This window comes from Hordeum vulgare, chromosome 4H (assembly GCF_904849725.1).
Source record: "Hordeum vulgare subsp. vulgare chromosome 4H, MorexV3_pseudomolecules_assembly, whole genome shotgun sequence".
In the NCBI taxonomy this organism is placed as follows: domain Eukaryota; kingdom Viridiplantae; phylum Streptophyta; class Magnoliopsida; order Poales; family Poaceae; genus Hordeum; species Hordeum vulgare.
This window is the reverse complement of record NC_058521.1, coordinates 477,267,784-477,411,962: the sequence shown is the minus strand read 5'-3', so window position 1 is coordinate 477,411,962 and position 144,179 is coordinate 477,267,784.

The following is a 144,179-nucleotide window of genomic DNA, read 5'->3' as shown; positions in this document are numbered from 1 at the left end:
ATAGCATTAAACTAGTGGATCCAAATCAGCCCCTTACGAAGCAACGCATAAACTAGGGTTTAAGCTTCTGTCACTCTAGCAACCCATCATCTACTTACTACTTCCCAATGCCTTACTCTAGGCCCAAATAATGGTGAAGTGTTATGTATTCGACGTTCACATAACACCACCAGAGGAAAAACAACATACAACACATCAAATTACCGAACGAATACCAAATTCACTTGACTACTATTAGCATGACTTATCCCATGTCCTCAGGAACAAAAGTAACTACTCACAAAGCATAATCATATTCATGGTCAGAGAGGTAATGAGCAGCATCAAGGATCTGAACATAAACTCTTCCACCAAATAATCCAACTAGCATCAACTACAAGGAGTAATGAACACTACTAGCAACCTTACAAGTACCAATCGGAGTCGCGAGATGGAGATTGGTTATAAGTGATGAACTAGGATTTGGAGCTGAGATGGTGCTGATGAAGATGTTGATGGTGATGAGTCCACTCCGATGAGAGGAGTGTTGGTGATGACGATGGCGACGATTTCCCCCTCCGGGAGGGAAGTTTCCCCGACAGGATCGTCCTGCCGGAGCTCTAGATTGGTTCTGCTCAAGTTCCGCCTCGTGGCGGTGGCGAAACCACGAAAAAGCTCCTCCCCCGATTTTTTCCTGGACTAAACCCTCTATATAGCAAAAGAGGGGAGCAAGTGGGCCAGTGGGCTGCCCACAAGCCCTCATGGCGCGGCCTGGGGGTGGCCGCGCCGTGCAGGCTTGTGGGCACCCCCTGGTGCCCCTCTGGCACTTCTTCGGCCCAGTATTTTTGATAAATCGGGAAAAAATCCTCGTTGATTTTTACGGCGTTTGGAGTTGCGCAGAATAGGTATCTCAACTTTGCTCCACTTTCATGCCAGAATTCCAGTTGTCGGCATTCTCCCTCTTCATGTAAACCTTGCAAAATAAGAGAGAAAAGGCATAAGAATTGTATCGTGAAGTGAAATAACAGCCAAATAAGCGATAAATATCAACATGAAAACATGATGCAAAATGGACGAATAAATCCCCCAAGCTTAGACCTCGCTTGTCCTCAAGCGAAAGCCGAGCTCAATAAATATGTCCACATGTTTAAGGAGAGAGGTGTCGACAAAACAAGATACGAACATGCATGCATCATGATCAAGATCAGAACAACAATACCGACACATAATCTCTCATGCTAAAGTGATAATTCCTTCACAAAGTAAAGCATGGATCAAGAACCTTACTAAGAAGTAACAACTGATAGCCTTTAGTCATTGAAGCAATTGCAATTTATCTCAACATCAGAAAGAGTCAAATAAGAGCTTGTAAAGCAAATCCACATACTCAATCATTCTTTCGTTCTCTACAATTGCTACAACTCACGTGGTACTCATGAGATCAAAGTTTCAGCCGGACACAGAGAAAGATAGGGGCTTATAGTTTTGCCTCCCAACTGCTTACCTCAAGGGTAATGTCAACAATAATAATTCATGAATACTTACCTCCAAGTTGACATATGAATATAGATCTTTCCCCAAGCATGTGACGGTAGCCAAGACAAAGGCAAGATAAGGAATTGGTGAAGATCACCATGACTCTTTCAAGGGAAAAAAGTAAAAGTACAAGATAGGCCCTTCGTAGAGGGAAGAAGAGGTTGTCATGCACTTTTGAGGTTTGGATGCGTGTCCTCTTAGTGCGGAGGAACGTCACTTTATATTGCCTCCTGTGATAAAGAACTTTATTATGCAGTCAGTCGCTTTTATGTCTTCCTCATCAGAGGTTTGTATAAAGCTTATTTTCCACACACTAATAGATCGTACATATTAGAGAGCATTTTTTATTGCTTGCACCGATGACAACTTACTTGAGGGATCTTATTCAATCCATAGGTAGGTATGGTGGACACTCATGGAAAAAATGGTTTGAAGGTTTATGGATGCACAACTAGTATCTCTACTTGGTGCGGGAGTTTTGGCTAATATGAGGTGGAAGCAATCGTCACATGCTAAGGGATCTCTAATCATATAACATTGTTTGGAGCCAAGCAAACACAATCATTACATTGTCTTCCTTGTCCAACATCTACTTCTAGGCATGCAATAGTTTGGTGAGTGTTCACAATCATAGATGGTGTCAGAGATGATATATTTATATGTGAACCTCTCCTTCTTTATCACTTCCTATTAATTGCAACAATGACCAAGGTCTATGTTTTCCTACCCTCAACAAGTTTCAATCCTCATTCTTTTTATATGTGAAGCCATCACTTCCCATAAGATCATTACATGATCTTTCATGTTTTTGTTCTATTCTCACTCTTTTGATCATGGCAAGAGGCAAAGCCCTTCAACTAAGACACTCTTTATTATATGGCTCACGAGCAAGAATACATCGGGGGTGACACAAAGCAAAACTCGAAACTAAAACACTAAGACTTTTAAACTACTAGAGAAAAAAAGAAAACTGAAAAGGAAAACTAAAACAAAGGTAAAGGAAAAAGATGTGATGGTGATACGATACCGGGGCAACTCCCCCAAGCTTGGCAAAAGCCAAGGGGATTGCCCATACCCATGCTCAGTTGTTTTCCTTTGGCGGTGATGGTAGAGTTGTTGCAACATGAGTTTGATCCTCCGTCTTCCAAGGCATAGGTGCTCCATCATGGAAAGATGAACGAGTCTCCGGAATCCTCAAATCTGCAGCCAACCTTATTGATTTAAATCTATACTCATACTCAGAGTTTTGGTTCTGCAGGTCATAGATCTGGCCCTGGAGTTGATCAACCCTATCATAGAGCCTGGAGAGGTGCTTCCCAATGTCATTGGCATCAATCCTGTGCTTGTTGGTGAACTCCGTGATCATCATGTGGTTGGCGTTGAGTCCACACTCCACCATCCCTTGGCACTTGAAGACTTGTTGCTCCATTGCTTCGAGCCTCGTCTCCACACTTCCGATCTTCTTAGACCCCTCAACATCACGGATGTGCAACATCCCCTCACGCATATTGATGGATTGAGGGTGTTGTAGCACTTCCGTGAGGTAGGGATTGATGACCTTCTCGAAGATCTTGTCCTTCGGAGCTTTTGGGGAAGTCATAGCGATCTAGATCTGCAACATAAACAGGCTCGAAACGAAAAACAGAGGAAATCTGCGTGATGCAGGGGTCAGACCAAATGGAAGTATATATAATTATTTTTTCTAGACCAGAAGGAGTACCCTGCACGAAAACGGAGTCCGGGAGGCGCATGAGGTGGCCACAAGCCCTCACGGCGCGGCCAGGGGGTGGGCCCGCGCCGTGCAGGCTTGTCGCCTCCTCGCGCACTTTCTGGACTACTTCCAATTTTTGTATTTTTTCAAATAATCCAAAACAGAGAAAAAATCCTACTCGAAAAGTTTTGGACTCTGTTTTCTTACCGAATCACATACCTCTTCGTTTTCGAAGTCTGAAACAGGGTGATAAACATCCCTTAGGTATTCCTCCGGCGTTATGGTATTGATGATATTGCTTTCAACATTAATGGGAGTACCTGAGATATAATGCTTGATTCTCTGCCCATTTACAACTCTCGGACAATTACCTTTCGTGTTGTTGATCTTGATAGCACCGGAACGATATATTTCCTCAACAACATAGGGACCTTCCCATTTAGAGAGAAGCTTGCCTGCAAAGAATCTTAAACGAGAGTTATATAGCAAGACATAATCACCTACATTGAACTCACGCTTTTGTATCCTCTTATCATGCCACCTCTTAACCTTCTCTTTGAACAGCTTGGCATTCTCATATGCCTGAGTTCTCCATTCATCAAGCGAGCTAATGTCAAATAACCTCTTCTCACTGGCAAATTTGAAATCAAAGTTGAGCTCTTTGATTGCCCAATAAGCTTTATGCTCTAGCTCAAGAGGTAAGTGACATGCTTTCCCATACACCATTTTGTACGGAGACATGCCCATGGGATTCTTATAGGCAGTTCTATAAGCCCACAGTGCATCATCGAGCTTCTTAGACCAATTCTTTCTATACCTGTTGACAGTCCTTTGCAGAATCAGTTTAATCTCTCTATTACTTAGCTCTACTTGACCACTGGACTGAGGGTGGTAGGGAGACGCAATTCTATGGTTGACATCGTACTTAGCAAGCGTTTTACGGAAAGCACCATGAATGAAGTGTGAACCACCGTCGGTCATTAGATATCTAGGGACTCCAAACCTAGGGAAGATAACTTCTTTCAGCATCTTGATAGAGGTGTTGTGATCAGCACTACTAGTGGGGATAGCTTCTACCCACTTAGTGACGTAATCAACAGCAACTAAGATGTGAGTATACCATTGGATTTTGGAAAAGGTCCCATATAATCAAAGCCCCAGACATCAAATGGTTCAATGACAAGTGAATAGTTCATAGGCATTTCCTGACGTTTGCTAATATTACCAATTCTTTGACATTCGTCACAAGACAAAACAAACTTACGGGCATCCTTGAAGAGAGTGGGCCAACAGAAACCTGATTGCAATACCTTGTGTGCAGTTCTATCTCCCGCATGTTGTTCTCCGTAGGCCTCGGAGTGACACTTCTGTAGGATTTGTCCCTGTTCATGTTCAGGTACACAACGTCTAATAACACCATCTACTCCTTCCTTATAAAGGTGAGGATCATCCCAAAAGTAATGTCTCAAGTCAAAGAAGAATTTCTTCTTTTGCTGGTACGTGAAACAAGGTGGTATATATTTGGCAACGATATAGTTTGCATAACCAGCATACCACGATGCACTACGTGAAGCATTGATGACATTCAATTGCTCAACGGGAAAGCTATCATCAATAGGTTGTGGGTCATCAAGAACGTTCTCCAACCTAGACAACTTATCTGCTACAGGGTTATCAACACCCTTCCTATCGACAACGTGCAAAACAAATTCTTGTAGCAAGAGAACCCATCTGATAAGTCTAGGTTTAGCATATTTCTTCTCCACGAGGTACTTAATAGCAGCATGATCAGTGTGAATAGTGACTTTGGAATCAACTATGTAAGACCTGAACTTTTCACATGCAAACACGACTGCTAAAAATTCCTTCTCCGTAGTAGCATAGTTTCTCTGGGCACTGTCTACAGTTTTACTAGCATAGTGAATAACATTCAACTTCTTATCAACTCTTTGCCCTAGAACAGCAGCAACAGCATAATCACTAGCGTCACACATGATCTCAAAAGTTAAGTTCCAATCAGGTGGTTGAACAATAGGTGCAGTTATCGAAGCCCTCTTAAGTATTTCGAAGGCTTCCTCACAATCATCGTCCAAAACAAAAGGAATATCCTTTTGTAAGAGATTGGTAAGAGGCCTAGAAATCTTAGAGAAGTCTTTGATGAACCTTCTATATAAACCAGCATGACCAAGGAAACTTCTTATACCTTTGATATCTGTGGGGTATGGCATTTTATCGATTGCATCAACCTTAACCTTATCGACTTCAATACCTCTTTCAGAAATTTTATGTCCTAAGACGATGCCTTCATTAACCATAAAGTGGCACTTCTCCCAATTCAAGACAAGATTGGTATCTTTACATCCCTGCAAGACTCGACCAAGGTTGCTGAGGCAATCATCAAAGGAAGACCCGTAAACGGAGAAGTCATCCATGAAAACCTCAACAATCTTTTCACAAAAGTCAGAGAATATAGCCATCATACATCTTTGAAAGGTGGCAGGTGCATTACATAAGCCAAAAGGCATACGTCTATAAGCAAAGGTACCGAAAGGGCAGGTGAAAGTGGTTTTCTCCTGATCATATTGTGCAACTGGTATTTGGGAGAAACCAGAATAACCGTCTAGAAAGCAGAAGTGTGTGTGTTTGGACAACCTTTCTAGCATTTGGTCGATAAAAGGCAAAGGGTAATGATATTTCCTAGTGGCTTTATTCAGTTTCCTAAAATCAATCACCATCCTATAGCCAATAATAATACTCTGTGGGATCAATTCATCCTTATCATTAGGGACAACGGAAATGCCTTCCTTCTTAGGGACGCAATGCACCGGACTCACCCAATCGCTATGAGCAACAGGATAGATAATACCCGCTTCCAGGAGCTTTAGTATTTCTTTTCTCACTACTTCTTTCATCTTAGGATTTAATATCCTTTGATGATCAGCAACTGGTTTGAAATCAGGATCATTTTTAATCTTGTGCTGGCCTAGAGTGGGACTAATGCCCTTAAGATCATCAAGAGTATATCCAATAGCAGCACGGTGCTTCCTCAGAGTTTTTAGTAACTTCTTTTCTTCATGCTCTGAGAGGCTAGCACTAATTATAACAGGATATATCTCTTTTTCATCAAGATAGGCATACTTAAGAGTATCAGGCAACTGTTTAAGCTCGAACATAGGATCACCCTTTGGTGGGGGAGGATCCCCAAGCAGTTCAACACGCAAGTTATTCTTATGGATAGGATATTGTTCTCAGACAACTCTATCTATCTCATCCCTTTCATCCATATGCATATCATTTTCATGCTCAAGAAAGTATTGCTCTAAGGGATCAGTAGGAGGCACGACAATAGAAACTAAGGCAATAGTTTCATCCCTACTAGGCAACTCCTTTTCATGAGGTTGTCTACCAAACTTAGAGAAATTGAACTCATGTGACACACCTTCAAAGCCAACAGTGACAGTTTGCTTCTCACAATCAATATGAGCATTGACAGTATTGAGAAAAGGTTTACCAAATATGATGGGACAAAATTTATCTTGTGTAGTAGCAAGAACGAGGAAATCAGCAGGATACTTCATTTTACCACACAAGACTTCAACATCCCTAACAATTCCCACAGGGCAGATAGTATCTCTATTGGCAAGCTGAATAGTGACATCAATAGGTTCTATCTCAACAGGTGCAATCTCATCTTTGATTTCATCGTATAAGGATTGAGGTATTGCACTAACACTAGCACCCACGTCACATAAGCCATGATAACAATGATCTCCTATCTTAACAGAAACCACAGGCATGCCAACAACAGGCCTATGTTTGTCTCTAACGTGAGGTTTGGCAATTCTAGCAGCATCTTCACAGAAGTGAATATTATGTCCCTCAACATCGTCGGACAGAAGATCTTTGATAATAGCAATGCTAGATTCAACTCTAATTTGCTCAGGGGGTGTAGGTGTTCTAATATAGCCTCTACGTATCACAGTTGAAGCTTTAGAATGATCCTTTATCCTAACAGGGAAAGGTGGTTTCTCAATGTAAGCACTCGGAACAATAGGATCACTATAGGCAATGACTTTCTCTTCAACTGGAGTGGGTTTAACTACATTGACTTCTAAAGGAGGATGATATTTAAACCACTTCTCTTTGGGGAGATCAATATGAGCAGCAAAGGATTCACACAATGAAGCTACTATCTCAGAGTCAAGTCCATACTTAGCGCTAAAGTCACTAAAGGTATTTGTCTCAACAAAGGATTTAACGCAATCAAATGTGAAATTCATACCTGACTCCTTACCTTCTTCAAGCTCCCAATCTTCAGAGTTGCGTTTAATTCTCTCCAATAAATTCCATTTGAAGTCAATATCTCTCTTCATAAAATAACCGGTACAAGAAGTGGCAAGCATGGTGCGATCATCATGAGAAAGGAGAGCATAGAAGTTCTGAATGATAATTTCTCTCGAGAGCTCATGATTGGGGCATGAATATAGCATTGATTTAAGCCTCCCCCAAGCTTGAGTGATGCTTTCTCTGTCACGAGGCCAAAAATTGTAAATATAATTTCGATCACGATATACTAAATGTATAGGATAAAACTTTTGATGAAATTCCAATTTCAACCGATTGTAGTCCCATGATCCAGTATCATCACATAGCCTATACCATGTCAACGCCTTATCCTTCAAAGATAAAGGAAATACCTTCTTCTTGACCTCATCCTCTGGCACACATGCAAGCTTAAATAAACCACAAACTTCATCTACATAGATTAGATGCAAGTCTGGATGTGATGTTCCATCTCGTGTAAAAGGATTAGCCAGCAGTTTCTCAAGCATACCCGAAGGAAATTCAAAGCAAATATTTTCAATAGGTGCAGCAGGTTGAGGAGCAACTATTTGTGCTTCCATTCGAGGTGAAGATACCCCGAACAAGCCCCTCAAAGGATTAGTATCCATAGTAACAAGTGACAACAAATTTCAGCACACTATATGAATGTTTCCTTACCAAGTTCCACTTACCAAAGGCGCTTCACTCCCCGGCAACGGCGCCAAAAAAGAGTCTTGATGACCCACAAGTATAGGGGATCAATCATAGTCCTTTCAATAAATAAGAGTGTCGAACCCAGCGAGGAGCAGAAGGATCTGACAAGTGGTTTTCAGCAAGGAAATATCTGCAAGCACTGAAATTGTCGGTAACAAGTGATTGTGTGGTGAGATGATTCGTAGCAAGCAACAAGTAACAAAAGTAGCAATGGTGCAGCAAAGTGGCCTAATCCCTTTTGTAGCAAGGGACAAGCCTGGACAAAGTCTTATAGGAGGAAAAACGCTCCCGAGGACACACAGGAATTTCTGTCATGCTAGTTTCATCATGTTCATATGATTCGCGTTCGTTACTTTGATAGTTTGATATGTGGGTGGACCGGCGCTTGGGTACTGCCCTTAATTGGACAAGCATCCCACTTATGATTAACCCCTCTCGCAAGCATCCGCAACTACGAAAGAAGAATTAAGACAAAGTCTAACCATAGCATTAAACTAGTGGATCCAAATCAGCCCCTTACGAAGCAACACATAAACTAGGGTTTGAGCTTCTGTCACTCTAGCAACCCATCATCTACTTACTACTTCCCAATGCTTTCCTCTAGGCCCAAATAATGGTGAAGTGTTATGTAGTCGACGTTCACATAACACCACTAGAGGAAAAACAACATACAACACATCAAATTACCGAACGAATACCAAATTCACATGACTACTATTAGCATGACTTATCCCATGTCCTCAGGAACAAAAGTAACTACTCACAAAGCATAATCATATTCATGATTAGAGAGGTAATGAGTCGCATAAAGGATCTGAACATAAACTCTTCCACCAAATAATCCAACTAGCATCAACTACAAAGAGTAATCAACACTACTAGCAACCTTACAAGTACCAATCGGAGTCGCGAGACGGAGATTGGTTACAAGTGATGAACTAGGGTTTGGAGATGAGATGGTGCTGATGAAGATGTTGATGGTGACGAGTCCCGTCCGATGAGAGGAGTGTTGGTGATGACGATGGCGATGATTTTCCCCTCCGAGAGGGAAGTTGCCCCGACAGGATCGTCCTGTCGAAGCTCTAGATTGGTTCTTCTCAAGTTCCGCCTCGTGGCGGCGGCGAAACCACGAAAAAGCTCCTCCCTCAATTTTTTCCTGGACGACACCCTCCATATAGAAAAAGAGGGGAGCAAGTGGGCCAGTGGGCTGCCCACAAGCCCTCATGGCGCGGCCTGGGGGGGTGGCCGCGCCGTGCAGGCTTGCGGGCACCCCCTGGTGCCCCTCTGGCACTTCTTCGGCCCCGTATTTTTGATAAATCAGGAAAAAAATCCTCGTTGATTTTTACGGCGTTTGGAGTTGCGCAGAATAGGTATCTCAACTTTGCTCCACTTTCAGGCGAGAATTCCAGTTGCGACATTCTCCCTCTTCAGGTAAACCTTGCAAACTAAGAGAGAAAGGCATAAGAATTGTACCGTGAAGTGAAATAACAGCCAAAGAAGCGATAAATATCAACATGAAAACATGATGCAAAATGGACGTATCATCTCTTAACTCATTCCGTAATACAAGATCCCGTGACTTACATGTGAGTCACATTGCTTCAAAGGCTTGTATGTGATGTTGTATTACCGAGTGGGCCCTCAGATACCTCCCCGTCACACGGAGTGACAAATCCCAGTCTTGATCCATGCTAACTCAACGGACACCTTCGGAGATACCTGTAGAGCACCTTTATAGCGACCCAGTAACGTTGTGACGTTTGATACACACAAGGTATTCCTCCGGTGTCAGTGAGCTACATGATCTCATGGTCAGAGGAATGAATACTTGACACGCAGAAAACAATAGCAACAAAATGACACGATCACATGCTATGTTCATAGTTTGGGTCTAGTACATCACATGATTCTCCTAATGATGTGATCCAGTTATCAAGTGACAACACTTGCATATGGTCAGAAAAGCTTAACCATCCTTGATCAACTGGCTAGCCAACTAGAGGCTTGCTAGGGACATTGTTTTGTCTATATATCCACACATGTATCTATGTTTTCATTCAATAGAATTATAACATGGATAATAAACAATTATCTTGAAACGGGAAATATTAATAACTGTTTTATCATTGCCTCTAGGGCATATTTCCAACAGTCTCCCACTTGCAATAGAGTCAATAATATAGTCTCACATTGCTATGCAATTTACATTGGAATGAATCTAACACCCATACAGTTCTGGTGTTGATCATGCTTCGCTCGTGGAAGAGGTTTAGTCAGCGGATCTGCTACATTCAGATCCGTGTGCACTTTGCAAATATTTACGTCCTCTCCTTCGACGTAGTCGCGGATGAGGTTGAAGCATCGTTTGATGTGTCTGGTCTTCTTGTGAAACCTTGGTTCCTTTGCTAAAGCAATGGCACCAGTGTTGTCATAGAACAGAGTTATTGGATTTAGTGCGCTCGGCACAACTCCAAGATCCGTCATGAACTGCTTCATCCACACACCCTCCTCAGCTGCCTCCGAGGCAGCCATGTACTCCGCTTCACATGTAGAATCTTCTACGACGCTTTGCTTGGAACTGCACCAGCTTACCGCACCCCCATTAAGAATAAATATGTATCCGGTTTGTCAAAGCTTGCGTCGACGTAACCCTTTACGACGATCTCTTCGTCACCTCCATAAACGAGAAACATGTCCTTAGTCCTTTTCAAGTACTTCAGAATATTCTTGACCGCCGTCGAGTGATCCACTCCTGGATTACTTTGAAACCTGCCTGCCATACTTATGGCCAGGCTCACGTCCGGTCTAGTGCACAACATTGCATACATGATAGACCCTATGGTTGAAGCATAGGGGACGATACTCATCTTTTCTCTATCTTCTGCAGTTACTGGACACTGAGTCTTACTCAACTTTATACCTTGTAATACTGGCAAGAACCCCTTCTTCGACTGTTCCATTTTGAATTTCTTCAAAACTTTATCAAGGTATGTGCTTTCTGAAAATCCTATCAGGCGCCTCGATCTATCCCTATAGATCTTAATGCCTAGAATGTAAGCAACTTCTCCTAGGTCCTTCATAGAAAAACATTTGTTCAAGTAATCTTTTATGCTCTCTAGAAACTCCACATTGTTTCCAATCAGCAATATGTCATCCACATATAATATTAGAAACGCCACAGAGCTCCCACTCACTTTCTTGTAAATACAAGATTCTCCAACAACTTGTATAAACCCAAATGCTTTGATCACCTCATCAAAACGCTTATTCCAATTCCGAGATGCTTGCACGAGTCCATAAATGGATCGCTGGAGTTTGCATACTTTGTTAGCATTCTTTGGATCGACAAAACCTTCGGGTTGCATCATATACAACTCTTCCTTAAGAAAACCGTTAAGGAACGCCGTTTTGACATTCATCTGCCAGATTTCATAATCGAAAAATGTAGCTATTGCTAACATGATTCGGACGGACTTAAGCATCGCTATCGGTGAGAACGTCTCATCGTAGTCAACTCCTTGAACTTGTGAAAAACCCTTTGCCTCAAGTCGAGCTTTATAAACGGTTACATTACCGTCTACGTCCGTCTTCTTCTTAAAGATCCATTTGTTCTGAATAGCCTTGCGGCTATCAGGTAATAATTCCAAAATCCACACTTTGTTTTCATATATAGATCCTATCTCGGACTTCATGGCCTCTAGCCATTTGTTGGAATCCATGCTGACCATTGCTTCTTCAAAATTCGCAGGTTCATTGTTGTCTAACAACATGATTGATAAGACAGGATTAACATACCACTCACGAGCAGTACGTGATCTTGTCGACCTACGAGGTCCGATAGGAACTTGATCTGAAGTTGCATGATCATCATCGTTAATTTCCTTCTCAACCGCGTCTCTTCGACAGAAGTTTCCCCCTGCCGTGCGCCACCATCTAGAGGGAGTAGAGGTTCGACAACCTCATCAAGTTCTATCTTCCTCCCACTCAACTCTTTGGAGAGAAACTCCTTCTCATGAAAAGTACCGTTCTTAGCAACAAACACTTTGCCCTCGGATCTGAGATAGAAGGTGTACTCAACTGTCTCCTTTGGGTAACCTATGAAGACGCACTTTTCCGCTTTGGGTTCCAGCTTTTCAGGCTGAAGCTTTTTGACATAAGCATCACATCCCCAAACTTTAAGAAACGACAACTTTGGCCTCTTGCCATACCACATCTCGTATGGTGTCGTCTCAACGGATTTTGACGGTGCCCTATTTAAAGTGAATGCAGCTGTATCTAATGCATAACCCCAAAACGATAACGACAAATCGGTAAGAGACATCATAGATCGCACCATATCTAACGAAGTACAATTACGATGTTCGAACACACCATTACGCTGTGGTGTTCCAGGCGGTGTTAACTGTGAAACGATTCCACATTTTCTCAAATGAGCACCAAACTCGAAACTCAGACATTCACCCCCACGATCAGAACGTAGGAACTTGATCTTCTTGTTACAATAATTTTCAACTTCACTCTGAAATTGCTTGAACTTCTCAAACATTTCAGACTTGTGCTTCATCAAGTAGATATATCCATACCTTCTCAAATCGTTAGTGAAGGTGAGAAAATAACGATATCGGCCGCGCGCCTCCATACTCATTGGACCGCATACATCGGTATGTATGATCTCCAACAAGTCACTTGCACGCTCCATTGTTCCAGAGAACGGAGTCTTAGTCATCTTGCCCATGAGGGATGGTTCGCACGTGTCAAGTGATTCAAAATCAAGTGACTCCAAAAGCCCATCGAAATGGAGTTTCTTCATGCGCTTTACACCAATATGACCTAAGCGGCAATGCCACAAAAACGTGGCGCTATCATTGTTAACTCTACATCTTTTGGTCTTAATGTTATGTATATGTGTGTCATCACAATCAAGATTCCATATGAACATTCCTCTCATATTGGGTGCATGACCATAAAAGATATTACTCATAGAAATAGAACAACCATTATTCCCTGACTTAAAAGAGTAACCGTCTCGCAATAAACAAGATCCATATATAGTGTTCATGCTTAACGCACGCACTAAATAACAATTATTTAAGTTCATAACTAATCCTGATGGTAACTGAAGTGAGACTGTGCCGACGGCGATTGCATCAACCTTGGAACCATTTCCCACGCGCATCGTCACTTCATCCTTTGCCAGCCTTCGTTTATTTCGCAGTTCCTGCTTCGAGTTGCAAATATGAGCAACAAAACCGGTATCAAATACCCAGGCACTACTACGAGAGTTGGTTAAGTACACATCAATAACATGTATATCACATATACCTGATTTTTTCTTTGGCCGCCTTCTTATCAGCCAAATACTTGGGGCAGTTGCGCTTCTAGTGACCCACCCCCTTGCAATAATAACACTCTGTTTCCGGCTTAGGTCGAGCCTTCGGTTTCTTCATCGGATTGGCAACAGGTTTGCCGCTATTCTTGGAGTTACACTTCTTGCCTTTGTTGTTTTTCTTGAAACCAGTGGTCTTATTGACCATCAACACTTGATGCTCTTTCCGGAGTTCTGACTCTGCGACTTTCAGCATCGCGAACAACTCATCGGGTGACTTGTTCATCCCTTGCATGTTATAGTTCAACACAAAGCCCTTATATCTAGGTGGCAGTGATTGAAGAATTCTATCAATGATAGCCTCTTGCGGGAGTTCAATCCCCAGCTCAGCTAAACGGTTTGAGTACCCAGACATTTTGAGCACATGTTCACTGACAGACGAATTGTCCTCCATCTTGCAAGCATAGAATTTATCATAGGTCTCATACCTCTCAATCCGGGCGTTCTTATGAAAGATAAACTTCAACTCTTGGAACATCTCATATGCTCCATGATGCTCAAAGCGACGTTGAAGTCCCGGTTCCAAGACATAGAAGACTGCACATTGAACTACTGAGTAGTCCTCCTTACGCGATTGCCAAGCGTTCAAAACATCTTGGTCACATGTAGCGGGTGGTTCATCTCCTAGCGCAGCATCAAGGACATAATTCTTTTTCCCAGCTTGTAGGATGAGCCTAAGATTACGTGCCTAGTTTACAAAGTTGCTTCCATCATCTTTCAACTTAGCTTTCTCTAGAAACGTATTAAAATTCAGGGTTGCTACTGTGTGAGCCATTGATCTACAACATAAAATATTGCAAAGTGGACTTAGACTATGTTCAAGATAATTAGAGTTTAACTAATCAAATTACCAATAAACTCCCACTCAAAAAGTACATCCATCTAGTCATTTGAGTGGTGCATGATCCAAATCCACTAACTCAAGTCCGATCATCACGTGAGTTGAGTATAGTTTCAGTGGTAAACATCGCTATGCTAATCATATCAACTATACGATTCATGCTCGACCTTTTGGTCTCTTGTGTTCCGAGGCCATGTCTGCACATGCTAGGCTCGTCAAGTTTAACCCGAGTGTTTCGCGTGTGCAACTGTTTTGCACCCGTTGTATGTGAACGTTGAGTCTATCACACCCGATCATCACATGGTGTCTCGAAACGACAAACTGTCGCAATAGTGCACAGTCGGGGAGAACACAATTCCATCTTGAAATTTTAGTGAGGGATCACCTTATAATGCTACCGTCGTTGTAAGCAAAATAAGGTGCATAAAAGGATTAACATCACATGCAATTCATAAGTGACATGATATGGCCATGATCTTGTGCTTCTTGATCTCCATCACCAAAGCACCGGCATGATCTTCTTGTCACCGGCGCCACACCATGATCTCCATCATCGTGCCGCCATCGAGGTTGTCGTGCTATCTATGCTATTACTACTAAAGCTACAACCTAGCGATATAGTAAATGCATCTGCAAAACACAAACGCTAGTTTAAAGACAACCCTATGGCTCGTGCCGGTTGCCGTAGCGTCGACGTGCAAGTCGATATTAACTATTACAACATGATCATCTCATACATCCAATATATCACATCATGTATTTGGCCATATCACATCACAAGCATACCCTGCAAAAACAAGTTAGACGTCCTCTAATTTGTTGTTGCATGTTTTACGTGGTTGCTATGGGTATTTATTATGATCGCATCTTACTTATGCAAAAACTAGAACGGAGATGTGCAAATTGCTATTTAACCTCTCTCCAAGGACGGCCTTGTTCAAATCCAATTCAACTAAAGTTGAAGAAACCGACACTCGCCAGTCATCTTTATGCAACGAGTTGCATGTTGGTCGATAAAACCAGTCTCTCGTAAGCGTACGAGTAATGTCGATCCGGGCCGCTTCAATCCAACAATACTGCCGAATCGAGAAAAGACTAAGGAGGGCAGCAAATCGAACAACAACGCCCACAAAAACTTTTGTGTTCTACTCAAGATAACATCTATGCATGAACCTAGCTCATGATGCCACTGTTGGGGAACGTTGCATGGGAAACAAATATTTTCCTACACACACGAAGACCTATCATGGTGATGTTCATCTATGAGAGGAGATTAGATCCACATACCCTTGTAGATCGCTAAGCGGGAAGCGTTAAGAAACGCGGTTGATGTAGTGGTACGGCTTCGTGATTCAAATCACCGTCGTCCCACGATTCGTTCCAATCTAGCGCCGAACGGACGGCACCTCCGCGTTCAGCACACGTACAACTCGATGACGATCTCGGCCTTCTTGATCCAGCAAGAGAGATGAAGAAGTAGATGAGTTCTCTGGCGGGGTGACGGCGGGCTGGTGGTGGTGATGATCTACTCCTGCAGGGCTCCGCCCGAGCTCCGCAGAAATCCGATCTAGAGGAAGAACTACTTGGCATAGGTTTGAGTTGCACGTGGCAAAGTTGTGACTCAAAAGCCCTAAAACCACCAATATATATAGGAGGAGGGGAGGGGCTAGCCTTGGGGCTCAAGGGAGCCCCAAGGGCCCCGGCCGACGTAGGAGGTGGACTCCCACCTCAATTCGGTTTGGGGGAAGGAGTCCACTCCTTCCTTCCCACCTCCCTCTTTCCTTGTTTTTCTTTTTCCTTTGGTTTTTTCCACTTGTGGCGCCATAGCCCTCTTGGGCTGGCCTCACCAGCCCACTAAGGGCTGGTGCGCAACCATATGGTTACTTGGCTCCTCAGCGTGGCGCCAGGAGGCAAGGTCATGCAGCTGGCCTTGGCCACGTTCCAGGACTCCATGGGATGGCTCCCGGAGAAGTGGCCGGCTCCGGAGGCACACGATCCATGGCCGGACGCGACCATGGTGTCGTCTCCTGGTGGCGCGCTTTTGGTCGACTCCCTCGACGCATCGGTCTAGCGAGGCGCTTGCGGACCCTCGGTCCGCATGGTCTTATCCTTCACCACTAGGGTCGTCTCCGTGTCGGGTGGTGGGGTCTCCGCTCCCGGCGCGTCCATTGGCGCCTCCGGTGTAGTGTCCGCTCTGGCATCAGGCGCGTCGGGCGCCGCATCGAGATCCACCTCCGTGGAGGCAGGCTCTAGCCTGGTGGTCTTGGCGGTCTCGGCCGCGCTTGCCCTGGCACGAGCCGACTCGCTCGTTGCGGCCTCCACACTCACCCGCGAGGCAGGATCATGCTTCATCTTGGAGCGCCTCTCCTTGGTGGTTGGCTTCTGAGCAAGGCCGGTTGTACGCTTGCCAGGCTGGTCCCGACCTCTAGCCGCCTTTCCGGCCGCATCCTCCCAGGGACTGCGCTCCTGCTCAACCAACGCCTTCTGGGCGGCATCCATCTCGACCCAGGCGGCCTGCTCTATGGCGGCGGCGTCATCCTCGTCCATCGTCTGGGCATCCCTGCTTACCATAAGTTGGTAAGGGTGGATTCCCAACCAAGAAACAAGAAAGGGGATCGGCTTCTTAAGAAAAGAGGAAAGCAATTACTTACCCAGCAACGACGGGAACCGGTCGTCTACCAACGGCGACTCGCCGCTTCTTCGAGCTGCCCCCGCGACCTTGAGCCGGAGGCCCTGTTGCGGTTCGTTTGGGGGTCGGCTTAGTGGTAGCTACTTGCTTGCCTTTCTACCGCACCCCTTCGCCCTCCACGACCGGCTCGCGGGCGGCTCGACATTGCCACGTCATGGGAGGGTTGGAGACCTCCTCTAGCTCTTCCAGGTCTTCCATGTCGGTTGCACCGTGCAATGAAGGTGACACCTCATCATCATTTGTCCAGCCAAGCAACGCAGATGCAAAAAACTCATCGGCCGGCTCGATGCCCTCCGATTTCGCCATCCCTTCCACATCTTCGGAGGCGGATGATTCAAGCTCCACCTCGTCCTCATCTTCGATCTCGATGGGGTCCGACACCTCCACATCGGCAGCCGGCGGCTGGTAAACTTGAAGACGCTCGAGCAACTGAAGACGTAGCCGGCGTCCGGCGTAAGATGTTGGATGGTATTCAAAGAAAGAAAAGAAACATAATCGATGAAGGAACATACCGTCGGAGCTGGATGGATTCGGTCATAAGGGGCCATGCCCCACTCCCATTCACCGCCTTCATCCATGGAGGCGGAGGAGATCAAGTTCACCTGGTGATCCACCCTTTTGCCTTGCAGGTTCTTCGTCGAGAGCCGGCATGGATCATTTCGGCCAGTGATGCCAACTGTTCTTCCCCTTTGCAACGGCACCAGAAGAATGCTGCTAACACTATCCTGCAATCCAAACTAGAAGAATGTTGTTGACGGCCCACAAGTGCATGGGATCGCAACAATTTTCGAGGGTAGAGTATTCGACCCAAATTTGTTGATCGCCTATAGGAGGTGAGAGGATACTCTCAAGTATTAGCAGCTGAATATGTCAGATTTAACCACACCTGAAAGATTAGTATGTGCAAGCAAGGTATCAGTAGCAAAGTAGTATGATACCAACGGTGTCAGAAACGATCTGTTGACGGCAGACTATTCCTAACGATTGTATCAATGGCGCCAAGTTTCCTAGTTGACGGAAATTGTCAGTTCCCGTCAACGATCAGCGAATCAAGATTGTAGCAGGTAGCAGCAGTGTAACGAGCAATAGCAGCGGCAAGGAAAAGCAGTAGTGACAGCAGTAGCAAGTAGCAACAGTAGCAAGCGAGAGTAGTAGCAACAGTAGCAGCAGGGCAAGACAAGTAACAGCAGTAGCAACAGTAGTAGCAGCAGCACAGCAAAACAAGTAACATCAGTAGCAACAATAGTAGCAGCAGTAGAGCAAAACCAGTAACAACAGTAGCAACAGTAGGACAAACTCGTAGACAATGGGTCGGTGATTTGTTTGGACGATATTCATCATGCAACAGTTATAACACGGAGAGATATGTGGCTAGCTCCCATTCGTCAATGTGATATAGGCATGCATTTCGTGTGTCGTCATACGTGCTTAGGGAAAAGAACTTGCATGACATCTATTGTCCATCCCTCCCGTGGCAGCCGGGTCCAAAAGGAAACTACAGGATACTAAGGTTCTCCTTTTAATAAAGAACCGGACCAACGCATTAGCACTTGGTGAACACATGAACTCCTCAAACTATGGTCATCACCGGGAGTGGTTCCGGTTATTCTCACTCCGGGGTTGCTGGATCATAACACATAGTAGGTAACTACAACTTGCAAGATCGGATCTAAAACACACATATATTGGTGACAACATAATAATTTCAGATCTGAAATCATGGCACTCGGGCCCTAGTGACAAACATTAAGCATGGCAAAGTAGTAGCAACATCAATCTCAGAACATAGTGGATACTAGGGATCAATCCCCATCAAAACTAACTCGATTACATGATAGATCTCATCCTACTCATCACCGCCCAGCGAGCCTATGAATAGATTACTCACGAGCAACGAAGAGCTTTATGGAATTGGAGAGGGAAGAAGGTTGATGATGACGATGGCAACGATTTCCCCTCTCCGGAGCCCAAGACGGACTCCAGATCTGCCCTCCAGATGAAGAACAAGTGGTGGCGGCGCCTCCATATCGGAAACGCGACGAAAACTTCTCTTTTTATTTTTTCTGGGACGAAAGGTATCTTATAGAGCTGGAATTGGGGGGCGGTAGAGCCATGTGGGCCCCACAAGCCTGCCCACCGCCACTAGGGTGTGGTGGCGGAGCTAGGGCTTGTGGCCCACCGGCCCACCCCCTGAGGTGGAACTTGGCGCAAATATTTTTCTTATTTTCCAAAACTGCTCCCCGTAAATTTTCAGGACGTTTGGAGAACTTTGATTTCTGCACAAAAATAACACCAAGGCAATTCTGCTGAAAACAGCGTCAGTCCAGGTTAGTTCCATTCAAATCATGCAAATTAGAGTCCAAAACAAGGGCAAAAGAGTTTGGAAAAGTAGATACGATGGAGAAGTATCAACTCCCCCAAGCTTAAAACCTTGCTTGTCCTCAAGCAACTCAGTTGACAAACTGAGAGAGAAAGAAAAACTTTGACAAACTCTGTTTGATCTTGTTGTTGCCACTATGTCTAACTCATAACCAGAATTTCAGCAAGATCACAAGTTAACCACATAAGCAGATGACAGAAAGGTCTCACGGTAAACAAATATCAATGGCATAATCAGCTAACGAGCAAATAATAATGAGTTTCAAATACCAACACTTCAATCAAAACAAGCATGAAGCAATATGAATAGGTGGTATCTCGCTAGCTCTTTCTGAGACCGCAAAACATAAATGCAGAGCACTTTCAAAGATCAAGGGCTGACTAAACATTGTAATTCATAGCAACGAAGATCCAGTCATAGTCATACTCAATATCAATCAAAAGCAAAGCATAAAAATGACAGAGGTGCTCTCTAATTGGTGCTTATATAAGAGGAGGATGACTCAACAGGAAAATAAATAGACAGGCCCTTCGCAGAGGGAAGCATTGATTTGCAGAGGTGCCAGAGCTCAGGCTTTGAAAACAGAGATAATAATTTTGGGTGGCATGTTTTCATTGTCAACGCAATGACCAAGAGTTCTCAATATCTTCCATGCTACTCATGCTATAGGCGGTTCCCAAACAGAAAAGTAAAGTTTTAACTCCCCCACCACCAATCAATCACACTCCACGGCTAGCCGAATCCTCGGGTACCGTCCATACTAACATCAATCCGGGGGGAGTCTTGTTTTACAGTTATGTTTTTTATTTAAGCGTGGAACTGGGCATTCCAAATACCGGCCCCTTTCTCGTGAATGACAGTGAATAAACACATGTCGAGGATAACACTCCTAGCATGGAAGATACCAATAGCCCTCTGTCACCACATGAGCGGTTCGGGCATGCAAAACAGATTATTTCTTGAAGGTTTAGAGAATGGCACATGCAAATTTACTTGGAACGGCAGGTAGATACCGCAAATAGGTAGGTATGGTGGACTCTCATGGAAAAACTTTTGGGTTTATGGAGGTGGATGCACAAGCAGTATTCCGCTTAGTACAAGTGAAGGCTAGCAAAAGACTCGGAACCGACCAACTAGAGAGCGACAACAGTCATCAAGATGCAATGAGTTTGACTAACATTAAATGCAAGCATGAACAGGATATAAATCACCATGAACACGAACATCATAGAGGCTATATTGATTTTGTTTCAACTACATGCATGAACATGCGCCAAGTCAAGCCACTTGAAACATTCAAAGGAGAATACCATCCTATCATACTACATCATAGTCATCTCAAAATCTATGTTGGCATTCAAGACAAACCATTATAAGCTCTCAGCTAAATAAGCATGGCATCAGAAACTATAATCTCTAAGTTGTCATTGCGAACATTGTTCTCTCACAACAAAGCTAAATCTGGGTCGATAAGCTAGTCATATTTACAAAAACAAAATAGATAGAGTTCATACCAGCTTTTCAGTCTCAGTCACTTCGTCATATATCCTCATTGTTGCCTTTCATTTGCACGACCGAACGATGTGAACAATAATAAGCGCATTGGACTAAGCTGAATCTGCAGGCAAACACAAAGGAAAAGACAAAATAATATGGCTCTTTGAAAGCTAAACAGGTAAGCATGCAAGAACCAATAAACATTGTAACCAATATCTTCTACATTGACACAAAGAAAAAGAAAACTATTTACATGGGAAAGCTCCCAACAAGCAAAAGAAGAAAGAAAAATCTTTTTGGGTTTTCTCAAAAGGACACAAAACAAGAAAACAAGAAAACGGAAATAAACTAGCATGGATAATACAGTGGAAAAGTGTGAACACCGGCTAACAAAGTGAAAGCATAAGCATGAATGTAAAGTCGGTGAGAACACGTACTCCCCCAAGCTTAGGCTTTTGGCCTAGCTTGGTCTACTCCCATGGATGATCCTGGCGAAACCCAAAGTCATAATGGGTGTTATACGGGAGTGCTGCAACCACTGCCTGAATAGCTGCCTCACGAAGTCGAGCAGCCGTCGCCTCCCTCTCATACTCCTTTGTCTCTCCTATGGTTATGTAGTATCTTCGTTTAACCTGAAAGTCAAAGAAAGCAGGAGCAGGAAGGGTAATATGGAAAACACGCTGCCGGTTAAATATCAAGCGGTATAGGAGGGGTCCATGATCTCTCTCAAGGAATTGGTAGCGTGTTAGAGCGACACGATCAAGGTAGGCTGTACGGAGAGGAGGGTCTTCTGGACGGATGGATACCCCAAGAAAATTTGCTAAGCGTGTAGCATAAACTCCACCAAAGAAATCCCCCTCACTGGCATTTTTATTCAGCCTCCTTGCTATTATAGCTCCCATATTGAAGCTCTTGTCACCTGTTACTGTGCTCTTAAGGATACTAAGGTCGGAAGCGCATAGGTGACAATGTGCACCCTTGCCGTTAATGCACCTACCTATGAAGAGGGCAAGGTAGTGTGAGGCAGGGAAATGGATGCTTCCAATGGTGGCTTGTGTGATATCTTTGGTTTCTCCAACAGTTATACTGGAGACAAAGTCTCTCATCGAAGACTTAGGAGGATCATTAACACTACCCCCATCTGGTATCTTGCAAATCCTATTGAAATCCTCCAGATCCACGGTATATGATTTATCGTACAGATCAAACAGTATGGATGAGTCACGGCCAACTGAGAATTTAAATCTACGCACGAAAGAGAAAGTGAGCATAGCATACTGTTCACATTTATCTGCGAGGAATTCTTCTAACCCAGCATTGCTGACAAGTGTATCAAACTCATCCTTGAAGCCTGCTTCGATCATGAACTCATCGAAAGGCCATTCACATGGTTGCACCAGTGCGTCCCTTAGTTGAAAAGGTTCGGGCTCCCGAAAAGAAAGACGAGGACCCTTCTTACTTGCGGAACCACCATGAAACTTCCTCCTGAACATAATTTCCTTATGCTGAAATTTTTGAACTTCAAGAGAAAAGTGAATAAAGACCCACCACTCCTTGTAGCAACTAATCCTACTAGTGCCTAGAGACCGTATCACGCGCTAAAACTACTTGGGACCAGCTAAAATCAACTTTTCAAGCTCAAAAACAGGGTCACCAAGGTAGCAAGAATTCGCGAAGGATAAAGCACTAGAGCAAAAACTAATTGGACCAATGGAAGAGTCACTTACCAAGGAGTAATTTCCCCAAAACGGTTCGGAGAATGGTGCTTTGAGCAAGGAGATTAAAAACCACACCCAAATGAGCAAGAACACGGCTTTGAGCTGGAAAACAATTTTTTCTGGAGGTGGAAGAAGAGGCTGAGAGATGGAATGAGTGGAGGGGGTGCCTGTGGGCCCCACAAGCTTGCACCCCGCCACCAGGGGGGTAGGTGGCGGTGGTAGGGCTTGTGGCCCATTGGTCTGGCCCCCAGGCCAGCTCTCAGGCCCAGAAATTTTCATAAATTCTAGAAAAAATCATACTAAATTTTCAAGACCATCGAAGAACTTTTATTTTCGAGGTATTTTTCTCGGGGACGCTAAAACAGAAAACAGGAAAAGCTAAACTAATTCTATCATTTTTCTTCTAAGCAAAAGAAAATGAAAACTCAAAACAGAGGTATGTGACTCTTTGATTCATCCGTTTCATGGTCATCGAAAGAAATCCGTCAATGGGGTTGATCAAGTCCTTATGACAAAACCTTCTCGAATCGCAAGAGAGAATGGAGAATTTTCGAATAGCCACTAAGTCACCTCAATGGGGATATGTATCTCCCCAACAAGCAAATCATACTTCATCTTGACACGAGGAGTAGGGCATTCAAAGCTCCCAATGAGAATCGACGATGTCTTTTCGATAGCATTGATGCAATGTACTTGATATCGTTTCTTCGGAAAGTGCACGGTGTGCTCATTACCGTTGACATGGAAAGTGACATTGACTTTGTTGCAGTCTATAACAGCCCCTGCAGTGTTTAAAAAGGGTCTTCCGAGGATGAAAGCCATGTCATCGTCCTCGGGAATATCCAAGATAACAAAGTCTATTAAAATAGTGGTATTAGCAACCACAACAGGCACATCCTCGCAAATGCCGATAGGGAAAGCAGTTGATTTGTCGGCCATTTGCATAGAAATTTCAATGGGTGTCAACTTATCCAACTCAAGTCTATGATAAAGAGAGAGCGGCATAACACTAACACCGGCTCCAAGGTCACATAAGGCAGTTCTTACGTAGTTTCCTTTAATAGAGCAAGGTATAGTGGGCACTCCGGGATCACCAAGTTTCTTAGGAGTTCCACCTTTAAAAGTGTAATTGGCAAGCATGGTGGAGATCTCAATATATGGTATCTTCCGTTTATTAGTCACGATATTTTTCATGTACTTGGCATATGGAGACATCTTGAGCATATCAGTTAACCGCATCTGCAGAAAGACAGGTCTTATCATCTCAACGAAGCGCTCAAAATCCTCATCATCCTTTTTCTTGGATGGCTTAGGAGGAAAGGGCATAGGTCTCTGAACCCATGGCTCTCTTTCTTTACCATGCTTCCTAGCAGTGAAGTCATTCTTATCATACTTCTTAGGTTGTGGATTATCAGGATTAACCGAAGGTTCAATCTCCACATCCTCATCATTGCTAGGTTGAGCATTATTATGAACATCACTGTCCATATTGTCACCAGGTTCATGTTCATCACCAGATTGTGTTTCTGCATCACACGCAGAAATATCATTAGGTTCTTCAGGTGTGATAGTATTTGGTGAACTGGCATGCATGCTTCTATCATCCTTCTTCTTCTCCTTAGGATGACTGGGTGTATCAGCATTGATTCCTTGAGAATCTTGATCAATTCTCTTAGGATGACCTTCAGGATACAAAGGTTCCTGAGTCATTTTGCCTCCTCTAGTAATGACTCTGACAGAGTTGTTATTTAATTCATTGAGCAGGTCATTCTGAGCTTTAAGTACTTGTTCTACCTGAGTAGTAATCATAGAGGCATGTTTACTCAGAAGCTTCAGATCATTGACATTTCTGTCTACACAAGCACTTAAATGGCTAAGCATATTAGTACTTTGTTCCAAATGTCTGCTAACATAATCATTGAAACTCTGTTGTTTGGCAACAAAGTTGTCAAATTCATCAAAGCATAGGCTAGCAGGTTTATCAAAAGGAATATCACTCTCATCAAACCTACGCAGAGAATTAACTTCTACTACCTGTATCGGGTTATCGAGACCATGGATCTCTTCGATAGGTGGTAGATTTTTGACATCTTTAGATCTAATGCCTTTCTCTTGCATAGATTTCTTGGCTTCTTGCATATCTTCGGGACTGAGGAATAGAATACCTCTTTTCTTCGGAGTTGGCTTAGGAGGTGGTTCGGGAATAGTCCAAGCACTATCGTTGATCAAGATGTTATTCAGTAGAGTCTCAGCTTGTTCTACAGTTCGTTCCCTAAAAACACAACCGGCACAACTATCTAGGTAGTCTATAGAGGCATCGGTAAGTCCATTATAGAGGATATCAAGTATCTCGTTCTTCTTAAGAGGGTGATCAGGCAAAGCATTTTGTAGCTGGACGAGCCTCCCCAAGCTTGTGGAAGACTCTCTTCTTGGAGTTGAGCAAAGTTGTATATTTCCTGCAAGGCAGCTTGCCTCTTATGGGCAGGGAAATATTTCTCACAGAAGTAATAGACCATCTCCTGGGGACTATGCACACATCCAGGAGCAAGAGAGGTGAACCAGGCTTTAGCATCATCCTTTAGAGAGAAAGGAAACAGCTTAAGGATATAGTAGTGGCGGATCTTCTCCTCATTAGTGAAAAGGTTGGCTATATCGTGCAGTTTGGCAAGATGGGCTATGACCGTCTCAGACTCATAACCGTGAAAAGGATCAGATTCGACTAGAGAGATTATCTCAGGATCGACAGAAAATTCATAATCCTTATCGGTGACAAAGATAGGCGAAGTGGCAAACTTGGGGTCATATTTCATCTTAGCTTCCCGAGATTTTTCCTTCCACTTGAGAAGTAATTTCTCAGCGTCATAGGCATCCTTACATGCAAGAAAATCCTCAGCTATCTCTCCCTCCATAACGTAACCCTCAGGTATATCAGGCAATTCATATCTAGGAGAGCTAGATCTAGCAGGAGCAAAAGCAAGTTCTATCTCAATAGTATCGGCAGTATCAGAAGCATCACGAGCATTGGCAGTAACTCTAGCAATATGAGCATCAAGGAATACCCCTAGTGGAACATCAGGCAAAGGAGTATCTCTAGCAGTATCAAGCATAACATCATCAGGCATAGTATCTCTAGCAGTATCAGGCATAGCATCTCTATCAGTATCAAGCATAGTATCATCAGGCAAAATAGCATCTCTAGCATCATCAGGCAAAGCAGTATCAAGCATAGCATCTCTAGCAGTATCAGGCATAGTATCAGCAAGCATAGTATCAAGCATAGCATCTCTAGCAGTAGCATCTTAAGCATCATCAAGCACAAGGGACATATCAAGATTTCTAGCAGGAGGTGATGTCGCAAACTTACTCATAACTGAAGGTGAATCAAGTGCAGAGCTAGATGGCAATTCCTTACTTCCCCTCGTAGTTGAGGGAAGACTTTGGTCTTCGGATCCTTCAGATTCTTCGTAGTGATCAGTAGATATAAATGCCAAGTGACTTAGAGAATATAGAAATACCTCCCCGGCAATGGCACCAGAAAAATGCTTGATGCCAACTGTTCTTCCCCTTTGCAACGGCACCGGAAGAATGCTGCTAGCACTCTCCGGCAATCAAAACTAGAAGAATGTTGTTGACGGCCCACAAGCGCATGGGATCGCAGCAGTTTTCGAGGGTAGAGTATTCGACCCAAATTTGTTGATCGCCTATAGGAGGTGAGAGGATACTCTCAAGTATTAGCAGCTGAATATGTCAGATTCAACCACACCTGAAAGATTAGTATCTGCAAGCAAGGTATTAGTAGCAAAGTAGTATGATAACAACAGTGTCAGAAATGATCTGTTGACGGCAGACTATTCCTAACGATTGTATCAATAGCGCCAAGTTGCGTCGTTGACGGAAAATGTCAGTTCCCGTCAATGATCAGCGAATCAAGATTGTAGCAGGTAGCAGCAGTGTAACGAGCAATAGCAGCGGCAAGGAAAAGAAGTAGTGACAAGAGTAGCAAGTAGCAACAGTAGCAAGCGAGAGTAGTAGCAACAGTAGCAGCAGGGCAACAAAAGTAACAACAGTAGCAACAGTAGTAGCAGCAGCACATCAAAACAAGTAACAACAGTAGCAACAGTAGTAGCAGCAACAGAGCAAAACAAGTAACAGCAGTAGCAACAGTAGGACAAACTCGTAGACAATGGGTCGGTGATTTGTTTGGATGATATTCATCATGCAATAGTTATAACACGGAAAGATATGTGGCTAGCTCCCATTCGTCAATGTGATGTAGGCATGCATTCCGTGTGTCGTCATACGTGCTTAGGGAAAAGAACTTGCATGACATCTATTTTCCATCCCTCCCGTGGCAGCGGGGTCCAAAAGGAAACTATGGGATATTAAGGTTCTCCTTTTAATAAAGAACTGGACCAACGCATTAGCACTTGGTGAACACATGAACTCCTCAAACTATGGTCATCACCGGGAGTGGTTCCGGTTATTGTCACTCCGGGGTTGCCGGATCATAACACATAGTAGGTAACTACAACTTGCAAGATCGGATCTAAAACACACATATATTGGTGACAACGTAATAATTTCACATCTGAAATCATGGCACTCGGGCCCTAGTGACAAGCATTAAGCATGGCAAAGTAGTAGCAACATCAATCTCAGAACATAGTGGATACTAGGGATCAATCCCCATCAAAACTAACTCGATTACATGATAGATCTCATCCTACTCATCACCGCCCAGCGAGCCTACGAATAAATTACTCACGAACGATGAAGAGCTTCATGGAATTGGAGAGGGAAGAAGGTTGATGACGACGATGGCGACAATTTCCCCTCTCCGGAGCCCAAGACGGACTCCAGATCTGCCCTCCAGATGAAGAACGGGTGGTGGCGGCGCCTCCGTATGACAAACGCGACGAAAACTTCTCTTTTTATTTGTTCTGGGACGAAAGGGATCTTATAGAGCTAGAATTGGGGGCGGCAGAGCCGTGTGGGCCCCACAAGCCTGCCCACCGCCACTAGGGTGGTGGTGGCGGAGCCAGGGCTTGTGTCCCACTGGCCCACCCCCTGAGGTGGAACTTGGCGCAGATATTTTTCTTATTTTCCAAAACTGCTCCCCGTAAATTTTCAGGACGTTTGGAGAACTTTGATTTCTGCACAAAAATAACACCAAGGCAATTCTGCTGAAAACAGCGTCAGTCCAGGTTAGTTCCATTCAAATCATGCAAATTAGAGTCCAAAACAAGGGCAAAAGAGTTTGGAAAAGTAGATACGATGGAGACGTATCAGTCACCCATCTGGCAGACGAGGTGTGGCCGGCGCTGCAGAGGCAGGATCCAGCATGCCACCATGGTGGCGAGCAAATCTCTGGCCAGAAGGCCTCGAGTCTTCAAAAGCTCGAGTTGGGCACATATCTGCTTCACCTCTGTGATGGGGTTCAGAAGCAAACTATTCCAGTTCAGCTTCGCAATCGGCGGAGCAATGGAGAAGGGAGGCACGTTGATGTAGTCGTGGAGGGGATCCACATTCTTGACATAGAGAATCCCCTCTGCCACTTCTTCAGCAAATCCTGGAGAGGAAGCTTCAGGCGGAGGCAGACCGGTGATCAATGATGGTGGCGCCGCAAGGAGTCATCTTCATGATGCCGGGAACGTCGGTCGGCGCCGATTGCAGCTTGAAGAAGAACAACTGGCACCACAAGTCCAAGCGGGGTTCGATCCCCACGAACCCCTCGCACAGGGTGACGAAGGCCGCCAACTGGAGGACGGCGTTGGGCGCAAGGTGGTGTGGATGTAGGACAAAATGCACCAGAAAGCGCGAGAAGAAGTCGCTGGCGGGGAGCCAGAACCCACGGAAGATGTGCTCCTTGAAGACCACCACCTCGTCGGGACCAGGGGTCGGAGATCCTTCAACGTCGGGGAGGCGCATTGCCACGCTTTCGGCCGAGGGGAGCATACGACGGTTGTGGAGCACCTCAATGTGCCTGTCGACGACGTCGCTGCCTTCCCAGGCGCCTCGGGGTGTCGCCTTCTCGGTGATGGCTTGGGACATGACGGAACGGCGGTGAGAAGCTCTACGGGACGCGCGAAGCTCCGGCGACGAACGACGGTGAAGGCGCGAATGGTGTCTCCTTCTCTCTCTGGCTCTGGGAGGGAAGGGGCGGTGGAACAGAGTGGGACAGGGGCAAATGGCCTCTTCGGCACCCCCACCCCTCCATTTAAACCACAGAGGAGATCGTGGGGAGGGGATCCGGTGCACACGATCCCCACCCCCTCCGGATCATGCGGGAGCTTAAATGCGCTCTGAAATATACCGTCGCGGTGCAATCCATAGAGGATCCCTACGCGCGGGCCGAGGGCGCGGCGTGGCGGGCCCCATGACGTAGGCCCAGTCCCGTCATGCGCGTAGCTTGTCAGGGCGCGGCGCCCAAAGCCTGACACATGGTGCACCGTTGTTGCGTGCGAAGAAGCCAAGGCGTCCGCCGGAAGCCAGCCATCTCCCGGCCCGATCGCCTCCTATACAACAACCCTCAAGGCCTGCAAGCCGGATACTCAAGCCGGTGAGGCGCTTCACCTCGATACGGCGGACCTCCCCTGCTTCGGGTCACCCTGGGCGTTTGGGTACCCGAACCCGAACCGAACCGAATTACCCGAATTGGCACGTAATTCGGGTATCGGGTAAGGGTTCGGTTCTCATTTCCTAACTATTCAGTTTTTGGTTTAGGGTTTGGGTTCCAGTCTAGAAAACCCGAAATACCCATACTACCCAAATTATTCATACTATCCAAAATTTTCATGCTATTATTACACTAACTTGTTACCCATACTAACTAAAATACCCGTATTACCAGAAATACCCATACGATCCGAGTTATTCATATCAAAAGTTGATGTATGCTCCGAAATTTTGGGTAATTTGGGTTCGGGTATTTTTTTGACAGAAACAATTTTGGTTCCCATATTTGAATACCCGAATTACCCATAAACCGAACTACCTGAACCGAAATAACCAAAATACCCAAATGCCCGGGCTGAGCTTCGGGGACTACTGACGGGGGGATAACCCCGGGGTAGGCTCATCAAGCCTACTCCTCTATACTTTGGTATAGAAGGGAGCAACAACATCCTCAATTGTCGGCTCCTCCTCGCCGGCTACGAAGTACTTGTTGGCTAGGAGCGTAGCCATCTACTCTTTGGCCGGCTAGCCAAGCCATCACCCGGCTGAAGGGCACCTGTCGCATCAATCCCTAGGATGCGACGGTGGCCTCCGATCCGTCAACCATGCACATTACCCGCTCGCCACAGCCCACTCCATTACCTGGGCCGGCGTGGCTACAGTGGAGACGGCCTTACCGCTGATCGGCACCAGATCCCGCTAGACGATGCCGATCGTACCGCATGCATCCTGCGTGGGGAGCACGCACCGATCCCATAGGCTGGCCGGTGGGTCCCATGGCCATATGGGACCTTGCAGACGGCGGGCCCCTCAAGCGACAAGACTAAACCATAGTGGGCTCCCTGGGCGGCCTGAGAGGCTGCCAGCCGGGTCCCCCTAATGTACTTATATCCATTTTGTAGGCCGGTGGGTTCGACTATAAAACCCCCGCCCCCTCCATGCAGAGGGTCGTCCATTCTTGCACTCACACACACCACAAAGGAGAGGTAGAACTCGATCCGGTAGCTCCTTCTTCCTCCTCCGTCGAACATCTCAAGGAGCATACTGTAAACACTCTGGTTCATCAACCACTCCGGCAAGACTAGGGGTATTATCTCCCTCGGAGACTCTCGAACCTAGGTACATCATGCGTCTTGCTCGCTAGTTACCAATCCCGTTCCCAGGGCCCGTCGGTGTCCTTTCGGTCCCAATCACCCTCGATAAGCCTACCTATGACATCTGTCCTGGGAAAACGACGACAACAATATTGTGGTAACCTCCTTCTCGAAGTGATGAGGTTATCAGAGACATAAAAATAGAGCAACCAAAACAAAGTTAAGCACACAACAAAGTTTAGCCATACACAAAAGTTTAACATAGTACAAATAGTCTTAAACGATACTGCGACACATAGTCTTAAACGAATAACCAAAAACTTAACTAGGAACGAGAGGTCATTTAGGCGGTCATGACAGAGGCCTCGTTGTGCTTCTTGCACTTGGTGACCACCTCCACGTCGTCGTCGTTGAAGATAATCACCTTCATGGTGTTCGGGGTGAGCAATTTGAAAGTCAGCATGTACCCGGTCTTGACCTGGTGAAAAGCGGCGAAGGTGGCCCAACCTTGATCAAGGGTGACCTGATGACGAGATGATGTATATACTTCTCACCCCTCGTTGGTTACCCCAAGTGGAAGGTGGAGATGTAGTCAGCATCGAATCTCCCTTACACAGAGACTGTAAGGTTTATCGAACCAGGAGGACTCCAAGGATCAACAAGTAGGTGTCTTCCACCCTGGCTCTAGCAGAAGACGTGGACCTGCACACACAACAAATAACTTTGCTCCCAACGAGTACAGAGAGGTTGTCAATCTCTCCGGCCTTGTAGTTTGCAAAGGATCAAAGCACAAGCAGGAAGGTAATAGTGATTGCAACAGAAAAGTAAATGAAAGCAGTAAATGATGGAGGTGTAAACAATGATGGTGATATGGACTGGAGTCACATGATGTTCACCAGTGATGTCTTTCTCCCAAAAGACGATAAACAACTATGCTAGGGCAAACAAATCACAGTTGGCAATTGACAGAATTATGATCGCACCGCGATGCTAATTATGCTCCTTGATAGTTAGAGGTTCAATAGTAATGGGCAGTACACCAAGACAAGTAGACCATTTATCCATCAGCATCTACTTACTAATCATCCACCTTGAGGTATCTATCCAGAACACCTCTCCGGTATTAAGTTGCGAGCCCCACCCAAAGTGTAAACTCAAAACAACGGACAACTACATTAATGAACTATGCGTAAGGTAAACAATCCTTGCAATCGTGGTCACAAGCATCGTTGTTTTCTCCCTGGTCGCAACAAGCACATCCCCTAGTCTCATGTTTCGGTCACTCAAACTAGACATCGAGGGGCCCGAACCCACAATCATGCATAACGCTCCCTCTTGGAGTTACGATCTACTACTTGGCCAAAGCAATAAAAACCAACGGAGAACATGCCTGAATCACTAAGGAACATAATATAAAAGGATAATCAAATATATAACTCATAACAATCTGAACATAATCTCATAATCCATCGGATCCCAAAAAAACGAGCATAACAATAGCAAGAGAATTACATAGATGTCTTGATCATGTAGGGCAGCTCACAGGGACTAACCATTGAAGCACAAGATTGGAGAGAAGACATCACATAGCTACTGGTCATGCACTCATGGTCCAAGGAGGACTACTCTCGGCACGTCCGGGAAGCGTCCATGATGGTGGAGAAGCTCCCAGAGGTCAATCCTCCCTCCGGCAGGGTGCCGCGAAGAGGTCTCTTGACGCTCCCGATCTTGGAAGTGCTACGCGCGGAACGATGGAGAAATTCGCGATTCTAGAAAGTCTGCGAGGGTTTCCTCTCAGGACTCTAAATATAGGCTAGAGGAGGACAACGGAGGAGGTGGAACCCACCCAGGCGACCTCCTGGCGCGGCCTAGGCCCTCGTCGCGCTAGCAGGCCGCCTGGGAGGCCCCTGGCCCCCCTCTGGCCCTCCTTCAGTGACCCGGAAGGATTATATATATATATATATATATATATATATATATATATATATATTCTGGATTTTTTTGGGCTTCGAAAAATTGGGTAAAAGCCCCTGCAAAATGGACATCAACAGACAGAAACTGGAACTGGGTGCACTGAGTTAGTAGGTTAGTCCAAATATGTGTAAAATGATATAAAAGTGTAGCAAAACATATAACAATGTCACCCAAAAGATCATGGAACAAGCATAAATTATAGATACGTTTGGGACATATCAACATCCCCAAGCTTAATTTCTGCTCGTCCTCGAGTAGATAAATGATAACACAATAATTTCTGTGGTGACATGCTAACACACATATAAGAACTTCAAAGTAAAGTAAGTGAGATATGCAATTCAAGTCAATACAATAACAAGCAAGAGTCTATATATAGTATTGAATTTAGCAAAGTAAGAACATAAAGGTGCAAGAGCTCTTGTTGTCCGTGACTCGAATGTCTCCAAATGGTGTTTGCGTGCAAGAAGTGGGACATGGGTTGAGATTATAAAATATATTTTAGTTGAGAACTCAATCTACTAAACCTCACACTTACTCTCCTTCGGTATCTTATTTTGACTCATCCCCACACCACTTGTCAGACACAAGTCAAAATGATCCTCTCCCTTTCGATTTTGAGCACTCATGCAATGGATGAGCGTAAGCAAGATATGTTGGCACTTAGGATGGCAAATAGAATAATGATGGGGAAGGAAGACAAAAAGGTGTGAAAGGCTCACATCAATGAGGACAACCATAGGCGAGAGAAAGCCAAATGATAGATATGATGTGAGGAGTAGGGATTGCCATGTAACGAATGCACATATGAGCTAAGGTAAGATCTCTAATGGAACTATCCAACTTGTTTTCTCATGAAGACCTAGAGCTCTTTTGAGGAGGCTCATCATTGGAATATGCAAACCAAGTTCTATAGTGTAAGGATCCCCACATAGTTATGCATGAATGATAATCTCCATGCAGTACCAATATACCAATGGAGTACCAGTGTGGATCTTTCAAAAGGAATAGTAGTGTTGCCCCATTCTATCTTTTTATTTCTTTTTATTTTGATTTTTATTTTTTTATTTTTTTGTGGCCTCTTTGGCTCTTTCTTTTTATCTCTCATTGTCCTTTTTGGGATCTTTTGTTTTGTCCACTTTGGGATCTTTTCCTCACTTAAGGGCAACACTCTATGTTTTACATGAATAGAAATAAAAATCACTACACTTTACAAGAAGTACTCAACATAAATACAAGTGAAAACTATCAGGATGTATGCAAATGTATGCATCTGCCAGTGTGTAGCAGGATACTAGCGCGTCATGTAGCAGTAATGAGGGCAAGGCCCAACTAGCATGCGGTTCTACGATCAAGCAAAAGCATGTATGACATGAAGATCAAGTCATGAGATGGTGGATGTTGCATGGCAACGTATCTCGGAAAGGCTATCGAAATGCGTTAATAGGTTTGGGTTTGGATGCACCGGCGGAGTTTGCACCAACTCTCAGTGTGAGAAAGGGCAATTCACGGTACCGAAGAGGCTAGCAAAATATGGATGGTGGAAGTGCCAACAATCGAATACTCACATTAGTCCGAAGAACTCATACACTTATTATCGGTAACTCTCTATCTAGTTAGGAGATTCACAAAAATAAAAGTACCCCAAGGAGGAGTATTTGGGGGTTTGGTTATCCTTGCGCATCCTCGACTCATGGTAATGTGAGGGTACTCTATATATTCCAACCCCTCCACAGGTTAGCGATCAATTTAGTAGCTAGAGTTCTCAACTAATTTTAGTTTTTGAAAAACACACGGATTTCCCAAAATACGACACTTATCACTAATAGGCTCAAGCTCTTGTCATCAGTAGTCCTAACATTACTCAAATCAATACCTCAAAACTATAGCAAGTTACTACTATACTTAAATAGCAATCTCATTTACCTACTCATGCAAGACACATAACTTAGTGGAACAAGGCAACTCTCTAAACAAGATAAGCATGATAACTCAAGAGAGTTCCAAAATCAACCGAAATACTATCTCTTAAAAATATAAGCATGAAAACTAAGAGCTAAGCATGTCAGTAACTACGAAAAGATGAAGAACACACAAAAAGATAAGCATGAAAACCTATGTTGTGTTCTAGAGTGGAATGGAGTGTGTCTCTCTCCCAAACAAGGTAGGCTAGGTTCAGACTTGTTATGAACAACAATAAAAACTAAAACAAACTAGAAAGTAAAGAGCGGGATGCTCCAAGCATAACACATATCATATGAAGTGATAAAAATATAGCATGGAGATGGACAAACTAATGATTGTTGATAGAGAAGGGGATGCACAGGGGCATCCCCAAGCTTAGATCCTTGAGTCTCCTTGAATATTTATTGGGGTGCATGGGGGAATCCTGGGGCACCCCGATAGAGGGCCAACACACATCTGTCCCCAGGATAAGACCGGACGCACGCGAAAGACATGATACAGAAATTCCAGGCAAAAGTGGCTTTATTAATATAAGGGAGTATTACAATACTGTTGCTTACAACAATATTACACAACTCCAAGGCTAACTAAGTGGCAGCAGAGGTCTTAATACAGCGGCAACGACGTCCCTGGCTGGGCTCCATAACTCGCAGTACTGGCTTGGTTACGATCTAGCACGACGAGTCTTCCCCTGCAACTGGCCACGTGCAAGGCCAGGTGAGTACTTTGAATGTACTTGCAAGACAACCAAATACATGGCATCCAAGCAAGCATGTAACAAAGCAAGCATAATGATTATATAATAGCTATTCTAAGCATGGCGTGGTATTGACAAGAAAATGTGCACCAAGCATAGCATGACATGAGCTAAACATGTAATCTACCTTACTAGCGTGACAAAGATCACAACAAGTGCTTAACTAACTTATTGTCACTGAATATCAACTTACTCTCTTCTGAGTTATACCACAACCCTCGACAAACTCGTAATTCAATCTGAACGGATTCAAATCTCATCACACGGTCATCTGACCAGTCATCATATAGCCTTCTCTTGGCTGACACATCACGCTGGCAACATCCTCTGATGTTCAGACGAGACGAGTTCTTCCATCATTACTAACATCAATATGGTTGACCATCTACGGAGGTCTATTCGGGCTGTCCATTACCATGGACTCGGCTATTCGAATAGGTTTTACACTCTGCAGAGGTTGCACACTTTACCCACACTATGGAGCACTGACCTCGTGATCCCATTCGGGTGGACCAGCGTTACTCCAACGAAAATTGCCTGACCCGTGACTCTTTCATCGTACCACCGGCATTCATCCTTCCCTGGAGTCCTGCCTTGGGTGGCCATGTGTCCTCATGACACCTGCCACCGTCGTGGCCAAATTAAACTGTCCCATACGGGGACGCCGGCACAAACAACTTAACTGGCTCACAGGGTTATCACCGCCTACCTGATCAGGGTAGCACGCGTGCGTAACCCTCCCTCTTTGGAGGTACCGGCCAAAGGTCACGCAATCAGACCAAGTCAAGGCCGTCCCACAACGGAAAATGTGGTTGCACTGATGGGCCCGGACAGGTGACTCAGATCAACCAACTAGGTATCTCATCCTGAACATTATTTGTCATGGCTAACGCTATGATGTTATAGCAATCCGATAATTAATCAGATCAAGCCAGTACCATATTCATTAACTGTCGGATGAAACACAAAGAAATCATAGACAATAATCTCAACAGTATAATGTAAATGGCAAACTATTACTTTTATAGAATCTAGTTATACGGTAGACCTTAGGAACCCTCGCATAAAATCGGCAAATAGATCGGTAGCCACCAGAACGGTCTTTACAACACAGATCTGGGACATTACCGGAATAACTCAACCCCGACTCAAGACGGCTGGAAAGCAGCTCAAAGCATGAGGCAGGGTTGATAAGAAGAATGTAGCAGTTCCCTAAGACGGCCGAAGAACAGCTCAGAGCATAGGGTCACCGACACGGAAAGAAATCCAACAGTTGCCCGCGATGGCCGAAAAGTAACGCAGAACACGAGACAACTTCTGACAAAAGAAATATAAAATTGGCATCCACCTCGGACGGTAGGAAACAGCTCAGGCTCAGGCATGGTGCCATTATTGAAGAAAATGCGAGCAAGGGTTCGTCAAAGTCACACACAGTACATCACTATTCGTACATAAGCATTATAAATTTAATATGTAAGAGCATCAAAGTTTGAGGGCATATCTTAGATGAAAAGTAATACTAGGAAATATTACTAATGCTATCACAGTTATATACAAATTCAAGTTAAAAGGTGATACAGATAAAGACACAAAGTGCAAGCAAATTTATCACGCAAGTCCGGAGCTCATGGTAAGAGGTTGGCTTGCCTGGGGGTTGACGAATACTCCGAGAAGAAGCGCGATAAAACACCAGGAAGATTTGTCGGAGAGGTTTCCCTCTCGGAGGGCTCAATCAGAGGGCAAGGGCAAAACAGTCATGTCTACTATGCAAACATAATATGAAAATGGTACTATCTAAATGGGCTCGACGAGACAAAGACGTGGGCGCTGATTTTACCTCAATCGGAGCTACGAGCAAAAAGTTAGAGACGTTCATTCATTAGGCAGAAATCAAATAAAACTTATTCATTTCTGCTCTTAACCAGTGAACGTTCACAACTTAAGCAGTTCGGCCGGCGGGGTTTTAAACCGAAAGCGCATTCCAGGGAATACGCTTTCACCGAATAGAAAGCGCATCCCAGGGAAGGCGCTTCCACTTAAACTGCGCGGGCCCGGGGGGGTTGACTTTTCACTGGCTGACGAGCAGGACCGCCCTAACTCTCCTCTCTCTCTCTCTCTCTCTTACGCATGGGGCCCACCCCATCTTCTCTTTCTCTCTCATGTCATCTTCTTCTACCTTCGACCACGGGCTCAGGAGAGATCGGTCGCTGGTGGAACCGGCGACTGGCAGCCGCGGGAGCGTCGGCCGGCGGGCCGAGGGGGTCGAGCGCTCCTCACCGCGCCCGATGGTGGCCACAGGGTCGCCGGAGGCGGACCACAACGTCGCCATGGCTGGAGAGGATGCGGTGGCCGAGGGGAAACGGCGACGGTCTTCGGCCATGGGAGCAATGGGGAGCTCTAAGGCTTGTGGAGGGGGCGTGGGAGGTTGCTGCTCCACAGGTTCTCGCAATTCCGGGAGAGACTCCGAGAATCCATGGTGAGATTCCCTCGACATACACCTCCAGGGGCAAGGGGACGAGGGGGAGAGGGTTCTATAGGGCATACTAGGTCTAGGGGAACCTCCTAGACACTCTTGGACAGGCTGGTGATCACTGGAGACAAGCTCCCGTCACTTCAAACGCACATAGCTCAGTTATGGCACTCTCTGGCCATGGTCACCATGTGGCCATGGCCTTGCCTTGCCCCACAAGCTCTCAAATCATGTCTAGGGTTATCTACACACTGCTCTGAGTTGACCTATGCATCAGGATAGCACTGTGGAGAAATGATGTGACCACACCAAAGTCAAATAGGTTTCAACAGCAAGGTGTTTGTGATGTGGTGTGACCACCACAGTGCACCTATTGCCATGCTATTTGGGTGAGGTTGACCACTCACTAAGGTCACTATGCTGGCCAAAATTCAGCACCATCCAATAAGTCTAAGGGGTACTTCCTTTCTAACTTGGCATACTGACCAGAAATGAAGAAGATGATGGTAGGGTCAAATGGCTAAATGGAAATGGCTGAAAATTGGAGGAGACTCATTATTTAGGCATATGAAGGCATTGCCAAAGTTTCATACCATTTGCACAAATATAAATGGTACTTCCTTCACAATGCTCCAATCTGGACAAGATCTTAAATAATTCACTTAGGAAGAATGGAGCGATGGCAGGGGCTGATTTTTGGTGGACAAGTATGATTTATCATAATGAACTACTCCGCAAAATTTCAGCTCAAGGGAGACAAGGAATCAAACACTTCCTTTGCAAACAGAAAATCTTTTGATGGAAATCTGGACAGAATCTGCAAAGGGATATTGTGCTCAATTTTTGAACTGGGGAGCTTGATCTCTTGATGGAAATGATGAATATATGGATATGAGAAGCTCCACAAATTATTTGGGATTTTTCCTCGCTACCAAAATGGTAGTTCCTTTGGAAAGGCCCCAAATTGGAATATTGGCTTTAAATAGGAAAAAGGCATTTTTCCCTACTCAATGATAGCCAATATTTTATGGGAGCTTCATATGATCACAAAGAATATCTCTGCAAGTTTTCATGACCTTGGGAGATGGATAGATATTTTCTTGGATTTAATTCCTCAGAAAGGCAGAAATAGGAATTAATTCTAGAAAAGAAATATTGCATAAGACTTGGCAATATTGTTGCACATCTGGGGTCTATGACGGAATAATGAGCTCTGGGAGAAATTGGAGAATCAACAGAGCAAGGGAAATGATGGCTCCTTTGAAAACACAACGACATGATTCCCAGTTCCAATATTTCGGAGCTAGGGTTTCCAAGAGGTTCGGGGTTTTCTCAGCGAGAAAAAACTGGCACAAGGACATGGGAAATGCACGGAGAGGTTGAGGATAGACTGGGTTCACATGGTCATTTGCCAAATTCCAGAGGAAAAATCTGGGAGAGAGAAGCTAGGAAGGAATAACAGCACAAAAATCGATAACCTGATTTTTGGGGTGTTACAAATCCCCAAGCTTGAGCGCTTGACACTCCTGTATCTTCTTTCATCATCCCTCCCATCGCATACTTGAAAACTCCCTTCATACAGAACTCATCATAAGCTGATTAGAGTGGTTAGTTCCCTTAATAAAATAATTCAACACCTGCTGGAAATAAATATTTTCATGAAAATCTACTACTTCTCATGATTGCCAAAAGGTTTTGGCAAATAAAAATCAAGCTTAGGATTCGCAAAACAATGAAAACAGAAAACATGGCAGAATCTGTGAAAAACAGAACAGGTAGTAAATAATTTATTCGGGGCACTTCTGCAACTCAAATCAAAACAATCAAAACATATGCCAGAAATAAAATTATATAGAGCATGCTGTCAAACAAATTCAGATCAAAAATATGATCTGGTGATTTTTGGCGAATTTTTTCGTCACGCAGACAAAATCTGTTTCTGGACAACATGTCATAATTTTTGAACTTTCTTGCAATCGGAGGCTATAACTTGGAAAAAGCTTAAAATAAAGATACAATGATGTTGCTACAGTAGTAACACACATCAAAACCACTAAAACAGAAAATAAAAACAAATTGGGTTGCCTCCCAACAAGCGCTTTCTTTTATGCCTTTGAGCTAGGCATAATGCAAGAAGGAGGATCAAGATTCTTTGAGGACATAGGAATTATAAAAACCTTCAAATGGATCCTCAACAAGTTCATCCTTATTTTTCCTAGGGAACGGGTACGTACCTTTCGCTTTCCCACGTAAGCGTATATGTCCTTTACCTACATCAATGAAGCCTCTCATGGCTCGGAGGAAGTCCCTTCCAAGCACTATATTCCCTTTGTTGGGCTCCATGATGAGGAAATCAACCGTTGCATTCCTTTTAGAGAATGTAACCTGGACATCTTTTACCTTTCCCTGGATTTCGGAAATATCACCATTAGCATGTTCATGATAAGATGAAAAAAATTCCATGTCTAACCAGAGAGAATCATAAACAACTTTTCGCATAGTAGAAACCATGGATCCAATATCACAATAAGCAAGGAACTCTTGGTTAGAGACGCTAATTCTAACAAAAGGTTCCCAGTCATCATCTATTTTCAAAATTTGCTCCTTATCAACCATGGGTTTCTCTCTTTCCCTTAAGTCTAGAGCATCTATTTTCCCTTCAATAGTACCAAGTGTATCTATAATGGTGTCATAACCATGATTATAAACAAGATTATTAGATAGACCATGTATAATATCAAGAGCTCTTGCCTCATCACACTCTAAGAAATCTCCTTTTAGCTATAATATCAAGAGAGTGTTTGCACCATATAAAGAGACAATGATAAAAATTTCTAAGCACAATTTTGATAGGTATCCAAGGCATAATTCTTTTGTGTGCTTAAGAAATTCTATCCCATGCTTCCTTCATATTTTCTCCATTCCTTTGATGGAAATCTAGGACCTCAGATTCCTTCCAAGCATGAAACCTTAACATGCTTGACAACTAAAAGCAAAGTAACTATTTTTTTTGTGGTTTTTGGTATAATACTCTAAAGCAAAAACTAAAAAGCAAACTAACAAGACAAAAAAGCAAAGGTAAAATATAGTGTGCAACTCCCCTATTTTGAAGACTCGAGTCCCCGGCAACGGCGCAAGAAATTCGCTTGATGATGAGATGATGTATATACTTCTCGCCCCTTGTTAATTACCCCAAGTGGAAGGTGGAGATGTAGTCAGCAGCAAATTTTCCTTACACGGAGACTATAAGGTTTATCGAACCAGGAGGACTCCTAGGCTCAACAAGTAGGTGTCTTCCACCCTGGCGCTAGCAGAAGACGTGGACCTGCAAACACAACAAATAACTTTGCCCCCAACGAGTACAGAGAGGTTGTCAATCTCTCTGGCCTTGTAGTTTGCAAACGATCAAAGCACAAGCGGGAAGGTAATAGTGATTGCAACGGAAAAGTAAATGAAAGCAGTAAATGATGGAGGTGTAAACAATGATGGTGATATGGACCGGAGTCACATGATGTTCACTAGTGATGTCTCTCTCCCAAAAGACGATAAACAACTATACTAGGGTAAACAAATCACAGTTGGGAAATTGACAGAATTATGATCGCACTGTAATGCTAATTATGCTCCTTGTTAGTTAGAGGTTCAATAGTAATGGGCAGTACGCCAAGACAAGTAGACCGTTTATTCATCAGCATCTACTTACTAATCATCCACCTTGAGGTATCTATCCAGAACACCTCTCTGGTATTAAGTTGCGAGCCCCACCCAAAGTGTAAACTCAAAGCAACGTACAACTGCATTAACAATCTACGCATAAGGTAAAAAATCCTTGCAACCGTTGTCACAAGCACTGTTGTTTTCTCCATGGAGGCAACAAGCACATCCCCTAGTCTCATGTTTCTGTCACTCAAGCTAGACATCGAGGGGCCCGAACCCACAATCATGCATAACGCTCCCTCTTGGAGTTACGATCTACTACTTGGCCAAAGCAATAAAAAGCAACGGAAAACATGCATGAATCACTAAGGAACATAATATAAAAGGATAATCAAATATATAACTCATAACAATCTGAACATAATGTCATAATCCATCGGATCCCATCAAACCTAGCATAGCAATAGCAAGAGAATTACATAGATGCCTTGATCATGTAGGGCAACTCACAAGGACTAATCATTGAAGCACGAGATTGGAGAGAATACATCACATAGCTACTGGTCATGGACTCATGGTCCAAGGAGGACTACTCACGGAACGTCCGGGAAGCGTCCATGGCGGTGGAGAAGCTCCCGGAGGTCAATCCTCCCTCCGGCAGGGTGCCAGGAAGAGGTCTCCTGACGCTCTCGATCTTGGAAGCGCTGCAGCGGCGGAACGATGGAGAAATTCGTGATTCCAGAAAGTCTGCGAGGGTTTCCTCTCGGGACTCTAAATATAGGCCAAAGGAGGGCACCGGAGGAGGTGGGACCCACCCAGACGACCTCGTGGCCCGTCCTAGGGCCTGGCCATGCTAGCACGCCGCGTGGGAGCCCGTGGCCCCCCTCTAGACCTCCTTCGGTGATCCAAAAGCTTTTGTTTCGCTTATTTTTTTATATATATTTTTCTTGATTTTTTTGGGCTTCGGAAAATTGGGTAAAATCCCCTGCAAAATAGACATCAGCAAACAGAAACTGGCACTGGGTGTACTGAGTTAGTAGGTTAGTCCAAATATGTGTAAAATGATATAAAAGTGTAGCAAAACATATAACAATTTCACCCAAAAGATCATGGAACAAGCAGAAATTATAGATACGTTTGGGACGTATTATGACCCAACCATCGACCACCTTCACCGTGACCCTCCATGAGCAGCCGGTGTTCGTCTTGAGACTAAACTCTGTAGGCACGGCGAGGAAGTGCTTCATGAAGTACAGAGGCAAAAGCACATCCTCCAGCTTCGGATCAAAGATCACCTTGCAGAAGTGGGTTGGCCCTCCCTCCTCATGGTAGTGCGTGTAGTTCCTCCGCTCGGCGTTAGGGTGATCCTGCACCAACACGTCCACCGTCAACGGCACCACCTCCTTTCCCTTGTCCAATGGTGTCACCACCTCCTTGCCCTTGTCCATTTGTATTATCAACAACACACAGTTCACACGCCAGCATTCATTCCTACCGGCCTAACACTCCTATAGTTACCCACATTTCTTACCCAATACCTCACTCAAACCCCCTCTCATTTTCACCACCTCTCTTCTTCAACCTCTCTGTTTCACAACCTCTTCCTCACCATGAACTCCAACTCCAACCCCAACCATTTCCCCGGAGCATGGGATGGAGGGCATTCTTCCTCGGGTGTTTGCTCGATGACCGCACAAAGTTCGAGGACACAATGGAAGTGCATTGAACTTCATGAGCATGGCAAAAGTGCACAAGGAGGCCGGTGTTGTGGTGAAGAAGGCGACAATGAAGGAGTTGAAGACGCCGATTCCTGACCCAGCAAAGGACACTATGTGAGTCGACATCCTCCGCTGGGCCACGAATCAGTCCAACTCTGGCGACGCTCGACAGAGGGCCATGTGGGCCAAGTACACAGAGTACAAGAGTCCCAATGAAGACTGTGCCGCGGTGTACTGTATGACATGGACTTTGGTGGATCCGGCAGAGGACGATGATGAGGTGCAGATGGTGTCCAGGGCAGCCGACTGTTCAAGACCCATTGTTCTTGACGATGATGATGAGGAAGAAGACGATGAGGTAGAAGACGAAGAGGAACAAGACGACAACGAGGAAGAAAAGAAGCCTACGCCCCACCGCCGCTCGACGTGACTCGAGAACTGCAGCGGCTAGACAAATAGGTTGTACCCCAAATCCCCATGCTTGCTGTAATCAACAACTTAGCGAAGAACTAAAGATTAGGACGATGCTTAATCCTAACCCCCCCCCACTGTCGATGTGGTCAATCCCCTCCGTAACTTCCAAATCATGTGCTCCAAATAAATCTAGCCCGAGTTAACGCAGGTAATGTAGAGAGGGAAAAAGACTTACCGTCATGGCCGATGCGCTACGGTCATGGTCTGCAGTCGCTGCAGTGGTCACCACCATCTTGGATCGCCCTGCTGTTGCTTGGATGGTTGCCACCGCGAGTGTGAGTGGGAAAGAGGGGAGAGAGCGGTGAGGGTAATTTATGACGGTGCTTTGGGAACAATGTGACTTCTCGAAACTGCATCTACGCGTGCAACCGCCCACACCAACATGCCTATGGTTGCAGCGCTCGGGCCTGGCTCCAGAAAAAACAATGATTTGAGCGTTCACGTGGATGCATTCCCAGAGGTGTTTTAAGGTTCGTGCTATGCCGGCCGACCAGTCAATGTGGGTAACCAAACGACCCAAATTCTTCCTGCGCGGGCCTGGCCCGACCTATTGCAACCTACCAAACACGTCCCATGGGAGCGTTTGGTTACCTGCATCATCTTTGGACACTTTGCATACTTGTGCCAGTTGGGCCTCGCTGATCATATGCTGGAAAAAAAACATCTGCATGTTGATTGGTTGCATGCATCCCCTCCGGCGTGGATGTGCCAAAATGGAAGGCATGTTGTTTGGTTGTGGCTAGGTTTGGGGCGAAACAGGGGTCTTGTTGTTGGATTACATCCATGACAATAATGTGGTAAGCTCCTCGATGTGGCGAGGTTACCAGAGGCACAAAAATAGAGCAACCAAAACAAACTTAAGCACACATCAAAGTTTAACCACACACAAAAGTTTAACATAGTATGAATAGTCTTAAATAATACCGCAACACATAGTCTTAAACGAACAACCAACAACTTAACTAGGAACGAGAGGTCATTTAGGCGGTCACGATGAAGGCCTCATCATGCTTCTTGCACTTGGTGATCACCTCCACACCGTTGTCATTCAAGACGATCACCTTCATGGTGTTCAGGGTGAGAAACTTGAAAGTTAGCACGTACCCTATCCTCACCCAGCGAACGGTGGCGAAGGCGGCCCATCCTTGATCAAGGGTGACCCTGTCGTCGACCACCTTCAACATGACCCTCCATGAGCAATCGGTGTTTGTATTCACACTTAACTCTATAGCATAGCGGGGAAGTGCTTCGTGAAGCACCGGGGCAAAGGCAGAGCCTCAAGCTTCGGAGCAAAGATCACCTTGCGGAAGTGAGTTGGCCCTGCCTCCTCATGGCACTGGTGCGGGACGTGCTATACAAATGATTTTTAACCCTTTCCGTGGCACACTTTTAAACCGCCGCATTGCCTGTGTGGGTGATAAGTGGGGCCCATCCCACACATCATGAAAAAATATTCGGCGATGGTGACCGATGGTGCAGACACTCTATCAAATATAATCGTGTGCGATGCAGAAACATATCGCTTGCATTATATTTTGGGAGTACGTGTGGGATTAGCGATCAATCTCATACGGCTATCACGAGTCAACCACGTCTAATTGCTCATCGAAAACAAACGGTGTTTGACCTTTAACCGTTTGTGAAACATTCCCTAATACACATGCGCCATCGTAGAAACTGTGTGTGATATCTGCAACATCGAACATGAGTTTTCTCTAGCAAGCGTATGCCATCCACGATACCACCACACATGTTTCTCGAACAATTTACGCGGGGGATCTTCTTCCCATCGGGCACGATTTCCTGTTGGCTCACGTGTGATATAAGGTGATATCACAAACGACTTATGAGCTCCTATGCACACGTACAAGTGCTTCAAATCGTTTGCGATTTCTTATGTATCACCAACGTTTCAATTTATATGTCGTGTGCTTTTCCTGTAGATCACAGGCGGTTGTGCTATGAGTTGTATGTGCTTTCCGTTATGGATCGCACATGCTTAGTTGCTTGAATCGTGTGCGCTTAATTTTCCATGTAATTGTAAAATGTCGCATTTGAATCACCCCACGAATAGCAAATTTGTCACAGTATGCAATCTAACAAATAGTGTCCACATGAAGAACATTCATCATAATCGCCATAATGCGCAATTGAAACAAAAAGTGTCACGAAAGAACATTCATCAAAATTCGCCACAATATGCAATTGAACAAATAGTGTCCATAGGAAGAACACTCATCATAATTTGCCACAATATGCAATTGAGCAAATGCTAGTTAAACTCCACATATGTATGTACATATGCAGTACATAATCATAGTGTATGAAATACGAAGACATGATCACATGGAAAACAATGCATTCATGTGTATATGTTTAGCTGATAACACTATATAAATGCATACTTATTCTTGGGGGGTATGAATGCTGGAATCTTCATAGTCTGGACTGAGCTTGTGATACGTCCATTTTGCATCATGTTTTGTCATTGTTATTTATAGAGTTTTTATGCATTTTGCCACTTGGTGGAGTAATTCCAATGCCTTTTCTCTCATAGTATGCAAGGTTTACATCAAGTGGGAGAATGGCGGTAGATGGAATTCTAGACTTGAAAAAGCTACGTCAGAGATCCCTATTCTGCACATCTCCAATTGGGATGGAAATTTACGAAGATTTATTTTATAATAAATAAAAAATACTGGAAAGAAGAAGTGCCGGAGGGGGGGCCACCAGGAAGCCACTACACACCAGGGCGTGCGAGGCACCCCTAGCACGATCTGATGTCTAGTGGGACACCTGGCCCACACTTTCGGGATGAAGCGTCGACGTCTCGAGGCAGAACCTAGGCATGAGCAATTTTGCCCTCCGGTGGAGCGATTCCGCCGGAGAAACTTCCCTCCTGGAGGGGGAACTCGAGGACATCGTCATCACCAACAACCCTCTCATCTTGGGGAGGCCAATATTCATCAACACCTTCACCAGCACCATCTCCTCTCAAAACCCTAGTTCATCTCCTTTACTCAATCTTGTACCGGAACCTCGGATTGGTACCTAGGATGTGTCTAGTAGTGTTGGTTACATCTTGCAGTTCATGTTGTATGGTTTATTTGGTGAAAGATCATATGTTCAGATTCGTTATGTTATATAATACCTCTCTGATCATGAACATGGTTATCACTTGTGAGTAGTTAATTTTGTTCTTGAGGCCACGAGATAAATCATATTGCAAATAGTCATGTGAAGTTCATATTCGTTTGATGTTTTGATGATATGAATGTTGTGATTCCCTTAGTGGTGTTATGTGAACGTCGACTACATAACACATCACCATATTTTGGGACTAAGGGAATGTATTGTGGAGTATTAGTTAGAGGGTGGGTTGCGAGAGTGACAGAAACTTAAACCCCAGTCTAGGCACTACTTCGTAAGGGTTGATTCGGATCCCTATGTTTAATGCTATGGTTAGAATTTATTCTTAATAATTTTCTCGTAGTTGCGGATGCTTGCGGGATGGTTAATCATAAGTGGGAGATTTGTTCAAGTAAGAACAGCACCCAAGCACCGGTCCACCCACATATCAAATTATCAAAATACCGAACGTGAATTAACCCAACATGACGAAAGTGACTAGATGAAATTCCCGTGTGCCCTTGATACGTCCCAAACGTATCTATAATCTCTGCCTGTTCCATGATCTTTTGGGTGACCTTGTTATATGTTTTGCTACACTTTTATATCATTTTACACATATTTGGACTAACCTACCAGTTTCTGTTTACTGATGTCTATGTTGCATGGGCTTTTATCCAATTTTCCAAAGCCCGAAACATCCCGAGAAAAATATATAAAAATGAGTGTACCGGAAGCTTCCAGATCACCGAAGATGGGCCAGAGGGGGGCCAGGGGCCGCCCAGGCGACCTGTGGGCGCGACCTACTCCCTGGCCACGCCAAAAGACCGCCTGGGTGGGTCCCACCTCCTCCGGGGCCATCCTTTCGCCAATAATTACCCGTTGATGAGGAAAACCCTATACGGGATCCAGAATCGCGAATTTCTCCATCGTTCCGCCGCCGCAGCGCTTCCGAGATCGGGAGCGTCAAGAGACCTCTTCTCGGCACCCTGCCGGAGGGAGGATTGACCTCCGGAAGCTTCTCCACCGCCATGGACGCTTCCCGGACCTGTCGTGAGTAGTCCTCCTTGGACCATGGGTCCATGACCAGTAGCTATGTGATGTCTTCTCTCCAATCTTGTGCTTCAATGGTTAGTCCTGGTGAGCTGCCCTACATGATCAAGGCATCTATGTAATTCTCTTGCTATTGCTATGCTCGGTTTGTTGGGATCCGATGGATTATGAGATTATGTTCAGATTGTTATGAGTTATATATTTGATTATCCTTTTATGTTATGTTCCTTAGTGATTCATGCATGTTCTCCGTTGCTATTTATTGCTTTGGCCGAGTAGTAGATTGCAACTCCAAGAGGGAGCGTTATGCATGATTGTGGGTTCATGCCCCTCGATGTCTAGCTTGAGTGACAGAAACATGATACTAGGGGATGTGTTGTTGCCACCAGGGAGAAAACAACGGTGCTTGTGACCACGGTTGCAAGGATTGTTTACCTTACCCATAGTTCGTTAATGCAGTTGTCCTTTGCTTTGAGTTTACACTTTGGGTGGGGCTCGCAACTTAATGCCGGTGAGATGTTCTGGATAGATATATCAAGGTGTATGATTAGTAAGTAGATGCTCATGAATAAATGGTCTACTTGTCTTGGCATACTGCCCATTACTATTGAACCTCTAACTATCAAGTAGCAAAATTAGCATTGCGGTGCATTCATAATTCTGTCAATTGCCCAACTATGATTTGTTTACCCAAGCATAGTTGTTTATCGTCTTTTGGGAGAGAGACATCACCAGTGAACATCATGTGACTCCGGTCCATATCACCATCATTGTTTACACCTCCATCATTTACCGCTTTCATTTACTTTTCCCGCTTGTGTTTTGATCCTTTGCAAACTACAAGGCTGGAGAGATTGACAACCTCTCTGTACTCGTTGGGAGCAAATTTATTTGTTGTGTGTGCAGGTCCGCGTCTTCTGGTAGACAGGACAGCAGACACCTACTTGTTGAGCCTAGCACTCATCCTGGTTCGATAAACCTTACAGTCTTCGTGTGAGGGAAAACTTGATGCTGACTACATCTCAATCTTCCACTTGGAGTAACCAACGAGGTGCAAAAGTATATACATCATCTCGTCATCAAGCAAAGTTTTCTGGCGCCGTTGCCGGGGACTCCAGCCTTCAAGATAGGGGAGTTGCACACTATCGTTTACCTTTGTTTTTTTAGTCTTGTTAGTTTGGTTTTTAGTTTTTGCTTTAGAGTCTTATACCAAATACCCCAAAAAAATTAGTTACATTGCTTTGTTTAGTCATTATGCCTAAATCCTTTGCCTCTTGTGTTACACCCGAAGGAGAGATTCTCACCTTCAAACAGAGGGTTGGAGAAAGTTTGAAAGATGCTTGGTATAGAATTAAAAATTCTCAAGATAGAGCCACCAAGAAGCAATACACCACTATTTTGCTTAGAAATTTTTATGTTGGTATTACTTCTTGGCATGGGTTTGTTCTAGACACGGCAATAGGAGGGAATTTCTTGGAAGCTCACGTTGGGGAGGCTCTTAACGTTTATGGAAAATCTTGTTGGAATCCCACCTATTGTTGACATAAAGGATGATATCACTTTCGCTCACGTTATGAGTAGACTTGAGAAGATAGAGCTAGAGATGCCAAGCATGAGTAAAATAAATTAAGTAGATCGTAGGATTCAAGGGAACTTAAATAGACTTGATAGCTCCATGCACAAAAATTGCAAAACTTTGGAGACCCTTAAATCCCATGATTTGGATCCTTCTAGGATTGATAAGATCGAGGATATTTTTGAAACTTTAGGAACTACTCTAGCCTCCATCAAGACTAAAAAGGTAGGAACCCCTGCAAGGAAGGGACCTAGGTTCGTTAACATACCCAAGGTTCCTCAACCCAAAACAAATATACCTATTGCTAGGGGTGTTGAAACTGTGAAGACCTTGGAAGAGATACCTCTCTTTAAAAGAATTAGAAATGAAATTTCAATTGGTCTTACTACCTTTTATTTTGTTCCTATAAGTGTTGCTAGTAAACCTTTCTTTGAGGGTCCTCTTAAGACTAGTTGTACTATTGAAGAGCTCTTTGATGATCTTGATGATGGTTCAATTGATACAACTTGATCTTTTTGCATTATGCCTAGCTCAAAGGCATAAAAGAAAGCGCTTGTTGGGAGGCAACCCAATTTGTTTTTACTTTCTGTTTTAGTGGTCTTGATGATTTTTACTACTGTAGCAACATCATTGTATATTTGTTTTTAAGCTTTGTGCCAAGTAATAGCCTCCGATTGCAAGAAAGTTCAAAAATTGTGACATGCTGTCCAGAAACAGATTCTGTCTACCTGATGGAAAAAATCGCCAAACATCACGGGATCATCTTTTTGATCTGATTTTTTTTTACAGAATGCTCTATTTAATTGCCTTTCTCGCACCTGTTCTGAGTTTTTTGATTTGAGTTGCAGAAGTGCCCCGAATAAATTATTTACTACCTGTTATTCTGTTTTTCACAGATTCTGACATGTTTTGCGTTTTCATTGTTTTGCAAATCCTAAGATTACATTTTATTTGAAAAAACCTTTTGACAATCATGATAAACAGTAGATATTCATGAAAATATTTATTTCCAGCAGGTAATGAATTATTTTATTAAGGGTACTAACCACTCTAATCAGCTTGTGATGAGTTTCGTATGAAGGGAGTTTTCAAGTATGCGATGGGAGATGACGAAAGAAGATACATGAGTGTCAAGCGTTCAAGCTTGGGGATGCCCCCATGCACCCCAAGAAATATTCAAGGAGACTCAAGCGTCTAATCTTGGGGATTCCCCCGTGCATCCCTTTCTCTATCAACAATCATCGGTCCGTCAATCTCCATGCTATATTTTTATCACTTTATAAGTTATGTGCTATGCTTGGAGCGTCCCGCTATTTACCTTTTAGTTTGTTTTAGTTTCGCTTGCTGTTCATAACAAGTCGGAACCTAGACTACCTTTCTTGGGAGAGAAACACGCTCCATTCCACTCTAGAACACAACATAGGTTTTCATGCTTATCTTTTTTGTGTGTTCTTTATCTTTCCATAGCTATTGTCATGCTTAGCTCTTAGTTTTCATGCTTATATTTTTAAGAGCTTTTATTTGGGTTACTTTGGAACTCTCTTGAGTTATCATGCTTATCTTGTTTAGAGAGTTGGCTCATTGCACTGAGTTGTGTGTCTTGCATGAGTAGATAATTAAGATTGCTATTTAAGTATAGTAGTAACTTGCAATAGTTTTGAGGTATTGATTTGAGTAATGTTCGGACTATTGGTGCCAAGAGCTTAAGCCTATTAGTGATAGGTGTCGTATTTTGGGAAATTCGTGTGTTTTTTAAAAACTAAAATTAGTTGAGAACTCTAGCTACTAAATTGATCGCTAACCTCTGGAGGGGTTGGAATATATAGAGTACCCTCACGTTACCATGAGTCGAGGATGCGCAAGGATAACCAAACCCCCAAACACTCCTCCTCGGGGTACTTGTCTCTTTGTGAATTTCCTAACTAGATAGAGAATTACCGATAATAAGTGTATGAGTTCTTCGGACTAATGTGAGTATTCGATTGTTGGCACTTCCACCATCCATATTTTGCTAGCCTCTTCGGTATCGTGCATTGCCCTTTCTCACATTGAGAGTTGTTGCAAACTTCCCGGTGCATCCAAACCCATGACATGATACGCTCTGTCATACATAAGCCTCATTATATCTTTCCTCAAAACAGCCACCATCATACCTATTAAGGCATTTCCATAGCCTTTCCGACATACATTGCCATGCAACATCCACCATCTCATGACTTGAACTTCATGTCATACATGCTTTTGCTTGATCGTAGAGCCGCATGATAGTTGAGCCTTGCCCATATTATTGCTACATGACGCGTTAGTATCATTGCATATCCTTCTACACTTGGAGATGCATACATTTGCATACATCATGATAGTTTTCACTTGTCTTTATATTGAGTACTTCTTATAAAGTGTGATGATCTTCTTTAATCATGAAAAACATAGAGTGTTGCCCTTAAGTGAGGAGAAGATCCCAAAGAGGACAGATGAAAAGATCCCAAAGAGGACAAATGAGAGATAAAAATAAAGAGCCAAAGAGGCCACAAAAAATAATAAAAGAGAGAAAAAGAAAAAAAGAAAAAAAGAGAGAAGGGGCAACACTACTATTCCTTTTGAAAGGTCCACACTCATACTCCATTGCTATATTTGTACTACATAGAGATTATCATTCATGCATAACTATGTGGAGACTATTACACTATAGAACTTGGTTTGCATATTCCAATGATGAGCCTCCTCAAATGAGCTCTAGCTCTTCATGAGAAAACAAGTTGGATGCACCCCCACTAGTTCCATTTGGAGAGCTTACCTTAGCTCATATGTGCATCTGTTACATGGCAATCCCTACTCCTCACATCATATCTATCATTTGGCTTTCTCTCGACTATGATTGTACTCATTGATGTGAGCATTTCACACCTTTTTGTCTTCCTTCCTCATCATTATTCTATTTGCCATCCTAAGTCCCAACATATCTTGCTTACTCTCATCCATTGCATGAGTGCTCAAAGTCGAAAGGGAGAGGATCATTTTGACTTGTGCCTGACTAGTGGTCCGGGGATGAGTCAAAATAAGATTCTGAAGGAGACTAAGTGTGAAATTTTAGTAGATTTAGTTCTCAATTAAAAATATATATTTTATGATCTCAACCCATCTCCCACTTATTGCACGCAAACACCATTTGGAGACATTCGAGTCACGGACAGCGAGAGCTCTTGCACCTTTATGTTCTTAGTTTGCTAATTTCAGTAATAGATATAAACTCTTGCTTGTTATTGTCTTGACTTGAATTGCATATCTTACTTGCTTTACTTTGAAGTTCTTATATGTGTGTTACCATGTCACCATAGAAATTATAGTGTTATCATTTATCTACTCGAGGACGAGCAGAAATTAAGCTTGGGGATGTTGATACATCTCAAACGTATCTATAATTTCTCCTTGTTCCATGATATTTTGGGTGACATTGTTATATGTTTTGCTACACTTTTATATCATTTTACACATATTTGTACTAACCTACTAACTCAGTGCACACAGTGCCAATTTCTGTCAGCTGGTGTCAATTTTGCACGGGCTTTTACCCAATTTTCCGAAGCCCGAAAAATCCCGAGAAAAATATATAAAAAATCAGCGTACCGGAAGCTTCCAGATCACCGAAGATGGGCCAGAAGGGGGCCAGGGGCCGCCCAGGCGACCTGTGGGCGCGACCTACCCCCTGGTCACGCCAAGAGGCCGCCTGGGTGGGTCCCACCTCCTGCGGTGTCCTCCTTTCGCCTATATTGACCCCTTGACGAGGAAAACCCTATACGGGATCCAGAACCGCGAATTTCTCCATCGTTCCGCCGTTGCAGTGCTTCCGAGATCGGAAGCGTCAGGAGACCTCTTCCCGGCACCCTGCCGGAGGGAGGATTGACCTCCGGGAGCTTCTCCACCACCATGGACGCATCTCGGACCTACCGTGAGTAGTCCTCCTTGGATCATGGGTCCATGACCAGTAGCTATGTGGTGTCTTCTCTCCAATCTTGTGCTTCAATGGTTAGTCCTTGTGAGATGACCTACATGATCAAGGCATCTATGTAATTCTCTTGCTATTGCTATGCTCGGTTTGTTGGGATCCGATGGATTATGAGATTATGTTCATATTGTTAGGAGTTATATATTTGATTATCTTTTTATGTTATGTTCCTTAGTGATTCATGCACGTTCTCCGTTGCTATTTATTGCTTTGGCTGAGTAGTAGATTGAAACTCCAAGATGGAGCGTTATGCATGATTGTGGGTTCATGCCCCTTGATGTCTAGCTTGAGTGACAGAAACATGAGACTAGGGGATGTGTTGTTGCCACCAGGGAGAAAACAACGGTGCTTGTGACCACGGTTGCAAGGATTGTTTAGCTTACGCATAGTTCGTTAATGCAGTTGTTCGTTGCTTTGAGTTTACACTTTGGGTGGGGCTCGCAACTTAATACCGGCGAGATGTTCTGGATAGATATCTCAAGGTGGATGATTGGTAAGTACATGCTGATGAATAAACGGTCTACTTGTCTTGATGTACTGTCCATTACTATTGAACCTCTAACTATTAAGTAGCATAATTAGCATTGCGATGCGTTCATAATTTTGTCAATTGCCCAACTGTAATTTGTTTACCCTAGCAGAGTTGTTTATCGTCTTTTGGGAGAGAGACATCACTAGTGAACATCATGCGACTCCGGTCCATATCGCCATTACTGTTTACACCTCCATCATTTACCGCTTTCATTTACTTTTCCGTTGCAATCACTACTACTTTTCCCGCTTGTGTTTTGATGCTTTGGAAACTACAAGGTCGGAGAGATTGACAACCTCTCTGTACTCGTTGGGAGCAAATTTATTTGTTCTGTGTGTAGGTCCACGTCTTCTGCTAGCTAGGACAGCAGACACCTACTTGTTGAGCCTAGGAGTCCTCCTGGTTCCATAAACCTTACAGTCTTCGTGTGAGGGAATACTTGCTGCTGACTACATCTCAACCTTCCATTTGGGGTAACCAACGAGGTGTGAGAAGTATATACATCATCTCGTCATCAGCCCTCAAGAACGCTTTGCCTATTATAAGAAATTGTTCTGGCATGTTCTTTGCCATAAGAGGATTGGGCTACCTTGCTTGACCTATTTGTACTATTGCTACTTGTCAGTTGTTACAATTATCTTGCTATCAAAAAACTTGTTAACTCTATTTGAGTGCTTGCAGAAATTACCTTGCTGAAAAGAGCTTGCAAGTTCCGTCCGCTCCTCATTGGGTTCGACACTCTTACTTATCGAAAGGACTACGATTGTCCCCCTATACTTGTGGGTCATCAAGACTCTTTTCTGGTGCCGTTGCCGGTGAGTGAAGCGTCTTTGATAAGGGAAAATTTAATATTACATGCTTAAATTTACTCTTACTTGTCACTATGGAAAGTAATCCTTTGAGGAGCTTGTTCGGGGTATCTTCACCTTGACCGGAAACATCAAGAGTTGTCCCTCAACCTGCTAGACCTACTGAAAATGTTTACTATTCCTTCGGGTATGATAGGGTAATTGCTAGCTAGTCCTTATGCAGGAGATGGAAAAAAACATCCCGATATGCACCTAATCTATGTGGATGAAGTTGGTGGATTATTTAAGCTTGAAGGTTTATCCGGAGATGAAGTCAAGAAGAAGGTTTTCCCTTTATCTTTGGGGGAGGGGGGATGTCGGGATCCCGATCCTAAGCCATAAGAATCTATTGTTGGAACGTCGCATGGGAAAGAAAAAAATTCCTACGCTATCCAAGATCAATCTATGAAGACTAACATCTACGAGAGGAGGGAGTGCATCTACATTCCCTTATAGATCGCTATGCAGAAGCATATATAATGCGGTTGATATAGCCGAAAGTCTTTGTGATCCAAATCGCAATCACCCCCGCGATCCCATCATGATCCGTCTCGATCTAGTGCCAAAAGTTTTCAGCAAGGTATATAATGCGGGTTTTTCGGTTTTGGGAAATTTCTAGAAGGTTCACTGAACCGGTTTTCTTCGTTTTCTTTTTTTTTTCTTTTTTTCTTTTTTTCTGTTTCTGTTTCAAAAAATGTTCTAAATTATCAAAAAAAATGGTTATTAAAAAAATCATTTTATTTTTTCTTTATTATTTTTTGTTTCTTTTTTTCAGTCTATTTCAAAAATGTTCTGGATTTTCAAAAAATATTCGTGAAATTTGAAAAAATGCTCCGGAATTTTAAAAAATGTTCTAAAATTTGAATTATTTTTCTGGAATTTGAAAATTGTTCCTTAATTTGAAAAAATGTTTTGGAATTTGAAAAATCTACTCGAATTTCAAAAAATATTACAGAATTTCAAAAAATGTTTCGGAATATTTATTAAAAAATCAGATTTTCAAAAATTTGTTCTGGAATTTGAAAATTTGTTCCTGAATTTGATTTTTTTTCCAGAATTAGAAAAATGTTACGAAATTTGAAAAAATATTCCGTATTTTTTGAAATTCCTGAACAAATTCGAAACAAGAGTTTTGTTTTAACTTGTGAGCAATTTTTAAAACTGGAACATTTGTCGGTAATTCAGCACATGTTTTAAATTTTGTTTCTGCTTCTAATTCTAAAATAAAATGAATAAATAAAGAAAAAATAAACAAAAAAAGGAAATAAAAAGAAAAGGAGCAGAAAAACAAAAGAAGAAAAGAAATAACTGGGTTGGCCCTGTGTTCGCTCCGCAGTTGGACGCGACGAGCGGCGCATAGGAGGTCCCTTCTAAGCTGGCGCTCACAATCGGCTCTTGGGCTGGCACATGTAGCAAGCGCTCGATCGTTCACCGGTCGCCCGCGTGGCCATTCGCTCAAGGGTTGTTTGACAGGTCTCTGTTGACCAGTAGGTTTTGAATCCGTTAAATTTGAATAAAAGGAAGAACTAAAAAAATAAAAATGGCAAAAGGTGAGAATTCAAAAATGTTTATGTATTTTGAAAAATGTTCACTGGTTTTTGAAATGTTCATTCAATTTGAAAAAGAATCATAGATTTTTAGGAACATTTCATCAACTTTTTTAAAATAAATTATAAAATTTTAAAAAATCTTCCATTCTGAAAAAAAAGTTGATCAAATTTGAAAATTGTTCATTGATTTTAAAAAAGTTTCATCGAATATGAAAAAATCATCCAATTTTGAATGGTCACAAATTTAAAACAAAGTTCCATGATTTTTCTTTAAAATCACGCATTCGATAAAGAAAAAAAGAGAAAAATAGAAAAAGAAAGTAAAAAAAGAAAAAGGACAAACCATATTGAAGAAGGAAAGAAAAATACAAAGTATCCTTTCGCCAGCTGGGGATGTCCTAGTGGTTAGAGCGGATCCGTCGCAATGAAGAGGTTGCCGGTTCAAACACCCATGCATGTACCTTTTTACGTTTATAAAACAGCAAAAAGATAGAATGGACTGATGATAGTTGAGCGCGGAGTATGTGCAACTGCAACCGACGCATGAAGTACCATATAGAAATGAGAAACGATTCTGTACGACACGTTGGTCGTGTGATTCGGCCGGTTGCACGCCACACGTTGGATGAAACAAGATCCTACCGATCATATGTTTTCTGTACCACACATTGGTTTCCTCGTCTCAACCATATCTCTTATGTGGTGCTCCACCTCGACAGCTTCGAGCACTCCTCCCTTTGGACCTCGTGCTGCACCTCTTCCATAGGGTGATGCTCCCATTCGTCTTCACCCTGAGGGACAGCTACGAAAGGTCGTCATGGCCTTCGAGCTCACGGGTCAAGGCGGCAATGGCTTACGAGCTCGAGGCGAATACCGACGGCAGACTGCTATGAGATGTTATGGGTACCATGGCTTAGAGCTCGGGGCGGACAACGAGAGGGGCGACTACAAACTGCTATGGATGACGTCGTCGAACATTTGCACAGGGAGAATCTCACCAGAGCCGTGAGCACCAAGCGACACCTTTGACGATACAACTCGTGTTCGATGAAGCTACCAAAGGCGGCGCAAAAAGCTTCAACCAACGACATCAAATGTTGGGGCCGGCCAGCGCCATAGAAAAAAGCTATAACCGGCGTTGCGAAAAGCTTCAACGACGACGACATATGACGCGGCTGACTACTCGCAAAAAGCTATAACTGACATCACAAAAATCTCTAACCATGACAATGGATGCTGGAGCTGGTCACTAACAGAGGAAAAAGCCGCAAGGGACAACAAACAAAGCTACAACTAGCATCGTAGAAAGCTTCAACCAGTGATGATGAAAATCTACACAGACAACAACAACAAAGCTATGACAGGGCGTTGACGAAAGCTATAAGAGGCCACGACAAAAAGCTTCAACCGAAAAACAAGCAAGCTTCATCAATGGCGTGGAGATGCTGGAACCGGTCTTCACGGATCTCTTCTGTGGTGCTCCGCCTCGGCAGCTTGGAGAACTCCTCCCTTCGACCTCACGCTGCACCTCCTCCATAGGGTGACGCTCCCATTCGTCTTCACCCCAAGGCACTCCTACGATAGGTCGTCATGGCCTTCGAGCTCACGGATCAAGGCGGCAATGGCTTACGAGCTCGGGGCGAATGCCGACGGCGAACTTCTACGAGATGCTATGGGTGCCATGGCTTATGAGCTCGGGGCGGACGACGAAACGGGTGACTACAAGCTACTATGGATGGTGTCGTCGAACATTTGCTATGGGGAGAATCTCGCCAGAGCTGCGAGCACCAAGCGACACCTTTGACGTTACAACTCGTGTTCGAGGAAGCTACCACGGGCGGTGCAAAAAGCTTCAACCAACAACATCAAATGTTGGGACCGGCCAGCGCCATAGCAAAAAGCTACAACCAGCGTTGCAAAAAGCTTCAACGACGACGACATATGTCGCGGCTGGCTACTGGAAATACCAAAAATTGCGACCGCATCGCAAAAAGCTATAACCGACGTCACAAAAAGCTCCAACCATGACAATGGATGTTGGAGCTGGCCACTAAGAGAGGAAAAAGTTGCAGGGACGATGAACAAAGCTACAACCAGCGTCGTAGAAAGCTTCAACCAATGATGACAAAAATATACACAGACAACAACGAAGCTATGGCAGGGCATTAACGAAAGTTGTAAGCGGCCATGACAAAAAACTTCAACAGACAAACAAGGGAGCTTCATCAATGGCCTCGAGATGCTGGAACCGATCTTCACGGATGCTACGACCACACTCGGAATATGCTCGAGCCGGCTTGCACAACATGCTACAACCATGACGTGAAGAAGCTGGACCCGGCTTGTGTGGCTGCTACAACCATGGTCGGGTTTTGCTGGAGCGGCTGTGGGAGATGCCTCAACCATGGCTGGTTTTTGCTGGATGGCGAGCGTTGTAGGAGGGAGAAAGGAAGGAGGAAGATGCAGGGAAGAGGGACGGCGAGCCAGCGAGCGGCGCAACAGGAGTTGCAAGTGGGAGGTCGAGCGGGGCCGACAAGCAAGCAAGCGATGTGGAGAAGGGAGATAGACTATTGTGAAGAAGGGGGATTCGTGCGTGAGACGTGTAGCGACTTAATCGTGCGGTTAGGGATAACCGCATCGTGCAATTGCGACGCGGACGGCCTAAACTTTGGGCCAACGCAACCGCGTAGAACACTCGCCTATAGAAATCACACGAAATTTGAATTGTTAATCGATTAATAAAATTTGGCAAATTGACAAATTCTTCACAAAATTTCAAAATATACATGAAATTTTAGAAATATGTTTACTTACAAAAAAGTTCATGATTTGACTAAACAAATCATGAATTCCTTAAAAATATCATGAATTAAACAAATATTCATTTATTTATTTTTGCTAATTTGACAAAAAAATTAGAAACTATTTGAACCCGAATTTAGAAAGATTTGTCTCGAAAAGTTTAGCAATTTATATGTAAGAGATGTAAAAGGGACAAGAAAAAAGAAATTATAAAAGATAGAAAAACCAAGGAAGAATAAATAAATAAGAAAAAAGGAGACAAACTTCTGGAGCCTTTGCAAAATTGGTGGAAGATTCCAGAAGTTTTCACAGCACCACTACGGATACTCCCGCTTTCTCCCGACAAAATAGGCCGGCTTGCTTGATGTGCTATACAATTGCGTATTCAAAATACTCACTTTGTTTCTAAATGTAAATTCTTAACGGTTTCACTAGAAAACTATATACGGTTGTATATAAACATATTTAAGAGTGTAGATGCATTTGTTTTCGTATATAATTTTTTCGTATATAATTTTTAAGAGTGTAGATGCATTTGTTCATTTGGCACGCGGGCGAATCTGGCGGATCCGACGGACGTGGCTTCAGCACTGGCTCGTGAGGCTCCAGTGTCCTGAAAGGAGGAGCTATGCAGCGGCAAGCTCGTAGCGGTCCTGTGAGGCACGGCTGCACGGGTGCTGGTTGAGGTGCGCGATAAGCGCAGGGGTGCATTTGTGCCAAGGGACAGCGGCGGGCGAGGCGGGCTGGCTTGGCTTGAAGGGGCAGTGGCGAGCGCGTTGGATGTGTTACACCAGGGGAGGCCAGCGGCGAGCGCGTTGGATGTGTTGCACCATGGGAGGGTAGAGGCGCAAAGGGGAGGCCGCGGTGCTCTTTGGCATCGATCGAATTTGAAGAGGACGTTCTCTGGGTCTCTGCTTCGGGAGCTCGCGTGCGTTCGAAGGGTGCGGGGAGATCGTGGCGCTTCGGCTACGGTGTGGCGGAGGACTGCTGGTGGAGGGGCTTGGGCGGCCTGTTTGGCACTCGAACGACGTTTCCGACAGTGAGGGGTGAGGCCGATGTGTGTCTGCACGGTCTGGCATCACGTGGACGCCCCTAGGGTGCACGAATCGGAGGCCCATGGCTACGAGGAAGTGCGCTCCGGTGATGTGTGATGCAGATCTGGCCTCTGGCGTCGATGGTCTCCGCGTGGTGCGGTTGGCTATGATGGATCTTGGTGCTTCTTCGTCGATGGACAACTTTGATGGCAGTGATGTTTGGTGGGCTTGCCAACGCCAATGTGGGATGATGTGCGGTTGAGGTGGTGTGAAGCTGGATGAAAACATGTCTTGGCCTCGTGTTGTGACCAGCGATGGCGGCGCCTATGGCCGTCGTTGACCTTCATGGAGGCATCGTTGCTTTGTTCTCCCATCCCTCCTATGCGGATCTGGCTGTTTTGGCCTCTCTAAGGGAAACATGGATCTGTGATCGGACGATGACGGCGCCTTGGTGTCGTATTCCCTCTTGAGGGCTTTATCTTGGGAGCTTGGTGTCGACGCGCAGGACCGGTGGATGACGGTTGGCGACGGGTGTGGCGTCCAGGCTTCTGTGGCAACGATGATGGTGGGAGTGATGTGGGCGACGCGACATTGGCTACGGTAGTCGGCTCTTCTTCATTGTGTCCATGGTTTTGTCTAGGTTTGTTTGTTGCTATGGAGTCGAAGCTGCGGCGGCGGGGCACTGTGGCATACGATGACTCGCTGCAGGTAGCCCGTTTGGCGATCTCCCGTGGCGCAAGCCATGCCTGGTTTTGTCCTACATAGTTCTTCATCAAAGTCGGAGTTGCATCTTTTGCCGCACGTGGTTGAGATATTGACATAGATTTTCCTGAAGCTTCACGTGTCCTCTTCAGTATGGATTGAGTCGACGATCGCCTACGATAGAGTCGGAGTCGGTTTCTCAGAGTGTAGGGATGACGATGACGCCTCTAGGGTAGGAGTGATGACGATGACACTTGCGTGTTGCCTCGTTGAGACTCTCTTTGAAGTGATGTGTGTGGGCTCTTTTATGTGTGTCGTTCAATGATTGTAATGGTTTTTACCCGATTTTAAAAAATTAACCGTGTAATATGATTTTTGCTCGGTTTTTTCTAATTAATTGAACAATCTTTTTTTTATGATTGCTGGATAACTGCCATTTCGAAAAATAATAATTCATGAACGACTACATGTGCACCGTGCGGCGCTTTTGGACTAGCGCATCACGGGTGCGAGTTTTCTCTTCATTTTCATTCTTTTCCATTTCAATTTTTTTCTAGCGGTTTCTTTGATCTTTTCTTCCTGGTTTCTGCCGTTTTCCTTTATTTATTTTTAATTTTTTTCCCTTTTATCCTCTACAGTTTCTTCAATGAATTTTATATTCACAAAGTTCTCATAATAATGCATCATTTTATTTACAATACATAAAAAGTGTTTTTAATAAAATGATGGATAATTTTTAATGTGTGGCAAACATATTTTAAACACAACAAATAGTTTGCAAATAAGCATTTAACAATATTTAAAATGCTACCAAAAATTTCAAATACGTGGTAAACCATTTGTACTAACCTATGGAATACATAATTGTATTTCAAATACGAGGTAAACCATTTATACGTGGTTATTTTTTTCAAATATGGGCGAATATTTTTATAAATACACAATAGTATTTTTGAAATATGAGGTCATCATTTTAAGAAAATTTATGATGAATTGTCATAAACATGAACATTTTTCCTTTCTTTTATATTTTCATTTTTGAAATATTTTTTAATCTATAGAATAAATTAACTAGAAAAACATTGGTTAGCCAAGGACATGGACTCAGCTACAGTGGACATTATTTGGAATTTTGACTAGCCCAACACAAGATGCGTTTGGAACGAAATAGGAGCTCCTATTTTATGCAGTCGTTTTTCGCAAATAGAAATTATGCACTATGAGTCAAAGAACTTTCCAAACGCACAAACGTTCTCCTCAAATCGAGCGAGTGCTATGGATCGATTTTTCTTTTGCTTCGTTTTATTTCTATGTTTGTAAGTTGTTTTTGCTTGGAAAAATCTCTTGCCAGACATTTTGAAAGATTAAAAAAACACAAGGTTGATAAAGTATTTAGGAGTTGAAAATATGATCATCTAAAAAATCATAAAAAACTAGCGAAATGTGAAAATGTTTTGTGAATTTTCAGAAAGGTCCGCAAATTCTAAAATAAATGTTCATGAAATTTCAAAATATTGTGAACAAACTTTATTTGTGAACTAAAACATTTTTCATGAATTTAGGAAACATTCATGGATTTAAAAAATGTTCCTAAATTAAACTTATGATCACAGATAGTCTTGGGTTGTAAATAATCTAATGTATTTTTTGAAAGGTTCATGACTTTAAAACTATTTGTGAATTTGAAAAATATTGGTGTATTGAAAAAATCAAGTAATTTCAAAGAGGTAGGAATAAAATATAAAAGAAATAAACCTGAAAATGAAAAAGAAAAGGGAAAGGAAAAAGGAGAAAGGGAAAAAGAAAAGAAAAATAAAAATAAAAAAATAAAAGCAAAGAGAATTGGGAAAAGAACCAAAATCTAGCAAGAACTTAAAAAAGACATAAACCTCAACAGAAAACCAGTTGTTGAAACTATAGATCGAAAGAATGGAAGAGACCTATAACTATTTAAAGAAAGAAAAAAATGATCAACTCAAAACTGTTAAATGTGGCTTGGCCATAACGTAAGCTAGGATTTTTCGGACCAACTATCGAAGGCGTACCCCTTGCGGGAGCCTAGCAATGGTCAGTTTTGGTGGGCTGGTAGCGCATCACTTGGCGCGTGTAGACGCTAACTTGGGATTTGTTTTGTACGCATATTAGGGGTTTAGATGATTCTTGAACTAACGTTTTTTGGGTATTTGGTTTTCGCCTGGTTTTTCCTAGATTTTCGACGAAACAAATTTAGTGAAAAATATGCGAAAAAACATGTTTTCGTCTTTCCTGAGTGGCAGAGTTTTGCCTCTCTTGGAGGCACATATTTGCGCCTCGCGAGATACGGAGTTGTGCCTCTCAAAAAAAAAGAAATATATTTTTTTCTTTTTCTGCTTTGATGAGAGACAGATTTGCGTCTCGTCAAGGCACAACTTGTCTCCGCAAGAGGCATAGTTGTGTATCTTGGGAAAGAAAAAATGAGCTCCCACCAGAGGCACACATTGTTTTTCTTGTGGAGGCTTAAGTTTGCAGTCCTGAGAAGCATAGTTATGCCTTTTGAAAAAGAAAAAAATGTGTTTTCTCGGGTTCCACGAAAGACATAGATTGGCTTTGCGTGGAGGCGTAGATTCACTTCTACGAGAAGCACAATTGTGCCTCTTGGAAAAGAATAAAATGTGTGTTCGACTACGGTTTTTTCTAACGATTTTTTGGGTTTTTTCAATAAAAAAAAGTTCATTGAAAACTATTAATATGCGAACTAGTTTCAAATTTCTCAACGCGAGTAATCCAATTTAGAAATTATTCAGGATTTGAACACATGGTTCAAGTGATAAACTCATTTCAAAAAATGGTTCTACGAAAAACGAGAAAACTGTCATGTCGCGACAAGTATCGCGCATGAAGTGCGACGCTTATCGACCTCTAGGAAGATGGTAATGATTTCTGCAAAGAGTGCCCCTTATGTAGTGATTTTGAGGATTCCCTGTCTCTCAACTATGATTTGATGGTAATAAGAATGATAAAGGACTAAAGGGCGGTTACTCGTAAATTTTGAAAAGGCCTATGTTTGGTTTGAGCCCCATGCATCCATGCAAAATTTTGGCATTAATTGCCAAAGCAAGGGCGTGAAAAAATCTGTAATAAACTTATTGTTTGGATTGTAGCGGTCTTTCGTTTGTTCCAAGGAAAAAAGTTTGATCAACAATCGTCAAACTAGGTTTCCGAAATTACATTGCAAGGGGATTAACATAAGGGGATACCAATTTTTTCTGCCATCAGAGAGTATTGGAATCCCATTTTCATTGGCAAAAGATAAGATCCACCATTTTTTCATGAATTTAGAGATGTAGCAAGTTGTATTTGGAAGTAAGAGAGAAGGAAACACAGGAAGAGACGACAATGGAGTAACTTAGCGATTTTGAGCACCCTGGTCTCGCATTGGCATAGACGAAAAACACCTCGGCATTCACGGATGGGCCGAGGTTATGTATAATGCTACTTGTTGGGTGGGTGGCGGGAGGAGAAGATCAACCGCCTCCCAAGACGTTTGATCTCGTGCACGATATCCGTTCGACATGGCCCTGTCAACCATTCGGTGTGAACCACCAGTTTATAACATAGGTCATTTTGCGCTCATGGCTATAACATGAGGCATGTTGTGCTCACCGATCTGTGTCGTGACAACTTGTCCAGCCTAAAGGTGGATGTTTGCAACATGGACTACATTGTGGCTTGCCTGCTATTGTGGTCACCCGACAACATGGATAAGGCCACATCTACAACATGTAGGACAATGTATTCACACCCGTCTGATTTGCAGCAAAGGAATGCATTAGCGAAGGTCGGTACTATCCCTTTAAGTTGCAGCGGCAACGGTGCTGCAATATGGCAATCCCAGTGCCAGCACTCCATCTAGCAGCAGTATGGTTGTTGCCGTTCTTTGGATGACGACGACCATGTGAGCCCATCCTCTCTCTATCTATCGAGGCACGGTAGCTAAAGAGGGATTGCAACAAAAAATAGTTGTTATGACTGGGATGCAGTAGGTGGTGGTCCTCTCTTAAACATGACGAGCAAGAGAAGGTAGAGGGAGAAAGATGCGCGGATGAGCGCTTCGCTGAAGAAATAATTCTTAGGAGATGACTAGTTGGCAGGGATCACAAGGGCACGCGTTATGCAGAGGAGGCGGTCGGCAAGTGTCTCTTTTCACTCGGTTAAGGCTAAGTGTTTCCCAACAAATTCAATGCCTATCCTAACGACTACAAGGAGTCATGGGCACACCACTTTCTTCGCATGTCTGGTATTGGTTCTAATCCAAACATACAAACCTTTGGCATGCACATTGATTCCCAAAAAATGGAAAGGGTGCATAGGTCAGTGAGGGAGTCCGGAAATAAGGGGTCCTCGGACCGCTTACCTATTTTCATGGGTCGGACTCCTCGGCCGTCCTATGATTATCACTGGAACTCGGGCTACAAGACGATGTTGTATCCAAGACACACTCTTCCGAATACTTGGTGTGCACCTCATGGCAATATAATAATCGGCATGCTTTCTCCTTGGTGTAATCGACATTGTGTAACTCTAGTACCCCAGGTATCTATATAAACCTGAGGGCTTTAGTTCATAGAACAGGTTATCATTATTCCTAAGGTTTAGGCCACAATATACAATCTTGAGGTAGATCAACTTTGTACTGGATATTCCACCATCAATATAAACAAGAGCAATACGTAGGGTTTGACCTCTATCAAGAGGATACGTACCTGGGTAAACATTGTCTCCTTTGTCTCCTGTTACACATCGAACCAAGATCCATAGTTTGGTACCCCCTACCCGAGATCTACCGGTTTTGACACCGACATTGGTGCTTTCATTGAGAGTTCCACTGTGGAATCACCACAGGATTGATGGGTCATTTAATCATGAGCGACAACATGTGTAACAGGGACATTTTCGTTCCCAGACAGATCTTCGCGTTTGGTAGCATCATGCCGCATGCTGATCCAACCTGCTGCCTGGTCCGGATCGGAAAGCTCGCCCCGACCAGGAGATCAAGTTCGGGAACCTAGAGTTCGTCGCCGACTCGGGGGGGGGGGGTCTTATTATGATGAAGCTCCCGACACCCTCACGTCAGGAGTGGTGGATCTCTCCCTCGAGGCGGCTTCCGCACTGGCTCCCGCCCCAGGGCTCGAATCAGACGACATATCCAGTTCATCTCCGGATGAACACTGCCCTGATCCGACTCCAAATATCCGAGCAACAGCTGTTGGAAATATGCCCTAGAGGCAATAATAAATTGGTTATTATTATATTTCCTTGTTCATAATAATCGTTTATTATCCATGCTAGAATTGTATTGATTGGAAACTCAAATACATGTGTGGATACATAGACAACACACTGTCCCTAGTGAGCCTCTAGTTGACTAGCTCGTTGATCAAACATAGTCAAGGTTTCCTGGCCATAGGCAAGTGTTGTCACTTGATAACGGGATCACATCATTAGGAGAATGATGTGATGGACAAGACCCAAACTATAAACGTAGCATATGATCGTGTCAGTTTATTGCTACTGTTTTCTGCATGTCAATGTATCTGTTCCTATGACCATGAAATCATGCAACTCCCTGACACCGGAGGAATACCTTGTGGGTTATCAAACGTCGCAACGTAACTCGGTGACTATAAAGGTGCTCTACAGGTATCTCCAAAGGTGTCTGTTGGGTTGGCATGCATCAAGACTGGGATTTGTCATTCCGTGTGATGGAGAGGTATCTCGGGGCCCACTCGATAATACAACATCACAACAAGCCTTGCAAGCAATGTGAATAAGGAGTTAGTTACGGGATCTTGTATTATGGAACGAGTAAAGAGACTTGCCGGTAACGAGATTGAACTAGGTATGGATATACCTACGATCGAATCTCGGGCAAGTAACATACCGAAGGACAAAGGGAATAGTATACGGGATTATATGAATCCTTGACATAGAGGTTCAACCGATAGAGATCTTCGTAGAATATGTAGGAGCCAATATGGATATCCAGGTCCCGCTGTTGGTTATTGATCGGAGAGTATCTCAGGTCATGTCTGCATAGTTCTCGAACCCGCAGGGTCTGCACACTTAAGTTTCAGTGACGTTTCGGCATAGTTGAGTTATATGTGTTGCTGACAAAGGTTTTTGTGAGTCTAGGATGAGATCCCGGACGTCACGAGGAGCTCAGGAATGATCTGGAGGTAAAGATTGATATACAGGAAGTCCTGTTTTGGTCACGGGAAAAGTTTAGGGCTCATCGGTAGTGTACCGGGAGTGCCGGGAGGGGTGTCACGCCCCAAGGGGCCTCATGGGCCGTGGGAAGAGAGAAACCAGTCTCTAGTGGGATGGAATAAGTTCCCACTAAGGCCCATAAGGTTTGAGAAGGAAAAAACACAAGGTGGAAAGAGTTTCCAAGTGGAAAAGAGGAATCCTACTCCAAATAGGATTGGAGGAGGACTCCTCTCCTCCTTGCACAAGGGCGCAACCCTCTCCCTCATCTCCTCCTATATATACTAAGGGTTTTGAGGTTTTTATACACAACAGAAAACAACCACGTGATGCCCTCTCTCTCTAGATTTGTTTCTCCTCTAGTTTCAGCGGTGCTTAGGCGAAGCCCTGCTGGAATAGCACCACCACCACGCCGCCGTGCTGGAGAACTCATCTACCTCTCCGCCCCCTCTTGCTGGATCAAGAAGGTGGAGATCGTCATCGAGCTGTATGTGTGCTGAACGCGGAGGTGTCGTCCGTTCGGCACTAGATCGGGAAGAATTGTGATGGGATCACGGGACGAATCGATGAGATCGCGGGACGGGCTGCGATTTGGATTGCGAAGATGTTCCACTACACGAACCGCGTTATATACGCTTCCGCTTAACCATCTACAAGGGTATGTGGATCCGATCTCCCTCTCATAGATGATCATCACCATGATAGGTCTTCGTGTGCGTAGGAATTTTTTGTTTCCCATGCAACGTTCCCCAACAGTGGTATCAGAGCTAGGTTCATGCATAGATGATATCTCGAGTAGAACACAAAAGAGTTTGTGGGCGTTGATGTTCAATTTTCTGCCCTCCTTTATCTTTTCATGATTCAGCGGTATTGTTGGATTGAAGCGGCCCGGACCAACTTTACTCGTACGCTTACGAGAGACCGGCTTCATCGACTGACATGCAACTTGTTGCATAAAGATGACTGGCGGGTGTCTGTTTCTTCAACTTTAGTTGAATCAGATTTGACCGAGGCGGTCCTTGGAGAAGGTTAAATAGCAATTTTCATATCACCGTTGTGGCTTTGCGTAAGTAAGATGCGGTCATACTAGATACCCGCAGCAACCACGTAAAACATGCAACAACAAATTAGAGGACGTCTAACTTGTTTTTGCAGGGTATGCATGTGATGTGATATGGCTAAAGACATGATATGATATATTGGATGTATGATATGACAATGTTGTAATAGTTAAATATCGACTTACACGTCGATGCTACGGCAACCGACAAGAGCCATAGGGTTGTCTTTAAACTAACGTTTGTGCTTGCACATGCGTTTACTATATTGCTAGATAGTAGCTTTAGTAGTAATACCATAGATAGCACGACAACCTCGATGGCGGCACAATGATGGAGATCATGGTGTGCCGTCGGTGACGATGAAGATCATGCCGGTGCTTTGGTGATGGAGATCAAGAAGCACAAGATCATGGCCATATCATGTCACTTGTGATTTGCATGTGATGTTAATCCTTTTATGCACCTTATTTTGCTTAGAACGACGGTAGCATTATAAGTTGATCCCTCACTAAAATTTCAAGATAAAATTGTGTTCTCCCCTCCTGTGCACCGTTGCGACAGTTCGTCGTCGAGACACCACGTGATGATCGGGTGTGATAGACTCAACATTCACATACAACGGGTGCAAAACAGTTGCACACGCGGAACACTCAGGTTAAACTTGACGAGCATAGCATGTAGAGACATGGCCTCGGAACACAAGAGACCGGAAGGTCGAGCATGAATCATATAGTTGATATGATCAACATGGAGATGTTCACCACTGAAACTATACTCAACTCACGTGATGATCGGACTTGAGTTAGTGGATTTGGATCATGCGCCACTCTAATGACTAGAGGGATGTCTATTTTGAGTAAGAGTTATTAGTAATATGATTAACTAAACTCAATTATCATGAACATAGTCAAAAGGTCTTTGCAAATAATGTTGTAGCTTGAGCTGTAGCTCTACTGTTTTTGATATGTTCCTAGAGAAAATTTATTTGAAAGATGATAGTAGCAATTATGCGGGCCGGGTCCGTAAACTAAGGATTGTCCTCATTGCTGCGGAGAAGGCTTATGTCCTTAATGCACCGCTCGGTGTGATGAACCTCGAGCATCCTTTGTGGATGTTGCGAACATCTGACATGCACGTTTTTGATGACTACGTGATAGTTCAGTGTGTAATGCTTAAAGGCTTAGAATTGAGGCGCCAAAGACGTTTTGAACGTCACGGAACATATGAGATGTTCCAAGAGATGAAATTGGGATTTCATGTGCGTGCCCTTGTTGAGAGGCATGAGACCTTAGACAAGACTTTATCTAGAAAGTAAGGGAGAAAAGCTCAAACGTTGAGCATGTGCTCAGATTGTCTGAGTGCTACAATCGCTTGAATCGAGTGGGAGTTAATCTTCCAGATGAGATAGTGATGGTGCTCCAAAGTCACTGCCACCAAGCTACTGGAGCTTCGTGATGAACTATAACATATCAAGGATAGATATGATGATCCTTAAGCTATTCATGACATTTGACATCGCGAAAGTAGAAATCAAATAGGATCATCAATTGTTGATGGTTAGTAAAACCACTAGTTTCAAGAAGGGCAAGGGCAAGAAGGGATACTTCATGAAACGACAAACAAGTTGCTGCTCTAGTGAAGAAACCGTTGAACCCAAACCCGAGACTAAGTGCTTGTTTTATGAGGGGATCAGTCACTGCGGCGGAACTACCCTACATACTTGGTAGATGAGAAGGCTGGCAAAGTCGACAAACATATATTGGATATACCTGATATTGATGTGTACCTTACTAGTACTCCTAGTAGCACCAGGGTATTAGATACCGGTTCAGTTGCTAAGTGTTAGTAACTCGAAATTATAGCTACAGATTAAATGGATACTAGCAAGGGTGAGGTGACAATGTGTGTTGGAAGTAATTCTAAGGCTGATGTGATCAAATGTGACGCCCTCGGTTTAATCGTACGCTAATCATACACGCAAATGCGTACGATCAAACCCAAGGACTCACGGAAGATATCACAACACAACTCTAGACACAAATAAAATAATACAAGCTTCATATTACAAGCCAGGGGCCTCGAGGGCTAGAATACAAAAGCTTGATAAACACACGAGTCAGCGGAAGCAACAAATATCTGAGTACAAACATAAAACTTGGGGTGCCTTAGAGAAGGCTAGCACAAAAGATACAATGATCGAACGAGGCGAGGCCTCCTGCCTGGGAACCTCCTAACTACTCCTATCTTCGGCGGCCTCCACGAAGATGACACCATCGGGGCGACAGGTGTCGGCAGGAAACTCCACTCCTTGGCTCCATCATCTGGTCGCAGCAACGGATCAAGGGGACAAAGGGGGAGCAAAGCAGCGGTGAGTACTCATCCAAAGTACTCGCAAGACTTACATCAGAACTATGCTAAATATGCACCAGTATCAAAGAAGGGGTTTTATATGTGGACTGACTACAACAATGCAAGAATAGAGAGAAGGCCTAGTCCTATCGAAGACTAGCATCTTCAGGGTCTTGCAGCAAAAGACGAGAGTAGAACAGGTGGTAAAACATTAATAGTCATATTGTTGCAGCATTATTAAAGTGAGGTCACGCCTAAAGATCCTCCCTCGACTCCGTGTGAGGAAGCAATCCCGAGGCAAACTAATTCCAGTTAAGTAACAATTGTAGTTGTATAAGATCAGGGCACAACTCCAAGTCGTCTTGTAACCGTGGACACGGCTATTCGAATAGTTAATTTTCATCCCTGCAGGGGTGCACCACATGTCCCGTCACGCTCGATAACACTCTGGCCGGACACACTTTTCTGGGTCCTCCCCGACCTCGGAATATCGACACGTCGCAGCCCCACCTAAGACTAATCAGAGAGGCCAGCCCATCGGTCTAACTCCTAAGCACAAAGGGTTCGTGGGCCCAGTTCCCCTTCGCGCTCCTGCACGTGCCGTGGGCGGCCGACGTCAGTCCTAGCATCCCTTAATCACAAGCGCGATTCATCTCGGGACCACTCGGGCGCGCGTCGCTACATTGGTGACATCTGAAAAGCTTCGGCTGATACCGCGACGCCGAGTACCCATAATTCTTCCCGCGTAGCCGGTTAGTGCGAAAAGGTCTCCGACCAACCGAGATCAAAAACCCAAATCCATTAACATTTTAATTAGGCCATCAACACAGTCTTGCGGGAATCCACCTGTCTTACAACTAATCACCAATGATCCCAGAACATGGTCGAGTAACTGTGTGGTTGTAACATCGGGGGGAATCCGAGATATCACCCTCCTTGGATTCCGAACGATGTATCCATCAAGGTGGGCTTAGAGGAATCACCCTTGAGGGTCCCACACTCGAGGGGTGGTACGACAGAGGCATCGTCGGGAATGATGAATGAGGAATCACCCTCGATAACCACGACCGAGTAGCTATACTACAGAGATATCATCAGGAGTACTTAGCGAGGTGTCACCCTCGGTACCCGATAGTATCTCTGTAGCTCGTACAACTAAGGGGGTGTATGTGATGTGTCAGGTCTGGCTCGTCGATCAGGGATCGAGATTTGAAAACAAGCGGGGCAACCAAACTACGGGGTGCACCACATGTCCCGTCACGCTCGATAACACTCTGGTCGGACACACTTTTCTGGGTCCTCCCCGACCTCGGAATATCGACACGTCGCAGCCCCACCTAAGAATAATCAGAGAGGCCAGCCCATCGGTCTAACTCCTAAGCACAAAGGGTTCGTGGGCCCAGTTCCCCTTCGCGCTCCTGCACGTGCCGTGGGCGGCCGACGTCAGTCCTAGCATCCCTCAATCACAAGCGCGATGCATCTCGGGACCACTCGGGCGTGCGCCGCTACATTGCTGACATCTGAAAAGCTTCGGCTGATACCGCGATGCCGGGTACCCATAATTCTTCCCGCATAGCCGGTTAGTGCGAAAAGGTCTCCGACCAACCCAGATCAAAAACCCAAATCCATTAACATTTTAATTAGGCCATCAACATAGTCTCACGGGAATCCACCCGTCTTACAACTAATCACCAATGATCCCAGAACATGGTCGAGTAACTGTGTGGTTGTAACATCGGGGGGAATCCAAGGTATCACCCTCGTTGGATTCCGAACGATGTACCCGTCAAGGTGGGCTTAAAGGAATCACCCTCGGGGGTCCCACACTTGAGGGGTTGTACGACAGAGGCATCATCGGGAATGGTGAAAGAGGAATCACCCTCGATAACCACGACCAACTAGCTATACTATAGAGATATCATCAGGAGTACTTAGCGAGGTGTCACCCTTGGTACCCGATAGTATCTCTCTAGCTCGTACAACTAAGGGGGGTGTATGTGATGTGTCAGGTCTAGCTCGTCGATCAGGGATCGAGATTTGAAAACAAGCAGGGCAACTGAACTACGGGGTCAGAGGGGATGACTGCTCCACCTATACTAAGCAGATTTAAAGGTACAGGACTAAAAGTAGCAATAGGCTATGCATCAGATATAGGAGCTAACTACAACAGTAGAAAAATACTAATGCAAACAATAGGAAGAAAGACATAAGCGATATAGGAATGATCAAGGGGGGTTTGCTTGCCTTGCTGCTCTGCGGCAAAGGACTGATCGGCAGGGTCATAGATGTACCCGGCAGCAGCGTCAGTCTCGGGGTCTACCGGTATGAAGAGGGGGAAGAAAAAATAAATAATAACAACGGTGCAACACAATGCATGACACGGCAAGATGCAGGCTAGACATGAGGTAACGCAGCAACATCCGTCATAGACGGGTCAAAAAAATATCTGACGATATTTTCCGGGTCTGTGGCTACTACTGGACAGATGGAAAACGATGGAAATGTTCTATGTTTGCTATGCTACACTAGTGGAAAACGGGACTTTGGCCTGGACCTTTAGTCCTGGCATGCCTCTGGGCCGGGACTAAAGGCCCGGCCACGTCGCCCCAAATCGCATTGCCTCCCACGAGGCTTTGGTCCCGACCCGTAAGGAGCCTTTAGTCCCGGTTTGTGTCACAAACCGGGACTAAAGGGCTACGCGGTGTGCAGCCCGCATGTGCGCCACCTTTAGTCCCGGTTTGTGTCTCAAACCGGGACTAAAGTCCTCTGCCTATATATAGCACAACCCCCCTCTCCCCTCTTCCTTGCATTTTTCTTGGATGGAAGAGTGTGGGTGTGTGCTAGCTCTCCATTTTTTTTCATGCACTAGAGGTGTTTGTTGAAATGTGTGTTAGAGCGATGCCGCTTCAGTTCACCGAACACAACTACGATATGAGATGCCCGAGCCACGCTTAAACCTCTTCCTCTTTATTTCTACTTATTCTAAAAGGTTAGCAACTATATTTCCTCGTTTAGACCGTGCGGTACTAATTTTTAGGATCATGATTGTATTTGATATACTGTCGTATAACGCAGATGAGCCATCCATGGATGTACGGTGATCGACGCACAGCCGCTTACAGAGAAGGCGTGCATTCTTTTCGAGATGCAGCCGATGCGAACAAGCATGGTGGTGGCTTTATGTTTTGTCCATGTGTTGAATGTCGGAATGAGAAGGATTACACTTCCTCAAGAGTCATTCAGAGCCACCTGCTTCGGTCCGGTTTTATGTCGGGCTATAATGTTTGGACCAAGCACGGAGAAAGAGGGGTTATGATGGAAGACGACGATGAAGAAGAAGAGACCGATGATGACAACTACCGATCTATGTTCCCTGAGTATGCTGATACCGCAATGGAAGACAATGAAGAAGAAGATCAGGATGAAGAACGGGAACCAGATGAGCCCGCTGATGATCTTGGCCGGGTCATTTCTGATGCACGGCGAGGTTGCGACACAGAAAAGGAGAGGTTGCAGTTCGAGCAGATGTTACAGGACCACAACAAATTGTTGTACCCAACTTGTGAAGATGGCCAGAAGAAGCTGGGTAGCACACTGGAATTGCTGAAGTGGAAGGCAGAGACCGGTGTGACTGACTCGTCATTCGAAAAGTTGCTGGTACTGATGAAGAAGATGCTTCCAAGAAAGAACGAATTGCCCGGCAGCACGTACGAAGCAAAGAAGCTTGTCTGCCCTCTAGGATTAGACGTGCAAAAGATACATGCATGCCCTAATGACTGCATCCTCTACCGCGGTGAGAAGTAAATGATTATGGATAAATGCCCGGTATGCACTGCATTGCGGTATAAGATCAGAAAAGATGACCCTGGTGATATTGAGGGCGAGCCACCCAGGAAGAGGGTTCCTGCCAAGGTGATGTGGTATGCTCCTATAATACCACGGTTGAAAAGTCTGTTCAGAAATAAAGATCATGCGAAGTTGTTGCGATGGCACATGGAAGATCTTATGAAAGACGATAAGTTGAGGCACACCGCTGATGGTCGACAGTGGAGAAAAATCGAGAGAGAGTTCCCGAGATTTGCAGCTGACGCAAGGAACTTATGGTTAGGTCTGAGTACAGATGGCATGAATCCTTTTGGGGAGCAGAGTTGCAGTCACGGCACCTGGCCCGTTACTCTATGTATCTACAACCTTGCTCCTTGGTTGTGCATGAAGCGGAAGTTCATTATGATGCCAGTGCTTATCCAAGGTCCAAAGTGTTGGAATTATGCCCTAGAGGCAATAATAAATATAGTTATTATTATAATTCCTGTATCAAGATAATAGTTTATTATCCATGCTATAATTGTATTGAATGAAGACTCATTTACATGTGTGGATACATAGACAAAACACCGTCCCTAGCATGCCTCTAGTTGGCTAGCCAGTTGATCGATGATAGTCAGTGTCTTCTGATTATGAACAAGGTGTTGTTGCTTGATAAACTGGATCACGTCATTAGGAGAATCACGTGATGGACTAGACCCAAACTAATAGACGTAGCATGTTGATCGTGTCATTTTGTTGCTACTGTTTTCTGCGTGTCAAGTATTTATTCCTATGACCATGAGATCATATAACTCACTGACACCGGAGGAATGCTTTGTGTGTATCAAACGTCGCAACGTAACTGGGTGACTATAAATATGCTCTACAGGTATCTCCGAAGGTGTTAGTTGAGCTAGTATGGATCAAGACTGGGATTTGTCACTCCGTGTGACGGAGAGGTATCTCGGGGCCCACTCGGTAATACAACATCACACACAAGCCTTGCAAGCAATGTAACTTAGTGTAAGTTGCGGGATCTTGTATTACGGAACGAGTAAAGAGACTTGCCGGTAAACGAGATTGAAATAGGTATGCGGATACTGACGATCAAATCTCGGGCAAGTAACATACCGAAGGACAAAGGGAATGACATACGGGATTATACGAATCCTTGGCACTGAGGTTCAAACGATAAGATCTTCGTAGAATATGTAGGATCCAATATGGGCATCCAGGTCCCGCTATTGGATATTGACCGAGGAGTCTCTCGGGTCATGTCTACATAGTTCTCGAACCCGCAGGGTCTGCACACTTAAGGTTCGACGTTGTTTTATGCGTATTTGAGTTATATGGTTGGTTACCGAATGTTGTTCGGAGTCCCGGATGAGATCACAGACGTCACGAGGGTTTCCGGAATGGTCCGGAAACGAATATTGATATATAGGATGACCTCATTTGATTACCGGAAGGTTTTCGGAGTTACCGGGAATGTACCGGGAATGACGAATGGGTTCCGGGAGTTCACCGGGGGGGGCAACCCACCCCGGGGAAGCCCATAGGCCATAAGGGTGGTGCACCAGCCCTTAGTGGGCTGGTGGGACAGCCCAAAAGGGGCCTATGCGCCAAGGATAAGAAATCAAAGGAAAAGAAAAAAAAAGGAGGAGGTGGGAAGGGAGGGGGACTCCCTCCCACCAAACCTAGTCCAACTCGGTTTGGGGGGGGAGAGTCCTCCCCCTTGGCTCGGCCGACTCCTTGAGGGTCCTTGGACCCCAAGGCAAGGCCCCCCTCCCTTCCACCTATATATACGGAGGTTTTAGGGCTGATTTGAGACGACTTTTCCACGTCAGCCCGACCACATACCTCCACGGTTTTTCCTCTAGATCGCGTTTCTACGGAGCTCGGGCGAAGCCCTGCTGAGACAAGGTCATCACCAACCTCCGGAGCACCGTCACGCTGCCGGAGAACTCTTCTACCTCTCCGTCTCTCTTGCTGGATCAAGAAGGCCGAGATCATCGTCGAGTTGTACGTGTGCTGAACGCGGAGGTGCCGTCCGTTCGGTACTAGATCGTGGGACTGATCGCGGGATTGTTCGCGGGGCGGATCGAGGGACGTGAGGACGTTCCACTACATCAACCGCGTTCTCTAACGCTTCTGCTGTACGATCTACAAGGGTACGTAGATCACTCATCCCCTCTCGTAGATGGACATCACCATGATAGGTCTTCGTGCGCGTAGGAAATTTTTTGTTTCCCATGCGATGTTCCCCAACACAAAGCAACCCGGCAACGATATTGATGTGTACCTAAGGCCATTAGTTGATGAACTTTTACAGCTCTGGGCCGAACCAGGTGTACGTGTGTGGGACGAGCACAAACAAGAGGAATTTGACCTTCGAGCGTTGCTTTTCGTAACCATCAATGATTGGCCTGCTCTTAGTAACATTTCAGGACAGTCAAACAAGGGATACAATGCATGCACGCACTATTTGGATCATACAGAAACTATATATCTGGACAAATGTAGGAAGAATGTGTACTCGTACAATCGTCGTTTTCTTCCGCCAAAGCATCCGTTAAAGAAAAAAGGCAAGCATTTCAATGGCAAGGCAGAACCCCAGGGGAAGCCTGTCATCCGTACTGGTGCTGAAGTATTTGATATGGTCAAAGATTTAAAAGTAATCTTTGGAAAGGGTCCTGGCAGCCAACCTGTTCCTAACGGCCCTGATAAGCGCGTACCCATGTGGAAGAAGAAATCTATATTTTGGGAGCTACCCTACTGAGAAGTCCATGAGGTCCGCTCGGCAATCGACGTGATGCACCTGACGAAGAATCTCTGCGTGAATATTCTAGGCTTCCTGGGCTTGTATGGGAAGTCAAAAGATACACCGGAAGCACGGGAGGACCAGGAACGTCATAAAGGAAGAGATGGCATGCATCAAGGGCAGTTTCAAGGGCATGCCAGCTACGCTCTTACTAAGGAAGAGAAGGAAATCTTCCTTGAAGTCCTTTTCAGTATCAAGGTCCCGACTGGCTTCTCGTCGAATATAAAGGGAATCGTAAATATGAAAGACAAAAAATTCCAAAACCTAAAGTCTCATGACTGCCACGTGCTTATGACGCAATTGCTTCCGGTTGCATTGAGGGGAATTCTACCGGAAAATGTTCGCTTGGCAATTGTGAAGGTATGTGCATTCCTCAATGCAATTTCTCAGAAGGTAATCGATCGAGAAAGTCTATCAGGGTTACAGATTGATGTGGTCCAATGTCTGGTCAGCTTTGAGTTGTTGTTCCCGCCATCCTTCTTCAATATAATGACACACCTCCTAGTTCACCTAGTCGAAGAGATTAGAATTATCGGTCCTGTGTTTCTACACAATATGTTCCCCTTCGAGAGGTTCATGGGAGTCTTAAAGAAATATGTTCGTAACCGTGCTAGGCCAGAAGGAAGCATCTCCAAGGGCTATGGAACAGAGGAGGTCATTGAGTTTTGTGTGGACTTTCTTCCTGACCTTAAGCGGATTGGTGTTCCTGAATCTCGGTATGAGGGTAGGCTGACAGGAAAAGGCACACTATGAAGGAAAGCAAAAGTATGTATGGACGGGCATTCTTTCTCTCAAGCACACTACACAGTTCTACACAATTCCACCGTGGTGGCTCCGTATATCGTGAGACACAAGAATATTCTACGCTCCGAAAACCCGGGGAAGGCTGACTCTTGGATTAAAGGGGAACATGAGAAGACTTTCGGCAGTTGGTTGCAGACACATCTCATGAATGACGACACCGTTGGAGATCAGCTGTACTGTTTGGCCAGGCCACCATCTTCGACTATATATACTTTCCAAGGGTATGAGATAAATGGGAATACATTTTACACGGTTGCCCAAGATAAAAAGAGCACCAACCAAAATAGTGGTGTCCGCTTTGATGCAACAGACGAGAATGGGCACTGTTTGGAAACATATTACGGGTACATAGAGGAGATATGGGAACTTGACTATGGACCTACTTTTAAGATCCCTTTGTTTCGGTGCAAATGGGTGAAGCTGACAGGAGGCGGGGTAGTTGTAGACCAAAAGTACGGCATGACAACAGTGGATCTCAACAATCTTGCGTACATGGACGAACCATTTGTCCTAGCCAATGATGTCGCTCAGGTTTTCTATGTGAAGGACATGTCTACAAAAATGAGAAAAATAAATCAGCAAAAGAAGATATCGTCTGATGAGCCAAAACGCCACATAGTTCTTTGAGGGAAAAGAAACATCGTGGGAGTAGATGACAAGACAGACATGTCAGAAGATTATAATAAGTTTCATGAAATTCCGCCCTTCAAAGTGAAAACTGACCCAAGCATCCTACTGAATGATGAAGATTCTCCATGGCTACGACCCAGAAGAAAACAGAAATAATAGATAGGAATATTGGTGCAATAATGTAATAATGTATTAAACCTTTTATGTAATGCATGTATGGAATGTACTAAATTTCAAACACTTCTCATTTTCATAGTTTTGTCAAATTCTCAAATATGCAAAAAGAATTTTAATAAACCTTTGTAAGAGATGAGTTCTCGTTCAAAACGCTGATACTTCGAGAGAGATTGTCCGTTTTGTACACGAAGTGCATCCTATTTTTGTCGTAGCCCTCTCAACTTTTTAACACATGCTATGTGGGTGAAATGATGATAGCATGCCAACTTTCAACATTTTCAGAGTTCATTTGTAGTGCTTTTCAATTTCAGGGTCAACTAGCTCAAAACAAATAAGTAAATGCACGAAGAATACCAAATGAAGTCAGAAATTGTTGAAATTTTGTGATGTGCCTTTGAATGGTGCATTTTGAACACACAAAAAGTATGGAGTTCAAATAAGTTCAAAAAACTGAAATCCCTTGGTAAGAGATGAGTTCTCGTTCGAAACGCTAATACTTCGAGCGAGATTGTCCGTTTTGTACACGAAGTGCATCCAGTTTTTATTGTAGCCTTGTCAACTTTTTAACACATGCTATGTGGGTGAAATGATGATAGCATGCCAAGTTTCAACATTTTCAGAGTTCATTTGTAGTGCTTTTCAATTTCAGGGTCAACTAGCTCAAAAAAAAAGTAAATGCACGAAATATACCAAATTAAGTCCGAAATTGTTGAAATTTTGTGATGTGCCTTTGAATGGTGCATTTTGAACACACAAAAAGTATGGAGTTCAAATAAGTTCAAAAAAATGAAATCCCTTTGTAAGAGATGAGTTCTTGTTCGAAACGTTGATACTTCGAGAGAGATTGTCCGTTTTGTACACGAAGTGCATCCAGTTTTTGTCGTAGCCCTCTCAACTTTTTAACACATGCTATGTGGGTGAAATGATGATAGCATGCCAACTTTCAACATTTTCAGAGTTCATTTGTAGTGCTTTTCAATTTCAGGGTCAACTAGCTCAAAAAAATAAGTAAATGCACGAAATATACCAAATTAAGTCAGAAACTGTTGAAATTTTGTGATGTGCCTTTGAATGGTGCATTTTGAACACACAAAAAGTATGGAGTTCAAATAAGTAAAAAAATGAAATCCCTTTGTAAGAGATGAGTTCTCGTTCGAAACGCTAATACTTCGAGAGAGATTGTCCGTTTTGTACACGAAGTGCATCCAGTTTTTGTCGTAGCCCTCTCAACTTTTTAACACATTCTATGTCGGTGAAATGATGATAGCATGCCAACTTTCAACATTTTCAGAGTTCATTTGTAGTGCTTTTCAATTTCAGGGTCAACTAGCTTAAAAAAAATAAGTAAATGCACGAAATATTCCAAATTAAATCAGAAATTATTGAAATTTTGTGATGTTCCTTTGAATGGTGCATTTTGAACACACAAAAATTATGGAGTTCAAATAAGTTCAAAAAAATGAAATCCCTTTGTAAGAGATGAGTTCTCGTTCGAAACGCTGATACTTCGAAAGAGATTGTCCGTTTTGTACACGAAGTGCTTCCTGTTTTTGTCGTACCCCTCTCAACTTTTTAACACATGCTATGTGGGTGAAATGATGATAGCATGCCAACTTTCAACATTTTCAGAGTTCATTTGTAGTGCTTTCCAATTTCAGGGTCAACTAGCTCAAAAAAAAAAGCAAATGCACGAAATATACCAAATTAAGTCAGAAATTGTTGAAATTTTGTGATGTGCCTTTGAATGGTGCATTTTGAACACACAGAAAGTATGGAGTTCAAATAAGTTCAAAAAAATGAAATCCCTTTGTAAGAGATGAGTTCTCGTTCGAAACGCTCATACTTCGAGAGAGATTGTCCGTTTTGTACACGAAGTGCATCCAGTTTTTGTCGTAGCCCTCTCAACTTTTTAACACATGCTATGTGGGTGAAATGATGATAGCATGCCAACTTTCAACATTTTCAGAGTTCATTTGTAGTGCATTTCAATTTCAGGGTCAACTAGCTCAAAAAAATAAGTAAATGCACGAAGAGTACCAAATGAAGTTAGAAATTGTTGAAATTTTGTGATGCGCCTTTGAATGGTGCATTTTGAACTCACAAAAAGTATGGAGTTCAAATAAGTTCAAAAAAATGAAATCCCTTTGTAAGAGATGAGTTCTCGTTCAAAATCCCTTATTTATTCAATTTCAAACACTTTTCATTATCATAGTTTTGTCAAATTCTCAAATATGCAAAATGAATTTTAATAAACATAGTTTTTAATTGAAAATAACAAAATAGTTAACAGTTTGAATGGTCAAAATAATTACTTTTGAAAATAGAAAATAGTTTTGAATTATTTATTCAATTTCAAACACTTTTCATTATCATGGTTTTGTCAAATTCTCAAATATGCAAAAAGAATTTTAATAAACATAGTTTTTAATTGAAAATAACAAAATAGTTAATAGTTTGGATAGTCAAAATAACTACTTGTGAAAATAGAAAATAGTTTTGAATTATTTATTCAATTTCAAACACTTTTCATTATCATAGTTTTGTCAAATTCTCAAATATGCAAAAAGAATTTTAATAAACATAGTTTTTAATTGAAAATAAGAAAATAGTTAATAGTTTGGATAGTCAAAATAATTACTTTTGAAAATAGAAAATAGTTTTGAATTATTTATTCAATTTCAAACACTTTCCATTATCATAGTTTTGTCAAATTCTCAAATATGCAAAAAGAATTTTAATAAACATAGTTTTTAATTGAAAATAACAAAATAGTTAACAGTTTGAATAGTCAAAATAATTACTTTTGAAAATAGAAAATAGTTTTGAATTATTTATTCAATTTCAAACACTTTTCATTATCATAGTTTTGTCAAATTCTCAAATATGCAAAAAGAATTTTAATAAACATAGTTTTTAATTGAAAATAACAAAATAGTTAATAGTTTGGATAGTCAAAATAATTACTTGTGAAAATAGAAAATAGTTTTGAATTATTTATTCAATTTCAAACACTTTTCATTATCATAGTTTTGTCAAATTCTCAAATATGCAAAAAGAATTTTAATAAACATAGTTTTTAATTGAAAATAAAAAAATAGTTAATAGTTTGAATAGTCAAAATAATTACTTTTGAAAATAGAAAATAGTTTTGAATTATTTATTCAATTTCAAAAACTTTTCATTATCATAGTTTTGTCAAATTCTCAAATATGCAAAAAGAATTTTAATAAACAAAGTTTTTAATTGAAAATAACAAAATAGTTAACAGTTTGGATAGTCAAAATAATTACTTTTGAAAATAGAAAATAGTTTTGAATTATTTATTCAATTTCAAACACTTTCCATTATCATAGTTTTGTCAAATTCTCAAATATGCAAAAAGAATTTTAATAAGCATAGTTTTTAATTGAAAATAACAAAATAGTTAATAGTTTGGATAGTCAAAATAATTACTTGTGAAAATAGAAAATAGTTTTGAATTATTTATTCAATTTCAAACACTTTTCATTATCATAGTTTTGTCAAATTATCAAATATGCAAAAAGAATTTTAATAAACGTAGTTTTTAATTGAAAATAACAAAATAGTTAATAGTTTGGATAGTCAAAATAATTACTTTTGAAAATAGAAAATAGTTTTGAATTATTTATTCAATTTCAAAAACTTTTCATTATCATAGTTTTGTCAAATTCTCAAATATGCAAAAAGAATTTTAATAAACATAGTTTTTAATTGAAAATAACAAAATAGTTAATAGTTTGGATAGTCAAAATAATTACTTTTGAAAATAGAAAATAGTTTTGAATTATTTATTCAATTTCAAACACTTTCCATTATCATAGTTTTGTCAAATTCTCAAATATGCAAAAAGAATTTTAATAAGCATAGTTTTTAATTGAAAATAACAAAATAGTTAATTTTGAAAATAGAAAAAAATTGAAACTATATGAGAATTTGTAAAGAAACTTAAACCTAAATTCAAAGTGAGGTCACTTTGAATTTAGGTTTAATTTTCTCCATAATTTCAAATATAGTTTCGATTTTTAAATTTACAGTCAGTTTAGGCCCGTAAGCCTGCTTTAGAGAGGAGCTCGATGGAGATGCTGTGACGGGGCTTATAAACAAGTGTTAGTCCCCCTCGCTGGGCGAGGTGGGACTAAACTTATCGTGCAGCCGAGGAGGGGCTTTAGTCCCGGGTGGCGCCACGACCTGGGACTAAAGCCCCTCGCCTGCCGCCTGCCGAACACGGGCCTTTAGTCCCGGTGCGTGGCTCCAACCAGGACTAAAGACCCCCTTTAGTCCCGGTTGGAGCTCCGCACCGGGACTAAAGGCCCCTGCTTCCCGCCTTCTGGTCTGCCGAAAAAGGGCCTTTAGTCCCGGGTCGTGGCTCCACCCGGGACTAAAGGGGGTCTTTAGTCCCGGTTCGAGCCCCGAACCGGGACTAAAGATCCACCTATATAAGCGGGAGTTAGAAAAATTCCAACCCAAATCGCATTTCGTTTCTCTTCTTCTTCCTCTCGTTCTCCTGCCCCGCGCGGCACACCGACGACCTCGACGACGCCGTGAGGCTGCCCGCCGTCCTCCTCGCCGCCGCCTGCTGTCCTCCTCGCCGTCGTCGTCGTCCTCCTCGCCGCCGTCGTCCTCCTCGCCGCGCGCCGCCGTCCTCCTCGCCGCCGTCGACGCCTCCGGCCGGTAAGCCCCCCGCCCCCTCCTCCCCAACACTCTGGTCGGTAGAAGAAAAGAAGAAAAAGGAGAAGAAAAGAAGAAAAAGGAGAAGAAAAGAATAAAAAGGAGAAGAAAAGAAGAAAAAGGGAAGAAAGGAAGAAAAAGGAGAAGAAAGGAAGAAAAAGGAGAAGAAAATAAGAAGAAAGGAGAATAAAGGAAGAAAAAGGAGAAGAAAAGAAGAAAAAGGAGAAGAAAGGAAGAAAAAGGAGAAGAAAGGAAGAAAAAGGAGAAGAAAAGAAGAAAAAGGGAAGAAAAGAAGAAAAAGGAGAAGAAAAGAAGAAAAAGGAGAAGAAAAGAAGAAAATGGAGAAGAAAAGAAGAAAAAGGAGAAGAAAAGAAGAAAAAGGGAAGAAAGGAAGAAAAAGGAGAAGAAAGGAAGAAAAAGGAGAAGAAAGGAAGAAAAAGGATAAGAAAGGAAGAAAAAGGGAAGAAAGGAAGAAAAAGGAGAAGAAAGGAAGAAAAAGGAGAAGAAGGGAAGAAAAAGGAGAAGAAAAGAAGAAAAAAGAGAAGAAAATAAGAAAAAGGGAAGAAAATAAGAAAAAGAAAAAGATTTTTTTGTCATTTAATTCCTATTGTTATTAGGTTTGTGCTAGATTATTAGGGTTAGTAATATTTAGAATTAGGTTAGGGTTACAAGAAGAAGAAATATGAACAAAAATAAGAAAATAAGATTAGGAAAAAGGAAAATAAGAAGAGGAGGAGAAGAAAAGAAGAAAAAGGAGAATAAGAAGAGGAGGAGAGGAGAAGAAGAGGAAAAATATAAGAAGAGGAGAAGTAGAAGAAGAGAAAAAATTAGAAGAGGAGGAGAGGAGAAGTAGAAGAAGAGAAGAGGAGAAGTAGTAGAAGAAGAGGAGAAGTAGAAGTAGAAGAAGAAGTAGAAGAAGAGGAGAAATAGAAGAAGAGGAAAAATTAGGTTAGGGTTACAAGAAGAAGAAATATTTTTTTTGTCATTTAATTTTGCTATTGTATAGTGTATATGCTTAAGTGTTAATAGTGTTTCTTAGATTATTGCTTAATTTTGCTATTGTATATGCTTAAGTGTTAATAGTTTAATTTTGCTATTGTATATGCTTAAGTGTTAGTAGTTTATTTTTAGCAAGAAAATTCATAGAACTAGTTTATTTTTGAGTTCATTTTACGATGCCTATCCCGCATCCTCGTCGTCGACTCGGCGGAGGACACCTGCTTGATCAGAGGGGCCGTGTACGGGACTGGGCTCCGCCCGGCTGGTATTGGGAGGTGCTACCTTCCGGGGGGCGTAGGTTGGTGAGGAGCCAGCCCGTTGTTGACCCGATCCTTGTTTGGTGGCGGTCGCGTGGGCCAGTGACGGTGCCGAGGCTTCCGGACACTGCGGAGGTGGTACGTCACCGTGTCAGCGAGGAGGATGAGCACGTCCGTAGCTACATGGTTGCGTTGGAGGGCAGGTTCGAGCATACCTGGCAGGTTCTTCGGGGATCTCACTGGAGCTATGATCCTGTGATGGTTCCTTCTCTTTGGGTGTCCACCGCCCGCGACGATACCCGTCGGGCGCTACGGTTCTAGCTGTATCAGTGATGCTATATGTATGATAGTATTCGAGGAGTATTAGTGATAATATTCGACGATGTACGGACAAAAGAGATGATGTAGTTTTGCTTATAATTGAATGCATGCTAATTTGAATACTACTTTATTTTACGATTTGGTTTTGCTTATTGAATGCTCAAATTGGAAAAGTACTCCTACTTTGAATACCATGCAGAAATCTAGGAGTCCTGGGTGGAGCCACGACCCGGGACTAAAGTTGTTTTGGAACGGAGTTCCTGATAGAATAATTCTTTTTTGGTACAAAGTTCAACAAAGTCCTTTGACACTAGACAATGTGACATATAGAATGGTAGATGAGATCAGGAAAAATGGGATCATTTTCTACACATCTAGAATGTCGCCATTTTGTTAAATCCTTAAAGGTTAAGAGAATCCGTTAGACATATTTTAGAGTTTAGGTTCTAGCCAAGACCCGAGACTAAAGGTCCTCCTATATAAAACGACACTTCGAAGTTTCCAACCCCTCTTATATAGTTTGTTAGTTTATTAGTTAATCAAATGTCCGTTTTTGCAGAACTATGGATCCACATATCAGGAACCTCAAAGAGGAAGAACTTCTCGAAAATATAATCAAAGACGGCCCCGACGTTGAACCAGCTGAATCTCCGTCGTCATATCTTAACCCCTCCAGATATGGAATGGAGGTCGACCGACACGAAGATGAAGCCGATGGGGCAGGAGATAGGTCCAATGACGGAGAAGGTGATAGCTCCACTCATGGAGAAGCCGGTGAAGAAATAATAAAGTCCGGCGAGGTATACATATGAAGTTCGACAATCACTTGTAATATGTGCAAAATATTGGAGATAGCTCTATAGTGTATACATATACATTCATTTGACGAATGTTTCTCCCTCTTAGGCCTCCACATCGAGCAAAGCTACGAAACGAGGCCCGACTAGAAAGTTGGATGCACAGACGCATTACACCTTTGAGGTGATATTGCCTACGGGCGAACCCAAGCTTCCTAAGAATGCTGCTGACACATTCAAGAAGCAATGCGGAGTTCTCGTTAGGGATCACGTCCCGGTCAGCGTTCGGGAGTGGAACAAGCGCAAAGGGGCAGCCGATAGTGACTATGTCGCCGAAAGGTAGAAAGATAATCTTTGGAATGATCTCATGTCACATTTCAACCTGCCAGAATGTGAGAATGAAGACGCCGCAGACAAACTGAGGGCCAAAGTCAAGCAGTGGACTCTAAAGAAGATGGCCGAACTGTTCCGCAGCTGGAAGAAGAAGCTATGGAAAAACTATCTGAAGACAAAGAAAGTGACAGTATTCGAGGGGTATCTAGCCAAGCAGACGAATCACTAGAAGGCATTTCAAGAGTACAAGGAGTCAGAAGATGCCCAGGCATTATCAAAAAAGAACAAGATAAATGCCGACAAGAAGAAATATGACCACAAGCTGGGGCCATGGGGCTATGAGACATCCATCCCAAAGTGGGATAAGAAAGAGCAAGATCTGCTAGCTAAAGGCATCGTACCTGAACCACTCCGTGATGAGTGGGAATTGAGAGCAAGAAATTGGTTCCTTGCGCATGGTGGTTCGTACGACGAAGAAACAGGGGACCTCATCTGCAGTGACGGTCTTAGGATACCCAGGGAGAATTGGAAAAAGATAGTGAAAGAAATTAAGGAGGGAAAAAGAAAGTTCACTGTAGATAGAGAGAAAGATTTGCTTACACTGGTCCTCGACAATGACGAACATGGAGGACGAACGCGAGGCTTCGGTCCTTCTTACCCGTGGTGGCTTGGGTTTGCCAGAGACCAAGACACTTACAGAAGCCGAGTGAGAGCAAAGAAGCGGCAGCACGATGAGGAGAATGACAAGTTCAACCAGTTGCTTGCCAGGATTAACGAGCAACAGAAGCAGATTGATGAGCTTAGAGGAGTAGCGCGCCAGGAAGATCCTGCACTTGATATTCCGGCGCCCCATCCAAGCGGAAAAGCAGCGTGGCTGAATCTGAGGCCCCGTCTGACGATGCACGAAGAATGGTAGAGGGCGGTCCCGGCTACCCCGTGGATGGAATCAAGGAGTCAACATCATGTGAACTCCATCATAAATTCAAGAACATATCCATGAAGGTGGCCGTCGGACAAGCTTTACCTTCTGGCCCTGATGCACGCTGGCATGGCCGTGAGATTCCAGCTGGCTTTGCTAAAGTCGGGGTGGATGAAATCATGGCGGGGTTTCATGATATGTAGCTCGACATAGCTGGACCCGAAGATGAGAGGACACTCGGAGAAGTACTAGGTGGAGTCATCCTATGGGACAAGAACTACATCAAGCTTCCACGCTCGGCCCCAAGGACAACACCGCCTCCGAGTCGTCGCAGGTCACCTACACCTCCATCACCTCCAAGCCCTCCACATGACATCGGCCAGCACAACACGAGTCCATCTCGATCACCGCCGCCGGACTTGGGTCGTCCATCTCCGCCGCTGCCCGCTCCGGATACTAAGCGGAAGCGTGCCAGCAAGAACGCTCCGCCGACGATTTCTAAGCGACGGAGCCCCCCAAAGTGCAAACGGTCGCCCCTCCCAAAGGTACCTCATGCTAATCTTCCTATCAGACCTTATGATCGTACCCCCGAGGAAAACGCCAGGATAGCAAAGGAACATCATGATGCGCAGATGAAAAAGAAGAAACCCGAGCCCCGTCCGGAATACACCGAGAAGCAAATAGCATTTGCAAAATACTTCAGGAACCTTCCATCACAGTATGACTTACACCATAAGCCTGATGACTATACACGCACATTGTAGAAGGAAGTGAAAAAGAGCAGATCACGTGCAAGTGCAAGTGGGATAAAATCAAGTTCAACTACAAGCAAGAAAAAATCAGACGTTCCTCAGCTTGGACAACAGGCCAAACAGTCGATCCCACCCCTCAGGGTGTTACCCGAGAATGTCCCCCCTCTGGTGCAGGGGCAAGATTTGGAATTAGCAAAGAAGTGGGCGAATGAATGGGGTATCCCGGTTGAAGACATTCTGGCTTCCCAAGACGACGGGTTACCCAAGGCTGTGGTAGCCCCTAAGCCACAATTTGTCATGGGAGCGCCTTTGGTCAGCAAAGATGATCTCCCAACAAATATGCGTTACTTGCATACATGGTACTTAAGTGAATCAAATAATGGGAGAACGATGATCGTGGGGAGTGTCCCACGGGAGTACTACGGCCGGCCCGAAGAAATCCATATCGACTTTGATGAACTCTTCCAGATGTACAATGCCCACGCCCTCGACAAATCGCTTATGAGTTGCTATTGTCTGTAAGTTTTTCAATTCGTTGTCTACATATAACTTGTTTAGTTATTTCAATTCATTGTCTATATATAACTTGTACTCTATTATGCAGAATGAAGATTCCGGATTGTAAAAATAGGAACATCCTAAATATTGGGTTTATTGACCCAGATAAAATACATATAGCGACGCTAACTGATAAACCCAAGGAGACGGAGGAAAACCTTCTAAGGTTTCTAACAGATCAAAATTTCTGTGACCACATACTGTTTCCATACAACTTCAGGTGAGGGTCTTTACTCTGTTGTGTCCATTCACTTATAAGTGTAATTGATAAGTTACTGACACACACACATATATATATACATGTGCAGCTTCCATTGGATTCTGTTGGACATTCAAATTGATAAGGGAAGAGTTGATGCCTTCGACCCATTATCGAGACCCTTGGAACAGTTCCAAAGCCTGCAGGACATGCTCCAAGGGTAATTTCAATCATTCTTGCGCTCTATCGGTCTCTTTCGATGATTTTCTGATATATCAATTAATGAAAAACTTAGCAAATCATTATCCTTGTCGGGTAGGGTTTGGAAGCGGTTCAAGTGCGTGACTCCCGGTATCGAGCGTGAGAAGCTGACCTTTAGAGTGGCTCAGGTAATTAGTAGTATGATATACTTCTATTTTCAATACATTTATGATGCTAGATTATTATTTTGATTATATATATTCTATTCTCGTAAAGTGCGACCAGCAGCCACGGGGGACGCATCTATGCGGATACTATGTTTGCGAGACCATTCGCACGTTTACCTCTGAGCACAAGGATCACATATTCGACGTAAGCAATGAACATTCACACCTCTATTTTTACCCGTCATTCTTTGTTATCATGATTGATATTCATATTCATCTCCTCTTCTTATATAGTACACGGCCATGAGGGAGAAGGTCCTACCAGAGCAACGCGCGATTGCTGTTGCAGAGGAGCTTGCGACCTTTCTGAGGACAGAAGCTATAGATGACAAATGATAGCTAGGGGCCATTACTTATGTTGGTCCATGTAATCGAATAGACGGGCTCTAGTCCCGATAATTCAGATCTCCATATAATTGTATATATATGCTCGCTTGTAAGATAAGTTAATCTTATATATATGCATAATTATTTCTATTTAGAATTATATCAAAACTAATTCCCGAACACCAAACGAGGCATCACGTTAATCTCCCGAACACCTAAACCCTAAAACCCTAAAACCCAAAAATAAACAAAATCTGAAATTCTTTAGTCCCGGTCCGTGTTAAGAACCGGGACTAAAGGGCCTGCCCCTCAGGGCGCTCCGAGGCGCCCACGTGGAGCACCTTTGGTCCCGGCTTGGAACAGGGTCGGGACTAAAGGTTAGGCCTTTAGCCCCGCCCCTTTAGTCCCGGTTGGTGAACCGGGACTAAAGCCCCTTACGGGCCGGGGCTATAGGCCATGTCCCCACTAGTGCTAGGGACGCGTGACAAACGAATGGACCTTGTATCCGGGTTCGTCTCGTTCTCCTGATCAACTTTCAGGTTGAAAATATTTTGATCTGACTTACGGATTATTTTATATTAATTTCTAAAGTTTTATTCAATAATTAGGAATTAAAAATATATTTAATTAATTTAAATATAAGCAATTATGACATCAGCATGATGTCATGCTGACATCAACGGTTGATTGGTCAACTGACCAGTGGGTCCCGAACGTCATAGGCACAAGTTTTAATTAAGATTAAATATCTCCCTAATAATAAAGCAAATACGGTTTCTGGTCGTCCGTCTTCAAAATTACCCCTAAATTTTGCATAAATTACCCACCATGCCACCGGTAAGTAATAGAAAACGTTAACTAAAGCAAAAAATCTTGGACTGGGCCGGCCCATGTAAAAACGTCCTATATTACGCTCTGCATGCTGGGAGAATATCCAACACGCCGTATGGGCCGGCCCATGCACAGACGCCTGCTTTTAGTTCCATTTATTTATTTATTTTCAGTTCTGTTTTATTTTTTTATTTTAAATAATTTAGAACTTTAAATAATCTTTAAAATTTTAATAAACTGAAAATTATAAATCAACACATTTCAAAAATTAAAATATTTGTGACTTCAAAAACTGCTCGGAGTTTTGTAAAAAATGCTCGCATATACAATAAAATGTTTGCAATTTTAGAAAAATATTTGTACAATAAGAAAAGTCCATGATCTCAAATACAATTCTATGTATTAAAAATTATTAAAGGCATTTAAAAAAATGCTTTCTAATTCAAAATATGTTAATGCATTTAAAAAATGTCCTAATATTTTAAAAATAGCTAATGCCTGTTTTGATAGTTTTTTTTTATTTAAAATTTTCCGTTACATTTTTGTTTATTTATAATTTAAATAATTTAGAATTACAAAAACTTTTGCATACTAAAAAATAGGAATTTTGAATTAAAATGCTGATGAATTTTTATTTTGAATTAAAAATAGGATTAAAAAAACGTAGGATTTTATTTTTGCAAATTCCAAAACAATGTCCATGAATTTAATAAATATATTAATGATTTATAAAAATGTTTGTTTATTCAGAAAACTTCATGCGTTTCAAAAAATGTTTGTGAATTTAAAATAAAATCCTCCAACATAAAAAATTATGTTCGTCTTTTCTTAAATTGGTCACCAATTCAAAAGAAAATTAAACCCGTTCGAAATATAAAAAATATTCATGATTTTTAGTAAATGTTTGTAAATTGTAAAAAATGTTCTCAATTTCAAAATTGTTCCCATATTTGTAAAATTGTTCACGAAAGATCTAATATATGTAGTTAAACATTAATGCTTCTAAGTCTATGTGACAATATACCTGTGTGAATTTTGAAGAATTAACTGTTGGATGCATCGGTGAAGCCGGAGTTCTCGTGTGGCGGAGGTGACGGCGACGAGGAAGACGATGCGGTGACGGTGGTGACGCGGTTCCGGTGAGGACAGTCGTTGCCGGAGAGGCCTCCCGGAGGTGGCCAACCGGCGTGACGAGGAGGAGGGGTCTCCCTGCCCGGTCCCTCCTGGACCGAGCGGGAGGAAGGGGCGGTGGGGGTTGAGGCGGTCGGTTGACGGGGGGAACCAGCAGAGCTCGGCCGGCGGGGGGAACCGGGAGGGCTCGGCCAGCCGACGGTTTGGTGCTCCTCGGGCCGACGGGGAAAACCGGGGCGAGGTGGACTTGAGGGGGGCCGACGGGGGAAACTGGGGGCCGCGGGCGGGAGGGATCTGATGTGAGGAGGCAGGCTGCGGTGGGGGTCTGGGGGGGGGCTCTCGGGGCGTCAGTGGGGTGAGAGGGGCTGGGAGAGAACGAGAGGTGGAGGCTCGGTCTGGTGTACCGAGAGGGAGAGGACAGATCGGTGGGGCTCGGGAGCGGGGCTAGGTGGTGCGCCAGGGAGGGGGGCCCTCGCGGGTGAGAGAGCGGGGTTAGGTGGGGAGGGGGCCCTTCGAGGGGCAAGTGGAGGGATCGAGGGGCAAGGAGGGGTGCCTGGCGCGGGAGGGCTCACCCTCGCGGCGGCTAAGGGAGCGAGGGGAGCGAGGGGGTTCTCGCTAGGGTTTGGTGATGGTGGCCGGCTGGGCCACTTTGGCCCAGTCGGCCAGGGGGGCTCGGTTGCTTTGCTTTTTTTCTCTTTTTTTATTACTATTTGTATTTTCTTTCCTGTTTTGTATTTTTCTTTTGTACCAAACAAATCTTGTTGCATATCAAACTTGTCACATAATTACTAGAGAATATATTAAGCTAGTACAAAAAACAGTTTGAGGCCCAATTGAATTGATTTGAATTATGTTAGGTTTTAAATAGGCAACTTAGGTGTTGTTGGTTTAACTCAAAAATAGATAAGGGCAACTTTTATGTTTCAAATGGCGTTGGTTTCTTATTGAAGATTACTTAGGGAATAGTTTCAACTCAATTTATTTGACTTAAATTTTGATTTTAATTTTGTTTTGGTTTTTGTCAAGTGGTAATTTGGCTTAGCTAATCTCAATGACATAGCACCATTAGCATGTGATTACAATAGTCTAACTATATTTATTACTATAGCTTAATCTGGGTATGTCACATCAAACATCGCACGCTCCCTCTACCATCTGGATTAGTGTTAAACCTAAATAATTGTTATTTGGTGTTTGCGTTGAGCATGAACATGATTAGATCGTGTTTATTGCAATACGATTATTCATTTAAAGAGAATAATGGTTATTCTATTTGCTTGAATAAATACCTTCAATGGTTTATTGAATCTCGATCTTAGTGTTACACATGTTGATAATATTGATGCCAATAAATACAAAGTAGTAATGATAGTACCACTTACTTGTGGCACTGCCGCTTGAGTCATGTTGGTATAAAATGCATGAAGAAGCTCCATGCAGATGGATTGTTTGGACTCACTTGATTTTGAATCACTTGAGACATGCAAATCATACCACATGGGCAAGATGACTGAAGGCCTCGTTTTCAAGTGAGATGGAACTAGAAAGTAACTTACTGGAAGTAATACATTTGGATGTATGCAGTCCAATGAGTGCTCAGGCACGCAGTGGATATCGTTATGTTCTTACTTCACACATGATTTGAGTATATACTAGTGTATTTGCTTCATGAAACACACGTCTGAATTATTGAAAGGTTCAAATAGTTTCAGAGTGAAGTTGAAGATCATCGTGACAAGAGGGTAACATGTCTATGATATGATCATAGAGATGAATATGTGAGTTGCGAGTTTGGTACACAATTAAGACAAATGTGAAAATTGTTTCACATCTCATGCCACCTAGAACACCATAGTGTGATGGTGTGTCCGAACGTCATAGCCGCGCCCTATTTGATATGATGCATACTATGATGTATCTTATCGAATTACCACTATCGTTTATGGGTTATGCATTAGAGACAACCGCATTCACTTTAAATAGGGAACCACGTATTTCCGTTGAGATGACAACGTATGAACTATGGTTTGGAGAAACCTAAGTTGTAGTTTCTTAAAAGTTTGGGGCTGCGATGCTTATGTGGAAAATTTTCAGCATGATAAGCTCGAACCCAAAGCGAATAAATGCATCTTCATAGGACACCCAAAACAGTTGGGTATACCTCCTATCTCAGATCCGGAAGCAAAGTGTTTGTTTCTAGAAACGGGTCCTTTCTCGAGGAAAGTTTCTCTCGAAAGAATTGAGTGGGAGGGTGGTAGAACTTGCAGGTTATTGAACCGTCACTTCAACCAGTGTGTAGCAGGGCGCAGGAAGTTGTTCATGTGGCGCCTACGCCAATGGAAGTAGAAGCTAATGATAGTAATCATGAAACTTCAGATCAAGTTACTACAAACCTCGTAGGTCAACAAGGTCACGTACTGCTACAGAGTGGTACGGTAACCCTGTCTTGCAGGTCATGTTGTTGAACAACAATGAACCTACGAGCTTTGGAGAAGCGATGGTGGGCCCGGATTCTGACAAATGGCTGGAGGCTATTAAATCCGAGAAAGGATCCATGTATGAAAACAAAGTGTGGACTTTGGAAGAACTACTTGATGGCCGTAAGACTGTTAAGTATAGATGGATCTTTTAAAGGAAGACAGACGATGATGGTGAAAGTCACTATTTAGAAAGCTCAACTTGTTGTAAAGAAGTTTCCAACAAGTTCAAAGAGTTGACTATGATGAGACTTTCTCACTCGTAGCGATGCTAAAAGTCTGTTGGAATTATGTTAGCAGTTGTTGCATTATTTATGAAATATTGCACATAGGATGTCAAAACATTGTTTCCTCGACGGTTTCCTTGAGGAAAGGTTGTATGTGATCAACCAGAAGGTTTAGTCAATCCTAAGGATGCTAACAAGTAAACAAGCTCCAGCAATCCTTATGTGAACTGGAGCAAGCATCTCGGAGTTGGAATATACGCTTTGATGAGATGATCAAAGTTTTTGGGTTTATACAAGGTTTGTGAGAAACTTGTATTTCCAAAGAAGTGAGTGAGAGCACTATAGGATTTCTGATGAGTATATATGGTAGACATATTGTTGATCGAAAATAATGTAGAATTTCTGGAAAGCATAAAGGGTTGTTTGAAAGGTGTTTTTCAAAGGAAAACCTGGATTAAGCTACTTGAATATTGAGCTTCAAGATTTATGCAGATAGATCAAGATGCTTAATAAGAACTTTCAACGAAATGCATGCCCTGACAAGTTTTTGAAGGAGTTCAAAATAGATCGGCAAAGAAGAAGTTCTTGGCTGTGTTGTAAGGTGTGAATTTGAATAAGACTCAAAGCTCGACCACAACAGAAGAAACAGAAAGGACACAGGTCGTCCCCTATGCATTAGTCGTAGGCTCTATGGTATGTCATGTTGTGTATCGCACCTGATGTGTGCCTTGCCATGAATCTGTCAAGGGGTACAGAAGTGATCAAAAATGGATTACTGGACAACTGTCAAAAGTTATCCTTAGTAACTAGTGGACTAAGGATTTTTTTCTCAATTATGAAGGTGATTAAAGAGTTTGTCGTAAAGAGTTACGTCGATGCAAGCTTTGACACTAATCTGAATAACTATGAGTAGTAAACCGGATCCGCATAGTGGAGCAGTCATTTGGAATAGTTCCAAATGGTGCGTGGTAGCAACATCTATAGGATGACATACAGATTTGTAAAGCATACACGGATCTAAAAGGTTCAGACCTGTCGATTAAAACCTCTCTCACAAGCAAGATATGATCAAACCCCATGGGTGTTAGGTTCATTGCAATCACATAGTGATGTGAACTAGATTATTGACTCTAGTGCAAGTGGGAGACTATTGGAAATATGCCCTAGAGGCAATAATAAATTGGTTATTATTATATTTCCTTGTTCATAATAATTGTTTATTATCCACGCTAGAATTGTATTGATTGGAAACTCAAATACATGTGTGGATACATAGACAACACAGTGTCCCTAGTGAGCCTCTAGTTGACTAGCTCGTTGATCAAACATGGTCAAGGTTTCCTCGCCATAGGCAAGTGTTGTCACTTGATAACGGGATCACATCATTAGGAGAATGATGTGATGGACAAGACCCAAACTATAAATGTAGCATATGATCGTGTCAGTTTATTGCTACTGTTTTCTGCATGTCAATGTATCTGTTCCTATGACCATGAGATCATGCAACTCCCGGACACCGGAGGAGTACCTTGTGGGTTATCAAACATCGCAACGTAATTGGGTGACTATAAAGGTGCTCTACAGGTATCTCCAAAGGTGTCTGTTGGGTTGGCATGGATCAAGACTGAGATTTGTCACTCCGTGTGATGGAGAGGTATCTCAGGGCCCACTCGGTAATACAACATCACAACAAGCCTGGCAAGCAATGTGACTAAGGAGTTAGTTACAGGGTCTTTTATTACGGAACGAGTAAAGAGACTTGCCGGTAACGAGATTGAACTAGGTATGGATATACCGACGATCGAATCTCGGGCAAGTAACATACCGAAGGACAAAGGGAATAGTATACGGGATTATATGAATCCTTGACATAGAGGTTCAACCGATAGAGAACTTCGTATAATATGTAGGAGCCAATATGGACATCCAGGTCCCGCTATTGGTTATTGACCGTTGTTGGTCATGTCTGCATAGTTCTTGAACCCGTAGGGTCTGCACACTTAAGGTTCGGTGACGTTTAGGCATAGTTGAGTTATATGTGTTGGTGACCGAAGGTTGTTTGGAGTCCCGGATGAGATCCCGGATGTCATGAGGAGCTCCGGAATGGTCCGGAGGTAAAGATTGATATATAGGAAGTCCTATTTTGGTCACCGGAAAAGTTTCGGGCTCATCGGTAGTGTACTGGGAGTGCGAGGAGGGGTGCCGGGGACCATCGGGAGGGGTGTCACGCCCCAAGGGGCCTCATGGGTTGTGGGAAGAGAGAAACCAGCGCCTAGTAGACTGGAATAAGTTCCCACTAAGGCCCGTAAGGTGTGAGCAGGAAAAAACACAAGGTGGAAAGAGTTTCCAAGTCGAAAGGAGGAATCCTACTCCAAATAGGATTGGAGGAGGACTCCTCCTCTCCTCCTTGCAGAAGGGAAAAAAGGAAGCCCTAGGGTGCAGCCCTCTCTCTCCTCTCCTCCTATATATACTAAGGGTTTTGAGGTTTTTAGACACAACAGAAAACAGCCACGTGCTGCCCTCTCTCTCTAGATCTGTTTCTCCTCTAATTTCAGCGGTGCTTAGGCGAAGCCGTGCTGAAATAGAACCACCACCACCACCACCACCACGCCACCGTGCTGGAGAACTCATCTACCTCTCCGCCCCCTCTTGCTGGATCAAGAAGGTGGAGATCGTCATCGAGCTGTACGTGTGCTGAACGCGTAGGTGTCGTCCGTTCGGCACTAGATCGGGAAGGATCATGATTAGATCGCGAGACGGATAGTGATGAGATCACGGGAAGGGCTGCGATTTGGATCTCGAAGATGTTCCACTACACCAACCACGTTATATATGCTTCCGCTTAGCGATCTACAAGGGTATGTGGATCCGACCTCCCTCTCGTAGATGATCATCACCATGATAGGTCTTCGTGTGCGTAGGAATTTTTTTGTTTCCCATGTAACGTTCCCCAACAACAGCGATGCTATGGGTCGACCCCATGTACTCTAAAAACATAAACGTCGTAGATCTCACAGAACTAAACGAGTTGCTCGACCGGATTCAGGCCCTCAGTACATCAAACAACCAACCTTCGGTCTATGAACAGATCAGTATTAAACCCGGCGATGGGGAAATTCACGTCCCACCAATCACGCACTTTGAAAGGACGTGGATGTCGCCTAGAAGGGGGGAGGTGAATATGTGATTTAAAATAACTACGGTTCAGGCTTGAATAAATGCAGAATAAAACTAATGTTTAATTTGTCAAGCACAAAACCTAAAACAACTAGGCTCACCTATGTGCACCAACAACTTATGCTAAGCTAGATAAGCAACTAAGTGATAACAAGATATATGACAAGAAACAATATGGATATCACAAAGTAAAGTGCATAATTAAAGGGTTCGGGTAAGGGATAACCGAGGCACGCGGAGACGACGATGTATCACGAAGTTCACATCCTTGCGGATGCTAATCTCCGTTTGGAGAGGTGTGGAGGAACAATGCTCCCCAAGATGCCACTAAGGCCACCGTAATATCCTCATGCCCTCGCACAATGCAAGATGTCGTGATTCCACCAAGGGACCCTTGAGGGCAGTCACCGAACCCGTATAAACAAGGTTGGGGCAATCGTCACAACTTAATTGGAGGCTCCCAACAACACCACAAAGCTTCACCACAATGGCATACGGCTTCGGGTGACCACAAATGCTCGGGGCAATCTCCACAACTTAATTGGAGACCCCGACGCTTGCCCGAAGCTTTACACCATAATGATTGAGCTCAGAGGCACCACCAAGCTTCTAGGGGTACCAAGTACCCAAGGGTAATAAGCTTCTCAACTTCTCACTTCCACGTATCACCGTGGAGAACTCAAACCGATGCAACTAATGCAATGGCAAGAACACACGAAGTGGTCAAGTCCCTCACACTCAAATCCCTCCACAACAACAAAACCTATGGAGACATGTGAGAGGAAGAACAAGGATCTCACAAAGAACTATAAGATCAAGATCCAAGGGGTTCCCCTCACATAGAGGAGAAAGTGATTGGTGGAGATGTGGATCTATATCTCCTCTCTCTTTTCCCTCAAGAACTAGAAAAAATCATTGGAGCGATTGCGAGTTAGCAAGCTCTAAGAAGGTCAACAATGGGGAAGAACACGAGCTCAACAGATGGATTACCTCCAATTGGGAAGAAGACCCCCTTTATATAGCGGGGGAAAGAATCTGGTTGTTACCCCCACTCACAGCCTGAGCGGAGCGGTACTACCGCACGGTAGGTTCACCAACCACGGTAGTAAAAAGTTACTACCGTGCCTACTACTGCTGAGGCAAAAGGATGCGCAAAAAGTCCGACGGAGCGGTATTAAAAAAACTACTACCGCTCCAAGAGCGTTACTACCGCCCAGAGAGCGGTAGTAAAAAACTACTACCGCTCCGAGAGCGGTACTACTGCTGGCCACTAAAATTGCCATAACTTTCGCATACGAGCTCTGAATCGAGCAAACCCAATCTTGTTGGATTCAGGACGACAAGAGCTATCAAACAACCAATGCAATGATATAGAGATGTGAGACCTCTATGAATGAAGAACCGGAAAAAACTTCCAACATCGAGAACATCATAGAAGATGCATATGGACTCCGCTTTCGACGAAATCGAGCTTGTCATGAAGATGACCATAAGCTCTAAAACTCACAAAGATAAACATCAAACAAGAACCAAGAAATATGCTGCAAGGATGCAAATGGTTTGAGCTCTCAACGAACGATACGATCAAGCTACTCACTTGAGAGCCTCCCTTGATAGTACGGCAATCTATCCTAAAATAGAAAACCTATCAAGGGAAAACCCATACCTTGCACCTAGTCCTCTTGAGCTAGATGATGATGATCTTGGATTCCTCAAGATGGACCACCTTTCTTGATTGCGTTGGTTTTACGAAGACTAGTTGATTGCTCCCCCATACTCACTATGGGTGAGCCACTCTTCAGCACATCTTCACCAGTCCATTGCCACCACAATGGACGGCAAGCTTCAAGCATGATATCTTCGTGATGCTCCGCTTGAACTTGCACACCGCAATCTTGATGACGATCACCACTTGATGTCATCCTTCATAGGTTGAATGAGATCTCCCTCTTGAGCAACCCCATGGAGACACACCTAACCCCACATAGAACTCTCACAGAGACCATGGGTTAGTACACAAAAGCGTTATGGACAATGCTTACCATACCATGGGATCACTTGATCCCTCTCGGTACATCTTGTACAGTTTGTGTGTCGATCATCTTGATTTACTCTTTGCTTAGTCCTGATCAACCTTGTGTCTTTATGACCAATCTTTGGATAATACCTTGAATACTACCTTGGTCATCATATAAACTCCTTGAAACCAACAGATGGACTTCAAGAAGTGCATAAGGACAAATCCTTCGAATATAACTTAAGGCAACCATTATTCCATAGGGATTGTCATCAATTACCAAAACCACGTATGGAGAAATATGCTCTAACACACTTGGTTGCCACCCTCGAGGATCCAGTTGAAGATTCACCTTCCCAGTCGCTGAAGCTTATAACGGTCTATGTTTCGGTTTCCAATAATCCATATCGCACCACTGGTTCGGCATTCGAGCTCCGCTCAGAACACAATTCGGAGTGCGACCGGCCATGTCCGGGCAGTAATTCGGATCTCGAGCCTAGCGCGCCGGACTCTACGATGGTGCTAGACACAACTGCCAAGACTTGGAATTCATATCCTGTCGGGACGTTGAATTTTTCCCCACCCGCCCCCAACTCAAACACTTTCTGGATAACTCGGAGAAGCCCCACATGGGACCTACTGTGGGTTAGGCAACGGCCAGGAGAGATAGTCCAACACTTTTGGGCTAGATTCCTCCTCACAAAAATTCACATACCAGACTGCAGCAACCAGGAAATTATAGAAACCTTCTGCCATAACTGCCATGATGAAGGAATCTTAAACGCCCTTGACCGTCGTCAAATACACAACTTGAGTGGGCTATCTACATTAATACACAAGTACTACACAATAGAAAGCACCTTGCAGACTCAACAAATGTGAATGGAATCAATCCACGCAGAGCAATTCAGGGGAGCTCGGAGGAAGCAAATACCCCAATAACGATCGTGTGAGCATGGCCCAATGGGAAAAATAATAAACCCCTCGACGGATCCAGAATCGTCCTTCATAAATTGTTTGACAGTCCATGCCCCATACACTCTACACCGCCAAACACTAGCCCAACCCATAGCCTTCAAGCTTGCTGGGTCGTTAGGAAAATAAAAAAATGTGGGTAAACTATCCTCGGGGTAAAATCATCCAACATGCATCCATCTACACTGCTGGATAACAATGTCAAAGTCTTAACAATTTATGAGACGTTCTCCTCAAAAAATCAGAGGAAGAGAGCTCTTCGAGAACTCGACCATATGTTCCAGGTGGCAACAACGAACTCATGGACGAATACACCGATAACTTTCGGCGAGGAAGACTAACTGGGAATGCGGTCCAGCCGAACACCTTCCGCTTTGCTCCTCAACCCCATTATAGACGGCTTTAAGATGTGCAAAGTACTAATGGACGGCGGCAACGGCTTAAACCTCATCAATGAGGATACTTTGGATAAAATGCAGTTCGATAGGTCTCACGTCGAACAAAGCCACATGACCTTTCGAGGGATTATCCCCGAAAGAGAGGTTCAATGCACATGACGAGTTTATCTCGACGTGGTATTCCGTACCCATGAGAACTAGAGATCCGAAGAACTTGTATTCAACATTGTACCCTTTCATAAGGGTTATCACGCTCTTTTGGGACGTGAGGCCTTCACCAAATTCCATGTCATACCGCATTACAACTTAGGACTTTGTTTTTAAATTCGTTAAAATTTTTGAACTCGTGAATAATTTTTGAAACACATGAACACTTCTTCAAATGTGAAAAATGACAATTTTTCTGAATTGGCAATCATGTTTATTAATTCATGAAATTTTATTAAATTCATGAATAAAAGTAAATTTCTTCATTTTCTAAATGTGGATCATTTTTCAAATTCATAAATAATTTAAATTTTGGGATCTTTTGCCTACTAGTGATATATTTTTTGAAATCTAGGAACATGTTCTACATTTGTGAATATTTTATATAATCGTATAACATATTCTTAAAACCATGAAAAGTTCTTGAAATCATAACAACTAAAGAGGCAAAAACAGAAAACCTAATAAATAGTATGAAAAAGAAAAGAAGAAAGAGAAAGGAAAAGAAAAGCTCAAGGTTGCGCATAGACCAGGCTGTAGGCCTCGAAGCTCTCATCCAGTTGGGCTCTTTGATGATTTGAGTACCCGAAGCATCGTGGTGGGAGCTTCTACCTCCTGCTCGTTGCAGGAGGGACGAGCTGCGGCGCAAACGGGCTCGCCCCAACAGGGCCGACCCAGCTTATTGTTTTCTCAAAAAATATATTGTTTTTTTCTGTTTCTTTTTCCCTTTTCTGCTTATTTCCTTTATTTTTTTCTTTTTTGGATAGGTTTTTTCTTTTTTTCGTTCCTTTCGTATTTGTAGCAAAAACATTTCTCAAATTTGAAGTAGAATTTTGAAAAATTGTGTACAAATTTAGAAATGCAAACAATTTTCTAAAGCATGAACTTTTTTTGAATCTTGAGAATAAAATTTTGCGAATAAGAATAATTTTGACAAAATCCAGAACAAATTAAAAATTGCGATCAAATTATTAAAGCACAAACATTTTTCGAATTTTGAGAATAAATTTTGAAACCGAGAACAATTTTGAAAAATCGTGAACAAATTTAGAAGCGCAAATAATTTTTTAAAGCAGGCTCATTTTTTGAATCTTGAGAACAAAGATTTGAAAAGGAGAACAATTTTCGAAAACCCCGAACAAATTTGAAAGGGCGAACAAATTTCTAAAGAACGAACAATTTTGTAATTTTGATAACAAATTTTGACACCGAGAACAATTTTAAAAAATCATGAACAATTTTTGAAAGCACGAACATTTTTTGAATCTTGAGAACAAATTTTGAACCATAGAACAATTTTGGAAACTCGAACAATTTTATAAAGTACGCACATATTTTGAATCTTGAGAACAACATTTTGAAATGGAGATTTTTTTTAAAAAACCCTGAATAAATTTGGAAGTGGGAATAATTTTTTAAAACACAAATAGTTTTTGAATATTGAGAACAATTTCTGAAACTGAGAACAATTTGAAAATTCTTGAACAAATTTGAAAGTGCGAACAATTTTCTGAAGCATGAATATTTTTTTAGTCTAGAACAAAGTTTAAAAAAACTCAAACAAATTTGATTAGGCGAACAATTTTTAGAAAAAATGAATATTTGTTGAATCTTAAGATCAAATTTTTGAAACCAAGAACAAATTTGAATCTTAAGAACAATTTTGAAAACAAGAACAATTTTTGGAAAATGTAGAACATTCCTTAAAATCGAGAATATTTTTTTGAAAATCCAAAAACATTTTTAAAAATCCAAAACATTTTGTGAAACTGAAAACAAAAAAAACAGATTATTTTTTAAAAAAATGGAAAAGAAAAAAAAACGGTTTTGGGAACTTTCTAGAAGCTTCCCAAAACCTGAAAAAATCGACTCGGAACCTCTAGAAGGTTTCCAAAACCGGGGCGTTCCAGCCCGCCAACCCCCTCCCACTCCCGCTCTATGCGAAACCCCGATACCGCTTCGCACGTAGTGGTGAATACGGTTTTTCCCACCGTAGTTGCCAGTTGAGGGGAACTCCTACCAGCCGCTCGCTGCCACAGGGGGGCGCTCACACGCAGAGGGGGCGCCCGACTGGCCCGGTCCAGTATTTTTATCTACAAAAATCGTATAATTTCCCTTTTTCCCTTTTTGTTTTCTGTTTCTTATTTGTTTTCTGCTCATTTTTTTTTGTTTTTTGGCTCGTTTTTCTTACCGTTTTTGTTTTTTTATCAAAACAAACAAACGTTTAATTTCTTAATATTTTTTGTAAACATGAATGTTTTTTAAATTAAAGAACAAATTTGAAAGCACGAACAATTTTTTAAAGCGCGAATATTTTTGAATTGTCAGAACAAATTTTAAAACCAAGAACAATTTTGAAAAGTACTGAACAGATTTGGGACCGTGAACAATCTTTCGAACAAAATTTTGAAAAAGGAAACAATTTTCGAAAATCCCGAATAAATTTTGAACAAATTTTGAAACCAAGAATAATTTTTTAAAGTATTTTTTGTTTAAACCCAAAGCATTTTTTGAAAACCAAAAACATTTTTTTGAAAATCCAAAATATTTTTTGAGACAGAAACAGAAAGAAAAAATTAATAAAAAAAATTAAAATAAAAATAAACGGTTGAGAGAACCTTCTAATTTTTTTCCAAAACCGAAAAAAACAGTCTGGAAAACTTCCCAAAACCGGGTGATTCAACCCAGCTAAATAGACCAGCCCATTTGAAATCGATCCCCTCCTGCTTTGTGCGAAGCCAGGACACCGTGTGAGGTCGCTCGAAGCTACTATATACCACTCTGTGCGACAGAATGTCGACCGCCTGCACATGCGGGTCTCCCGACTAAGACAGCCAATGTGACTAGCGTACAAAATAGAAACCATAGCTTAGTTCAAAAGACAAAACAGAAACAGAAGTTGTTGCACTTGAAAAAGAGAATGTACTCCAAAAGGAGTGAACCCGAAACCCGAGCCGTTTTTAAAATTCTGATGCAACACATTATTTTGAGAGAAAAAATGATTCTTGTATGAAACTGCGAACACTTTCAGAAATAGATAATAAAATTTGTAAAACCACAAACATTTCGAAAAATGCAAACAACTTTTGCAAATGGAACATATTTTTAACGCCCCCCGGCGCAATTTAAAAAAACAATTACATTGTTTTTGAAAACTGGACTTTTTTGAAATTGTAAAACAAATATTGGAGGCTTGAAAATTTTACAAAAAAAATGGGAACAATATTTAAAAATAAAAACAATTTTTGAAGCTTCCAATCAAAAGTTTAAAACATGAACAATTTCTAAAATTTGCAAACGTTTTTTTGAAATTACCAAACAAAATTTGGCGGATAAACATATTTTGGAAATTACGATAAATTTTTTCGAAACTCGTGAAGAAAATTTGAAAGTATGAACATTTTTGGAAAATTTATGAATGAATTTAGAAACGGAAACATTTTCCGAAACTCCAGAACAAAATATGAAAGCGCAAACATTTTTTGTACTTGTGAACATTTTTTGATAGGAGAACATTGAAAATGTAAGACCATTTTTCAAGTTTGTGAAAACAATAAACAAATCAGCTTTTGAAAATATGAATTTTTTTTGAATGGTTGAACGAATTTGAAATACTCAGGAACAGGAAAGAGAAGAAAAAGGAATTTTATAAATGAAATAGAAAAAATGAAATAAAAAGGGAGAAAAACAGAAAAAGAAAAAACCTAACAGAATAAATGGAAAAGAAATAGAAAGAGAAAAGAAACAGAAAAAAGCAATGACACCCGGATCAAGAACATTTAGAAAGTTTACAAAACCGGTTAGAGCATCTATTACCGAACTTTGTAAATTCAACCCCTCAAACGTTTGCGGAAGCACCGGTCAATGACCGGGCTTGACCGTTTTCAACCCCTATGTTTATATCTGTGCAGTTGCATCTTTCGTGATTTTTCTTATACGTCCGATCACTTGCATATGATTGATGAATAAGAAAAGGGAGAAAGAAATGAATAAAGAAAGAAAGAAAAAAGATGGTCCGGGATGGGCTGGCGCGCTACGTGACGGACTGATCGAACGTGCGCGGGCGCGTCCGCAAGTACTCATATTGTTTCCATATTTGAGATGAATATGAGGGATGCCGGTCAATCTAAACGTTTCATATGGGTATGAAGAAGTCGGTTCGATCGATTTTTTTATAACCGATCAGAGATCTAACGTGTCACCCGGACGTTTGAGCCGGGTTTAAGCGGTCCAGGTGTAGATGTCCTTAGAGCCTTCTAAAACGGTTCCAAACCGGACACTATAGTGACTGAGTCATCTTATAATTCGGTCATGGTCGCTCGTCGAATCAAGAACTTGAGATAACGGGACAAGCAAAAAACCACGCTCGCACGCGGTGTTGCCGTGTTGGAGGGATGTTGTGGGACAAGAAAAATAAACCATATACTCGTGGAGGTGGCGCAACGCAACAGTGATAATATCTTCGAGCTGTTTGCTGAAATGACGCGGCAGGACGAGCAAAAATCAATCCGCCAATGCTCCCGGAATACAAACAATGCATTATGCCATCATTATCAGGCACATGTACTGCGGTCTGCGAGAGCATACTACCATGCCCAAACGCTGACTTGCTGGCCTGAACATCAATTATCCCGCTTTCAATAGAGCAATACTCGTGTAGTTGTGTGGTACGCCAATCACACACCCGCGCACTGTTTGACACATGCTCATCAACATCCTGTGTGATGGATCCCTGTGCAGCGGGGTGCCACAAACCGCTCAAACTTTCGAGCAGGCGCTCGGTTAGTGATAAAAAAACCCGTAGAAGGACGTCTCACCGACCTCAAATGACGACTGAGTTGATCGGTATACCTCATATACAACCTAAATATAATGAGAAATATGAGAGGCCAGACGCGTCCACCTTATTGGATGCGGCCCACGTTGACCAACCCTCATTTTAAATATATTCTTTCCCATCCGATTGTTGAACTAAACCCTAACCACTCCACTTCACTCCCCTCCCCTCCGCCTTCAAGCTCATTTTCAGTGATCTCCCCTTTCTCCGGCATGGCGGGGTGCGGATCCGGGTCTTCCGTCACTGATCTACGAACCGCGACCTCATCCGAGTGAGGCCGGAGGGAGGAGATGCTCATTCGCTTGGCCGAGCACGTTCCCCATGCCAACACACCGGAGATCGACTGTGCAAAAATTCTAGAAGATAGTGTGACTAATTTTTGATGTTAAACGAGATGCTGGCTCAGATCGAGACTATGTACACTACAGGTGACCCATCCTCGATCTATGCCCAGATCGGTCTTGAGGCAGGACACGGGGAATTTTACGTCCCACCGACCATCCACTTGATAGCCACTATCGAAGACTTAACCGATATGCTGGAATCCTCGAAAGAAGTCGAGGCCATAAATGAAGATGTCGACGCCACTGCACCTACCACCACTGGACGGTGGATAGCCACCTCTACTTATGATGCCTAACGATAAGGGTGATGGCACCACAAGGAAGAACGACGAGGAGCTACCCAAGCGTCACGACAACACAAATGATCCAAGAGGCACAAGGGTATAGGAAGCAACACATGCATCAGAGTAACCGACACCACGAACAATCCGGAAGACCCCACTGCCCCTGCTGCCCCTGAACAACAGCTTGATGATTCGGAGGGGTGCGAGGGTCGGGATAATACCGAGGACCTCAATGACTCCAAAGACAGGAACTATCTCCCTCCCTCTAAAGAGGAGGATAACCTTGGAGACAAGGACTTCATTGTCCCTGAAGACCCGTTGGATCAAGAGCGGTTCAAGCGAGAGCTCATAGCCACCGCCTGAAGCCTCAAGATGAAATAAAACCATATCAAAGCCGAACAAGACACCCTTAATAACATATGGATGAAAGTTCTAGCAGCCAAGAAGCGTACAACAATGAGCAGCAGGATCAAAACAAGAGTTACCCGCGCCCGTGTTTGCTGCCAGAATTTGACGACGATGCCTTGAGCCCGCACCCCCCAGACGCACTTAGGGCGACCAACCAAACCATCCCCCTCGAGGACGGGACATGACTGATGGAGAAGTTGGAGACCGACCTGAACACCCCCGCGGGAGAAGGAAAGAGCCAATAAGGCGTGAGGACCCACACGATCTACAACACAACTTGAACGCTAGAGCATGATATGCAAGGTCCATCTGTGGATCTAAAGGGTGCACACCCGCTATATGGGACGAGTACCAAGCTTGGCTTGACCCAAGCAACAGGGACCGGGAACAACACCGGGATCATATGACAGCCGACCTCCAGCGTGACGTAGCTCGAGTCCAAGGCACCGCTCACCCAATGTGCTTTACAAACGAGGTGATGGGGCATCAATTCCCCGAAGGGTTCAAACCTCGTAAACGTTGAACATTATGCCGGGACAACGGACCCGGCCGTGTGGATTGAAGACTTCCTTCTCCACATCCATATGGCCTGAGGAGATGATATCCACGCCATAAAATACCTGCCTTTAAAGCTCAAAAGGCCAACACGACATTGGTTGAACAGCCTCCCCGAAAACTCCATTGGGAGCTAGGAAGAGCTTGAGGATGCCTTCCGAGCTAACTTTGAAGGGATTTATGTCTGACCCCCGGATGCCGATGACTTGAGCCACATCATTCAACAGTCTGACGAGTCAGCTCGACAATTTTGGAACTGATTCTTGACCAAGAAGAACCAAATCGTCGACTGTTCGTATGCCGAGGCAATAGCCTGTTTCAGAAACAATATCTGGGATGAGTGGCTAGCTCGACAGCTCGGCCAAGACAAGGCGAGGATAATATCGTCCCTCACCTCACTTATGATCCACTTTTGCGAGGGCGGGGACAGTTAGTTAGCTCGTCACAACAGTACACCCAAAGACTCTGACACTTCTGAACTTCGGGATGGCAATGGGAAACCACGACGCAACAAGAACACGCATCAGCATAATGGCGGCGATGTCGAGGACACGACAGTAAATATCAGATTCAGCAATTGAAGTCATGATAGTGGAAGAAACCCTCTAAAGGAAATTGGGATGGACCTGCCGTGCTGGTCAAAATCATGGATAGGCCCTGCGAGATCCATGGCACCCAAGACAAGCCCGCCACCCACACCAACCATAACTATTAGGTGATCAAACAGGCATGCAAACTCGCAACCGAGGAAGAGGGTAAGAGCCCCCGCGACAAGGACAATAACGAGACCCGCATGCCAAATAATGGAGGCAAGAAGCAATTCCGTGTCGAGGTAAAGTCTATGAACATGATCTACGTCGCACACATACCAAAGAGGATGAGGAATCATGCACTTCGGGACGTCTACGCCTTAGAGTCCGTAGTCCAGAAGTTCAACCCATGGTCGGCATGCCCGATCACCTTCGACCGCACACACCACCCGACCAGTATTCGTCATGGAGGTTCGGCGGCCCTGGTAGTTGACCCCATTATCAATGGGTACCATCTAACTAGAGTCCTCATGGACAGAGGCAGTAGCCTCAATCTGATTTATGCAGATACAGTAAGGAAAATGGGTATCGATCCATCAAGGATCAAACCGAGCAACACCACCTTTAAAGGAATAATCCCACGCGTCGAGGCATGCTGCTTGGGCACTATAACTTTAGAAGTAGTGTTCGATTCGCCCAACAACTTTCGCAGCGAGGACTTGATCTTTGACATTGTCTTCTTTTGCAGCGGCTACCACGCACTTCTCGGTCATACGACGTTCGCTCGCTTTAACACCGTCCCTCATTACGCGTATCTGAAATTTAATATGCCGAGACCCAAGGGTGTCATCAGTCTCAATGGCAACACCAAGCGCTCACTCCGAACTAGGGAACATACAACGGCTCTGGCAGTCGAAGTCCAGATTGTCAATGAGGCTCTGAAATCCCAATATGTTGTCAAGGCACAACAAGCAAACAAACGAGCCCTAGCCCTACCACAGTTCCTGAAGTCCTCCCACGCTCAAGATAAATAGGGATATGCTCCCCACAACATGACCTCGCTAGTCTCAAAGTACGTTCCTCGAAGGCACAACTTTGCGCTCAAAATACCATTGAGAGTTGTGGGGACCAGCTATACAAGAACCAAGTGTTCGCCTCAACCGAGCTATTGTCCATCACGTATCCAGACAATAGTAGGTAACATCTAGGACCTACCCAGCATCAAGCTAAGACACTACAGTGACTTCTCAAGACCCTCTTTTAAAACAGGTCTGCACGCCGATAACTATCTCCTCTAATGAAGCACCCCTGGAGAGCTGATACGTCCCAAACATATCTATAATTCCTGCTTGTTCCATGATCTTTTGGGTGACATTGTTATATGTTTGGCTACACTTTCATACCTTTTTACACATATTCGGACTAACCTACTAACTTAGTGCACCGAGTGCCAGTTCCGTCTGCTGATGTCTTTTTTGCACGGACTTCTACCCAAATTTAGAGAGTCCCACAAATCCCGAGAAAAATATATAAAAATTAGCGTGACAGAAGCTTCCGGAGCACCAAAGATGGGCCAGAGGGGAGCCAGGGGCTACCCAGGCAGCCTCTCGGCGTGGCTTGGCCCCAGGCCGCGCCCACAGGTCGCCTGGGTGGGTCCCACATCCTCTGACGCCCTCCTTTGGCCTATATTTACCCCTCCAATCGGAAACCCTTCCATCATATCCTGAATTGCGAATTCCTCCATCGTTCCGCCGTCGCAGCGCTTCCGAGATCGGGAGCATCAGGAGACCTCTTCCCGGCACCCTGCCGGAGGGAGGATTGACCTCCGGGAGCTTCTCCATTGCCATGGACGCTTCCCGGACGTGCCGTGAGTAGTCCTCCTTGGACCATGAGTCCATGACCAATAGCTATGCGATGTCTTCTCTCCAATCTTGTGCTTCAATGATTAGCCCTTGTGAGTTGCCCTACATGATCAAGGCATCTATGTAATTTTCCTGCTATTGCTATGCTTGGTTTGTTGGGATCTGATGGATTCTGAGATTATGTTCATATTGTCATGAGTTATATATTTGATTATCCTTTTATATTATGTTCTTTAGTGATTCATGCATGTTCTCCGTTGCTCTTTACTGCTTTGGCCGAGTAGTAGCATGATTGTGGGTTCATGCCCCCTCATGTCTATCTTGAGTGACATAAACATGAGACTAGGGGATGTGCTGTTGCCACTAGGGAGAAAACAACGGTGCTTGTGACCGCGGTTGCAAGGATTGTTTACCTTACACAAAGTTTGTTAATGCAATTATCCGTTGCTTTGAGTTTACACTTTGGGTGGGGCTCGCAACTTAATACCAGCGAGATGTTCTAGATAGATAACTCAAGGTGGATGATTAGTAAGTAGATGCTGATGAATAAATGGTCTACTTCTCTTGGCGTACTGCCCATTACTATTGAACCTCTAACTTTCAAGTAGCATAATTAGCATTGCAGTGCGTTTATAATTCTATCAATTGCCGAGCTGTAATTTGTTTACCCATGCATAGTTGTTTATCGTCTTTTGGGAGAGAGGCATCACTAGTGAACATCTTTTGGGAGAGAGACATCACTAGTGAACATCATGTGACTCAGGTCCATATTACCACCATTGTTTACACCTCCACCATTTACTGCTTTCATTTACTTTTCCATTGCAATCACTATCACTATTCCCGCTTGTGTTTTGATCCTTTGCAAACTACAAGGCCGGTGAGATTGACAACCTCTCTATACTAGTTGGGAGCAAAGTTATTTGTTGTGTGTGGAGGTCCACATCTTATGCTAGCGCGAGAGGATCAGACACCTACTTGTTGATCCTTGGAGTCCTCCTGGTTCGATAAATCTTATAATCCCCGTATAACGGAAATCTGTTGCTGACTACATCTCCACCTTCCACTTGGGGTAACCAACGAGGGGCGAGAAGTATATCCATCAACTCGTCATCAAGCAAATTTCTGGCGCCGTTGTCGAGGACTCCAGTCTTCAAGATAGGGGAGTTTCACACTATCCTTTACCTTTGCTTTTTAGTCTTGTTAGTTTGCTTTCTAGTTTTTTCTTTAGAATCTTATACCAAAAACCACAAAAAAATTAGTTGCTTTGTTCTTGCTTGTTGCTGCTGCTATGGGTTCCACTAGAAACACTAAGTTGTGTGACTTCACTAGTCACAACAACAATGACTTTATCTGCACCCCTATTGTTGCTCCCGCCACTGGGGCTACCTCCTATGAGATTAAACCTGCTTTACTGAACCTTGTTATGAAAGATCAATTCTCCGGTGCTGGAGATGCTGCTGCTTTGCACTTGAATAATTTTGTTGACCTTTGTGATATGCCAAAATACAAAGAAGTAGATGATGATATTGTTAAACTTAAGCTTTTTTCCTTTCTCCTTGAGAGGAGGAGCTAAAGTGTGGCTTCAATCTTTGCCTAGGAATATCATAGATTTTTGGGATAAGTGCAAAGATGCTTTTATTGGGAAGTATTACCCGCGTGCTAAGATTATCCAGTTAAGAAGTAACATTATGAAATTTAGGAAACTGGATAATGAACACATTGCTCAAGCTTGGGAACGTATGAAATCTCTTGTTAAGAATTGCCCTACACATGGTTTGACTACTTGGATGGTTATCCGAACTTCCTATGCTGGATTGAACTTTACCTCGCGGAATCTGTTAGACTCGGCTGCAGGAGGAACCTTTTTGTCAACTGCACTTGGTGCTGCCACGAAACTATTGGATGAGATGATGACAAATTATTCTCAATGGCACACCGAGAGAGGTCCAACAGGTAGGAAGGTAAACTGTGTTGAGGAGATCTCCTCCCTTAATGATAAGGTTGAGATGATCATGACTTTACTCACTAAGCAAGCTCCTATTGATCCTCATGACATTCCTTTAAATTCTTTGGTTGCTCAAGAAAGAGAGCAAGTTGATGTTAATTTTATCTCTAGGAACAACTTTAATAATAATGCTTATAGGTGAAATTTTGGTAGCAATCCTAGACCGTTCCCATCCAACAACTACGGGAACAACAACACTTATCCTAGCACCCAAAGCCCACTTCTGAATTAGGGAGCATGCTTAAAGACTTTATCACTTCTCAAAAAGCCTTCAACAAGAGTGTAGAAGTGAAATTAGAAAAATTAGATAGTCTCTCTTTGAAGGTGGACAACATAGCTCATATGTAGAGATGCTTAAAATTAGAACTTCCCCCCTTGAGGAAAGGAACACCACACCCATGAATGCTATCCAAGTCCAAATTAATGAGAACATAAGAATGCTAGCCAAACTTAAGGATAGATGGGCTAGAGAAAAAGAAGAGGAAGATAGGATTAAGAGCCTTCCTACACACACTACCCATGCTAATATACAAGTTGTTGAGGATCTCAAAACGTTTAGCACCCATCACACCCCTAGTCCCAATGGACCTGTTAATGGTGATGCTAATACCTCAACTATAGGACAACAAGGTCCTTTGAACTTAGAGTATACCAAAATAATGAGCTTTGATAACATCACTACCACTTTAATTAATGGTAGTAATCTTGATTTTGACAATTGTAGTCTTTTTGAAGTGATCACTTTTTTGCAAAGAATGGCTAAAGACCCACACACTAGTACACTCAATATTGCCTTCACCGAGCATATTACCAATGCTCTTATCAAAGCTAGGGAGGAGTAGCTCAAGCTAGAGACTTCTATTCCTAGAAAACTAGAAGATGGTTGGGATCCTATGGTCAAGATTAAATTGAATAATATCTCTTGCTTTGCTTTATGTGATGTTGAGCTAGTGCCTTTGTTATTCCCAAAAGAATGTATGATATGCTTGATTTGAAACCTTATGATCAATGTTCTTTTGGTGTTCGTATTGTGGATTCTTCCATAAAGAAACCTTTAGAGAGAATTGATGATGTTCTTATTTTCGTTACTGACAATTATGTGCCCGTTGATTTTCTTATTATGGACATTGATTGTGATCCCTCATGTCCAATTATTTTGGGACGTCCTTTTCTCCGCACCGTTGGTGCTATCATTGACATGAAAGAAGTGACTATTATATTCCAATTTACCCTTAAAAAGGGAATGAAACACTTCCCTCGAAAGAAGATTAATTTATCTTATGAGTCCGTTATTCGGGCAAGTTATTCTTATAGAGTTGATAATACTTGATCTTTTTGCATCATGCCTAGCTCAAAGGCATAAAAGAAAGCGCTTGTTGGGAGGCAACCCAATTTATTTTTACTTTCAGTTTTAGTGGTCTTGATTCTTGTTACTACTGTAGCAACATCATTGTATCTTTATTTTCAAGCTTTGTGCCAAGTTATAGCCTCCGATTGCAAGAAAGTTCAAAAGTTGTGACATGCTGTCCCGGAACAGACTCTGTCTGCCTGATGGAAAAAATCGCCAAAAATCACCTGATCATCTTTTTGATATGAAGTTTTTTGAAATAAAGATCTATATAATTGTCTTTCTGGCGTCTGTTCTAAGTTTTTTGATTTGAGTTGCAGAAGTGCCCCGAAAAAATTACTTACTATCTGCTGTTCTGTTTTTCACAGATTCTGCCACGTTTTGCGTTTTCATCATTTTGCAAATCTTAAGCTTGCTTTTCTTTTGCGAAAATCATTTGGAAATCATGATAAACAGTAGCTTTTCACGAAAATATTTATTTCCAATAGGAATAAATTATTTTATTATGGGTACTAACAACTCTAATCAGCTTATGATGAGTTTCATATGAAGGGAGTTTTCAAGTATGTGATGGAAGATGATGAAAGAAGATCCAAGAGTGTCAAGCGCTCAAGCTTGGGGATTCCCCCATGCACCCCAAGAAATATTCAAGGAGAATCAAGTGTCTAAGCTTGGGGATGCCCCCATGCATCCCCTTCTCTATCAACAATCACCAGTTCGTCCATCTCCATGCTATATATTTATCACTTCATATGTTATGTGCTATGCTTGGAGCGTCCCACTCTTTACTTTTTAGTTTATTTTAGTTTTGCTTGTTGTTCATAACAAGTCGGAACCTAGCCTTCCTTGTTTGGGAGAGAAACATGCTCCACTCCACCCTAGAACACAACATAGGTTTTCATGCTTATCTTTTTGTGTGTTCTTTATCTTTTCATAGCTACTGTCATGCCTAGCTCTTAGTTTTCATGCTTTATCTTTTTAACAGCTATTATTTAGGTTGCTTTTGGAACTCTCTTGAGTTATGAAAGTGCGTTATATCGACTAGAGGGGGGTGAATAGGAGATTTTTAGAATTTCATCACTAAGGAAATTCCTTTTGAGGAAATTCCTCACTGATGACTAACTTGCAGCGGAAACAACAAAGAATCAGAGGTGCAAAGTATCACTACAACAGTTTTGAAGATGAGGAATGAAAAACAGTTTGCACAATACGCAGGCACAGAGAAAGCAGGTGAGGATTAACTCGCGTGAAGAATTTGAGGTTGAGGAATTTCAGAGAAAATCTTCAGCAAATTTTTCAAACAGTGACAATGAAAATCTTCAATATACAATATTGAGGAATTGAAAGAGTTGAAGAAATAGAACCTGTATCACAGTGAAGACATTGGTTGATGACCCAGTTGCAACGGATGTGACAGTTGTACGTCTGGTTTGGAGCGGCTTGGTATTGAAACCAAAGGACACACAGTCCCGAGACACACAGTCCCTACCGTATTCTCCTTGAGCTAAGGACACATAGTCCTCACCCAACACTCGTGGTAAGTCTTCAGGGCAGACTTCCAAACCCTCACAAACTTGGACACCCGGCGATCCACAATTGACTGCTGGATTGATCTAGACCATGACGCCTAACCGTCTGGAGGATGCACAATCCTCAAAGGTAAAAGGCTTCAGTCCCACACATGAACAAATTCTTCAGTGATGCTCAATCACTTGGTTTTTGGTTTGTGGTTTGGTGTTTGGGGGTATTTCCTCACTCATGATTTACTCTGGAAGACTCTGAGGAATTTGGGTTGCTCTTATGACAAGTGTTAGTTTCTAACGGAGCAGCCAACCGGCTAATGGTTGTGGGGGCGGTTATTTATAGCCTGGAAGCATCCCGACATGATTTGACATTAATGCCCTTAAATAATATGACCGTTGGTGTGGATAAGATCGGTGATGTGGCGCAAATTGCGGCAACGGTCGGGACCCTCAACTGTGAGAGTCCTCATGTCTATCATATTCCTCACTTGAGGCTTTTGGTAGGATTCGTCTTGGGTTGAGCATCATGAGGAAATTCATTCCGAAGTGTTACCTCGACCCCCTTTAATAGTATGGTGTTCCTATGACGCAAGAGTGAAGAAAATAAAACAGAAAGAATAAATCTTCATGCTTCAAAGTCTTCAGATTGATTTTCTTCAGGACACACCGAATTCCTCATCTTCAATATCTTCATGAGAAATATCAATTTCGTCGCAATTTCTTCGCGATTCATTTCTTCAGCCGAAGATATACATTTTTAGGGGTCGATATTCATCGAATATTTCAAACTCCTCAGCGACTTATAGACCATGTGTACACTTATGAATACATTAGATACTTAACCTATAAGTCTTCAAACCACGAAAATCACTAAGGGACACTAGATGCACTTACAATCTCCCCCTTTTTGGTGGTTGATGACAATTAGGTTAAGTATTCAACAGGGATAAAAATATGAAATGTAAATACTCATTTGAGGAATTTGAAATCAAGATACAGAGAGACTCACCCTGAAGATGTGCATATCTTGAGGAATTTGCTTTTCACAGCAAATGCACATTGATGATTTGTATCATGGAGATTTCTCCCTGAGTCTTGTAAATCATGCATACATATGACATATAATATGAAGAATTTGAGAATGCATGATGACATATGGTATCTGACGAATTTCAGCATGCGTGCATTAATATTTTGAGGAATAAGCATGCGAAGAAAAACATTCAAAAGCATCAGAGTACCATCGGGCTTAAATTACAACTCATTACATAAAACACTTCAGAAGAACCAATAGTTTGTAACTTAATAAAGTTCATAAGCCCCAAAATATATCCCGCGTGAAGACTAACTCTCAGATTTCTCCCCCTTTGTCATCAAGTGATGAAAAGGGACAAAACTGAGGACTAACGCCCCTTGAAGACTTTCACTTCTTGGCAGTTGAGAAAGACGCGTGAGGATTCTTGGGTGCGGGCTTCCTCCTTGGACCAGTTGTAGTATATTCTTGGTCTTCATCAGGTTCTACAGTACGGAATTAAGAAAATGAACTGTCCTCAAGGTCTGGAACTGGAATTGGCTTGAATTTCTTCTTTGGTGGCCATGACTAGTAAAAGTCCTGTGTAAACTCCAATTCATCAAGTTCTGCTTGAGTCTTCAAATGAGTCAGTGTGGCCCAGGTGCGATCAAAAACCTCATGAAGATAGTGGTGATTAATCTTCACTGCATTCTGAGTTTCATTGACGGTTTTCACAATGGCACCGAATTGGCGTTTGACCCATTTGTGATTGCGATCGACCTTCTGATGAAGACTGAGGACTAGCTCTCTGTTAGTCATCACCCTTGGGGCAACTGGGCTTGGCGGCTCCTGGGTTTCAGTATCATCCCATGAAGAATATGCATCTGGTTCACGAAACTGGCCATCAAGGGGCCGACTACCTTCATCGATCACAGACTTGCCTTTTCCTTCCACTGGCTCGAAAGTCTTCTTGTTGACTCTGATCGGAGGCATATATCCAATGTGATTATTGAAATCAGCATGATAGTTGATGCCTGACCTGCGTATGATGAATCTCATGATCCATGGAGCGTAAATCTTCAGGTCGAAGGGTGACATAGCATTGTCAGCCAGAGTCCTCAGGAAGAAGCCGTGAAGGTTTATGGGAATGCCATGGATGATGTTGAAGAGAATATTCTTCATGATGCCTACAACATCTTCTTCATCATCATGGTCCTTGATTGAAGCAAGAACACTGCACAGAATCCTATAGATAGTCCTGGGTTCATACTTCAGATCTTGGACCAGGAAAGTCGTTCTTGGTGGTTGATCCTTGGCCAAAGGCTTCATGAGGACTTCCATCAGCTTATTGGGCAGCTCCCGTTCGTCATACATCTTCACATCATGTTCTGAAGAAATTGAAATAGGAAGTACCCGCAGCAGCTCATTTGCAGGGGTCTTGAAGTGTGTGTGCTGTGTCGTCCAATCCAGCACCCAAGTGTTGATATCTGTTGGATCTCCACAGATGTGCGAAGTTGCATAGAATTGAAGAACGATGTCGCTGTTCCAATCACAGATATGAGTGCAAAGTGGCAGTAGTCCGACTTCATGAAGAACGTTAAGGACTGGGGCGAAGCAAGGAATTTTTTCAAGCTCAACATGAGGAATATGCCTGTGCTGAAATATTTTGTTTCTTCCACAGAGCATAGATGCATAATAGTTGAGCTAAGTCATTGTCCAAAACTTCATGTGCCTGATGCGAAGCTTGTCATAAGGATTGTCTCCGATGAAATACATGCGTTCTTCATAGAACGCTTCCTTCTGAAACTTTGGCCTCTTTGAGAAGGGATGGTGCTGCATAGGCTGAAGATTTTGCTGCTTCTTTTGAGGAGAGACGATCATGGCAGTCTCCGTGTTGACAACCACAATAGCAGTTTCTGTATTGGGCACAGGAGCATTTTCTTCAGCATGTTCCTCAGGTATAGGAATTTCATCAGCATGTGCCTCAGGTTGAGAGTTTTGCTCAGGGTGAGGATTTTCTTCAGCCTGAACCTCAGGTTGAGGGTTTTGCTCAGGGTTAGGATTTTCCTCGGGCTTAGGATCTTCTCCTTGGTTTTCCTCAGCTTGAGGAATTTGCTTGGAGGAGGATCCAAATTCTTCAGATGTTGCAGCTGATCCTTGAGCAGGTTCTTCACGAGGAATGAATGTCTGAGGACAATCATCAATTTGAATTTCCTCATCCGTGTGTTCCTCAAACTCAGTAGTTTTCATTTCCTCATCAGTCAGATGCTCCTTATCTTCTCTTTCGAAGGGAATCATAGCGTAGGATGGATCAATCTTGAGAGTCACAGCATCCAAAGGAGCATTTTCATCAAGAGATTTCAGGCGCCTGGCCTTTGTTGATTCTGGTATGAAGAAGCTTTTCTTTTCTTAGCTTCTTTTTCTGCAACCTTGGTTTTCTTCACGCCTCATGCAGACGGAGTCATTTTCTTCACCTTTGAAGATTTTGGTGAAGGCATTTTCTCTTCAGGAGGCGGAGCCGTATCCGTCGTCGCAGTTTCCTCAGCTGAAGCATTTTATTCAGCTAGAGCAGATTCATCAGCTGGCTTAGATGCATCAGCTGGAATATCCTTAGCTATTTCCTCAATAGCCGGTGCATCAGCACGGTTTTCTTGAGGCATTTCCTTAGCAGGGGTTGCTTGTTTTTCTGTAAGTGCATCTAGTGCCCCTTAGTGATTTTGGTGGTTTGAAGACTTATAGGTTAAGTATCTAATGTGTTTGTGAGTGTACACAAGATCTATAAGTCATTGAGGAGTTTGAGATATTTGAAGAATATCGACCCCTAAAAATGTATGCCTTCAGTTGAAGAAAATGGTCTGAAGCTGAAGAACTGAATCGCGAGGAATCTGCGATAAAATTGATATTCCTCATGAAGATACTGATATTGAGAAGTCCGGTGTGTCCTGAAGAAAATCACTCTGAAGAATTTGAAGCATGAAGATTTACACTTTCTGTTTTACTTTCTTCGCATTTGAGTAATAGGAACACCGTACTGTTAAAGGGGGTCGAAGTTACACTATGGAATGAATTTCCTCATGATGCTCAACCCAAGCCTAATCCTACCAAAAGCCTCAAATGAGGAATACGAGTGACATGAGGACTCTCACAGTTGAGGATTCCGACCGTTTCGATAGCCACGCCAAGTCACTGGTCTTATCCACTCCAACGGTCATATTACTTAAGGGCATTAGTGTCAAATCATGTCGGGATGCTCCCAGGCTATAAATAGCCACCCTCACAACCACTAGCTTTGGCTGCTCCGTTAGAAACTGACACTTGTCATAAGAGCAACCCAATTCCTCAGAGCCTTCGAGAGTAATTCATTAGTGAGGAAATACACCATACACCGAAACCACAAACCAAACCTAGTGATTGAGCATCACTGAAGAAGTTGTTCCTGTGTGGGACCGAAGCCTTTTACCTTTGAGGACTGTGCATCCTCCAGACGGTTAGGCGTCATGGTCTAGAGCTTTCGAGCAGTCAATTGTGGATCGCCGGGTGACCAAGTTTGTGAGGGTTTGGAAGTCTGCCCTGAAGACTTACCACGAGTGTTGGGCGAGGACTGTGTGTCCTTAGCTCAAGGAGAATACGGTAGGGACTGTATGTCCCGGGACTGTGTGTCCTTTGGTTTCAATACCAAGCCGCTCCAAACCAGATGTACGACTATCACAGCAATTGGAACTGGGTCATCAACGACTGTCTTCACTGAGAAACGGGTTCTAATTCCTCAACTCCTTTCTTTCCCCATATTATGTGTTGATGATTTTCACTGTGACTGTTTGAAGAATTTCCTGAAGACTTTCTCTGAATTTCCTCAACCCCAAATTCTTCACGTCAGTTAATCCTCATCTGAATTCTGCGTGCGTGCTCACTGTGCAATCTGTTTTCACATTCTTCACTCTGGAAAACTGCTGTTGTGAAACTTTGCACTTCTGATCCTTTACTATTTCCGCTGTAAATTAGTCATCAGTGAGGAATTTCCTCAAAAGGAATTTCCTTAGTGATGAAATTCTAAAAATATTCTATTCACCCCCCCTCTAGTCGATATAACGCACTTTCAATTGGTATCAGAGCAAGGTACTCCCTTGTTCTGTGTGATTTTGGTTTAACCACCTGGAGTTTTAGTTATGTCGACTGCAGGCATGTTTAAGGTGACTGCAGCATGTCCTACCTACGAAGGAAAGAACTTTCCCTTCTGGAAAAACAAAATGCAAATGCATCTACAAGCTATTGATAATGATCTCTGGTATATTGTGGAACATGGCGTCCCCATCATCTCTGCCAGTGTCTCTGCTGCTGATGTGAAGAAATTCAAGCAACTCGATTCTCAAGCGAAGAACATCATCTGTGGCCATTTGAGCCTAGGCCAATTTGGAAGAGTAAGTGCTTTGGGCTCTGCAACACTGATCTGGGAGAGACTGTGCAAGGTAAATGAAGGAGTATCAACCCAGCATGACTCTCGTGTTGATATTCTTCGCAATCTCTTCAATCGCTTCAAGAGACATGACAATGAAAGCTGCCAAGACACCTTTGATCGCCTCACTGACATATCAAATGAACTGCAAGCACTGGGAGCTCGAGACATCACCGATCACGAAGTTGTGAAGAAACTGCCGAGATCTTTGGATTCTTCATTTGATACTTTAGTTCCGATGATTCAAGAAAGACCAGACTACAAGATGCTTGATCCAGCTGATATACTTGAAAGGCTAAATACTCATGAATTCCAGCTAGAAGAAAAGAGAGATCTATATGGACCAAGCTATTCCAGACCACGTGCACTGAAGGCTAGAGCAATTTCCTCATCTGAAGAAGAAGACACAGATGACAACATTTGTGACCCTGAAGAATTTGGATAGGAGCTTGCAATGCTCGTGAGGAAATTCCAGAGATTTACACGACGTGGCCAGTTCGATAAATCTTCAAGAAGAGACATGAGGAAATCATAATCTTCATCTGAGGACTACAAGAAACGAACCTGTCACAAGTGCAAGAAATCAGGTCATTACATTGCTGATTGTCCCCGTTGGGGAAAGGAATCAAAGAAGAAGAAATACAAGGATGACAGTTCTGATGACTCAAAGAAGAAGAAGAAATCTTCAAAATCCTCATCTTCAAAGCCCTCATCACACAAGAAGACTAGTTTCAGAAAGGCTCGGGCACTTATTGGCAAGGAAATGGACTCCGAGGCAGAATCAGAGGAATGTGATGAAGAAGAGGGTTCTGATGAAGACTCAGAATCCGGACAGGCTAGTCTTGCACTGGCAACCACTTTCGTCCGCAAGTCAATCTTCAATCTTGAAGAAAATGATTGCACCATTCATACTGATGACTATGCTGATGACTTCGCTCCAACCTATTGCTTCATGGCAAAAAGTTCAAAGGTACCAAATAATGCCTCCTCCTCTGATTCAAGTGACTGTGAACCTAATGATTATAAGAAACCCAGTTACAGTAAACTTGCTATCATTGCCACTAAACAACAAACTGCTCTGGAAAAGCTTCAGAAACTGCTAGATAAAAGTGATGATCTGTTGAATGATGAAATGAACCTTACCCAAATCCTCACTGATGATGTGAAAAGTCTTCAGTCTAGATTTTATAATCTTCAGGATCGTTATGATACACTCCTCACTGATCATGAGAAGCTTTCCTATGAATTTCTTCAAAGGAAGCTTGATCTTGAGAAGCTGAGGATGTCTCATGATGATCTTCGTATGGAAAATGATTCATTACTAGCTCAACAGATCAACGCTGGTCAAGTTGATTTTATTCCTCCATGTCTTAAATGCATTGAACGCGAAACTGCTAATTCCTCACCAGAATCATCAAATGCTACCATTGCTACAAATTCTTCAACTGCACCTGTTGTGTCTATTTCCTCACTTGAGGAAAACACATATGTTACTGATGAAAATGCAGGGTTGAAGGAATTGTACGTGACAGGCATATACAAAAGTCCCAAAGGACATCAAACCCTTTGTGATGTGCTCAAAAAGCAGATCTTGAACAGGAACCCGAGGAAAGAAGGAATTGCCTTTGAGAGGAAATTAAATGCTGATGGATCTTATTGGAAACCTGAGCAGTATCCCAAAACCTCATGGGTTGCTGCTACTGGGCCTCCTTTTGATCCATCTAATCTAACTGGCTTTTCATGTGAATTATCCTATTCCTCAGATGAGTCATTTGACTCCAACTATAAACTGTTCAAAAATCAATCTGGTGAAGTATTTGCTCGATATGTTGGAACTAACTGCAGGAATGGCCCTCCCTTGAGGAAAATCGGGGTTCCCAAAAGCTGTCTTGAAAATCTTTAGGTGAATGTCCTCATGACACCACCACCGAAGAATCTGAACCCCAGATCAAATTCCTCAGGAGGACCAAAGTCTTCAAGAGGATCAAAATCCTCAACTGGTCAAAACTATGCTCGTACCCGTGCTAATGCGTCTAACGTGCAGGGAAACTACAAGGAATATGAATATGAGCGTTACTCCTCAAATCATTATGTTCATAAATCCTCTAACCAGTTCTCTGCATATTCATATGAGTACTTTAACCCCCCTACTGTTAAGAGAAGTGCATTGGCTTCAATGCCACCTTTCTCATATGGTGCTCGCAGGATGATGAATGCTTTACCACCCCTTCAGATGTGGGTGGTGAACAAATCAAACTAATCACTTCTGCAGGTCAGGTCTCCAGATGAAAATCATCATCTGAAGAATTTGCTGGAGACCTGAGGAAATGCTTGATAGGACGCAAGCTAATGATTGATGAAATAGAAATATTTCACACGTCTTTACATTTCTGTTATGATGAAATTACTGATCTGATGAAATTAGTATCATATGCTTATAATCTGAAGCATATGAGATGGTAAGCTGTACTAATTCATCTGCAGGATGACAAACCCAAGAATACTGAGTGGGTTCTTGATAGTGGCTGCACACATCACATGACTGGTGATAAAAGCTTACTAATGAATATGCTACTAACTCCATCACCTCTGAAGCAAATCACATATGCTGACAAAGGTAAAAGCAAGGTATTGGGACTTGGCAAAGTGGCTATTTCCAAGGATAGGCATATGGACAAAGTGATGCTTGTTGAATCCCTTGGTTTTAACCTTATGTCAGTCTCGATGCTTTGTGATCTTGATATGATTGTTATCTTTGGTAGATATAGATGTGTAGTCATCATGGAATCTGACAGATCCAAAGTCTTCGAAGGTGTAAGAAGAGGGGATTTGTACATTGTTGATTTCTCTACAGGTCCTCAACCAGCCACTTGCTTACTAGCTAAAACCTCAGAAGGATGGTTGTGGCACCGAAGACTAGGTCATGCAGGCATGAGGAATTTGCACACGCTCGCGAAGAAGAAGCATGTCATCGGCATCGAATCGGTCAAATTCCTCAAGGATCATCTCTGCGGTGCTTGTGAATCTGGGAAAATGACCAGATCCAAGCATCCCTCTAAGACAATCATGACCACTACACATCCATTCGAATTGCTTCATATGGATTTATTTGGACCTACTCACTATGCCACACTAACCAATGCAACATCTTTATATGGCTTCGTCATAGTTGATGATTATTCCAGATATACTTGGGTGCATATCATAGTGTATAAAACTGAAGTGCAAGAAATCTTCAAACGATTTTCTTCAAGGGCCTCGACGAACTTTGGCATCAAGATCAAACATATCAGGAGTGATAATGGAACCAAGTTCAAAAACACTGGTCTTGATGATTATCTTGATGAACTTCGTATTACTCACGAACTGTCTGCTCCGTATACGCCTCAGCAGAATGGTGTCGTCGAAAGGAAGAACAGGACTCTGGTTGAAATGGCAAGAACTATGCTTGAAGAATATCAAACTCCTCATCGCTTTTGGCCTGAAGCAATCAACACTGCATGCCATATCATCAACAGGGTATATCTTCACAAATTCCTCAAGAAAACCTCATATGAACTCCTCACTGACAAGAAACCCAATGTAAGTTATTTCAAAGTCTTCGGTGCAAAATGCTGGATTAGAGATCCTCACCATAGCTCAAAATTTGCACCTAAGGCACATGAAGGTTTTATGCTCGGTTATGGAAAGGACTCGCACACTTACACAGTCTTCAAGAACTATCACAACAAAGTTGTTGAGACTGTAGATGTGCGGTTCGATGAAACTAATGGCTTGCAAAGAGAGCAATTGCCTTCTGATCCAGATAAGCTGTCTCCTGAGGAAGCAATAAAGCTCAAGCCTACTGAAGACATTGTCGCCACTGAGGAAATTGGTGAAGAAACGATCCCCATCACTGATGAAAATCAAGAAGATGCTCCTGAGGAAATTGCACCAGTACCACTTCCTCAGCCTAGACAAAATCCTCAACCAGCTCATCCAAGGATTGCAAACGAAGTAGAACTTGACAAAATCCTCAACGACATCAACGCGCCAGGTCCTCTCACTCGCTCAAAAGCTTCACACTTAGTTAACTTTTGTGGGCATTTTTCCTTTGTATCCATCACATAACCCTCAAAAGTTGCTGAGGCTTTTCTGGAACCGGAGTGGATCCAAGCTATGCAAGATGAACTTCTTCAATTCAAGCTGAATGACGTATGGGAGCTCGTCAAACGACCAGATCCTCGCAAGCACAACATCATCGACACCAAGTGGATTTTCCGAAACAAGCAAGATGAGGATGGTCAAGTGGTGAGGAACAAGGCACGACTTGTAGCCCAAGGCTACACCCAGGTTTAAGGAATAGATTTCGATGAAACTTTTGCACCTGTTGCTAGACTTGAAGCTATTCGAATACTACTTGCTTATGCTAATCATCATAACATCATCTTGTATCAAATGGATGTGAAAAGTGCATTCCTCAATGGTAAGATTGAGGAAGAAGTATATGTTGCTCAGCCCCCATGTTTTGAGGATCCAAAGAATCCAGACAAAGTCTTCAGACTCAAAAAGGCTCTTTATGGTCTCAAGCAAGCCCCTCGGGCATGGTATGATACATTGAAGGAATTCCTCATGAAGAAAGGCTTCAAACCTGGTTCACTCGATCCAACTCTTTTCACAAAATCCTATGATAATGAGCTATTTGTATGTCAAATATATGTCGATGATATCATATTTGGCTGTACTGACAAACGATACAGTGATTAATTTGCCTACATGATGAGTGAAGAATATCAGATGTCCATGATGGGGGAGCTGAAATTCTTCTTGGGTCTTCAAATTCGTCAACAAAGCAATGGAATCTTCATATCACAGGAGAAATACCTCAAGGATGTTCTGAGGAAATCCGACATGCATGAATGCAAAGGTGCCAAGACTCCAATGCCTACCAACGGCCACCTCGGCACTGATGAAAATGGTAAAGACTTCGATCAGCAGGTATATCGTTTTATGATTGGCTCTTTATTGTATCTATGTGCATCTAGGCCAGATATAATTCTTAGTGTTTGCATGTGTGCACGTTTTCAAGCAAAACCGAAGGAATCACACCATAAGGCTGTGAAACATATTCTTCGATACTTAGCTCACACACCAACACTAGGATTATGGTATCCCAAGGGCTCAAATCTTCATCTGGTAGGGTATTCTAATTCTGACCATGCTGGTGACCGTGTGGATCGCAAGTCAACTTCTGGCACATGCCATTTCCTCGGAAGATCACTAGTTTTCTGGTCCTCAAAGAAGCAGAACTGCATATCACTCTCCACTGCCGAAGTTGAGTACATTGCTGCTGGTTCTTTCTGTGCTCAATTGCTATGGATGAAGCAAACCCTCAAGGACTACAGCATCAACATGAAGAATGTGCCTCTCTATTGTGACCATGAGAGTGCTATCAAGATTGCATACAACCCAGTACAACACTCGAAGACCAAGCACATCCAGATTCATCATCATTTTCTTCGGGACCATGTCCTCAAGGGCAATATCCTCATCGACCATGTGAAGACTGATGATCAACTGGCAGATATCTTCACTAAGCCCTTGGATGAGAAAAGGTTTTGCAAGTTGCGGTGTGAGCTAAATATCTTAGAGTCTTCAAATGTTTTGTAAAAACCTGCACACATCCTAACACTTATGCAAAGTTGATGACTTAGATGTGCAACACATGATGAATCGATTTTCTTCAACCAATTAGAATGTCACTCTGAATGTGAAGAAATTAACGAAGAAATTTATTCTCAGGGCCCTACGACAATTGTACGCGGCGTCTGTAATCAACATTCTTATATGGTGGGTCACACCACCGCCCAATGTGAAATTCCTCAAGTTGATTTTCTTCAAATGTTCTATTTCCTCAAAATGTGTTTTTCTTCAAAACAGCTGTTCTTCATTGTGATGATTTATCACAAAATCATCAAAAACACTTGATAACTTTCATTTGACTAGATAGACTGTGATTTCAAGTCCTCAACAGCATTCACTTATTGCTATTTCTTCAAGTTGATATTTCTGCTAAGTGAATGTGATCGGACCCTACTTTCCCTCTATGCTATACTCATCCAGTCTATTCAATTCTTCATATGCGTTCTACTTGAAACTTTGTTCAAAATCCTCACTGCGTCCTTGTCAACTAATGATTTTGTAATGAAAATCCTCAAATCTTCAAAAATTGTTTCTTTAATACACAGTAACTGAACCCCACTTCCCACGATCGGATAACCACGATCTCCACAATCTCCACCGCATTGTTCGGGAGCTACATGTGTCCTGCGGAGACTTAGAGGCACGGGCTGTTTGGTCCGAAATTTTCGCGCCAACAGTAACTTTTGGCTATAAATATGTCCTTATCCCCCTCGGCATACTCTTCTTCGCTCCATCGCTCTCCTACCACAGCATACACCACCGAACCCTAGCGCCATCTCTGGTAGTCTCGTCGCCGGTGAGGAAGAGCTTCACTGCCTCGACTTCTCCGTCGCCGGAACCACGCCGGAGTCGGACCATCTTCGTCCGCCGCCACCGTAGACGTCCTCTGTCGCCGGGTTAGGGTGCATTGGACACGCGACCGAAGAGCTTCTCCACACACACCTTTCTGTGTTCTTCGTGCGCACCTTCCAGGGTAAATAAATCCCATTTTTTTACAGCAAGTTAGATCTAAAATTTTACATCTTCTATGTGAAATATGTTTTTCCTCGAGAAACGATAAACACTTGATTCCTCAAACACTGCCTATCACCACATCATTGATGAACTATACTAAGCATCTAAAATTTTCACGAGATTCCTCAATTGTGCGAATTTTCGGATCTGTACAACTCTGAAACCCAAGAACAGTATGCTTAGGCAAATTCCTCAACCACTGGTTATATTCCTCAAACTGTCAAACTTTTTCATTTTCTTCAAATCTGAGAACGCATATGACCTCTCCAAATTCCTCGCAACTATACTTTGTTCACAGGTACACACATGTCAGCTGATGAATCTCTCGGTTCTCATCACATTAACTCATTTGCAGCGTTTCTGGAAGAAAATCTTCAGAGTCTCATCAGAATCCTCAAGAGTTCAATCTCATCAGCAAAATCCTCAACTGAAGAAAATGGAGGATGACAGAAAACAGAAGGGAGGAAATAAACTTGAGCAAAACATAGCTGTGGATATCCCTGAGGATATTTACTTGGACTATTGCACGCCTGATGAAAATGAGACAATGGCCAAGAGAAAGATACGACTGCAGAAGATAGAACGCCGATGGGCGAAGGAATGGAAGGAATACAGGTTTGTGACTCCCAAATATGCGAAGAAATTCGCTCTAAAGCCCCCTGGCAGAAGGGCCCCACTTGAGGATCATCAAGTAGCACATCCCTCAAGTCTCATGACTATTGATGACTATCCAGATGAGAAGGAAAAGCATCTGGCTAAGCTCAAGAAGCAGGCAGAAGCTGCAGTGAGGAAATTCAATGAATCCCCAGCTGCTGCCTCAGCTGCTGCTACTTCCTCTGCCGTAGAAACCTCTGGCTCAGAAATTCCTCAAATCCAGTCTGTGCCATCAAAGCCAAGGGCTCCAAAGCCTCAAGAGAAGTCTGCTCAGGCTTCAGTCACAAAACCCTCAGCACCAAAACCCTCAGCACCAAAACCTTCAACACCAAAACCATTAGCGCCAAAGCCCTCAGTACCAATCTCCTCAGCTCCAAAATCCTCAGCTCCACCTCCAAAGCCTCAAGAGAAACCATTACAAAATTAAGTCATGAAGCCTATGACCGCCAGCTCCAGCTCCTCACTCCCAGCTGCAACCAGCTCGGAGACAAAGTCTTCAACACCTCCTGCGAAGACTTTGGTAACTGCTGAACGTGCAACTCTGCCAAGCCCCAGCAAAATCATCACCGTCCCGTCTGCATCAGAGGGAAGTGATGAATTTGATGATGAAACCCTGCAAGCCATGATGAGAAACAAGCAGGAAAGAGTAGCTCAAGCATCGGGCAGTGTCATTCCTCTGGCAATGGACCCCAAGGTCCTCCTTGACTACATCAACATCTGGTATGAGGACCCAAACACTCCAGTTGATGATTTGAAGCTTCCCCCTAGCATCAGCCATATGGTGACCACTTTCATCAATGAAGCCAAGTGGAAAGAACAGCAGGCCAGGCAGGCCAAAGTTGCAAAGCTTAAAAAGGAGAAATTCCTCAAGCAGAATCTCCTCAAATTGACTCCTGATGTACTGGTGTCAACACAGGCAGAGCTGAAGAAATTGACTGACAAGTACTCCAAGCTGTCAGATCGTAAAAGTCTCAAAAGCAATTTCATCAAGCTTACCACTAGTGTTGTTGATGATTATAATAAGAAGGCTGCACCCCTAGCACCAACTTCTCAGCCCCTGATTGAGGAGCCAGTAGATGAATCTCCTCATGATGAGGAAACTCCTCAAGCTGAGGAAGTACACCAAGAACGCCGTACGGATGAACCGACTATTGAAGAAATCATCATGGAAACTCTTGCTGATGAATTTGCTGCAGCTGATGAGACTACCCCTGACCCAACTGCTTCGCCAAAGCAAGCTGATGACTCTGTTCCAGTTGGTTCCTCAATACCACCTGAACAATCTGTCAAGAGAACCCCTTCACCAAAAGCTTCAACGATGAAGAAGATGACTCCGTCTGCATCAGACGTGAAGAAAACCAGGGCTGCTGAAAAGGAAGCCAAAAAGAGAAAGGCCTCCTCAGCAGCAGAAGAAACAGAGGCAAAGCGCCTCAAAGCACTTGAAGAAACTGCTCCTCTGGACCCTGTGCCCCTGAATGTCGCTCCTTCCTATGAAATGGTCATCATTGATGATCCAGCGAAAAAGGCAGATGAGGAAATGAAAGATGCCGCCTCTGAGGAACACACTGACGAGGAAATACATATAGACGACAGTCCTCAGCCTTTCATTCCTCAGAAAGACAATGTTCAAGCATCAGCTGCACCAGCTGATGAAACTGCCTCTGCCACCAAGCCAGCTGAGGAAGAACAAACTGAAAATCCTCAAGCTGATGAAATTCAACGCTCTGAGAAGAATCCTCAAGATGAGGAACAGGCTGATCCAACTCCTCCAACTGAGCAAGAAGAAGCAATTCCTCAGCCTGAAGCACAACCAGAGCAAGCCCCTCAGCCTGATGCCCAGCAAGCACCATCTCCTCAGCCTGAAGTACCAGCTGCTGAAATTCCTCACCCTGAGGAAAATGCTGAGGAAAATTCACCGAACCAAGACAATGCATTCATCGTGCTCAACCCAGAGACTGCCATTGTTGTCTCCCCTCCTGTTCCTCAGCAAAATCTAAAGCCAGTTCATCGTCAGCCATTCTCCAAGCGTCCTAAGTTTTAAAAGGAAAATTTCTTTGAAGAACGCATGTACTTCATTGGAGAGAACCCCTATGACAAGCCTCGAATGAGGCATCTGAAGTTTTGGACTAGGACTCAGATGAATTACTATGCCTCTGTGCTATGTGGACGAAACAAGATATTCCAGCACAGGCATATTCCTCATGTTGAACTTGAAGCAATACCGTGCCTGGCGCCAGTCCTCAGTGTACTCCATGATGCTGGTTTACTACCAATGTGCTCCGACATCTCTGACTGGAACAGCGAGCTAATTCTTCAGTTCTATGCCACTCTTCACATCTCCGGCAACCCTGAAGATATTAACACTTGGGTGTTTGACTGGATGACACAAAACACTCATTACAAGGCGCCTGCTTACGAGCTTCTCCGTGAACTGCCTGTACCAATTCCCTCAGATGAGGCTGTGAAGCTTTATGGTGAGCGTGAGCTGCCAAATGGGATGATGGAAGTCCTCATGAAACCATTGGCTGAAGGAAAATCTCCGAGAACAACCTTCCTCGTCCACGAGCTCAAGTACACACCCAGACCAGTTTACAGAATCCTCTGCAGTGTGCTAGCGCCGATCAAAGGCCATGATGATGAAGAAGATGTTGTAGGCCTCATGAAGAATATCCTATTCAACATCGTTCATGGTATTCCTATCAACATCCATGATTTCTTCTTGAGGACTTTGGTCGACAATGCTATGTGCCCTTTTGATCACAAGATATATGCCCCATGGATCATGAGATTCATCAGGACAAGGACAGGCATCAACTTCCACGCTGATTTCCAAAACCATGTTGGTTATATGCCTCCTATCCGGGTCAACAAGAAGACTTTCGAGTCCATTGAAGGAAAAGGCAAATATGTGATTGAAGAAGGCAGTAGGCCCCTTGATGGCCAGTTCAGAGAGCCAAAAGCTTATTCTTCATGGGATGATACTGAGACTCGTCCGGCAAGCCCCGTTCCTCCTCGCGTGATGAATACCAGAGAGCTCCTCCTCAGTCTTCACCAGAAGGTGGATCGCAACCACAAATGGGTCAAACGCCAGTTTGGTGCCATTGTGAAAACCCTCACTGAAACACATAACTCTATGAAGCTCAACCATCACTATCTGCATGAGGTTTTTGATCGCACCTGGGCTACACTTGCACATCTGAAGACTCAGACTGAGCTTGAAGAAATGGACTTTGAGCGAGACTTTGAATGGTCGTGGCCTCCCAAGAAGAAGTTCATGCCTATTCCAGTGCCAGACATTGAAGACAACTCCTTTTCTTCATTCCACACTGCTGAAACTGATGAAGAACAACTCGACACTGCCAGCGGTCCAAGGAAGAAGACTACTACCAAGAAGCATCACGGCTCTTCATCAACTGCCACGAAGTGAAGTCTTCACGGACGTTAGTCCTCAGTTTGTCCCTTTTTGTCACTTGATGACAAAGGGGGAGAAACTTGAGAGTTAGTCTTCAAGCGGGATATTTTTGGGGCTTATGAACTATATTTAAGTTACAAACTCTTGGCTCTTCTGAAGTTTTTATGTAATGAGTTGTAACTTAAGCCCGATGGTACTGTGACGCATTTGAACGTTTTTCTTCGCATGCTTATTCCTCAAGTTTTAATGCACGCATGCTGAAATTCATCAGATACCATTTGTCATCATGCATCTTCATTTTTCTTCATATGATATGTTACATATATGCATGATTTACAAGACTCAGGGGGAGATCTCCATGATATAAATCATCAATGTGCATTTGATGTAAAAAGCAAAATCCTCAAGATATGCACATCTTCACGGGGAGTTTCTCTGAACCTTGATTTCAAATTCCTCAAATGAGTATTTACACTTCATATTTTTGATCCCTGTTGAAGACTTAACCTAATTGTCATCAACCACCAAAAAGGGGGAGATTGTAAGTGCATCTAGTGCCCCTTGGTGATTTTGGTGGTTTGAAGACTTATAGGTTAAGTATCTAATGTGTTTGTGAGTGTACACATGATCTACAAGTCATTGAGGAGTTTGAGATATTTGAAGAATATCGACCCCTAAAAATGTATGCCTTCAGTTGAAGAAAATGGTCTGAAGCTGAAGAAATGAATCGCGAGGAATCTGCGATAAAATTGATATTCCTCATGAAGATACTAATATTGAGAAGTCCGGCATGTCCTGAAGAAAATCACTCTGAAGAATTTGAAGCATGAAGATTTACACTTTTTGTTTTACTTTCTTCGCATTTGAGTAATAGGAACACTGTACTGTTAAAGGGGGTCGAAGTTACACTACGGAATGAATTTCCTCATGATGCTCAACCCAATCCTCATCCTACCAAAAGCCTCAAATGAGAATACGAGTGACATGAGGACTCTCACAGTTGAGGGTTCCGACCGTTTCGATAGCCACGCCAAGTCACTGGTCTTATCCACTCCAACGACCATATTACTTAAGGGCATTAGTGTCAAATCATGTCGGGATGCTCCCAGGCTATAAATAGCCACCCCCCACAACCACTAGCTGGTTGCCTGCTCCGTTAGAAACTGACACTTGTCATAAGAGCAACCCAATTCCTCAGAGCCTTCGAGAGTAATTCATCAGTGAGGAAATACACAATACACCGAAACCACAAACCAAACCTAGTGATTGAGCATCATTGAAGAAGTAGTTCCTGCGTGGGACTGAAGCCTTTTACCTTTGAGGACTGTGCATCCTCCAGACGGTTAGGCGTCATGGTCTAGAGCTTTCGAGCAGTCAATTGTGGATCGCCGGGTGACCAAGTTTGTGAGGGTTTGGAAGTCTTCCCTGAAGACTTACCACGAGTGTTGGGCGAGGACTGTGTGTCCTTAGCTCAAGGATAATACGGTAGGGACCGTGTGTCCTTTGGTTTCAATACCAAGCCGCTCCAAACCAGATGTATGACTGTCACAGCAGTTGGAACTGGGTCATCAACGATTGTCTTCACTGAGAAACGGGTTCTAATTCCTCAACTCCTTACTTTCCCCATATTATGTGTTGATGATTTTCACTGTGACTGTTTGAAGAATTTGCTGAAGACTTTCTCTGAATTTCCTCAACCTCAAATTCTTCACGTCAGTTAATCCTCATCTGAATTCTGCGTGCCTGCTCACTGTGCAATCTGTTTTCACATTCTTCACTCTGAAAAGTTGTTGTTGTGAAACTTTGAACTTCTGATCCTTTACCGCTTCCACTGTAAATTAGTCATCAGTGAGGAATTTCCTCAAAAGGAATTTCCTCAGTGATGAAATTCTAAAAATCTCCTATTCACCCCCTCTAGTCGATATAACGCACTTTCATTTTCCTATTCTTCTGTGTGCTGAACAGAATAGCTAGGCTCAGACTGCTTAGGATGCTGTGTTTTTGCTGGAGGAGCAGCCTTCTTGTTGTAATCATCAACTGCATTGGTTGCAAACTTGATGAAATTGGTCTTGAGACTTTGACGGTCAGATAGTTCGGTATACTTGCCTGTCAGAGTCTTAAGTTCTGCCTGGGTTGACAGAAGAGAATCAGGCGTCAGGCTAAGGAGATTTTGTGCGAGGAATTTCTCCTTCTTCAACTTTGTAGCCTTTGCTTGTTTGTCTTACGTCTCCTTCCATTTGGCCTCATTGATGAATGTGGCCACCATATGGCTGATACCCGGGGGAAGCTTCAGGTCATCAATGGGTGTGTTAGGTTCATCATACCAGACATTGATGTAGTCCAACAGGACTTTTGGGTCCATTGCAAGAGGAATTGCGCTGCCTGAAGCTTGAGCGACCCGTTCCTGCTTGTTTCTGATGATGGCTTGCAGTGTTTGATCATCATATTCATCACTTCCTTCTGATGCAGAAGGGACTTTGATGACTTTGCTTGGGCTAGGTCTGTTTCCTATTCCAGCAGTCATCTTAGTCTTCAACGGTGTTGGTGAAGACTTTGTCTCCGAGCTCGTGGCAGATGGAACAGAGGAGCTGGAGTGAGTAGGCAGTTGCTTGACAATCTGCTTGTGTTCAGGCTTTGAAGCCTGTGTGGTTGTTGAGGGTTTTGGCGCAGACGCAGGCACAACCTTCTGAAGCAATTTCTCTTGAGGCTTTGAAGCCTTTGATTTCTGTGGCACATGCTTCACTTGAGGTATGGCCGTGCCAGAAGTTTCAGCAGCTGAGGAGGTGGCTGCGGTAGCAGACGAGAAGGCTTACCTTCGGGTTACACCTCTGAAGGGTACCCATCGTTTCGGTATCAAGGGCAAATTGGCTCCTCGTTACATTGGTCCTTTTCGCATTCTTGCCAAACGAGGAGAAGTTGCCTACCAGTTGGAACTTCCTCCGCATCTTTACAAGGTTCATGATGTATTCCACGTCTCGCAACTCAGGCGTTGCTTTTCGGATCCTATGCGTGAAGTGGATCACGAAATGCTTGATCTCCAAGATAACCTTTCATACCGAGAATACCCTGTTCGTATTCTTGATCAAGCTAAGCGTACCACTCGACGTTGAAACCTCAAGTTTCTTAAAGTTCAATGGTCAAATCATTCTGAAAAAGAGGCAACATGGGAAAGAGAGGATGGGCTTCGACTTGAGTATCCCGCGCTATTCCCGACGACTTCCAAATCTCGGGACGAGATTCTTTTGAGTGGGGGTGAGTTGTCACATCCCTGAATCCCTACTAGAGTTTAGCAAGATTGTGCTCATGTCTTTTCCTTTGCATCCAAGTAAATGAAATGAAATCAAAAGCAAAGAAAAGAAAGAAAAAGCAAACCCTAGCAACTCTAATTCAAAACAATTCCAAATTTTGGTGACAAATCAATGAACCCAAAATGGCCATTAGAAAAGTTCATCATTTCTGTTAAATGTTGAAAACAAAATATCAGGGGTGAAATATATTTTCAAAATGCTTTTGGCATTTTATTTTAAATTTAAAAGTTACTGAAATCAACTATATAATTGATTTCAAATAATCCAAGGTTTCCAAAAAAATGTTGAAAACTTTATATGTGTTTGGAAATATTCCAAATAACACCCCAACATTTTTCAAACTATTTTAGGAATAGTTTGGAGCCAAAATAAACCAAAACAAAGTCAGAAATGCTTTAACAGAAAACATAAATGGAAAATAATGAAAAGAACTTACGTGTCGCTCACCCTGGCCCAGGCCCAGCTCCCCCTCCTGTCGTCAACCTCCTGCCAGTCGGCAGGAGGAGCTGGCCACCGCTCCCTCCGGCGCAGCCACGCACCTGCGTGCCTGCCAAGCCGCCGCTTCGCGCTGGCAAGGAGGGGATAAGCATCCCGCAGCCATCCCCGAGCTCCTCCTCGCCTCATTCTCCCTCCTGCTCTCTCCCCTCTCGGCCGCCATTAGAGCCCGAGCCGAGCTCGAGCTCGCCGTCGCCCCAGTCTCTCTCTCTCTCACCTGAGCTGCGCAAGAGCATCGCCATGATCTCCTGAAGCTCTCCAGCTAGCTGCTCGACGCCGAGGACCCCTGAGACGCCGTGACGCCATCGTCTTCAACCTCGGATCCCCGGAGCTCGCCGCCGTCGTTCTCCCTCCTCATACCGTCCCCGAGACCGCTCTCATCGCCTCTGCACTCCCAGTGAGCCCAGGAAGATTTCCCCCATGTTTTCCGCCTCGATTCCTTCCTCTAGCGCCCGATTTCACCGAAGCCCGACGAGATCCGCCGTGGGAGCTCGTCGCTGGTAGCTCTTCGGTGATCGGCTGGTCGATCTGAAGCCACCATTGGCTTTAGCTCATCGCGTAGATGCTCTTGGAGCCCAACCCCGCACGTTTTGCACCCGGAATCGATGACCTCGTCATAGCCCGAACTCCGGCAACCGTTGGGCTCGTCGCCGGCGTCATCTCCGGCCATCTTACCCCTCTTCTTAGCAAAAATGGATCTGTGATCGAGCGGCAGACCGTCTGGTACCTTCCGCCGTGCGTTTGGTCACCGGAAACAGAAACCCAAAGCTCCCCGCCGTCTCTGTGGTCGCCGGAGCTCATCGCCGGCGAGTTCCACCTCGCCGCCGGTGGATCTGAGCTCCCAGAGTCAATGACATGTGGGGCCAGCCCCTGACTAATTGAGATTAGTAAAAATAAAAAAATAAAAATTATATTAAAGTTAATCAGTCACAGACATGTGGGTCCAGATCTGTTAAATACCTAATTTAGTTGAAAACTTAATTAGTTTCTGGCCAGAGTCACTGACCAGTGGGTCCCACTGGTCAGGTTTGACTTTCAACATCCAGCTGACCTGTTGATGTCTTGCTGATGCAATAAATCCAATTCTGGTTTTTAAATAATTCCAGAATAATTGCAAAACTTTGGAAATTCATAGAAATTTGATTATGATTCCAAATCAAACAAATAATATATGCAAATTGATCAGAAAAATTCAATGAACACAATGGTGCTACTTTCATGCATGAAAAACAAAGTTATGAAACAACATCAGTTCCAATCAATTGAATGATTAAGATAAATATGACATTTCAAATGATATTTGAATTTGGATTTCAAACCAAATGCAAACTAAGGTTTCACCAACCACACTGAATCACATCACCCTTCATTTCATGCCATGTTCATGCATCATGATTGTTGCATATGATTGCTATTAATTGTATGCTGTTATTTTGGTAGGCCCCGTCCCTCCGGATACGATTGATTATCCGACTGACGGATATCACCCCTCTGCTGAGCAACAAGGCAAGCAATAATTTTGATCATCACGATAAATCCCATGTTCTTGCTCCTGCTCTTATTTTTAGAATTAGGTCAAAATGCTTCAAATGCTTTTACCACGTTAGTTGAACCCATTCCTTTGCATGACTTGTCTTTGTCACTGTAATTAGCTAAACCTTGCAACCTAGCATACCTGGTAGATGCTTGAGCTATGATGTGTCTTATCCTGCTATGCATGCTATGTTTAGAGTTGTGTTTGGTCTGTCATCTGGGTGATGACAGTATCGTGAGAATGTGTTCTGTTAATAAAGGTTGTGTGTTGAACCTGATTTGGTAAAGGTACCAGTGAAAGGCTATGTAGGAGTACATGGCGGGTTGTTTCATTGGAACCATCCTTAGGAACCGAGTTCCGTGTATGTAATCCAAGACGAGATACTACCACATGCTGGGCCCTGAAATATGACCCCGCTCGACTTATTAATCGCCTAGGAATCGCAAGTAGTTTCTGGTGTTTATAGTCATGCTGGAGGCCGTGCATAGTGCTGACCTTAGAGGTGGGCTATGATGCGGTAGGCAGTGGCACAGTGTACCAAGTGGCACCCGGATGGTGGGCTCGGGAACCCTGCTCACATCGTTTGGGGCCGTGGCGGAAACCTCGCCGGACTTCCGTGCGGGTTACCCTCAAATAGGCGATAAACCTGGACTAGGTACTAATGTGGTTAACGGTCGTGGCCGACTCCCTCGCTGGGCTTCCGCTTGAAAGTTGCCGAGGTGCATGACGTGCACATAGCGATAAGTGGCGAGAGCGTGTGTGAAGAAGTACACCCCTGCAGGGTTATGATCTATTCGAATAGTCGCGTCCGCGGATATGGACTACTTCGAGACATATGTTGTTCATAGAGAACTTTAATGGCTACTCATAAAAGTATGAAGATAAGTGTGAGTGTCATGGATGGCATTTCCGTAGGAAGACGAGAATGATTCCATGATGGTGTATTGTTGTGGAGTTAGTGGACTCGTGTGCGAGAAATCAAAGTTGTTAAAAATATTTTAAAACGTAGCTTTGGCTAGCCAAGAGTCAAAGATGGCTTTCTGCATGAAACCCTACAACCCCTTGTTGACACATTTGCATGAGTAGATAGATTTGTTCTAAAGTCGTGCTGAGTACTTTTGTACTCTTGTTTGCTTATTAAATTGTTGCAGAGGATGTTAATGACCCTAATGGTGGGTTCTATCTAGACGTTGACGACGACGAGTAGCTGGTGTCCCAGCTACGATCTAGGTTGGGTCTGTAGATAGTCATGCCATGTGCCTTTTACCTTTCCATCTGTGTGTACTGAGACAATTTTAATCTTCTGCTGGCTTGTAAGACTTGTTTGAATGACTTGTGATGATGGGTCGTGAGACCCCTATCTGTGTAATATTATGTGTGAGGCTCTTCCGAGCCTTCTAAATAATGTTTGTATGTTTATGGTTATGTTATGATGCCATCAATGTATCTATGCATATCGGGTATGTCATGCGTACGTGTGTTGGACTTGATATGTATGAGGTTCGAACACCTAGTCGTATGCCTTAGTAGCACTCCTTATGGGGATATGCCCCTTTGTGTTTCCACCGAGCCATGGTAGTTCGCTACTACTCCGGACACATTGGTTGACCGGCATGTGTCCTTCTTAGCTACTGTGTCTGTCCCTTTGGGGAAATGTCACGCGGTGTAATGGAGTCCTTGTAGCTTGCTACGACTCGTCTACACTCGCTGATGACCGACACCTGCTCTGCTGGGTCATGTATGTTTGTCCCTGTACGGTATTGCCACTTGGGTTTATGACTAGACATGTCGACCCGGGTTCTTTGACATCGAAATGCTAGCGACACAATTGCATACGCGAGTCAAAAGGCGCAAACGGTCCCGGGTAAGGTAAGGCAGCAACCGCGGGGTTAACCGTGAGTGAGACCGCAAAGGGATGTCATGTGTACAGGTTGGATTCCTATGGCTTAGGATCGGGGTCCCGACAACACTTTTGAACACATTAGATACTTAACCTATAAGTCTTCAAACCACCAAAATCACTAAGGGGCACTAGATACTTAACCTATAAGTTATCATGCTTATCTTGTTTAGAGAGTTGGCTTGTTGCACTGAGTTGTGTGTCTTGCATGAGTAGGTAATTGAGGTTGCTATTTAAGTATAGTAGTAACTTGCAATAGTTTTGAGGTATTGATTTGAGTAATGTTTATACTATTGGAGCCAAGAGCTTGAGCCTATTAGTGAGAGGTGTCGTATTTTGGGAAATCCGTGTGTTTTTCAAAAACTAAGAATTAGTTGAGAACTCTAGCTACTAAATTGATCGCTAACCTCTCGAGGGTTGGAATATATAGAGTACCCTCACGTTATCGTGGGTCTAGGATGCGCAAGGATAACCAAACCCCCAAACACTCTTCCTCGGGGTACTTGTCTCTTTGTGAATTTCCTAACTAGATAGTGAGTTACCGATAATAAGTGTATGAGTTCTTCGTAGTAATGCGATTATTCGATTGTTGGCACTTCCACCATCCATATTTTGCTAGCCTCTTCGGTACCGTGCATTGCCCTTTCTCACCTTGAGAGTTGGTGCAAACTTCGTCGGTGCATCCAAACCCTTGGCATGATACGCTCTGTCATCATAAGCCTCATTATATCCTTCCTCAAAACAGCCACATACCTACCTATTAAGGCATTTCCATAGCCTTTCCGAGATACATTTCCATGCAACATCCAGCATCTCATGACTTGATCTTCATGACATACATGCTTTTGCTTGATTGAGGAGCCGCATGCTAGTTGGGCCTTGCCCTTATTATTGCTACATGACGCGCTAGTTTCATTGCATATCCTGCTACACTAGCAGAGGCATGCATTTGCATACATCATGATAGTTTTCATTTGTCTTTATGTTGAGTACTTCTTATAAAGTGTGATGATCTTCTTTTTACTCTTGTAAAACATTGAGTGTTGCCCTTAAGTGAGGAAAAGATCGCAAAGAGGACAAATTAAAAGATCCCAAAGAGGACAAATGAGGGATAAATAGAATGAGCCAAAGAGGCCACAAAAAAAGGAAAAAAAAGAGAGAAGGGGGCAACACTACTATTCCTTTTGAAAGATCCACACTCATACTCCATTGTTATATTTGTACTCCATAGAGAATATCATTTATGCATAACTATCTGGGGACTCTTACACTATAGAACTTGGCTTGTATATTCCAATGATGAGCCTCCTCAAATGAGCTCTAGGTCTTCATGAGAAAGCAAGTTGGATGCACCCCACTAGTTCCATTGGAGAGCTTACCTTAGCTCATATGTGCATCCGTTGCATGGCAATCCCTACTCCCCACATGATATCTATCATTTGGCTTTCTCTCGCCTATGGTTGTCCTCATTGATGTGAGCCTTTCACACCTTTTTGTCTTCCTTCCCCATCATTATTGTCTTTGCCATCCTAAGTGCCAACATATCTTGCTTGCGCTCATCCATTGCATGAGTGCTCAAAGTCGAAAGGGAGAGGGTCATTTTGACTTGTGCCAGACTAGTGCTCCGGGGATGAGTCAAAATAAGATCCCGAAGGAGACCAATTATGCTCTAAACCCGTCTCTCAATTAAAAAAAATTATGCTCTAAACCCGTCTCTCACTTCTTGCATGCAAACACCATTTGGAGACATTCGTGTCATGGACAACGACAAGTCTTGCACCTTTATGTCCTTACTTTGCTATTTTCAATACTAAATATAGACTCTTGCTTGTTATTGTCTTGACTTGAATTGCATATCTTACTTGCTTTACTTTGAAGTTCTTATATGTGTGTTAGCATTTGACCACATAAATTATTTGTGTTATCATTTACCTACTCGAGGATGAGCAGGAATTCAGCTTGGGGATCTTGATACTTCCGAAACGTATCTATAATTTCTGCTAGTTCCATGATCTTTTGGGTGACATTGTTATATGTTTTGCTACACTTTCATACCTTCTTACACATATTTGGACTAACCTACTAACTCAGTGCACCCAGTGCCAATTCCTGTCTGTTGATGTCTTTTTTGTAGTGACTTTTACCCAAATTTAGAGAGTCCCAAAAATCCCGAGAAAAATATATAAAAATCAGCTTGACGGAAGCTTCCGGAGCACCAAAGATGGGCAAGAGGGGAGCCACGGGCTGCCCAGGCGTCCTCCCTGCGCGGCCTGGCCCCTGGCGCGCCCACAGGTTGCCTGGGTGGGTCCCACCTCCTCTGACACCCTCTTTTGGCCTATATTTACCCCTCCGATCGGAAAACCTTCCATCATATCCAGAATCGCGAATTTCTCCATCGTTCCACCGCTGCAGCGCTTCCGAGATCGGGAGCATGAGGAGACCTCTTCCCGGCACCTTGCCAGAGGGAGGATTGACCTCCGGGAGCTTCTGCACCGCCATGGACACTTCCCGAACGTGCCGTGAGTATTCCTCCTTGGACCATGAGTCCATGACCAGTAGCTATGTGACGTCTTCTCTCCAATCTCGTGCTTCAATGATTAGCCCTTGTGAGCTGCCCTACGTGATCAAGGCATCTATGTAATTTTCCTGCTATTGCTTTGCTTGGTTTGTTGAGATCCGATGGATTATGAGATTATGTTCAGATTGTGATGAGTTATATATTTGATTATCCTTTTATATTATGTTCTTTAGTGATTCATGCATGTTCACCGTTGCTCTTTATTGCTTTGGTCGAGTAGTAGACTGTAATTCCAAGAGGGAGCGTTATGCATGATTGTGGATTCATACCCCCTGATGTCTATCTTGAGTGACAGAAACATGAGACTAGGGGATGTGCTGTTGCCACCTGGGAGAAAACAATGGTGCTTCTGACCGCGGTTGCAAGGATTGTTTACCTTACGCAAAGTTCGTTAATGTAGTTGTCCGTTGCTTTGAGTTTACACTTTGGGTGGGGCTCGCAACTTAATACTACCGAGATGTTCTGGATAGATATCTCAAGGTGGATGTTTAGTAAGTAGATGATGATGAATAAATGGTCTACTTGTCTTGGCGTACTGCCCATTACTATTGAACTTCTAAAAATCAAGTAGCATAATTAGCATTGCGGTGCATTTATAATTCTGTCAATTGCCGAGCTGTAATTTGTTTACCCATGCATAGTTGTTTATCGTCTTTTGGGAGAGAGACATCACTAGTGAACATCATGTGACTCAGGTCCATATTACCACCATTGTTTACACCTCCACCATTTACTGCTTTCATTAACTTTTCCGTTGCAATCAGTATCATTATTCCCGCTTGTGTTTTGATCCTTTGCAAACTACAAGGCCAGAGAGATTGATAACCTCTCTGTACTCGTTGGGAGCAAGGTTATTTGTTGTGTGTGCAGGTCCACGTCTTCTGCTAGCGCCAGAGCAGCAGACACCTATTTTGTTATCCTCGGAGTCCTTCTGGTTCGATAAACCTTACAGTCCCCGTGTAAGGGAAATCTGCTACTGACTACATCTCCACCTTCCACTTGCGGTAACCAACGAGGGGCGAGAAGTATATCCATCAACTCATCATCAAGAGCAAAGGCATAGACGTGCAACACGGCATAGCAAGGACGTCAAGTTTTTCGTAAAGGCCGTGTGTAAGCCTTTTGTGAGATCCTCATCTTTTGGTACGATGAAAATAAAGTAAAACATTAAAACTTTTCAAATATCAAAACTAAAGTGTTCAAGTTGGAGCAAATAAATCATGATTAGTATTTTCTAAAACTAAAATATAATAAAGTGAAAAAGGAAATAAATAAACAAAAGGTTAAAATAAACTAAAATACAAAATAAGTTAAATAAGAAAAGAAACACACAAAAAAACGTGGCCAACTGGGCCAACCTGCCGAGCCGGCCAGCCCAACTAGCCCCGCCGGCCCACCTCTACCCCTCGGGTATAAAACCCCGAAAAACTCTAGCCTCCCCACCAGCCCCTCACTCCTCTCCCCTCACCTCCGCAGGCACCAGACCTCAGGCCCCACCTCGCTCAGCCTCTCCCTCTCCCTCTCGATCCACTCTCCATCGGGGGAGGGAGGCTGAGCCCCGCCTCTGCCGCCGCCTCGCCGCCCCCGGGCCTCCTCTGTCGCCCCCGGCCTCCTCGCCAGCCCCGCCGGCCGCCTCCTCACCGAAACCTCGTCGGATCCACTTTGCCCCACCGCTGCAGGAACCTCTCTCGCCGGTCTGCATCCAACATCCCCAGGCTGTGTCTTCCTCTGCTGGCCGATGTGAGGCCCTCCCTCCGCTTCCTCCCTCTCATCAGCCTCTCCCCCTCCGGCCGTGCTCCCGCGTGGCCAGCCACACTGCGGCCACCACGCCCCTGGTCCCATTTCCACCTCGCCGGCGTCGCGCTCGCCGAGCGCTCAGGCCACCCCGCTCGCCACTGCAGCCCCGCGCCCCCGCAGCCCCGTGCGCACGCCCGCCCTCCCGAGTGGCCGATGCTGGACCCTCCACCGGCAGCCCCGACCTTGGCCTCGGCTCCTGATACGTCTCCAACGTATCTATAATTTTTGATGGTTTCATGCTATTATCTTGTCAAACTTTGGATGTTTTGCATGTCTTTTATTTATTTTCTGGGACTGACTTATTAACTCAGTTCCAAGCGCGAGTTCCTATTTTTTCCATGTTTTTGCACCCCTTTCAGAGGAGATTTTGAAACGGAGTCCAAACGAAAAAATCCCCGGAAAGATTTTTTCTGGAACGGAAGAAGATTGGAGAGCTTGGGGGCCAAGCCAGAAGAGCCCCAGGGGCCCCACAAGCCCCACCCCGCGGCTAGGGGGCCGCGCCATGCAGGCTTGTGGGCCCCCTGGAGGTCCCCTGACCTAGATCTTGCGCCTATAAATTCCCAAATATTCCCAAAAAAATCAGGGGAGCATCGTAATCACTTTTCCGCCGCCGCAAGCTTCTATCTCCTCAAGATCCCATCTGTGGCATGTCCTGGTGCCCTGCCGGAGGGGGGATTCGGACACGGAAGGCTTCTCCATCAACACCATGACCTCTCCGATGATGCGTGAGTAGTTCACCATAGACCTACGGGTCCATAGCTAGTAACTAGATGGCTTCTTCTCTCTCTTGGATCTTCAATACAAAGTTCTCCGTGATCTTCATGGAGATCTATCCGATGTAATCTTCTTTTGCAGTGTGTTTGTCGAGACCCGATGAATTGTGGATTTATGATCAGATTATCTATGAATCTTATTTGAGTTTCTTCTGATCTCTCTTATGCATGATTTCATATCCTTGTAATTCTCTTTGAATTGTGGGTTTTGTTTGCCCAACTAGATCTATGATTCTTGCAATGGGAGAAGTGCTTGGTTTTGGGTTCATACCGTGCGGTGACCTCACCCAGTGACAGAAGGGGTAGCGAGGCACGTATCGTGTTGTTGCTATCAAGGGTAAAAATATGGGGTTTTCATCATTGGTTTGAGATTATCCCTCTACATCATGTCATCTTGCTTAAAGCGTTACTCTGTTCGTCATGAACTCAATACACTAGATGCAGGCTGGATAGCGGTCGATGTGTGGAGTAATAGTAGTAGATGCAGAAAGTATCGGTCTACTTGTCTCAGACGTGATGCCTATATGCTTGGTCATTGCCTTAGATATCGTCATGACTTTGCGCGGTTCTATCAATTGCTCGACAGTAATTTGTTCACCCACCGTAATGTTGGGTAACGTAGCATAAATTCCAAAAAATTTCCTACGCATATTCAGATCTTCCTATGGAGAGACCAGCAACGAGAGAGGGGTAAGAGCATCTTCATACCTTTGAAGATCGCTAAGCAGAAGCGTTACTAGAACGCGGTTGATGGAGTCGTACTCGCGGCGATTCACATCGTGGTGTGATTCCGATCTAGTGCCGAAGTACGGCTCCTCCACGTTCAACACACGTGCAGCCCGGTGACGTCTCCCGCACCTTGATCAAGCAAGGAGGAGGGAGAGGTTGGGGAAGAACTCCAGCAGCACGACGGCGTGGTGTCGATGGAGAGACGAGGTCTCCCGGCAGGGCTTCGCCTAGTACCGGCACAGAGGAGGAGAAAGAAGGGCAGGGCTGCGCCGAGAGAGAGGGAAAACTGTGTCTCCCAATGGCCAAAACCCCTCTCTATTTATAGGAGGAGGAGGGAGGGCTGCACCACCCCTAGGGTTCCCTCCCTAGGGGCCGGCGGCCACCATATGGGAGAGGGGGGGGGCTAGGGTGGGAGGGGGTGTGGCGCACCACCTGGTG